General features: G+C 49.9%; 20 protein-coding genes across 31 annotated transcripts; 7 read left to right on the top strand and 13 right to left on the bottom strand.

Annotated features, from left to right (window-relative positions):
- The first annotated feature begins 2,653 nt into the window (after positions 1-2,653).
- Positions 2,654-4,698, top strand: LOC128274105 (pyruvate dehydrogenase E1 component subunit alpha, mitochondrial-like). Its single transcript, XM_053012193.1, has 6 exons — positions 2,654-2,803; positions 2,936-2,992; positions 3,170-3,734; positions 3,808-3,985; positions 4,054-4,198; positions 4,272-4,698. Exons 1-6 carry the CDS (start codon positions 2,756-2,758, stop codon positions 4,455-4,457), a joined length of 1,179 nt encoding a protein of 392 aa, XP_052868153.1. The 5' UTR covers positions 2,654-2,755; the 3' UTR covers positions 4,458-4,698.
- Positions 4,630-7,918, bottom strand: LOC128274104 (PHD finger protein 12). The gene is made up of 6 exons (XM_053012192.1): positions 7,801-7,918; positions 6,841-7,713; positions 6,068-6,757; positions 5,379-5,999; positions 5,010-5,311; positions 4,630-4,937 (listed from the first exon to the last, which is right to left on the bottom strand). Exons 1-6 carry the CDS (start codon positions 7,867-7,869, stop codon positions 4,730-4,732), a joined length of 2,763 nt encoding a protein of 920 aa, XP_052868152.1. The 5' UTR covers positions 7,870-7,918; the 3' UTR covers positions 4,630-4,729.
- A 395-nt stretch (positions 7,919-8,313) lies between these two features.
- LOC128274762 (ras-related protein Rab-35) lies at positions 8,314-10,621 on the top strand. The gene is made up of 4 exons (XM_053013063.1): positions 8,314-8,680; positions 9,232-9,406; positions 9,498-9,622; positions 9,701-10,621. The coding sequence occupies exons 1-4, from the start codon at positions 8,629-8,631 to the stop codon at positions 9,955-9,957; spliced, it is 609 nt and encodes a 202-aa protein (XP_052869023.1). The 5' UTR covers positions 8,314-8,628; the 3' UTR covers positions 9,958-10,621.
- On the bottom strand, positions 10,507-11,833 carry LOC128274763 (delta-like protein 4). The gene is made up of 4 exons (XM_053013064.1): positions 11,755-11,833; positions 11,155-11,212; positions 10,859-11,082; positions 10,507-10,789 (listed from the first exon to the last, which is right to left on the bottom strand). Exons 1-4 carry the CDS (start codon positions 11,755-11,757, stop codon positions 10,712-10,714), a joined length of 363 nt encoding a protein of 120 aa, XP_052869024.1. The 5' UTR covers positions 11,758-11,833; the 3' UTR covers positions 10,507-10,711.
- An 871-nt stretch (positions 11,834-12,704) lies between these two features.
- Positions 12,705-17,301, bottom strand: LOC128274768 (sushi, nidogen and EGF-like domain-containing protein 1). Of its 2 annotated transcripts, none has more exons than XM_053013071.1 (8): positions 17,094-17,301; positions 16,362-16,758; positions 15,480-15,706; positions 15,305-15,386; positions 14,027-14,118; positions 13,445-13,966; positions 13,282-13,372; positions 12,705-13,203 (listed from the first exon to the last, which is right to left on the bottom strand). In XM_053013071.1, the coding sequence occupies exons 1-8, from the start codon at positions 17,094-17,096 to the stop codon at positions 13,064-13,066; spliced, it is 1,554 nt and encodes a 517-aa protein (XP_052869031.1). In that variant the 5' UTR covers positions 17,097-17,301; the 3' UTR covers positions 12,705-13,063. The 2 variants fall into 2 exon arrangements, with proteins under 2 accessions (XP_052869031.1, XP_052869032.1); XM_053013072.1 differs by having other exon boundaries at positions 16,650-16,758; positions 17,094-17,300.
- Positions 17,302-18,377: 1,076 nt separating this feature from the next.
- LOC128272960 (beta-chimaerin) lies at positions 18,378-20,078 on the bottom strand. Of its 2 annotated transcripts, XM_053010851.1 has the most exons (5): positions 20,022-20,078; positions 19,453-19,938; positions 19,231-19,392; positions 18,767-19,156; positions 18,378-18,710 (listed from the first exon to the last, which is right to left on the bottom strand). In XM_053010851.1, exons 1-5 carry the CDS (start codon positions 20,068-20,070, stop codon positions 18,445-18,447), a joined length of 1,353 nt encoding a protein of 450 aa, XP_052866811.1. In that variant the 5' UTR covers positions 20,071-20,078; the 3' UTR covers positions 18,378-18,444. The 2 variants fall into 2 exon arrangements, with proteins under 2 accessions (XP_052866811.1, XP_052866810.1); XM_053010850.1 differs by having other exon boundaries at positions 19,231-19,938.
- A 501-nt stretch (positions 20,079-20,579) lies between these two features.
- LOC128274376 (60S acidic ribosomal protein P2) lies at positions 20,580-22,147 on the top strand. Its single transcript, XM_053012557.1, has 6 exons — positions 20,580-20,686; positions 20,768-21,057; positions 21,144-21,208; positions 21,604-21,703; positions 21,777-21,826; positions 22,028-22,147. The coding sequence occupies exons 2-3, from the start codon at positions 20,778-20,780 to the stop codon at positions 21,203-21,205; spliced, it is 342 nt and encodes a 113-aa protein (XP_052868517.1). The 5' UTR covers positions 20,580-20,686; positions 20,768-20,777; the 3' UTR covers positions 21,206-21,208; positions 21,604-21,703; positions 21,777-21,826; positions 22,028-22,147.
- A 30-nt stretch (positions 22,148-22,177) lies between these two features.
- LOC128274375 (putative ribosome-binding factor A, mitochondrial) lies at positions 22,178-23,640 on the bottom strand. Of its 2 annotated transcripts, none has more exons than XM_053012556.1 (3): positions 23,446-23,555; positions 23,176-23,215; positions 22,178-23,113 (listed from the first exon to the last, which is right to left on the bottom strand). In XM_053012556.1, exons 2-3 carry the CDS (start codon positions 23,179-23,181, stop codon positions 22,307-22,309), a joined length of 813 nt encoding a protein of 270 aa, XP_052868516.1. In that variant the 5' UTR covers positions 23,182-23,215; positions 23,446-23,555; the 3' UTR covers positions 22,178-22,306. The 2 variants fall into 2 exon arrangements, with proteins under 2 accessions (XP_052868516.1, XP_052868514.1); XM_053012554.1 differs by having other exon boundaries at positions 22,179-23,113; positions 23,511-23,640.
- Positions 23,641-24,015: 375 nt separating this feature from the next.
- LOC128273911 (clathrin heavy chain) lies at positions 24,016-35,344 on the top strand. 3 transcript variants are annotated; one of them, XR_008269272.1, is made up of 8 exons: positions 24,016-24,074; positions 25,844-26,123; positions 27,054-27,516; positions 27,614-31,660; positions 31,725-31,891; positions 31,971-32,057; positions 32,148-33,049; positions 33,571-35,344. XR_008269272.1 is itself a non-coding variant. In XM_053011984.1 (8 exons), exons 2-8 carry the CDS (start codon positions 26,082-26,084, stop codon positions 33,579-33,581), a joined length of 5,034 nt encoding a protein of 1,677 aa, XP_052867944.1. In that variant the 5' UTR covers positions 24,016-24,074; positions 25,844-26,081; the 3' UTR covers positions 33,582-35,344. The 3 variants fall into 3 exon arrangements, 2 of the variants coding, with proteins under 2 accessions (XP_052867944.1, XP_052867945.1); XM_053011984.1 differs by having other exon boundaries at positions 32,148-32,364; XM_053011985.1 differs by lacking the exon at positions 33,571-35,344 and having other exon boundaries at positions 32,148-33,292.
- Positions 35,345-37,225: 1,881 nt separating this feature from the next.
- Positions 37,226-38,656, bottom strand: LOC128273933 (uncharacterized). The gene is made up of 6 exons (XM_053012006.1): positions 38,544-38,656; positions 38,188-38,434; positions 38,000-38,128; positions 37,847-37,925; positions 37,620-37,759; positions 37,226-37,549 (listed from the first exon to the last, which is right to left on the bottom strand). Exons 1-6 carry the CDS (start codon positions 38,654-38,656, stop codon positions 37,226-37,228), a joined length of 1,032 nt encoding a protein of 343 aa, XP_052867966.1.
- A 321-nt stretch (positions 38,657-38,977) lies between these two features.
- Positions 38,978-44,695, bottom strand: LOC128274619 (protein ROP). 3 transcript variants are annotated; one of them, XM_053012865.1, is made up of 8 exons: positions 44,653-44,695; positions 43,822-43,968; positions 43,592-43,747; positions 43,427-43,530; positions 42,677-42,825; positions 41,828-42,602; positions 41,558-41,742; positions 38,978-41,480 (listed from the first exon to the last, which is right to left on the bottom strand). In XM_053012865.1, exons 1-8 carry the CDS (start codon positions 44,678-44,680, stop codon positions 41,258-41,260), a joined length of 1,767 nt encoding a protein of 588 aa, XP_052868825.1. In that variant the 5' UTR covers positions 44,681-44,695; the 3' UTR covers positions 38,978-41,257. The 3 variants fall into 3 exon arrangements, with proteins under 3 accessions (XP_052868825.1, XP_052868826.1, XP_052868827.1); XM_053012866.1 differs by lacking the exon at positions 43,427-43,530 and adding an exon at positions 43,087-43,190; XM_053012867.1 differs by lacking the exon at positions 43,427-43,530 and adding an exon at positions 43,087-43,190 and having other exon boundaries at positions 38,978-41,477.
- A 322-nt stretch (positions 44,696-45,017) lies between these two features.
- On the bottom strand, positions 45,018-46,826 carry LOC128272413 (facilitated trehalose transporter Tret1-like). Its single transcript, XM_053010216.1, has 5 exons — positions 46,692-46,826; positions 46,363-46,593; positions 45,998-46,296; positions 45,680-45,934; positions 45,018-45,621 (listed from the first exon to the last, which is right to left on the bottom strand). Exons 1-5 carry the CDS (start codon positions 46,750-46,752, stop codon positions 45,064-45,066), a joined length of 1,404 nt encoding a protein of 467 aa, XP_052866176.1. The 5' UTR covers positions 46,753-46,826; the 3' UTR covers positions 45,018-45,063.
- An 808-nt stretch (positions 46,827-47,634) lies between these two features.
- Positions 47,635-50,553, top strand: LOC128272425 (protein suppressor of forked). Its single transcript, XM_053010230.1, has 9 exons — positions 47,635-47,749; positions 47,832-47,945; positions 48,017-48,225; positions 48,293-48,680; positions 48,758-48,949; positions 49,009-49,200; positions 49,266-49,512; positions 49,592-50,155; positions 50,228-50,553. Exons 1-9 carry the CDS (start codon positions 47,711-47,713, stop codon positions 50,443-50,445), a joined length of 2,163 nt encoding a protein of 720 aa, XP_052866190.1. The 5' UTR covers positions 47,635-47,710; the 3' UTR covers positions 50,446-50,553.
- A 120-nt stretch (positions 50,554-50,673) lies between these two features.
- Positions 50,674-52,040, bottom strand: LOC128275082 (serine/threonine-protein phosphatase 6 catalytic subunit). 2 transcript variants are annotated; one of them, XM_053013465.1, is made up of 4 exons: positions 51,783-52,040; positions 51,531-51,659; positions 51,303-51,461; positions 50,674-51,232 (listed from the first exon to the last, which is right to left on the bottom strand). In XM_053013465.1, exons 1-4 carry the CDS (start codon positions 51,948-51,950, stop codon positions 50,774-50,776), a joined length of 915 nt encoding a protein of 304 aa, XP_052869425.1. In that variant the 5' UTR covers positions 51,951-52,040; the 3' UTR covers positions 50,674-50,773. The 2 variants fall into 2 exon arrangements, with proteins under 2 accessions (XP_052869425.1, XP_052869424.1); XM_053013464.1 differs by having other exon boundaries at positions 51,303-51,469; positions 51,539-51,659.
- A 664-nt stretch (positions 52,041-52,704) lies between these two features.
- Positions 52,705-65,357, top strand: LOC128272434 (dynamin). 3 transcript variants are annotated; one of them, XM_053010241.1, is made up of 15 exons: positions 52,705-53,276; positions 55,282-55,355; positions 55,441-55,590; positions 55,668-56,274; positions 56,344-56,689; positions 56,763-56,920; positions 56,984-57,278; positions 57,356-57,472; positions 57,633-57,647; positions 58,540-58,755; positions 58,831-58,924; positions 59,001-59,137; positions 59,208-59,374; positions 60,743-60,883; positions 64,496-65,357. In XM_053010241.1, exons 1-15 carry the CDS (start codon positions 53,131-53,133, stop codon positions 64,560-64,562), a joined length of 2,730 nt encoding a protein of 909 aa, XP_052866201.1. In that variant the 5' UTR covers positions 52,705-53,130; the 3' UTR covers positions 64,563-65,357. The 3 variants fall into 3 exon arrangements, with proteins under 3 accessions (XP_052866201.1, XP_052866202.1, XP_052866204.1); XM_053010242.1 differs by lacking the exon at positions 57,633-57,647; XM_053010244.1 differs by lacking the exon at positions 60,743-60,883.
- A 353-nt stretch (positions 65,358-65,710) lies between these two features.
- On the bottom strand, positions 65,711-67,034 carry LOC128272351 (mesencephalic astrocyte-derived neurotrophic factor homolog). Its single transcript, XM_053010142.1, has 4 exons — positions 66,663-67,034; positions 66,450-66,574; positions 66,234-66,375; positions 65,711-66,152 (listed from the first exon to the last, which is right to left on the bottom strand). Exons 1-4 carry the CDS (start codon positions 66,769-66,771, stop codon positions 65,986-65,988), a joined length of 543 nt encoding a protein of 180 aa, XP_052866102.1. The 5' UTR covers positions 66,772-67,034; the 3' UTR covers positions 65,711-65,985.
- A 3,708-nt stretch (positions 67,035-70,742) lies between these two features.
- On the bottom strand, positions 70,743-72,276 carry LOC128272595 (argininosuccinate synthase). The gene is made up of 3 exons (XM_053010431.1): positions 71,153-72,276; positions 70,965-71,071; positions 70,743-70,902 (listed from the first exon to the last, which is right to left on the bottom strand). Exons 1-3 carry the CDS (start codon positions 72,219-72,221, stop codon positions 70,804-70,806), a joined length of 1,275 nt encoding a protein of 424 aa, XP_052866391.1. The 5' UTR covers positions 72,222-72,276; the 3' UTR covers positions 70,743-70,803.
- Positions 72,277-72,801: 525 nt separating this feature from the next.
- LOC128275311 (fasciculation and elongation protein zeta-2) lies at positions 72,802-79,160 on the bottom strand. Of its 2 annotated transcripts, none has more exons than XM_053013771.1 (5): positions 78,143-79,160; positions 76,254-76,615; positions 75,942-76,190; positions 75,788-75,874; positions 72,802-75,723 (listed from the first exon to the last, which is right to left on the bottom strand). In XM_053013771.1, exons 1-5 carry the CDS (start codon positions 78,655-78,657, stop codon positions 75,641-75,643), a joined length of 1,296 nt encoding a protein of 431 aa, XP_052869731.1. In that variant the 5' UTR covers positions 78,658-79,160; the 3' UTR covers positions 72,802-75,640. The 2 variants fall into 2 exon arrangements, with proteins under 2 accessions (XP_052869731.1, XP_052869732.1); XM_053013772.1 differs by having other exon boundaries at positions 75,975-76,190.
- Positions 79,161-82,575: 3,415 nt separating this feature from the next.
- Positions 82,576-89,406, top strand: LOC128269930 (uncharacterized). The gene is given in 11 exon segments (XM_053007334.1): positions 82,576-85,084; positions 85,117-85,192; positions 85,194-86,631; positions 86,704-86,930; positions 87,009-87,331; positions 87,409-87,997; positions 88,075-88,278; positions 88,360-88,536; positions 88,611-88,950; positions 89,034-89,197; positions 89,292-89,406. Coding segments are annotated over 11 exon segments (6,162 nt in total).
- A 3,205-nt stretch (positions 89,407-92,611) lies between these two features.
- On the bottom strand, positions 92,612-95,170 carry LOC128273666 (uncharacterized). Its single transcript, XM_053011689.1, has 8 exons — positions 94,992-95,170; positions 94,191-94,933; positions 94,003-94,122; positions 93,746-93,921; positions 93,408-93,681; positions 93,045-93,336; positions 92,830-92,951; positions 92,612-92,763 (listed from the first exon to the last, which is right to left on the bottom strand). Exons 1-8 carry the CDS (start codon positions 95,156-95,158, stop codon positions 92,612-92,614), a joined length of 2,046 nt encoding a protein of 681 aa, XP_052867649.1. The 5' UTR covers positions 95,159-95,170.
- Positions 95,171-100,958: the final 5,788 nt, after the last annotated feature.

The raw sequence follows: 100,958 nt of genomic DNA, 5'->3' as shown, positions 1-100,958 counted from the left end.
TTTTCCCCAATTCAGCATACACACACGATTGTTTCGCACGGATGGTAACCGTTTTTCCCACCCTTCACATCAGGATGTGGCTCTCATAACTCCACTCGTTTTTGCATTACTCATCCGATGCTTGTTATTTTTTTGGGGCGGGTAACGCTGTACCGCGCCGACCCACAAACACACACACACACACGCACAGACGTACACACCAGAAAGCACGCGATGGACATCCACGCAGCTCGCTGCGATCGAAAAACTTGGGAGCGCAAAATTAATCACATCACAAACCCGCAGCTGCCCTCCGCCAGCCATGGCACGCGCCCTCCGCCCCCATGTTACGGGTCGAAATATGGGATTGGAGAAGTTATTTTCTGAACACAAACCAACCACCCACCCGTCCGCAGTGCCTTAGTAATATGGCCGCCCCCCGCACCGAACCACTCAACTGATAATCGCACATCTGTGCACGACGACCGACGGCAAGCTTAGAGCGAGGTTGTGCTCTCGGTTTTTACGGAATAAATTTTCGGTCACTTCTCTCGCTCGCACTCGCACGGGTACCGCTCTCGCTCATTCAGCCGGGCCGAGCCGGAATAGCCGGAAAATAGGGGCCACCCGGGGGCACCCCGTGATTCCCTCCGCAAACGCTCCCGCGATGCTATCCTTTTTTTTCGCCGCTTATTCCACTTTCCCGAAACCCGGGAGTTAACCCCGAACACCTGCGGAACTCCTTCACACGGGGTGGCCGAAAGGTGGGCTCAAAAGTCGTGGCACTGCAGCGGAAGCACGTTGCTCAAACTTTCTAACTTCCGGGACCGGTGTCCTCTGCCGCCGCATGAATTATTGAACAATCTCCGCCGTGGCGGGCGGGCAAAGCTTCCAAACTTATGCGTCGTCGTCGTTGTCGACACACACACACGCACACACACCTCTAGAGTGAATTCGGGATCCCAACAGGTCCGGGATTCCGAGCGCCCACCAGAGATAACTCTATAATTGAACACGCGGCTCCACCATTGGGACACTTGGCCACCTTCGGAATGAAGCGGAAAACTTGGGTTGAGAGTGCCTTGGGCACACCGCCGTAGGCCTTCGTCGGTTGCGCACTTCACACGTCCACTTCACGCTTTCGAACTGCTGTCATCTCGCGGAAAAGCACTCCAACACGGGCCAGCAGCAGGGCCGCCACTCCAATCCAGTGGGGGTGGGGAGTGGTGCACCACACATACACACACACACACACACTTTCGTTCAATATGCGTTCTTTCTTCTAGCCTGCTGCTTTCGTGACTGATTTCCAGTAAGGACCTAGAAAGGGGGCGCTATGCTCTGTGGGATGCTGTAGAAAACGGCTCGACGGGCGGCCCAGCACGGCACCGGACGCGACACAGAATGAGACTGCACACCGAGGAGCCACCCTGTGCCCAGCGGGTTGTGTTTATCGCTGACCCACAGTGCGCCTGCTCCGCAAGGAGCGCTAGAGAGAAAGCAAGCGGTCCGTGAGAGAGCTTTTGGCGGTGTCCTTTTCCACTTTTGTTCGAAGCGATTTTTGCTCGCCATACTCGTGGCTATGATGGCAGGTCTATCGCCATTGGGCGAAGATTTTAATTTGGAACCATTTCTGGGAACCTCCACCCGCTACGTACTCGCCACGCTGTCGAGACAGACATTGGGACTGGCTGGAACCAATAGGCGGCCAATACGGGTAACACCTTCCACACAGCGTGCGAACACCAACATCTGAGTCCCAGGAGTAGATGAAGATGGCACACTCTAGGTTACGAAATGTGAACCACCAGGCTGCTCCATGACTAGAGGTCTACACTTGGGCTTAGCGGCACTAATTGTCGCCGAAAATCACTTATAGCTACCGGTCAGCTTTAAGTGTCTTTTGTTGTTGTGGTGTTTAACTATGCTGGACATTCTTTTCAAACTCCTAGCGAAGGTTTCATTCCGGAAAAAGTCTTGCACCGATAAGAAAAGCACCTACCAGGCTGCGTCGCGTCGGGACCTTCCTATTTGTAAGACGCTCCAGAACGTTTGGTCGAAGTGATCCATTAGCGATCCGAGGAATCCTGTTTCATTGCCCGCTTCATTAGGCCCCAAGTGTACGTTAAGGTCAAATAATAAAAAATGAATAATTTAATCTATTTTATTCCAACTTAATAGCAATAAAACATCCCAACAGTAAGTACAATTTCATTTAGGTTATGTATTTTCTGTTGATCCCTAGTAATACAGTCAACCGTAAAGTGGGCCGCAAACTTCGAAAGTAACTAATACGCTCCAGTTGCCGGTAATCAGTGTGCAATCAGCAATCAGGTGGATCGGAAAGCAATCTGCAACTGTGCAGTAATCAATCAAATGCTCATTACCATGTACAGCACCGGCACACCACGGTACGCCAGAACTATCCGGAAGAGAACATAAAGTCGCGCTCATCGCGCTCTTCGAAGCTGATTAGAGTTGAGTGCATCCCAAACCACACCAAACGACCACCATCACACTGTAAAACCGCACACGCGGAGCGTGCGTCACTCGATACAGCACACGCACACAATCGGACGGCGCTGCACTGGTGCACTGCATCGCCGAGTGCATCTCACGTAAAGTGCACTATTTTTGCACTACAAAAAAAAGCGTAACCCACCGTCACCGCGAAAATACGAACGCGCGATTCGTCGCCGTGACAACGTAGGGGAGCGCAGTAGCAGCGCAACGTTCGCACCGATCTGATCGCACGCACGCACGAGATCGACACACGATGATCAAAACAGGACTCTCCCTTGCGCCGCGCTTCGCCCGCCGGCAGGTACGTGTGAATCCGCGCCGTTTCCGGTGCAAAGACCGGAATCCCGAACTTGGCAAACTAGGGCCACCTAACGAGCGCGGGATGGCTTCGCTCGAGCTGATGATGTTAATAGATGGCTAATTTTCGTTCCAGGTGGCGATGGTGTCGGTAGTGAAAAATTATGCAACCGAAGCGAAAATCGAAGTCAAGGTGAGAAAAGTGCACCGCAATCGTGCCCGCGGTGACCTTGAAGTGCTTGCCACCGGGTACTGTGGGGCACACTGGGGTGTACCGCCGGGTCCTTTGGGGTGGCAATTGGACAAATTTCGGAACACTTCATCACGACTGACATTCTCTATTTTCGCGCGCGTGTGTGTGAGTGTTTAGCCATTCAAGCTGCACAATCTGACCGAAGGCCCACCCACGAGTGGCATCCTAACGAGGGATGAAGCACTGAAGTACTACCGGCAAATGCAAACGATCCGCCGCCTGGAAACGTCGGCCGGAAATCTGTACAAGGAGAAGCTGGTTCGCGGCTTCTGTCATCTGTACTCGGGCCAGGAGGCGTGTGCCGTCGGTATGAAGGGGGCGATGCGGTCGCAGGACAACATCATCTCGGCGTACCGCGTGCACGGCTGGACGTACCTGATGGGAGTTACGCCTCGTGGTGTCCTGTGCGAGCTGACCGGCAAGCAGGGTGGGTGCGCCCGGGGCAAGGGTGGCTCCATGCACATGTACGCACCCAACTTTTACGGTGGCAATGGCATCGTCGGGGCCCAGGTTCCGCTCGGTGCCGGGGTGGCGCTTGCCTGCAAGTACAAGGGCAACGGCGGCGTTTGCCTGGCCCTGTACGGAGACGGTGCGGCCAACCAGGGGCAGATCTTCGAGGCCTACAACATGGCGCACCTCTGGAAGCTGCCATGCATTTTCGTCTGCGAAAACAATGGCTACGGTACGGTGGGGCCTAGGGAATGCCTTCGGGTTGAAGCAGAATGACCGCAGGGTTCTTTTTACTGTACCTGTAGGAATGGGAACCAGCGCGGAACGTGGATCGTGCAACGTGAACTACTATCAGCGCGGTGACGTGCTACCGGGCATCTGGGTCGACGGAATGGACGTCGTGGCTGTGAAACTGGCAACCGAGTTCGCCATCAACCACGTACTCAACATTGGACCGGTGGTGATGGAAGTGTACACCTATCGGTAAGTGTTCCGGCAAACCTTTGTTGGCCTCAAGCTTTGGTCTCCATTTCGTGCGCTTCCACCAACAGCTACTCCGGCCACTCGATGTCCGACCCCGGCACGAGCTACCGTACGCGCGACGAAGTGCAGGAGGTACGCCAAACGCGAGATCCCATCTCCTCGTTCAAGGACAAGATTCTGGCCGCCAGTCTGGTAGCGGCGGATGAGCTGAAGGTACCGTAACCCGATTAGCCGCTCAAAGCGCGTGTGCAGGGTTTCACTTTCCCTTACTTTTCCTGCCCCCCAGACCATGGACAATGAAATCAAAAAGGAGGTCGACGAAGCGACCAAACAAGCGAAAGGCGACTCGGAAATCGGCCTCCCGGAACTGTCGACCGATGTGTACGCGACGAACCTGCAGGGAGAGATTCGGGGCTGTTCGCCCGGTTCGTGGCTAAAGCATGGCACGCTCAAGCGGGCCGTTAATCTGTAGAGCACGGCAAACTCACGGTTGGCGGTTGGCAAGCAGTACTCAAGTGTCCTTTTCTGGGCTAATCCCCGGAAGACTGTGCGAAGAATTGAATGAATAGAACCCACTTTCTCACAACCAGCTGGGATCTAATTTCTAACATCAACTGTAAGCATGTCCGTCGCTTGTTGCACGCATGTTACGCAAACAGTTACGCGTATACCTGAAGTTTATTTCAATGAAAAGAGTGTAGAACATTGAGGTCCACATCGCGTTGATCATTGTTTAGTTGGCCGTCACTCGTCACTATCGCTGTCCCGGTACGAATCATCGAACTCGTCCTCGCCGTCGTCGTAGTCGATGATCGTAAAGACAAAACCGTGGCAACCGAAGCGGATCAGCGAACCGTGATACAGGATGGCGCTGCCCTCCCAACCCGTCGCCATCGTAGGGATGCGCCGATCGGGCGCACATTGACAGGAAGGTAACGGCACATCGGCCATGCTGCGGGGAAAGGGAAAAGCATGCACCATGAGACTGGCGGAATTGACCCTGTTTCCTGTCTGTGTTACTTACACAGCGGTGCTGTAAAATTCCTCAGCCCGACCCTGAGCGAGCCTTTTGCGCGATTTGTCCAGTATGCTCCGTACGTCTTGCTTCAGTTGGTCGTTCTTCGTGCTCGACGCAACAGTCCAAGCGCCGCCTGACTCATGTGGCGTCGCATCATCCCTACGCATGCGCTTACGCCATCCACCGCTGGTGGACGAATGTTCCGCAGGTCGCTCCGAAAGCTGATGAGTGAAATCACACCCATACAGGTGCCCATTTACCTCCGTCCCAAACTCCGAATAGTTGATCAACTCGAACAGTTGTGTAACCTAAAAAAGGTTTATGGATGCATTGAATTGATCTATAACGCTGCGCACCACAGCACCGGTTTCTAACCTCATCGTAAAATATGATCGCATGCCGACTGGACGTGCAGCAACATTCACCGTACTTAGCCAGCGTCACATCGTTACCCGGCCCGGAACCGATCGTGAACGAGCGGTACGACATACAGAACGCTTCGTTGGCGTCTACTTTTTCAAACGAAAAATAACCATCCTCTTCCAGATCGATCCAGGATAGGGCTGCCCGCACGCGGATCTGCCGATGTTGCGCTCGCTTTCCGATGCGGGCCATTAAATCACTTAACCCAACGGGACCACCGGAGGCACCCACGGGTTGCTGGGATTGTAGTTCGGACGAAACCGTCGCCGTCCCCTGCTCGGCTGTTGCGTTCAATTTATTGCTATCGATGTCCATTGGTTCGCTTTCCTTCCTGGCACTGGTAACCGCACCATTCGTATTGGCGAACTCGCGCGCTATCCTTTCGATATCGTCCTTCGTAAGCAGTTCGCTCGGAAGCGGTATCTTCTTCACATCATCCTTCTGGCACAACTGTTCGATTGTTTCGCTCGGTTCGTTTCCAGTCGGCGAACCTTTCCGCAAACACTCCGGATGGTCGGCGATGATCTGTTTCAAGCGCTGTACTGCTAAGAGACGCAGCAGACGTGCATCCAACTGGACAACACAGTCAAGTACTGAAACGATTTGGAGGTTAGTTACCTGTCAGTTAGACCGATCAGCACCCCAAAGACCATTGGGTCCGATAGGTTGGGCTCGTTTACCAGAAACTCACCTTTTCCATCGTCCGCATCGTCGACTGATTGCTGATGCTTATCGGTAAGCTCCGACTGCTTGGCGGTTTCAGCACCGTCAGGCACGTCATGAACCGCTGCCCTCCCAGTTGCCAATTCCTGGCCCGGTTCCTCATTTGTGTTTAGTTTATTAATCCCACATCGCTCCCCTTCATTGTTCCCTGCAACGGTCTGTGGACTTTTACGTTCCGTTGCATTCACCCCGACGTCATTTTCAACGTCGCTACTGTTGTCATCGCTGTTCGCTTTCTCGAAGCCCAACTTCGAGTCCGCTTCATCGATCGCCTTGAGTTCCTGGTCCACCATTTGCAGCAAATCTTTGTCATCGCACCGCACCCGAGCGTCCTCAAAATGTACCGACGGGTTCACCCGCCGCGAACGCAGAAACGTTTTGAGTGACGGCAGCAAGGGGGGAGGATTTTGATACATATGCTCGATCGCGGGCGGGATGATCACCTTCGGTCGCTGCTTTATCTTTTGCCGGAAGCGAAAAGGAGGGTTTTTTCGGTGGACCTTGCGTAAGAACTCCGTTTTCACCAGCTCATGATCGACCTCGCCGTTGAACTGATTCCACAGCCGAACGCGTTCCGTCGCCGATACAGAGTTTACCAGTTTCCAGTCCTGTGGCGGAAGTGAGAGGAAAGAATTGAATCATTTTCTTGTAACCGGCCTCCGTTTACCCCCCACCGGGTGAGGTCGCTTACAATATACTGTTCCACGTGGTTCGGGCACATCCACAAAGATGTGGGCATTGCGGTGAGTGGCGGATCGAGACAGTCCTGGTGAAACAGTAGATCGCAATAGTCACACGCGACAAGTGGGGCCTTCCGGCAGGATGTTCCACAAAAGTGGCACGTTCTAGCCGGCAGCGGCACCAGGCCCTGGCTGTCCAGTTCGTGCATTTTGCGCAGCTTCGCCCGCTTACCAAACTTCCCGTAGTCGGCCTTGTCCATGCCGGGGAAGGCAAAGTTCACCTCCATATCGGGCGGCAGTTCGAACTGTTTGGGGTTCAAAATTTTGGCCGCCCGTATCAGGTGATCCAGCGGGGTGTTCGATTTAAAGTCCTCTTCCATCGCGGCCGCCGGAAACGTGGGGTGCAGCGGAGCAATGGGAACGACCCTCTGCGGGGCCGAACTGTCCGGAGGCGGTGGTGTCGACGGTGCACTGTATGTAACGGCCACATCATTTTCCCCATTCCCATGCTGATCTCCATCGTTCGACGTTTTGCTACCGGAGGAGCTGGAGTTGAAGCTCTTGTGCGACAGGCTTCGATCGCGAAACCTGAGCTTTGCGCTTGTTCCCAGCGGATCGTCGATTGCTTTACACTTGCACGTATGGCAAACCCACTGCCCGTTCGGTATTTCCTGCTCCGACAGTGGCGGATCGTGACACCCGAGATGGAAGCTGGACGGGCATCGATCGCAGCACAGCAGATCGCCACCCTCCTTGCACGAGTCACACGTGTCGTTATTATGACCTCGGCCTGGCTTACGGTAGTACGGGTGGTTCGATCGTCTTAGGTGTGCCCGGCCCGGCGAGTCAGTCGATTCAGGTGGTTTTATGAGCGCTTGTATCAACTGCAAACAACAAATTACGTTAGCGGTCCTCTCTGTGAACGCGAACTCCGTGGTCGCCCAATCGCGCGGCTCGGATATTATACTTACCGGCATCAAACCGCCCGTGAGATTCAAGTCGTACGTCTGGGTACGCTGTTTGCACATCCTATCATTCATCGTTAATCTCTACGGATCAACCGGACTCGAGAAAGTTAAAAAGAAAAACTGCTCTGCACTCTACAAGCTCGCGGTAAATGTTCGCCTTTTTGCATTGAATTTATTTTAATGCGCGTGACAGAGAGTCTGTTTACAAACGATACTTCGCCACTGCCTTTTTGGGCCTAGTGGTGCATGATTTCGCTGGAGATTCCTTTCAAGCAAACATTCGAGATTCTCCCATTGTTTGTGATGGTGATGCACCTTTTCACAACGGAAAACTATTTCTGATGTCATTAAAATAACTACGAGTGCATTGTGATTTTCCTATTGGGCACTTTCGCGAGAAACAACAATCCCATTGCAGCTGGTTCCGTACGAACCTTGGTAGCCCATGACACTTCTAAATGACACTTCTTCTTCTTCAAAGCTTCTCGCTGTGTGTGCGTGCGTGCTCCGAGCGAAGGCATCATAATTGTCACGAAATTGTCCCATGATGTGATGTGATTTTTGCCCTGCCGTTTTTGTGTTTCGTGCTCGTGAATCGGTTTTTCTTGTGTTTTCTTTCGTTTCACCTTTCGTGGCCCATCGACCGACCGTGCGGCCCGCATTCCCGATCGCTCGCAGCTTGATTCCCGGTATTATGGTGTTGTGCTGCTGTGCTAGAGGACTGATCGATCAACCGAACACCGACTAGCGAAGCAAGGGACGGGCACACGGGGGGCACAGTGTTTCGAAAGGGAGTTCAGTGGCAACCCGACGCAAGAAAGTGATCTGATAATGGCCCGGGAGTATGACCATTTGTTTAAATTGCTTATTATTGGTGACAGTGGTAAGTATTAAGCGGCAGCGCCGCAGCCAGCAACGCCATGCGGGTAGGCGGATCACACGGCTCCGTTCGGCCGACCGCCACAGCCTCAAACCACCCCATTACGGACCCGTTGTTTATATCTGACCCTCGTAACGAGCGTAACAAAGAGATGCATTCCTGAAGTATTCCGTGGAAAAAAGATCGCATCAGCAATGCGTTCGACGAATTGGTTCGCTTGACAATTGAAATAGAAAATCCGATGATCGAAGTAGAATTTTACTAGTTGCGCCTGTCCATAACTAAATAGCTGTCGTTGGGCGGTGACTAACCGAGGTCTTTCCACGTAATTTCGGGCTCCCACATACCGCGCTTCAATTCACTTCCAGCCGCTTATCAGCAAACCGCTGCACGCTATTTTTCCATCCTCTATCCGGTGGTCCTTTTCATGGTCCATCGCACGCAAAGAGGCGCCTTATCATCTTTCTAATGTGCCACCGATTCGCAACAGAATAATAGCTCTAGCGCAACCAGGGGTATCTTAATACGAAAATGCTGTACTTTCCTAATTACAGGCGTTGGAAAGTCTTCCCTGTTGATACGATTCTCCGATAATACATTCTCCGGGAGCTACATAACCACCATCGGTGTAGACTTCAAGATCCGTACGGTGTTGATTAACGGCGAGCGCGTGAAGCTGCAAATCTGGGACACTGCTGGACAGGAGAGATTTAGAACTATCACCAACACGTAAGAAGCGCAGAAATTCGACCAATTTGCTTTGTTGGGGTGTGTGTGTATGGCTCACGTTCGTTCCGTTTCTGCTTCCTGTCCACCATAGCTACTACCGAGGAACCCACGGTGTGATCGTAGTGTACGACGTAACGAATGGCGAGTCCTTCGGTAACGTGAAGCGCTGGCTGCAAGAAATCGAATCCAACTGTGACGTAGTGAATAAAGTACTCGGTAAGTACGATCGCAAACAGGTTTCCACGTAAAGAATAGTTTGGCCCTTTGGTCTTAACAACAGTGTCCCTCCCACAGTTGGCAACAAAAACGATGATCCGAACCGGAAGGTGGTGATCACCGAGGATGCGCAACGATTCGCGAACCAGATGGACATCCAACTGTTTGAAACATCCGCCAAAGATAACATCAACGTGGAGGAAATGTTCCTCGCCATTACCGAGCAGGTGCTGCGACACAAGAAGCAAACGCAGAAGGCACAGCAGTCCGAAACGAACAACGATACGGTGCAACTGAAGAAGGGAACGCATAAAAAGAAGAACAAATGCTGCTAGTGGGGTTGGACCGCATCGGTCCCTGCCGATTCACCGGGTCAAACCGTTTCGCTGCACTGTAGCCGCGGTGGCGCAGAAAAATTGTACAGATTACGATTACGATCAAGGACAACGACACGAAACAAAAGAAAAATGCGCGCAAAAATAGCAACACACATGGGCCGATTTTTCGCCGGTCGCTAAGCAACCGGTGTGGTGCGGCAAAGAAGTAGTTGATTGGCCGGAATAGTATTTGATGTAGTAAATGGGATAGCAATTGTATCCCCGAAACAACGCCGATTAGAAAAAAAAACAAAAACCAAAAGCACCATTCCAATTCCGGAGTCTCGTCTTGTGGGGGAGTGCTGATGTTGTGCTTTTTTATGTTTGTTTGGATGTTGTTCGATCGCCGAACAACGACAACCTCCTCATTCGTCACCACAAAACCAACGAACAGCCGATGCCGAATGCAATCCAAGCAGCCACACTTCTCATGCCCTCATCCAGCAAACCATCATAGTAATATAATATCAGTAATAATAATTATGATAATTGTAACGCTTCTTTGATTTTCTCGGCAAAAACGTGTATTTAAAAGAACCCGAACGCTATGAATGAACGCAAAAGCTCATCGAAAAATTGTATAAAAAAACCAAACCAAACGTAACGGGCATGTGTCACGTGTTTTCGATTCTCATTCGCCTTCGCACCGAACCGTTTGCTTCCGCGGGATTAAATGGGACGGGTTAATGATGGGATCGGATTTTTCAGAGGACTACAGCGGATCGCAGCGTTCGAACGGGCTACCAGTGAATCCTTCCGGGCAGTAACACACAGGTACATGATGTTTGGTCTGTTTGGTGAGGGAAAGAAAAATTCGCTCATAAAACGGCTCACTAGTAAACGGGGCAACGTGTCTTACCGTACACGCAGCGTTCGTGCCGCAGCTCACAACGCACGGATCGACGCACTTGCCCTTGCGGCATCCCTGAAACTCGGTACAGTCGCCATCACTGACACATTCCGGCCGAATGCACTCCTTGAACGGATCGCCGAGATAACCGAACGGGCACGAGCAGACGGGTATGGCGGCGGCATTTAATCGACACGACGCCCCGGTGCCGCATGGATTATCGGTGCACTGTGCTGTGGAGGGAAGCGGAGAGCGATTTGAAATGTTGTGGCGTTGCCGGTCGTCCCGTTTAAGTATGTACTCACCCTCAGTTTTACTGGTAATGGCCAAGAGTGTGAACACAACAGCCAACTTAAGATGTGACTGTAAAATAGAGACGGACAAACAATTCACGTAAAACCGATAAAGTGATGGTCGCTCAGTAACTCGTAACTGGCACAGAATTAATAGAAACCAAACAATTACTAATAAAACATTTTGAATTTGTTTTCCCACTATTCGCTCTTATTTGAACATGATTTTGGTGAAAAGTTGTGGGTAGCTCAAGGTCACGCTAGTGAATCATTCACACTGCTTTTGCTGTTCTCAGCCTTGTTTTAAACACGCTTGTCCATTTCTCACCCATCCGGATAACTAACACTAGTTGCGCACTGTAAATTTTAATGCAACCAAATAATAATACTTCAGGTTAAGTTGTTGACACGAAAAGAGTGGTCACAGAGCAATAGTCCTTTTTGAATTGTTATCAAGGAATCATTCGTTGTTGATGCACACACCATTTTGATTCATAAGTTTTTCTACGCCTGTTAAGCCACCTGTTGCCACTTTTGTCCCTTTCCCATAGAAACGGGGATCGAACCAAATATTAGTAAGTAAATGATCGAAGGATCGGATATTTTTCGTACCATGATTAGTTAAACAGTGTTTTTCTACCACACCTAGATGTTCTTCCGATCGAACGATCAGTACTAGCGCAAATGTTACACTGATCACCGGGCAGCGATGACCGAGAGTATAAAACACTTTAAGCAGTATTGAGCCTACGGGAACTGGCAAATAGGTACAATTTTCTCACGGAACTCTATAGCACCATTTCCATAACAATTGTTGGTATGGATGCGTGGGTACTCTAATTAGCGCAGTGAACATTTTCACAGATCGCCTCACTACTCCGAGTGCTCTACGAACACATGGAAAAGATTAGTCCTTCATGATTCCATTGACCCGACTAATTTGTAACGGGCAGATGTTTGTGATGAGTGATTTGAGTTTGGAAATGGAAACATTTTCCAAAAACCAATGTTGATAGTGAAGCAATGATTTTCACAAAGGCCGTGAACAGTCATGTATCGCAAGGCCGCAAAATAGACATTTTCTTTGTATCTCCTTCCCGTGCAGAGCTACTGTGTAGCGTGTGAAATCCACAGCAAGTGCGAACGTGATGATCGTATCTTTTTTACAAATTATAAATATTTCTCACATCCTATGATAACGATCATAAACGCACGAGCGTGCGTAGATGGTTGAACTACACTGAAATTCAGTATACCCAATACTGCAATGATTACTTCCTCTGAGCCATTATTGGCCACATTTCCGTAAGCTATGCGATCAGAGACGTCACACTGCTGCTGCTTGAGAAGATGCTTCAAACACAATTGAAACTGGAACAAAGACTGGGTGCTCCATGCGCAATCTGGTGGGGAAACCCTGTATCATTTCGCTCCGGTTGACTAATACGCTACCCTTTGGCCTTAGATCTGCGCAAGATAGTGCGATCGTACAACACTGGAACAATGACAATTAGTTAGTGATATTTTCACTGCTTCAATGTTAAGTTCTATCAAATTCCTAGTTCATGGTTTGGAATCGTTTATTAGAAGTGTACCTGAAATGTTCGACTCACATTTTACTCATTAGCGTTTTATTAGGGCTGGGATTCTGAAACAAATGAACCCTACATAACTGTAACGTGTTACCTAGCAATCTCGAAGCCTGCAACAGCGATAAATAATTGATCGTTCGTTATTCTAAAGAAGTGAGCTGGAGTTTGAATAAGTTACGGATTAACCGGGGCAAGTGTTGCAGATGTCCTGGCGCACGACTAGCATTTGTGACTCCATTCCCGTTGATAATGGAAGCTGTGCTATCGGAGGTAAAATCATTGGGGAGCAGTGCACGGAGAGCAACATTTGTGACACGTTGGCAGTGGAATTAGGGAGTGACACTTCGCTTCTTGTTGTAACGTGCGACCGGATAGTTTCGAGCCGTCCGGCATGACACGAGGGCATCTCCTTGTGTTCCCGCAGGACATGTACAGACGGCAAGATGGCGCTTAGCCTGGCATTGCGCACCTGTAGAAAGCGATCGAAAGCGGAATGAGTTTCACAAGTCTTCTCGTTACAACCACAGTACAGGCAAAAGCAACATACCAGTTCCACACTGCCCAGCGCACGGATCGACGCACTGGTACGCGATGCATGCCTTATGATCAGCACATTCGGCATCACTTTGGCATTCACCCTAAAAATGTAACGTAATGTTGAGTGTTATTCAGTACTCGTAGGTAAGAGTATAGTAGTTACGACAACTTACACGAACGCAGGCAGACAGCGCGTTTCCGGTGTAACCTGGGGGACAAGTACAAACTGGTCGTTCCTGGTTGGTGCGATCGTATCCTGGAGTGCAGACAGCATTTGTGCCACATGGATTAGGACTGCAGAGATCCTCCTTGGTGAACGGACGACAGCTAATGAACGGATCGCCAGTCATATCCCGTGGACAGCTACAGATCGGCGTCAGTCCTCGTAGGTTACAGTCTGCGCCAACACCGCACGCTCCTTCGCACGGATTCTTGCAAATACCGTAGATACATGCCGGGCGCCCACCAGGACAATCGCGATCACCGAAGCACTCCGGGCGACATTCGGTGAACGGGCTACCGATGTAGCCCTTCGGACACTCGCAAACCGCCCTATGACCGGTCACGCGAGCGCAGGTTGCACCTTTTCCACACTGGTTGCACCCATTGACGCACTTGAACTGGCTGCAATACTGGTTGCCGCTGCACTCTACGTCCGATTCGCACTCATGCCGACAGCCGGAAAGAGGTGAACCCTGTGAAGAAACTACACTTGAAGCCGAAACCGATTGCCAACTGGTGTACGCTTCTCTTACAATGTAACCAGTCAAACAGGAACATGTTGGAACGCCATTGACCACGTTGCATTTGGTGTTGGATCCGCACGGACTGGGACGGCACAGTTCCTCTGAAGCAAAACAATGTCATTTAGTTTTCTTAAAGAAGACCAACCCAACTAAAATTAATTTATTACTATAAAGTTGAATTTTCGGCAGTAAATTACTTAACATTACTGAAGAGAACCAAACGCGCAAAGACCTAAGCTGCAAATCAGCCTGACGGAAGCGTTTCCTTTAAAGGGATAATTGTTGCAAGAGTTCCCTTGAGCACAGCATGGTGCCTTGAAAGGCGTTCATTTAAATACGTTTTCAACTCGTTTTTATCCGCCTGCTTATGAAGCAACCTATACTATCGCCATCAACATCAACGAGATTGGAAGACGCCAATTATTCGCAACTGTTTGCGTAGGACTTTTTATATTGCCACCATGGACTCCGTTTGGTCCGATGCTTATTATTATGATTGACAGTGTATTCTTTGGTAATTGATGCCTGAAAAATCGAGATCACTGCGTAGGCTACTTACGACAGCATCCCACTCAGTTCACACGCGTAGTGGCAACTACGGCAACCAACATTTTATAATACGTCCTAAACTATCTCCTTGACATTTGAAGTAGCAATATTCTTCCCATTGTAAACTCTTCAGCAAAACATGTTTTGTATTCTTAATCTAAAGGTCAGTCTACTGTTAGATCCAACCACAAATATTCGACATTTTATTGCGGATTTACCATATCGGGACCTGAGAGTGCCCGCACCGGGGGGCATCCCCCGCGTAGTATCCGAACAAGATAGTCGTCTTCGTGACAGTAACACCTCACCGAAACAATAGTGTACCAATACCAACAAAGTGCTTCCCAGTGAGGCCATTTGTTTCCGTGGTTCATTGTACACACAATGACAGAGAAGACGTCGAGTATGCATTGAAGCAAGTTCAAGGTAAACCACAATGCCGCCGGTCGTGTTAGCAAACAACGTGGTGCGATAAAGTTCTGATGCTTCGTGTTGGAGTTCGGGCGAAACACAAACGCCAGAGGGCGTAGGTGTGGCCACAGGAAAACAATGTCATTAGTTCGCAATGTATCGCCGGCTGTAAACGTAACGAAACTGCTGTTCCTGCTCTAGACTTCACGCGTAGTAGCAAACATCAAGACGAGATCAGCCTTCCCACGCTAAGCACGATCGTTTCGTAAGGCGCTCTGCCACTTCCGGAACAAACGCCCACGTGTCAGAACAGAAGGAATTGCTTACCCGGATCTTGTAGACGGCAACTGCTGAATGGATCTCCGGTTCGTCCCCGCGGGCAGCTACACACCGGCACATGATTGCGAACCTTTTTGGGGACCAAGGCAAGGTGGGGGCATTATACAGGTAAATGGGGTTGCAAAATGGAGCTCCAGATCGGCGAGTGCCGGCGAATGTTTACCTCACAATTGGCATTGACGCCACAGACGCCCGCACACGGATTGACGCAGTTCCCGTTACGGCAGGCCTGATCAAAGCGGCACTCGGAATGATCGAGACACTCCTCCCGACGACACTGTACCAGCGGGTTGCCACTATGGCCAGCGGGACAGGAGCAAACCGGACGGCCGCCAGCCGTTTCCTGACACGTGGCGCCTACACCGCACGGGCTGCGCGAACATCCCTGCCCTAGTTTGGTGACAAGCAAGATCGAAGAGAACACACGCCATCAGCTCAGATTATGCAATTCAACCGGGGAGAAAGGAAGCTAAGCAGAAATCTTCTATTGCGCAATCCGCGTTCCCATTATTGCCGATGCCGCGCGCACTAAGGGAAGTCGACTACCTACTCCACGCGTAAAGAGTTGGTTAGTGTACGCCAATTGCCGCTGCTGACCCCCCGGGTGATTGTGAGAGAAATTATTATTGGGCATCAGAGATTTCATCGAACGGGAAAGTGTTGTGTTGGCGGAGATCGCAAATTGTAATGGCGGGAGGACGCCGTGCAGTAAAGTAAGTGTTGAAAACGACTTCAAACACACCGCTACAACCCACCGCTGAGCGGTACTAGGAAATTAGTAACCAGTTTTGGAGCAAACAAAGTTTGTAAACCTCCATCCGCGGGTATCGAGCCGTAACTTTAGGGTACATTAGAAAAGCATAAAACGTGGGGCAACTTTTTATCATAAGTATGGGCAATAAGGTGTGTTTATGTGCAGCGAGATTTAGAACTACCAAAGTGTAACGAATCCGGGCAGCCGGTTTCGAGCGTAGGGTGCGGACAGGGTGCTAGGAAACTACCGAAACACGTGCCGTAGGGTGGTTAGCTGCAAGCCAAATCAAACCAAAAGCAAACTGAAGGAAAAAAGGAACTGTTCCAATGCCTTCCGACGTCGCCGTTCCGTCATCGTAGAGAATACGACGGCTTGCAACCACAGTTCCGGCGGGGCTCTGATACTGCTTGGTCGTGATCCCGTTCGCGTTCGTGTAGTACACGATTTCGGGTTGCGGCTGTGGGGCCGTGTAGCTATAGTAAGAGTAGCCGGGAGGCGGTGCTCCGGTGGCCGAGTCAACTTTGGTGCGCGTTATGGTCACGATTTCGTCACCGGCGCGATAGACGGTCCGTTGCGTACCTACGGTGGCGAGCCATACGTTCGCGAACACCAGCAGTGCCAACAGGAACTGTGCCCGGTTGATGGCCACGGGCAGGCCTAGGTGGCCGCCACACACGGAAGGCCTCGGCTGGAAGGCGGAAAAGGTCACCATTAGCGAAGAATTCATGGCACGCAGGGCAGAATTGCGCATTGTGGAGATCACTAGTCAAGTATATCCGAGATTTCGATTTATAGATTCCGAGATTCCGTATAATCCGAGATTCCGATTTCCTTTATATGCACTTCGCCCATAGTTACTTAACAAGTCAATGAAGTAACTCCACTAGTAATTCCACAAAAACGTCCGTTAACTTGACTTAAGTCTAAGCACTGTCCACATTGAACATGAAACAATGAGGCACAATTTAAGTACGACACGTGTTCACACCGTTGGCGTGTTCAACGCCGCTCTTCAATCATTACCATTTCAAACGGGCCGGACTATTCTGGAACCTAAAACAATGGATAAACGTTGACACTTTTGTTTGTCGTGGGCTGACACGCGGTTTGATTCGTAATTCGTAGCGAGATTGGTACACTCAGGCGAGCCGAGAGTCTGGTTCCAACAATTATCCGATCGCTCTAGGAGCTCCGATCGGTTCGTTAAGCGTTTGTCAACTGATTCGACAACAATCAATACATGGGGGTATATATAAAAATTCCACACCAACGGACACCGAGGGCGAAAACGGCCTCCATGCAAATGGGCAAGCACAGCCAGGCCCCAAAACAATCCACGCGCGCGAGCTTCGGTCAAATGGAGTCGGTCTGCCCCCGCAGTGAGCAACATATGGCAAAGACGGGGAAACCACCAGATGACGGCGCAACAGTTGCGAGCCGAACAATTTGTCGAGAAGTGCCTATTGCAAGGCACGATAACCTCAAACAGGCGGATGCTAAACAGGCTGGCAGCGGCGCTGACCTTGACTGAGGTTACTCTGCGTCCGTATATTTCGTGGCTGAAGGCCACACTCGGAGGCGACCCGTGGGCCCGTCTAGATTCAAATTCTGTGCACTTCGTGGTTAAGGACTTTGGTACGAGAACCCCTCCGATACGATCGCTTGGCGGAAAACAAATAAATCTACAGCGAGCACGAGTGCAAACATCAGCACATCAACTCTCGCGGAATGCGCGGAATACACGAGATTGTTGCTTCTTTTGAGACTCCTACGCGCTACTCGCCAGCTCTGTGGGCAGTAGACCGTTCTGGGGGAGATATTATTCAGATGAAGAATGGGTGCAAATAAAACGTAATTCTCGGCGAACTCCGCCGGATTGATATGGCGTTTGCGATGCCGGAAGAAAAACTTCCCCTGGTTCTTGCGTCGATCACACATCGGACGTAGTAGAAATAAAGCAACCCATCAGTAACCGGCTTATGTTGTAATTTATCGGTTCTATAAAAAAAAACCGCATTCGATCAGTATTTCCAGCTACGTTGGAGATCGTTTTAAATTTTGCTTTCAATGGTGCTCCCGAAATGGCAAACGGAACCCAGTGGTCGGCGGTCATTAATTAACAGTGAATAATGTATGGTTTTTTGCAAGAATCGCTCGATAGCTCTATTCGTTCGCCAATCGTTGAGTAGGTCGCTTCATAAGAGACTCTCCCTAATTAAGTTGCACCCAGAAGGATGATTCATTCCAAGATTCGTTCTCTATGCGAGGATTGGTCTTGTATTTTGTTTAAGTTTGGCAAGTGATGTCAGTTTTTTATTTACGATAAATGGGCGACCCCGTAGCTTAGATTCTAGCGATTAAAACACGGTGCGGGTTACAAAAATATTGCGTGACAGTGCCCAATCAGGGCGGCCAGCATACTAATCTCCTGCGACAGGTCCGTCATATGCTGTGGTGTCGCGATGAGCGTAGGAGCGAACACGGTGGCCAGATTGTGTTCGTTCATCTTGTTGATAGCATGGTGGGAAGCGATTCGGTTCAGGTGCTCCAGAATGTACTTCAAGCAGTGCAGATGTGCCGGCGGTAATGCTTTCACTGCGTTGCGCAGCGCTATCACTTGTTCACCGATCGATTTCTCTCCTGCAAGGGCAACGGGTCAGTGGAAGGTGCACGGGACGGTAGTGACTGTTACTTACGCATCGACTCCATAAATAGTGGGAATGATTGAAACGTTATTAAAGGAACAGGCAGCAGCCGGAGGTACAGTTTGAGTACGCCGGCAATCACATTAACATTGCTGTATACTTGTGCGGACACGTCCGCTTTCTCGCCATCCTTGTCCAGCGCCATCTTGAGCGCCTCGATCTCGTCCGCGAACCCGGAAATGCGGTAAATGCCTTCCTGCAGCATACCGTGGCTTTCTACCTCCTCGACGCACTTCTTCACGATGAATGGAATGCGGCATTTGTGGGCCGTCACCAGCGTTGTCAAGTCTACTCCAAAAATCCCGCGCAGACGCTTCAAATCCGGCACGCATTTGGCCGGAACCAGTTCCGAACACTTGAAGTGTGCCATGAAGCCACAATCTGCAACACAAGCATAAAAGAACGAGTTAGGGGCTTTAGTAATGTCGATCGAACGCGATCGCCACCGATCGTACCTTCACATCGACATCCCTGCGAAGTGAAGCCCCACAAAAAGTTGGCACAAAACTCGCACCAATTCAACCCCTTGAAGGTGTGCGTTTTGAACGCGTGCTGCTTTTCGTAGGCCAGATTGTCGTTGTCGTAGGATTCGGACTTTTCGTTCGTCTCTTTGCTGTCTCCGTTGCCGACTCCGCTGTCGCAACCGTCCGCTATTTCCGGGTCAGTGGTTTCGACACTGTCCTGAACGACGGGCAACTTGCTTGGCTTGCACAGCTCGCTGCACAACGAACGCAGCTTCCGCCGATGTAGGGTCATGTACGGGCTTTGCTCGTAGCACTTCTTCGTCTGGCTCATCATTTCCTTCAGTATTGGGGCGGCATGGAGCCGCATGTAGAAATCGACCAGCCCATCGGCCACCATCTCCGGGATGGTCTCGTACTTTTTGAAGTTTTCCCGCAAAAAGTGTCCCTTCTCTGGGCAGTAGAATATTTTGAAATGCTTCGTCGCCTGCGCGAATCGCAAACTCAGCGTGTAGTAGTTGTCCGCCCCGGGGCTACGCCGCACCAGGTAGCTCCCGTCCGGTTTGTCCTTCAGCATCTGTTCGCACTCTTTGTGGTCCATTGTACCGTGGTACTCCTTTCCGTATCGGGTGGGTCCCATAATATCGTCATCTTCGCACAGCACGGGCTTCGGCGTTGGGGCGTCAAGCTGTATTTTGTACACTGCAGGAAACCGGGAACTGGTAAATTATAAAGCCAAACGCAGTCTGCGGCCGCGAAAGCGTCGCTGTTCGGTGTGTACTTACACTCCGGTTTCCAAACGTTGGGAATGGCCAAAAATGCATCTTTGGACATCGTCGAACCCAAACCCAAACCCCGAGAAGATCATTTGTAAACAAATAACAAAACCCAAGGCGTTGCTCGAATGACAAATTGTTGATTCATCAATTGTCAAATTGTTCATACATTCATGCTCATTTTCAATTGACGATAAAAAGTTTACTCTTTTAGTTCCTTTTTTTGTTTTAATTTCCAAAGTTAAATATTCACATCTAGCTTTATTTTTTATTTCTTCTTCATTTCTTTGATTTGATTTCTATTCCCAAAGAATCAATCGTCAGAAAAAACATTATTTATGAATAGATGCTGGATAGAAGAAGCGATTTTTTCGGCGAACAACTTGAATGAAAGATTTTGTATTTTATTAATTTAACAATAAGTTAACGATACATTTTCCTTCGGAATAAAGCAACAAATCGAAACAAATAACTGGTCGCCAGAAACATATCAATTCATGAAGCACGTAAATAGTGCCGCTAGGTGGCGCTACCGCTTGAAGAACGACGCTTGAAGACAGCTGTCAACTTCCACTTCCGACAGCTTGCACACTTCCTCTTTGCTGTAAACCAGTCGAGTCGAATAGACGCATTTTTCATTTGCTGCCCGCGTTTCGTGTCGAATCGACTTAAAAGTAAGTTCTCGCTGTTGTCCGCCGCAAGCCAAACTTCGTCGGTCAGAATTCCAACTGAAACCTGCTTTGTTCTTTGTTTAGTTTTGCAAAAATGCGTTACGTAGCGGCATACCTGCTGGCGGTGCTGGGCGGTAACGAGTCGCCGTCGAACGCCGACATCGAGAAGATCCTGAGCTCGGTCGGTATCGAAGCCGACTCGGCCCGCGTCACCAAGGTGGTGAGCGAACTGAAGGGCAAGTCGGTGGAGGAACTGATTGCCTCGGGACGCGAGAAGCTGTCCTCGATGCCCGCTGGTGGTGGTGCCGCGTCCGGTGCTCCGGCTGCCGCTGGTGGCGCTGCTGCTGCAGCTGCTCCGGCCGCCGAGAAGAAGGGTAAGAAAATGTCGCCAGAATCTGAAAGCACATGTGCGCTGTCCGCCGGCCGATGATAACACATCTTTTGTTTGTTCATTTTTCAGAAGAAAAGAAGGAGGAATCCGAATCCGAGGACGACGACATGGGCTTCGGTCTTTTCGAATAAAAGGTAAGCAAATCGAGGGCAAAGGTTTCCCATTTTCATCGATTCCATTGTGATGAACTTTCATTTCAACTACTATCTTTCGGGTATGATATACATGATTATGATAACTATTCTGACACTATTGTGTTTGCATTTATTCAATAAGCTATCCATCGTACACTACTAATGACGTGCTGTGTGTACTCTCTAATTTCAGGTTAGTATCACTAGTCGGTGTTGTGCTCCATGCGCCAGCAGGCTAACCCCATCTCTAAGTGATGATTTACTTTCATTACCATCTTTCGGATGAACAACGATGATTAGTCATGAATTTACTGAAAACTTTCGGCTCCGTCTCACGGAGAACATCAAAACAGTAGACAATTGTTCCTCAAAGGCACGGGATTTTCTTTTTCTAGAACAAGCTGTCATCCAGCTGGTTGTTGGGTGTTCCGGCAGATGCTCTGGCCGCCAGCGTTCGAGGAGGGGAGAACAACCTTTGTTTTTTCTCGATAAAAGGTAAGCTTAAAACCAAAATCCGCGAGTTTCCATTAGTAAATAGTTTCTGATTCGCTTGAATGTTCTTTTACAGTTTATTTCAGTGTCACTTTTACTTCTTCGCTATATCATGGATCGATATAGGTAAGTCATTTCTCATCCATCCTTGATTATAAATATTTCTCCCTCGTTCTGTGACGATCTCCATATTTTACCATCTTTCGGATGAAATTACCATGATTTAACTATTTTTTTATCTGATACAATTTACTGATCCACAAAACCAATAGCGTTCAACCAAGAGACAGATATATAATCACTTCTTTCCTTTGGTACTTCTTGCAGGAATCAACAGCCCCATGTTCATCAGTATAACTACATTAGTGTACTGAAAGAATGCCTGTGCGTGTGTGTGTGTGTGTACAAAATAGTGACCAAGAAATAAATTTTTATTGTGAGAAAATATGTTTAGTAATGTTTCACTTGCTTACTCTAAAGAAGGTACTCATTACAGACGAAATAATAGTAGTTAAAGAGTAAATTTTCTTTATTTAAAACATAAAAAACATTCACTAGTATCACTAGACGAAAGAAACGCTCGTCGTCGACGCTGGCCCTCGTATATTATTCATTCATCTTCGCGATGCTGTCTTTCTGATCCCTCTGCGATGGTTGGTCGTCGAGCTTGCGCTGCGCTTCTTCGTGTATCTGCCACGCTTTTTTGCTTTTGTCTACCGCTTGCCGTATGCGGCCCATAATTTGGAGATGATCCAATCCCAAAATATCATGCCTCATCTCCGGCTCGCATAAACGTTCTTCTGCTTCCCGTTGCCCAGTGGCATCATCGTCCTGCGATGTTAGTGGATCGTTTTCTTCCGTCTCAGTGTCGCCAAAATCCGCTTCCTTCAGCAGAGAGTTTAGGACGGTTTCGACGTAATGCCGCTTGTCCTGCACGAACTTGAGGTGGGGCACCTCTCCCATCAAACGCAGCTGAGACAGCTCGTGGCGTAATCGTGACGAAAGGGGTTTTAGGATGTTTTCGAGTTTTACATCCCTGTTGAGGCTCGTAGAAAACCAGTAGATGCTGGCCTCCCGGAAGTCCGGTGCTACACGAACGTGCGAAACTTGTAGACCATAACCGTAGAGGTCACCGGCAAACGATCCGGTCGCCATCAGATCGGTGATGTTTTTCATGAACAACTTGTTCAGAACCGCCACGCGCCGGTTCGATTCCTTTCCCTGCCGGTTTGTACTGGCAACGGTTGAGACCGACATCAGCTTCGGACCACGGTCAGTGGTTTCGTCGTAGTAGTGTTTCCTTTTCACCTTATTGGTCCCATTCATCAGTTTGTTGAGCACTTTGGCTGCCTTGGTAGAGGATGCGCCAAGCGCGCAACTCGCCGAAAACATACGGCTCGATGTAACTCGGATCTGGAAAAGATTATGACAGGCGCAATGAAGAACAAAGTTTTTGGAACGTTCACGTAACTTACCATCATGAGTGAGCTGCGTTTTATGGGAAAAGGTCAAGTTCTGTTGAAACAACAAGTAAAACATGGTTAGGTATCTTAAGAACAAAATACAGGCAATCTGGATCTCATAACATTTCGTCGAAGGCAAGGTGATCGGCCCACGTGGGTTTGTTTGTAGAACATGTTGCAGTTAAATCTGGGCGTCACTCTATGATGTATTAATTTCGGACGATGCATGAATGATATGATCGAGAAATTGAGCTTATGATGGCCACATGTTGGAATACACACTCTAAGCTGGGTAAAGCTGTGTTTATTGTTTGTTGGATCTCAATTATACAGGCTTCAAAACTCACCCTGCTGCATTACAGCACTGAAAACAATAACTGCGCCGCGTCCTTGCCAAGGAGCCTGTGATATAATGAGGACTATTCAGAACGATTCTCACATCCTTACGATCGAAAGTAAAAATAACCACTCTTGTTAATGGCCAAGATCAACATCGAATTTTCAAAACACAGCTGACGCGCGAATACAACTTCAGATGTACTAAAAGATGCTGCTGTCAAACCGATTGAAAGATGTCAAAGTTCGTTAATGGGTTAACAATGAGAAACAACAGCGTTCTTTCGTTTATGTGGCCCATTGTTCTTGTGTTACAATTCATCGTCACAACGATTCATCATCCTTCTGTTCTTCGCCATATCGTCTTGTTAACATTCCAAGCCCGTGCGGCCGGTGCTCAGCCGTGTTAGTACATATCACCGAGCGTCCGGCGAAAGTGGCGAAATGCGGCGAACGATTCTGGTGAGCAATCGACTCCGCGGCGCGGTGACTGTGCATTTGCAGTACTCAGATTCGGCTGCGAACGGTTCGTGTGCGTGCTCACGGGGTAGGCTTTTTGGCTCGGGTGTGATTTTGTAAGGCTCTTTAACGATTCCCTTGGCGCGTTTGCGGGACAATCTGTGCGCCAATTGTTCGATTAGCCACGCGCGAGGACCAACATTTGTGTGCGGAACCCGCGGAAAGTGCCAACGAGTTTTGCGCATCAATGAGTGGGAGGTGCGCTTTGTGTGGTTACGACAGTCGCCTTTTTTCGAGCGGATGAACAAGAAAGATAAGCGATTTTTCATCAAACTAGACCGAGTGGGAAAGGGAAAGAGAGAGCGTAAGATGAAACAGTATAGTGGGCACATCGAATAGTGATGGGGTATTCAATAGGCCATCATTTCGTAGCGTCGGAAAACGAAAAATGATTCAGCATCCGCATTGGAGACCGGATGCGTTACCGAACCAGTGCAGAACGAGAGCATAAGGTTCCCGCTGGCAGCAAGTGGCAGCGGCGGGGCGGCGGCAGGGACAGCAGCAGCAGCGAGCGTTGAGTGATGTGGCACTTGGCCACCATAGTGTGTGTTCAGTGTGGGGCGGGGATCTTCCCGTACATAGTGGAAGAAAGTGACTCAACGAGCCATTTTGCTTGCGACCTAACACAAGGGAACGCGTATACCTGCGGCAGGCGAGCCACACCGTTACCTGGCAGCTCACCAACACCAGCAGCGGCCAGTAGAAAAACATTCACTGGCCCAGCGAATGATGTGCTTGACGGATGCTTTCCACCGCCTCCGACCTCGGCGATACATAACCTGATTGATGGTTGTCCAAATAATTGAATATCCTCTCCGCGAAGCATATGCCGCGGCGGCCGTCGTGATTGCCTCAAAGGGCCACGGCCACGGAAGTGTGCGTCTAGCTTCGTGGATGGGCGCATGTAACATCCAACACATTTCAGTGGTCAAAGATAATTTAATTTACCTTGCGGGAAGTGACTTGTTTTCTTCGTTTCTCTCTCTCACCAGCTTTCTCACACTAACGCACGTTTTGCTGTTCTCTCTTTTTTCCGCTGGTTCGCTTGAGTTAACCGCGGACCCGCGGACAATAGCTCCAAAGCCGGTGTGATAGTATTGGTGTGTCCATACCCTTCACTTGTCTTCGGCGTTCTCCACGTATCCTTTATTTTGAGACGTATCGCATTACTATAGTGCCCTTTGCCAAAACGTCCTGCAATCGTGTTGCCGAAGGTGGCGAACGTTCAGGTGTAGTTTCAACAGGAAACGAGTTCCAACAAGTGAAAAGAAGACGTAGGCTCCATACGTGAGTCAGCCATGTTGGATTGGTGGAAAGTGTGTGCACTCTTTCGCTGCCCCTTTCCTGGCAAACAGTCGCCACAACGCAACGCTATCTATGCGCACTACCACAGTGGTAGGGCTTGGCGACACGCACTAATAAAACACATTTTCATGCATGCCCCAGCATACCTTCAGTTCGTGTGTGCCTACTGGACCACGGTGCGCGGGTCTCGTTGATCGAGTAATTGTCACTGTGTTCTTTCGGCCCAACATAATCGGCAGGGGTTTTCTTTTGGTTGGACTCCATACGGGCCCATTCTCAATGAATCATAGTAGCAGTCGTCGTCGCTCTTCCTGCTGCTGCTTTGATTTCATTTGTGTAAACATCTTACGTTAAAGCAACGCGCGAGTTTCTTCGTTAGAAGGATAGTTCTGCACCCGGAAAATGCTCTCAATACGGAATTTATCTTTTCCATTTTTATTCGTGCGCGAAAAATTCCCATGGGAATGTCCTTTGCTGCACGCAGGGTTATTGATTTTTCCTTAAATCCTTCGCTCTTTAGTAAGGTTCCACGGTGGCCTATCGTCTAGCGAATACGAAGAAGCGACCGTTCCGTGTGTGATAGAAAGGCAGTGAAACTGTGAAAACTCATTTACGATACAGTACGTAAATTCACAAACCACAAAAAATAATACAAAAGTAAACGTGCTGTGCGTGTCCTCTTGTGTGCGTGTGTGTTGAAGTGTTTGTCCATTATCGAAGCCGTTGAAATAATACGTAGAGCATAAGCAGCCGGAAAAATGTCGCAACAACTACCCATACGTTTTCAGGAGCATTTACAGGTAAGTGAAGGACGATGGATTTAAAGAGCTAAAGCTGGAAAAAAGCGAAACGGGCGACGAAGATATGACCTAGAATCGCGCGCGCATCACATCCCACATTACGGTGGGGGGAAAACGATGGCAGGTCATGTGTCGCCCATTCAACCAGGCGCCGCCCCTTTTACGCTTATTGCTCCTTCTTCAACGGCTTGCTTTGATTGTTAGCAACAAAAGCAAGAGCACTTGTCCGCTGGATAAATGACGAGTTCTGTTCTGAAATCATATGTGCTTCTCCTGAAGCTTGATTATTGTACGCGAAAGTATTTTCGAGCGATGCTCAATCGATTATTTTCACATTACGAAACGATGGCAAAGAACTGACCACTCCTGTCCCACTTTCGATGCTTTCTTCACAAAGTGAAACCCGCCAAAGGAAGGACATGAATTGACATTACGCAATGAGGCGCAGTTTGCTTCGATCGAATTTGTCCATGCTTTGCTTTCTAAAAATGCTCATTTCTACATGCAGGGTGGGATTGAGGAAGAATTCGGAACACTCGTAACCGTGGCGCTTCTTTTTTCGAGCATCATTTTGATAATTTTTCACCCCCAGACCTGAAAGAGGGGCGGCAGTGCATTAGTCATATCCTCGTTGTACTTAAAGCAGCAGTAACGTATTCGGTTCATATTGAGAGAAGTCGGGCCGTGTAGTTAAGATAATAATTAGGACCATGGAACGATGAACTGTGTTTGCCCGTCTTCTTCCACGTCCGCAATTTGGCGACTTGTATTTCTTATCGGAACTGTGTGTGTTCTTTTTTCCTTTTCGCACGCCGAACGCCCTGTCACGCCATTCGTTGCATCGTGTCACCGCCGGCGCCTGTTATCGTATTTCCTGTGGCAACGGTTGCTGGGTTTGCATTGGAAAAAAAAATCTGCTACGGATCTCAGCTCACCAACATTAACATCAACCCGAGCTCGATCTCCTTCACCAATCTGACGATGGAGTCGGACAAGTTTATCTGCGTGCGCGAGAAGGTGGGCGAGACGGCGCAGGTGGTGATCATCGACATGAACGATGCACAGAACCCGATCCGGCGACCGATCAGCGCGGACTCTGCGATCATGAACCCGGCCAGCAAGGTGATCGCCCTGAAGGCGCAGAAGACGCTGCAGATCTTCAACATCGAGATGAAATCGAAGATGAAGGCGCACACGATGACCGAGGAGGTGGTGTTCTGGAAGTGGATCACGCTCAACACGCTGTCTCTGGTGACGGAGACATACGTGTACCACTGGTCCATGGAGGGCGACTCGACGCCGATCAAGATGTTCGAGCGACACTCGTCGCTGAACGGGTGCCAAATCATCAACTATCGCACCGATCCGAAGCAAGCTTGGTTGCTGCTAGTTGGTAAGTTAAATGACACCCGTCCGCTCTATCTTTCTGTGGCCGAGGTCAATGTACTACTGAGCCTACCCCGTGTCTCCTCTCCGTTCGCCCGTGACAGGTATTTCGGCGCAGCAGAATCGTGTGATCGGCGCCATGCAGCTGTACTCGGTCGAGCGCAAGGTTTCGCAGGCGATCGAGGGTCACGCGGCCTCGTTCGCGACGTTCAAGATGGAGGAGAACAAGGAACTGTCGACACTGTTCTGCTTTGCGGTGCGCTCGCAGGCCGCAGCCAAGCTGCACATCATCGAGGTGGGCACGCCGCCGGCTGGGAACGTGGCGTTCACTAAGAAGGCCGTCGATGTGTTTTTCCCGCCGGAAGCGCAGAGCGACTTTCCGGTGGCGATGCAGGTGTCGCCGCGGTACGACGTGATCTATCTGATCACCAAGTACGGCTACATCCACATGTACGACATCGAGACGGCCACCTGCATCTACATGAACCGCATCTCGGCCGACACGATCTTCGTGACGGCCCCGCACGAATCGAGCGGTGGTATTATCGGCGTGAACCGCAAGGGCCAAGTGCTGTCGGTGACGGTGGACGAGGAGCAGATTATACCGTACATCAACACGGTGCTCCAGAATCCCGACCTGGCGCTGCGTATGGCCGTGCGCAACAATCTGTCCGGTGCGGAGGATCTGTTCGTGCGCAAGTTTAACCACTTATTCCAGAGCGCCCAGTACGCCGAAGCGGCGAAGGTGGCGGCCATTGCGCCGAAAGGAATTCTGCGCACCCCGCAAACGATCCAGCAGTTCCAGCAGGTGCCGGCTCAACCGGGCACCAACTCGCCACCGCTGCTGCAGTACTTTGGCATCCTGCTCGACCAGGGCAAGCTGAACAAGTACGAATCGCTCGAACTGTGCCGCCCGGTGTTGGCGCAGGGTCGTAAGCAGCTGTGCGAGAAGTGGCTCAAGGAGGAGAAGCTGGAGTGCAGCGAAGAGCTGGGCGATTTGGTGAAACCGTCCGATCCGACCCTTGCCCTCTCGATTTACCTGCGCTCGAACGTGCCGAACAAGGTGATCCAGTGCTTCGCCGAGACGGGCCAGTTCCAGAAGATCGTGCTTTACGCGAAAAAGGTCAACTACAGCCCGGATTACGTGTTCTTGTTGCGCTCGGTGATGCGCACCAACCCGGAGCAGGGTTCCGGCTTCGCCAGTATGCTGGTAGCGGACGAGGAACCGCTCGCCGACATCAACCAGATCGTGGACATCTTTATGGAGCAGAACATGGTCCAGCAGTGTACGGCCTTCCTGCTCGATGCGTTGAAAAACAATCGCCCTGCCGAGGGAGCGCTGCAAACGCGCCTGCTCGAGATGAACCTCATGTCGGCACCGCAGGTCGCCGATGCGATCCTCGGCAACGCCATGTTCACGCACTACGATCGCGCCCACATTGCGCAGCTGTGCGAGAAGGCCGGTCTGCTGCAGCGTGCCCTGGAGCACTACACCGATCTGTACGACATTAAGCGAGCGGTCGTCCACACGCAGCTCCTGAACGGTGACTGGCTGGTCGGATTCTTCGGTACGCTCTCCGTCGAAGATTCGCTCGAGTGCCTGAAAGCGATGCTGACGGCGAACATACGGCAAAATTTGCAGATTTGCGTCCAGATCGCGACCAAGTACCACGAGCAGCTGACGACGAAGGCACTGATCGATCTGTTCGAGAGCTTCAAGAGCTACGAGGGGCTGTTTTACTTCCTTGGATCGATCGTTAACTTTAGCCAGGACCCGGAGGTGCACTTCAAGTACATCCAGGCCGCGTGCAAGACCAATCAGATTAAGGAGGTCGAGCGGATCTGCCGCGAGTCGAACTGCTACAATGCGGAGCGCGTGAAGAACTTCCTGAAGGAGGCCAAGCTGACCGATCAGCTACCGTTGATCATCGTCTGCGATCGGTTCGACTTTGTGCACGATCTCGTGCTGTACCTGTACCGTAACAGCCTGCAGAAGTACATCGAGATCTACGTGCAGAAGGTGAACCCCTCGCGGTTGCCCGTCGTTGTCGGTGGCCTGCTCGACGTCGACTGCTCGGAGGACATCATCAAGAATCTGATTCTCGTGGTGAAGGGCCAGTTCTCAACGGACGAGCTGGTGGAGGAAGTGGAGAAGCGCAATCGGCTGAAGCTGCTCCTTCCGTGGCTGGAGTCGCGCGTGCACGAAGGTTGCGTCGAACCGGCGACCCATAACGCGCTGGCCAAGATCTACATCGATTCGAACAACAATCCGGAACGGTTCCTGAAGGAAAACCAGTTCTACGACAGTCGCGTCGTGGGACGCTACTGCGAAAAGCGTGATCCGCACCTGGCGTGCGTGGCGTACGAACGTGGCCAGTGCGATCGCGAGCTGATCGCCGTCTGCAACGAGAACTCACTGTTCAAATCCGAAGCCCGCTATCTGGTGCGAAGGCGCGATGCCGAGCTGTGGGCCGAAGTGCTGTCCGAAGCCAATCCCTACAAGCGCCAGCTGATCGATCAGGTCGTACAGACGGCCCTCTCGGAGACGCAGGATCCGGACGATATCTCGGTCACCGTGAAAGCGTTCATGACCGCCGATCTGCCGAACGAGCTGATTGAGTTGCTCGAGAAGATTGTGCTCGATTCGTCCGTGTTCTCCGACCACCGCAACCTGCAGAATCTGCTCATCCTGACGGCCATCAAGGCGGACAGGACGCGCGTGATGGACTACATCAACCGCTTGGACAACTACGATGCGCCGGACATTGCGAACATTGCGATCAACAACGAGCTGTACGAGGAAGCGTTCGCGATCTTCAAGAAGTTCGATGTCAACACGTCCGCGATCCAGGTGCTGATCGAGCAGGTGAACAATCTGGAGCGGGCGAACGAGTTTGCGGAGCGGTGCAACGAGCCGGCAGTCTGGTCACAGTTGGCCCGCGCGCAGCTGCAGCAGGGCCTGGTGAAGGAGGCGATCGATAGCTACATCAAGGCCGACGATCCGTCGGCGTACATGGACGTCGTGGAAACGGCCAGCCGTAACGACTCGTGGGAAGACATGGTGCGCTACCTGCAGATGGCCCGTAAGAAGGCACGCGAAAGCTACATCGAGAGTGAGCTGATTTACGCGTACGCGCGCACCGGCCGTTTGGCCGACCTGGAGGAGTTCGTTTCCGGACCGAACCACGCCGACATTCAGAAGATCGGTGACCGCTGCTTTAACGACCGCATGTACGAGGCGGCCAAGCTGCTGTACAACAACGTGAGCAACTTTGCCCGGCTCGCCATCACGCTGGTGCACCTGCGCGAGTTCCAGGGTGCGGTCGATGGAGCGCGGAAGGCCAACTCGACGCGCACCTGGAAGGAAGTGTGCTTCGCGTGTGTCGACGCGGAAGAGTTCCGGTTGGCGCAGATGTGCGGGCTGCACATCGTGGTGCACGCGGACGAGCTGGAGGATCTGATCAACTACTATCAGGATCGAGGGTACTTTGAGGAGCTGATTGGGCTGCTGGAAGCGGCGCTGGGGCTGGAGCGCGCCCACATGGGCATGTTCACGGAGCTGGCGATCCTATACTCGAAGTACAAACCGGCCAAGATGCGCGAGCACCTCGAGCTGTTCTGGTCGCGCGTCAACATCCCGAAGGTGCTGCGTGCGGCCGAACAAGCGCACCTCTGGTCCGAGCTGGTCTTCCTGTACGACAAGTACGAGGAGTACGACAACGCCGTGCTGGCCATGATGGCCCACCCGTCGGAGGCGTGGCGCGAGGGACACTTTAAGGACATCATCACGAAGGTGGCCAACATCGAGCTGTACTACAAGGCGATCCAGTTCTATCTCGACTACAAGCCGCTCCTGCTGAACGATATGCTGCTGGTGCTGGCACCGCGCATGGACCACACACGGGCCGTGAGCTTCTTCACCAAACAGGGCCACCTGCAGCTCGTCAAAACGTATCTGCGGTCGGTGCAGAGCCTCAACAATAAGGCGATCAACGAGGCACTGAATGGCCTTTTGATCGACGAAGAGGACTACCAGGGCCTGCGGACGTCGATCGACGCGTTCGACAACTTCGACAACATTGCGCTGGCACAGAAGCTCGAGAAGCACGAGCTGACCGAGTTCCGACGCATCGCTGCCTATCTCTACAAAGGTAAGCAATGCGCACACGCAGCGCGCGCGGGATTCACTTGAATGTGTGTCACTCTTTTTCACAGGAAACAATCGCTGGAAACAGAGCGTGGAACTGTGCAAGAAAGATCGCCTGTTCAAGGACGCGATGGAGTACGCCGCGGAATCGCACCAGGGTGAGCTGGCGGAGGAGCTGCTCGGCTGGTTCCTGGAGCGTGGCGCCTACGACTGCTTTGCGGCTTGTCTATTCCAGGTGCGCAACCCGCAACGAAATCGATCGAACGATCTGATGCTAATGGTGTTATTTGTTTTTGATTTTTCGCCCCGCCCAGTGTTATGACTTGCTGCGACCCGACGTTATACTAGAACTCGCATGGCGCCACAATATAATGGACTTTGCAATGCCCTACATCATCCAGGTAATACGACGGGACGGCACTCGTCACAGCCCCGAGCCGCGTATGCACTTTAATCTACATCATGCTCGTTTGCGTTCAATTCTTCGCCAGGTCACGAGAGAGTACACCTCGAAGGTGGACAAACTCGAAGCGTCCGACGCGGAGCGGCAGAAGGAGGGCGACAGCACCGAGCACAAGTCGATCATCATGCCCGAACCGCAGCTGATGCTGACGGCCGGCCCCGGTATCGGCATGCCACAGTACGCCCCCCAGTACGCCGGTGCATACGTACCACCGCAACCAAATATGACCCCATACCAGTACGGTGGTATGTAAACGAGATAATAGCGCGAATGCTAGAGATAGTGAGAGACAGAGACAGAGAGAGGGAGAGTGAAGGAGAATGTAAACGAGGAAAGAAGGAAGAAAAAATCACGTATCCCCGATGACGATGCCAGCAAACGAGCGATAGCAAAAACACTTTGACCACCTCTTTCGAAACCCATCTCTCCGGTGCGCAACAATCGAAACGACGGAACACAAGCAACACCATCACCACCACGGCGGCCACATCAGCAGATCCGGTGCCACCAATGCTCTACTCAAGTGGCGACAGCGTGTAGTGTGTAGGAATCATCCACCCGATCGTGTCATCTAATACATCTAATCACTCTGATTCTCAGCCAGATCTTTGTTTGACTTTATTCAACCAACAAAAACACTATCTATCTACCTACCTCCTGTTCAGAAGACGCTCATAATTCCGTACGTTGGTTAATCGTCAGCACCACCGGTTCTCGAATTTGGCAATGCCCTTCGTTTTCCTACAAAAAGACAAACTCTGTTCCGAGCGCGCGCTGCACTGTGTCTCGCTATCGTCTCGTCGTCCTTCTGTGCTGTGTGCACTTTCGTGTTTTTTCGCACTCCTTTCCTCGTTTGTGCGTGTGTGTGTGTGGTGCCTGCGGCTGCAATCCGAATCATCATCAGCATTTAGTTAATTCACGCCCAACTAGGTGAGTTTTGCGTCAATAACAAGCAGCAGCAGTAACGGTGGCCGCATTGCATGATTCAATTTGCTTAGTGTTTAGACGAGATTTAGCTTGATAGGCTTTCTTTTTTTGTAAGCGAACGCATAAAGGTTAAACAAAGCCACAGTTCACTCCCCCGTTCCATAGCGTATAGTAATTAAACAACACAAAAAACGATTGTTTTTTCGTTTGAAAAATAAAAATCGGACAACCAATTGTCATCACCACCTTTTGCAGCCTTGCGCCGTGTGTTTTGGGTTATCATTTTTGTTCCCTCGTCTTTGAGGAACATTTGCACTAACATTACCTATATACGGATGAGATTGGTGATGCTCGCCACAGTTTGAGATCTTTTCCAACCATTCCCTAACATTCTTCATGATCGCGTGATCGCTATCGCTTACTTTCAGTAGTTGGCAAATCGCCCCCTTTAAGGCAAAAAGTAGCGTGACTAAATCACAAACCGCAACCAAAGTTCTAATATGCATTTCTATTTTGTCTTTCAGGTTTTAATTAATGGCGCCCAAAAAATCGGCGATCGATTCGAAATCCAACTCATTATTAGTGTCGCAGAAGCGCGAATCTTAGGCAATAGGGCACACAGTAGGCTAAACGCGCGCACACCAGGTGCGAGTTTGTATCTTTTCGTTCCGTGTCACGGGCGGCAGGCACAGTAGGCGCACGATTGTTGGCTGCCAGTTGAAGGGAAACACGTTGGCAACAACAAAAGCAAAGAACTCACGAAACGGTTGTTCTCGTTAGCCAAACACAAAAATAACGCAACTCGTGAATGATCCGAACAATGTTATCATTTCTCTTGCTGTTCTCTAAGAAAATGAAAAAATAGTTGCAAATGAAAAGATTATATAATTATATAATATATATATATACACTCTCACACACACCCACAAATATACATATGGAGCACTATACATGCACGAGGAGGCGAAACAATAGACGGGGGTGATGAGCGTCATGTGTAAATAGACGGGAGATTAAATACTTTAACAGCGCCAACACCTTGTTATCGGTAGTGATGAATTTATTCTGCAAAACAATAAACGGAACCCAGAGAAAGCTCCTACAACACAGTAGTAAACACAAAGCATTCAAGCCAGGCATCGAGGCAGAATTAGGCCACCATTTTGCCGTCATGTTATATATATACTTCCACTACCGGTGGAAGAGCCAAATGCTTTTTTTAAATACAAACTATAGCGAAATTGGTGGCCCGTAAAAAGCATAACGCCCCACACACTCGCCAGTCGCGTAGGAAGCAGGTTACGCTGGATGTCGCGCAAGATTATCAGAAGATATATGTTCGATCTCCGATCGAAAAGCTATCCCCTGTCAACCGCCCGGCAAATTATGGCCCGGCTTGAAGATTCATTATCTATCACTCTACTCTCTCTGGCGGGGCATTTGAGTTAATTTGGCTTTTCGCATATGCGCACCTTTCCGGACACACGAAACACAACAAAACCATTCCCGCGAAGCGCTCGCTTTTCGCCCACACTTTCTTCCAACAACTATGTTATGTAGTGTAGTGATGATTCGTGCAAAGTTATACAAAATAGAGTAAAAGTATTACGCTGAAGGAGGGATTGACACTCGCTCACCTGGGGCATATAGAGATGAATAATGCGTAGACTTTTTTTGGCTTGTTATTTAAGCATCGGAAGTCGAAGATTCATAACTCAGAAAATGCGCTACGCAGCCAATTGCTCCAAAATACAACCGAAGAGACCAAATAGTAGTGCGGGCCGGTTTTGTGAAAAGCACTCGACACAAACAGTTTGCTACCGATGTCTTCTTTTTGTTCCGGTGTCCATACGCGACAAGTACACACCTAACGGTTGTCTCAATGAAAATGGTTACCCTTTATTGGGTCCTGGTCCTCCGATGGCGACGGGAGAGGAGAGCAAACAAATTATTTATACAATTAAAATAATCAGCCTTTATTTTTATATCGTCAAAATATCACAGTTTCCGTTCCCAGGCAACGCAAGGATTGATCGACGGAGAAGGATAGTAGTGTGACTCACAGTATAATGGAAGTTTCAGACTTAGTTAATAAAGATACGTATATCGGAATACCCTAAAAACACTACACCCATCTCCGTGCGCTACCCTACTATATACACGCAAAACCACGCGAAATGAATGAAAATCAATAAAACAAACGTTAATTAACATGAATCGATATCGTTTAAAGTGAACAAAGTGGAAACACACCTAACGCTAACCGCGAGATGAAAATCAATAAACTCAAAGTTGTCAAATCACAACAGTGTGGGGTTTTGTGGTATCGCGCAGTAGGCTGTCGAAACGGCGTCAGCCCAATACTTGGTCCTGCAGGATGTTGATCGACGCGACATCCCAAGCAGTACCGTCTTCGATTTGTTGGTTGGAGTAACATCAATCCTGTAGAGTGAAGGTGATAAATTTAGAAAAGGACGTGTTCTTACACATAGCTGGAGATAATACTTATCAGCGGTTCTTGCTTGGATCCATATGGGTATACGATGATCTGATGGGCTCGGGACTGAGTGACTGAGTTTGAACAGGGCCAGAAGAACTTCTTCGATTTTCAATAAACACTACCATTACAGGATAACAGTTCCATAGGTGGCCTGGTCTGGTCAGTAATTTTTGCAAGTGCGTCGAGGGTTGTCGGCAAACGATTCGCTGGATACAGGGTAGAAGATCTCCAGGCAAGTCGCAACCATTCTTAACAAGTGCTGATATACTACAGCACATGTTAGCAATGGTTAAGGCTTACTTGTAAGTATCGTAAGGTAATCCTTCATAATCCTTTTTCATAGAAATAATACCATCGCCACACGCGATAGGACGATTTTGGCATTCTTCCCGCGTATATATCACATTACATTGCAAAACTTTCCTTTCCGAAAAAGCACTGATCCCGATAAGGTTTTCGCAGCACTTTCAGCGTTTCTGCTCACTCACTCCCAATTGAACGCCGTTAAATTCGCAAAGCAAAATCAAACGAGCGCTTAAATTGCGATGACGACCGGCGCTTTGACAGCCCAGTGCTACCAACTTGGCAACAATCATAGTCTGCTTAACCGGTCGATTTTGAACTTGAAACTGATTCCACCGCAATTACATCCGCGTCTCACCGTGTTCGCGAGCATATCGAACCGGTGCACATCCGGTCCGAGGTCCACATAACCATGCATATTTATCCAAACTTTTCTGTGAAAAACAGCAACAGCAGTACCGACGTCCAAATAAGCAACGTGAAAACGTGAAATATCTTGTCAATTATATGACCTTTTCAGGGGCCTTTCTTCGAACAAAGCAAGCAAGGCGCGCAACTTTGGATCGTGGCAGCACGAAAATCACTTTTTATAATTGGCACACGGCGGAAAAGAGCAACCACACAGTTTATTTGAAGTAGGGTAAGACGAAGACACGGTGTTGGTAATAATCAACCCACTTTAGATTTATCAAACCACGATTTAGCACGTAACGAGTGGAGAAGGTGACGAAGAAACGACCAACGCGCACTGACTGCAGGAACAGGAACGAACTGGCGCGAGCGAATCGCGTGAGCTCAGCGAACAAACAGAACACAATACACACCATTTCCAAGAAACTTAGCGCAGTAGAGGCGCAATAACGCGATGTGAGGTCCAACAGGAAAAAACATGATTTTGTGGCATTTTGTGCTACCGTCCCAATTTGTTGCCAACTTTTGGGACTTATCACGGATGATTTGTAACTTTGATCACTAAATTCGCGATGATGATCTCCGAACTAACGTTGTCCCAGATTGTTAGGCCACAGGTTCTATCGACAAAATGGATATTCAGCCTCTGTCCACCACATGCGATACTGCCCTTTATTGTTCCAAGGAAACGTGTTTTATTAGATTGCGGAGCGAGATTGGTCGATGCACGGTACGATTCCGTGTTTGTTCTTGGTACCTGTGCTTGGTTTTATGCGGCAATGCCATTATGCTATAGCTTCTGCTTGTAGACCATAACTTCTTGCATCGCTTTTTTTTGTTGGTCCATCAACAAGCGTATTTCATTTGAAGAAAACAACTTGAGGGTGAGATGAAAATCAATATATTTCAGGTTGATATTTTATTTAAAGTTCGTATTGAAAAGGACGTCGTGGGCCCAACGGGGCTTATAGGGCACCTCCACCTCGGCGTCGCTCGGTGCCCTTTTCCGCGCACAGACTGTGCCCGTCGTTCTCCTGCTTGACCTCCGCTATTCGGCGTACTTCGTGGAGGATCTCGATTTCCTCCTTGATGTGATCGAGCTGCGTTTCGGCGTCACCGCGGGGCGCTTTCGGTGTGGTGCCGCGGCGTTTGCACAGTAGAATGTACACGTGGTTGATGGCGTCAAGCAGACAGTTAACGTTGCACTCACTCTCCCCTATGTAGCTTTTGGCGACGGTGACCGACTTTTCCCATCGCAGCCCTTCCTCCTTTGCCGCCACGTACTGTGTCTGAAAGAGTTTAAGTGGTCATCTCTCGAACGGTGTGTTCTAATCAAATCCGGACGGCAGTGGTACTCACCAGCAGCTCGGACAGATCGTTGTTGAGCCCGGTTATGATGTGCAGGGCCGTCTTGGTGGCTTTGAACAGGTTCTGACGAATCTCTTCGATTTCCAATATTTTTTGCTGCTCTACGGCCGAAATTTCCACTTGCGCCAGTACTGTCCGGATCGAATAAGCATTAAAAAAACCAGAAACGAACTTCGGGCCGCTTGCATTCAAAGCAGCAACTCTAGAGACACACTTACGGAGTGAATCACAACGTTGGATGAGGTCCTGCATCGTTTCGTAGGTCTTTGATTCGGCGATGGTCTGCTCCATGACTTTCTGTAGGGGGGAAAACGTGTGTTTACAGATATGCTGACCGCCACATGGTGCGAAACGCCTTTCGCTTTACACACCTCGAAGGGCTCGAACAGGTCGATCGTTTCTTCGTACTTCAGAACAAAGTCGTCCAGTTTTTCGATGTCGCTTTCGAGCTGCGCGATCTTTTTGCCGTACTGCGCGTGCTTTTCCGTTTCCCTGCGAACCTGTAACAAACGAGAGCATCTTAAAAATGTACCACAAACGCCATCACCGGATTCTTCACCGTGTCCAACGCGTTGTTTTCCTTCATCTCACAATCCTTAAGGAAATCGTTTAGCTCAATAAACTCTTCGCGCATTTGCTGCAGAAGCTGGTTGGTCTGCGTCAGCCGCCGTTTGTTGACCGCCGCTTGGCGTTGGGACTGCTCGCGCATCCGGTGTTGCTCCTTGGTAATCTCGATGTAGTCACGATCGCTGTGGATTCCCTTAAGTTCGAACCCATTCCGAGCCACATCCCACTCGGGCACGTTACTGCAAAGAGTGTCGTTACGGACCCCGAGAGTTTTTATAACATTCAAAATCGGAGGCCATTTCTTCGAGTCACAGCTCGACCGTGAAGGACCTTGTCGCGAAAACTTACGTATAGAATTTGCTGTTAAATTTGGACTCGAAATAGTTTTCCACTGCCCTTTCCGGGTTCAAATCGAACTTTCCAAACACGCCGAGTTTGGTTATAGGCTTTCGGCGAGGCATGTTGCAGAAATTGTTGAGTTTTTGGTTAATGTTAAATGTTAAACCGTAACCAGAATGGTTGAAGACTGATTTTTCTTTGCTAGGAACAAACAACGGAATTGGTTGCCATAGTACCGATAGAAGGCGAGGAACTGGGTGCTTTGATTGAAAGTGCTCGAAACAGCTTCAAGTAAACCTTCAACCTTGGTGTGCACTTTTACAAAACTAATCCCCGTTCGTGCAATATTCTTAATAAACGAACGTTTTTGCTACAAACGCCACTTCGGATAGAGAAACACAATGGAAATGAATACATCTTTGCACGCACATATTTTGGATAAATGTTTATTGATACAATTGTCTATTCGTTGAAACTGGAGAAAACGTGTGTAGCCAGCGAAGGAAAACAAATGCAACTTGTCGCGAAATGAACAGCCGAAAGCCGTAACGTTCTACACTTTTTGAAGAGCGCAAAATTAACAACGCTTAACGTCATAACTAAGCGGTTACTCTAAGAGTGGTGGCCAACTCCAGCGTGTACCCAACGAGGATTGCGATTATTTGCTCTCGGTGGGCTCTGTTGCTGTCCTTACACAACACGTTCGTGCAAGAGAATCGGATTCCAAGCACCCGGATTTCAGCCACCTGGACCTTTCGACACACCCGATCGAGAGGATGATCGATGGTATAGCATCTTACGAAAATAAGCCAGCAAACCCGGCGCTGGTAATCAATCATACCACTTGCGGTCCATTTCGGTGTTCTTTCGATTATATCTACGGTTGTTTGAATGTTTTACTCTGGCGCCAGTCATTGCATTGCATATGTTATGAGTTAATAATTGAACGCTCGAAGAAATAGATTTGAAGAGGTGCTAGGCTAATCGATTTGTGGTGTCTTCCAACTGTTTTCAGCAGATTATTGTAGTGTCACTGTGCCATTCTACTCCGGTTCCCCACCAGTCCGAATCTCGGCCAATCCTTAATGCATTTCGCAGTGCGCAACGCTGCCGGACTTTGCCTCGTGAACGTAGGTGCCGAAAAGATAAATATGTGATAAGTATTCGTTTATTTATGCTTTTTTTGATTGCGTTTTTGAAACATTTTTTTCTCTTTTCTCATCAACTGTAGATTTTTTTCTATACAACGCCCATACTCGCAAACTAGTTGCTTCTCATTATTTTATCCGAAGAAGAATGAAACAGCTAGGAGAGATAGGAAGAATGAATTTAAAATATTCGTTATTTTTTCTGTATTGTGTACGGGTTTCACACCCAACGCATTCGTCCCCTCTGATTTTCTTTGCCATAGTGCGCCTTAATTGTATTATCTTAAAGCGGGCATGTTTGTTAGCATCATTGATTTGGCTGCTGCAACTAATCATCACTGGCAATGGCAGACCCACAGGTCCTGCAGGCCTATGCAGCATGGCAAAAGCAGTTGTGAAGCGATGCTCCTGGCGGCCACCTTTTGCCCCGTTACTTCAGAACGTAAAACTACCAACGTTCGTTCCTTTACTTTTGAGGGGTTAATGATGATGATTTCGCGCGACCGCTGATTTCGTCGTAAGACAATCAGTGGCGAACACATCTCGACATCATTGGTTTGGTTTTAAAACTAATTAATAATTTAGAGTAAACATCGTGTTTATCTTTTTCCTCCTTTTAACGCTAGGATATATGCATGTATATATGCGATTTGTTTGTTAAATGTTTATGTGTATATATATATGCTTTGTCTGTTGGGTCTGTTTGTGTACGGTTGTGGTTGGTTCGTGTATATTAACTCTATAATGTGACTGCGCATTTATTATTCAAACTTCGTGCCAATACAGAGTATGGTGCATTCCTTTCTGTCGACCTCCTTATCGTCGTGGCATTGCTTATTATCGGTCACAATACGTTCACAACATTGTGAACACCGTGGTTCCTCGGGCAACGTTTGTTGAGCCGATGGCAAGAAGTAGGAGCCCTAAAACTGCTCGAGCAAGGTGAAAGGAATTTGTCACAAACCGTGTCCAGAGCACAGCAGACCGATTCTCTGAAGAGAACACGCGTTTAAAGTTCAAAATAAAATAATGCTAAAACAAACCGTATCTACTATTCACAGTGTAACAATATACTAATTAAAAACAATCAAAAAACAATGCTATACAGAGTGAATAATGCATTAGTACGAACAAATTGCGCTTAGGGCAAGCCACCCATCCAAAGTACATCCGTATTCTTCCTCACAGGAATGTCGTAAAGGTTCAAACCAACGCGAACTAACAATCAAACGAACGCAACTTGATCTATGTCATATCCGGAGTTTAGTGCCGGTCGTTCTTTGCTGCTTCCTAATCTGTCTCAAACCCATACATATGGAGGGAAAGTCCTTGGTGTTGGCGCAGTGGTTTTTCTACTTCAGTAACGGTGCCCACACTGCAGTGCCTGTAAGTGGTTATGGAAACGTCCTTCGAACATTAGGTGCTTACGCTTTACTTAGGTTGTTCAAACACTTTTGGAAGGTTGTCCCGCGACTGCAAGAATCACAGGGACAGGGAGACCGAAACACAGATCACCATCATGAAGCGTTCCCACTGAATGGGCACGGTTTCTGCAGTGGCAGCATCGAAAGGAGTTTACTCCTTGTTAAGCGAACCGAGATCACTGAGGAATGTCTCCGGCGTGAGGATGTGAGACGATCCAATGTACACTTCCCAGTTCTTGACGGCGGCCGTAACTTCATATGCGCAGCGAATCTCCGAATAGCTGCAGCCGCCAACGACAAACACAATCATCCTCGGTACGTTCTTCACGGCCGTCTGTGACTTGTCCTTGTGCCATTGGCCGTACCGTGCGCTACTGCAAGTCGTAACGAAGAACGGAATCTCGTTAGAATCAGTCGTTCTTGTCACGCTTTTGAGTCACCTGGGTCTTACCTGGTGGGGGCATGGAATGCAGCCATCTTTCGCCCTCCGAGGAACGGGAAATGGCGCTCGTCCAGCTTGTTATCGATCGTATCCTCCATAATGTCCTTGATGACCGGTGTCCAGCGGGACATTTGATAGGTGTGCTCATTGATGCGCTCCTTTCTTGGCACGGTGTACGACTTCTTGCGGTTACCCTGCGCATCAAACGGAGACAAACATGACAGTATTGGATTTAATAAAATAAAAACACAACATCGTCTCTAGGCGGTCAGTACTTACGTCGGCAATTACATTAATGCCCAGGTGAGTTAAATTGTGGATCATTTCACGCTCCTTTTGGTCGATCTGCGCATGGGTGACCAGTTTGGTGAGGTTCTCATCGGAAATGCCGTTCTTAATCATCACGTACAGCGCAATGATGCGCACCTTATCGTAGTTCGAAACGTTTTGATCGAGCAAAATCGGCACGATGTTGCGCATGTGATCCTTGATCTTCTCGCCCTCCGCGTCGGTCCCCATCGCCAGGTCTTGCTCCACGCGGCACAGCTTGTCCACGTAGCCCTGGTAGGACTTCATGCAATCTTCGGCCAGATGCAGATGCGTCGAGTACTTGGACAGCTGCTTCTGGTACTGGGGCATCTTTTTGATCATCTGCGACAGATCTTTCATCGACTGCTTCTCGCTCTGGGTCAATCGCTTCGACTCGGTGAACGACTTCAGATACTGAGTCACACTCTGCGATACCACCGCAATGTGCTGGTGGCGCAGGTCCACCCACAGATCGTCGTTCTCATCCAACAGCACCTCCTTCTCGGCCGCGTTCGGCGACGGGATGAACTTGTACACATCGTTCACGATCGGCAGCAGATCGTAGGCCATCGCCTGCAGCGTCAGCTCGTGCAGGAGCGGCGAAACACAATCGAAACCACGGTCGAGAATCAGCAGCTGCGAACGGGCCTTCTCCGGACCTTCGCCCATCGTCGGTTCGTCCGCCTTGTAAGCATCCAGCTTCTGCTGCACCATCTGGGCCAGCTCAACGTTACCGTCCCATTCGCTGGGAATGAAAGTAGCGAAAATAACCGATAAGTGGGCGGGGAACTGGAGCTTAGTGCTACGAGTGACTCTTACCTACGGTAGCGCACGGAAGGATACTCGCCCAGGGTAGCACACAGCGTTGCAATCTGTTCGGCGATACGCTCCATGTTGCCACTACGTGCCGAAGCCAGCGCCGGAGAGTAAGCACACTGGAAGGTAACCGGTGAGTCCAGCGAATACACCTGCATTTGTGGTGATATGGAAATTATTATTTAGAGTACTCGCTATATTACATAGAGCTGCAAGTACAAGCTACAGTACAGGCTTCAAAGCGTGCGGTTAAATAATGAAACAATGTGCTGTATTATTTACAAAACTGTAGCAAATGAGAAATAAAGCCATAATATGATTATTTAAATACCAAATCTAACACAGGAAAGAAAAACATAAGTAAAAAATACAGGAAGAATAGTACAAAATTACAACAACAACAATCTGCAAACCTGCGACTCGTAGGGAAGGAAAGCGATGTTGATTTCCTTCAACGTCTTGATCTTTCGCGACACAACGGACTTGCAAATATCGTTGAACAGTTCCTCCGGACAAACTGGAGCGGAGTGGAGTGGAGTGCGGGTGGTGTTAAATGAGAGAACAATCACTTCAGAATTAGTAGATGGTTATGCGCCACTCGTTAGAGTGATGGTTGTAGGTGAACCCGCTGTGTGAAGCAGTATGCCCAAGTAATGTATTTCAACCTTTCACCGGACCCGGGTTAGTTGATTTGAGCAGTTGCTTAGTAACTACACGCTTAGGCAGTCATCAGAAAATGCAACTCATATTCACCTGTGCCTCGTATGCAATAAATGCAATGTTCAGCTCTTTACACGTTTTCATATGCTTCACAACCAAGCCCTTTTTCAGGATTTCAAACATGTGGTCAGGCAAGGCTAACAACGGTCAGACAGGAGTTTAGTTTGGCCAATGGCAACGTTGATCGACAAAACTTACCTTCCGAGAAGAACACGTGGGCTGCTTTGTACGTTGGTTTGGCCGGATTTTCGAAATCTCGCATCAACAAACGGATCGAATCTTCGGACGGCGTGATCAAGTAGACTGCTTCGATCGCCGGCAGTGGTTCGCGCTTCTTGTTGATGTCCTCCACCACTGTGCACGGAAAGCAAGTTGACGTTGTCAAAACCCTTCAAAAGCACTACCACCTATCGCTCCTTCCTACTTACGGGTGATACCCTCGGCACTGATTTCGTGCATTTTGGTGCAAGCCGAGACCATGCGCATCGCCAGTTTGTCGGTGATCATGATTCGCCACTCCATTCCGGGTTTGCCGTCCGCTTTCGTCTTACTGCGGACGACCTCGTTCATAATCTCTGCAATGGGTGGATTCGATTGGAAAATTCGTTACGACAACGTAAACAAATGTTACTCTTTGAGTAAATTCTTCTGCTGATGACAAATGATGAGTCACAGCTTCATGTTTGTACTAAATACCGCAACTCGGTTTTGGTCCGTTTGCGTACGAAACATAAATTAAAAGCATTGTTTTGATTGTGCACTGCGGCAGGATGCCGCCCTACTACGATTCCTGCGCTTCCTCCTCCACCCAAGGAGACGGCCCATAAGACGTGCGGTGTCTAGCTCGCACGTTCGGACATCATTCTTTGTTGTGGTGGTGCGCAAGTGCAGTAAGAAAATCAATACCGGAAAAATTTTCTCCCTAAAAAGGTTCTACTGCGTTTTACGTTTTAATATGCGTTCTCTGTTACGGTCAGTGCCTTTTTATCAATGGCAATTGACGATAATGTGTTCGAATGGGAAATGGGCGTTGCGAAACCAGGCGATGAACAATAGGCGTCCGGGAATTAGTCACAATCTTTTCTTCTGCACTATTCGTCATGGAAACGGGAGGGGCGCTGTTCGCGAATTGGAGGGTTTCAGGCCGATTTAATTCCACAGATAGATCCATTCAATTCCCCGAACTGGCCACTATAGTGCCGCAAACAGTGGCCACACCGTGGACTACAAAGTACTTTCAAATGGAACGAAAAACTCACTTTGTCCAACCAACAGCTTTAGTGCCATCTTTACTTTATTAGTTTTTACCACCGACTAACTGCGTGAATATGATTCACCAGGAGAAGCAGAAAGATGGACGTCAAAAAATTTGACGCAGTGGCAGTGCTGCCAGTGTTTCCGTTAGTTTTTCGTAATTTCTTGGAGTTTCAAGCGGAAAGATTTCATTCTCGGTTTGGGTCATCTTTCGCTACTTGCTAAATTCATAATTGGGTCATTAGTTGATGTGGAAAATGGATCTTTTTCAATGTTCGGATAGTTTTGTGATAAATAAATAAAAACTAAATTTGGTTTTTTGCCAACAACAAAAATCATATATTAAATGTCTATGCCCGAACGAGCACTTGTTAAAGATTTTGTACTTTAAGAACACTTCCTTTCCCTCATAGCTTCTACTTCTCCGCGCCATACTGCGGTTTGTCTCCGTTCAGTTTGCTCTGTATCTGGTCAAAAGATTTACCTTTCGTTTCGGGCACAAACAGAAACACAAACACCGCACCCAGAAGGCAGAAACCGGCAAACAGCCAGAACGTACCGGCCTCACCCAGTCCCTCGCGGAGAGGGTTAAAGGTCTTGGTGACCAACAGCGACAGCCCGAAGTTGGTGAAAATAGCCAACGAGCCGGCGAACTCCTTGATGTCGATGGCAAATATTTCTCCGATCATAATCCAAGGCACCGGGCCGAAACCGACGGAAAACATTGTAACGAAAGCCGACAGCGATAACACGGGTAGCCATTCTTGGTTTTCCATCCGAATCGGGTCATTGTGTAGTAGATGAAAGTACACACCCAGCGTTACGTGTGAGGCACACATGATCACGCCAGAAATCATCAGCAGCCATCGTCGTCCTACACGATCGACGGCAACTGTAGCTACTACCGTTCCGACCACTTGCATTGCGCCGACAATGATGGTGGCAACCTGGTGATTCAGGGAGTCTGAGGCGTTCTGTTGATGAGAGAACAGTCTTAGAGTACGTTATCTAATGTTGGTATTGCAAACATACCATAAAAATATCGGTGGCATAAAAGAGAACGGCATTAATTCCGGACAATTGAAGAAAAGCTACCAAACCTATCATAGCCAACAGCGCACTCCTCGTTCTCGGTTCCAGGAGAGAACTTTTGAGGGTTCTCTTTGGTTGGTTCAAGAGCGCATCCTGTTGATTTTGCAGCAGCTCTATCTGTGTAGCAGCACCAAAACTTGGACCTTCGAGCCACTTGACCACTTCAATGGCTTTACTTTTGTGGCCTAGTTGTAGCTGAAAGGTACAATGGTACTCTGGGTTAAGCCTAGTATTTCCGAGGCTGAATCTGTCTCTTACCAAAAAAGCTGGCGTTTCCGGCATGAACATGAACATTGGGCCAAATATTAGTAACAAAAATCCAGATATAACGTTCAGCTGAAATATATTGACTGCGGTGGACACGCTGAAGGAAATTAGCATGCCCAGATTAAGCATCAACTGGAAAAAACTTCCAACTGTGCCACGAATTTTTTCATTCGCTATTTCACCGATGTAGACTGGCAGAGACATCGTGAGGCCACCTACTGCAGCTCCTTGGCACAGTCGTCCGATGTACATCATTGGTATGACTTGTGCAAACGTCAGAAGTGTCCAACCTGCAGAAGAGGACGCACCATTAGTTTCCGCAATCCGCATTCAATCGTCGGCGAACTTTAGCTTACCCATCAGAAGAGGTATGACAAAAAAGAGTATCGTGTTCTTGCGTCCCAAGGACTTCAGCATCCTTCCGCACGGTAAAGCAACGAGCGTAGCACCCAGGGGCACGAAGGCCACAGCCCAGGAGAATTGGTCACTGTTTAGTTCGAGATGGCCTTCTCCCTCTCCTACCAGTCGTGGCCCGGCAGGAGCGGCCCAACCATACACCATGCCAGCGGAAAGTGCGACATAGGATGCTGTCATGGAGAAAACAAATCCAAGCGGTGAGTAATATACATAGAATTAAACAATAAACACTACAGAGCATAATGAGAGGAAGATTGAAATAACAAACCTGTCAAAGCCGCTATATATTGGTTTTGATTGGCAAAACGATATCGAAGATTAATCATCATGTTGCTTCCGTTAGTATCTAGCCGGCGCCTCTGATCGGTAGCAGAGCGACAAAAACACTGGCGACAATGTTTTAAATCCAACCCGATAGGGTCAGTTACTTAGATAAACTAAGATAACAGAGGCTTTGGTAAACCGCCGTTCCCATACTGTGTGTTATCAATTGCTTCTTAGAGTCCAATATCTGAAATGAGTCACCGATGGTATGTGGTGGGCCTTATATGCACACATTTTTCCATTCACAAAGTTGTTTCAATCATCTAATGCTGTGATTTCACTACAATACTGTTTTGATACAACTAATGGTCTTCCGAGCTTACATTGTTGTACATTCTAAAACTGTACCATTCAGCATCGCAACACACTTGACCGCCCCTGCGTTTACAGATATGGCCCATATCTTCTAATCGGATTAAAATCTTATCTTCTTCTTCTTCTCACACTCCAGCACACAAACATTGGATGTAAGGTGCCAAGAAATGAGGATTGACTCCCTATAATTTTTATGAAGAAACTCAAAGGAATTCATTTGCTCCATTTGCAATTTTCATTAAACCGTCTTGCTAAATTTCCCATTCTTTGTACATCTTGGAAAAAATTGAAAACTACAACATTAAAGATTTCGCAAAACAACAACCGTTTTCTGATGGTGTTCCAAATTTGATTTTTCCCTAACATTTTCATCTCTATGAACCTTGTTCGTCCTCGACGCATTGGCATTCTGTAAAGATCTTGGCAAAGTGCGTCAAACAACGCGTTTGACATTGACATCGGCGTTTGGTGGCGTTTTCTGGGCACAACATTGAAATATTGGGCCAAGCAGGTGCAGAAGATTTTATTAAAATAAAATCTAATACGATAACAGCCCAACTGGCGACACTTCCCCGGCTGATCGGAACGAACCAGGCTGCCCGTTGACCAAGTAACATTAGGCGGCGGACAGGGGTATTCAGTCTCAACATGACCCAACAGCTTAAGGATCAGCTAAAGTTTGATATCGTGAGTGTTTGGTGTCGGTGGCAGTGAAATGCTGGGAAACTGAATGATTTTTGTTTACTGAACGGTGGGTGGTTTGTTTTAGGAATGGGGCCACGAAAGACTGGTTCGGGCACAGCAAACCGTCGAAGTTCGGCCGTTCGATGTAGAGTCGTGGTCTCTCTTGGTGCGCGAAGGCCAAGGTCGGCATGTGAACGAGGTATGGTGGTTGTTGATTCGAAGGGAACAGCGCTCCGGCTCCGTGGCATTACATTTCTTGTCCCCATCTAGGTACGTTCACTGTACGAATCGCTCGTAAGCGTTTTCCCGACCACCGCTCGGTACTGGAAAGTGTACATTGAGCAGGAGATGAAGTACCGGAATTATGAGCGTGTAGAGAAACTGTTCCAGCGCTGTTTGGTGAAGATCCTCAACATCGATCTGTGGAAACTGTATCTGACCTATGTGAAGGAAACGAAAGTCGGACTCAGCACCCACAAGTAAGTGGCGTTGCGGTGGTATGTCACAAAAAGAAAAATACTCATGATAGCACGTTACTTTGCACAGGGAAAAAATGGCGCAGGCTTACGATTTCGCGCTAGAAAAAATAGGCATGGATTTGCACTCATTCTCCATCTGGACGGATTACATAGCGTTCCTGAAGAGCGTCGAGGCCGTGGGAAGCTATGCGGAGAATCAAAAAATTACTGCCGTACGAAAGGTGTACCAGCGGGCGGTCATCACGCCCATCATCGGTATAGAACACCTGTGGAAGGACTACATTGCGTTTGAGCAGAACATTAACCCCATCATATCGGAGAAGATGAGTCTGGAGCGTTCGCGTGACTACATGAATGCTAGGCGGGTGGCGAAAGAGTTGGAGATTGTTACGAAAGGACTTAATCGCAATTTGCCGGCAGTTCCGCCAACCGTCACAAAGGAAGAGGTCAAACAGGTATGCTGTGGAAGCGATAAGCGATCTGCCGGGTCATTTGTGGCAACTATTGTAATGGTTTCGACCCATGTCCACAGGTTGAGCTCTGGAAGAAGTATATTGGTTTCGAAAAGTCCAACCCATTGCGCAGCGAAGATAATGCGCTCGTGACTCGGCGCGTAATGTTCGCTATCGAACAGTGTCTTTTGGTGCTCACGCACCACCCGGCCGTGTGGCATCAGGCGGCACAGTATTTGGATCAGAGCTCTAAGTTGCTGGCAGAAAAAGGGGTAAGCGTTTCGTTCGCTGGCTATCGTGATGATGCTAACGTTGTCGCTCACCTCACCAGGATCTCAATGCTGCAAAAGTGTTCAGCGACGAGGCGGCCAACATTCTGGAGCGTGCAATCAATTCGGTTTTGAGTCGTAACGCGCTCCTCTACTTCGCGTACGCCGATTTCGAAGAGGGCCGCTTGAAGTACGATAAAGTGCACCAGATGTACAATAAGTATCTCGCCATCAACGATATCGATCCGTCACTGGTAAGCTCCATTGGGGAACGGTGACCGATCGGTCCCAGCGAAATTACCGTTTCATCTTCCCGTAGGCGTATATTCAATATATGAAGTTTGCCCGGCGAGCAGAAGGCATCAAATCGGCCCGGGCCGTTTTCAAGAAAGCCCGCGAAGATGTCCGCTCCACGTATCACGTGTTTGTGGCCGCAGCACTGATGGAGTACTACTGCAGTAAGGACAAAGACATCGCTTTTCGGATATTTGAGCTTGGGCTGAAACGATTCGGCGGTAGCCCGGAGTACGTCATGTGTTACATAGACTATTTGTCCCATTTGAACGGTAAATTGCGATGGAATGGCAATGGCCAACGAAAGTGATGCGAAAGTTAATGCTTCCTCTTTTCCGACCTATTTGCCAGAGGACAACAATACCCGTGTGCTGTTCGAACGGGTTCTCTCTTCGGGGGGCCTAACGCCGCAGCTCTCGGTGGAGGTGTGGAACCGTTTTCTCGAGTTCGAGTCCAACATTGGCGATCTGTCGAGTATCGTCAAGGTAGAGCGGCGCCGCAGCGCGGTGCTGGAAAAGCTGAAAGAGTTCGAAGGCAAAGAAACGGCCCAGCTGGTGGATCGGTACAAATTTCTTGATCTATATCCGTGCTCGTCGTCGGAGTTAAAATCGATCGGCTACACTGAAACCAACGGTATACTAAGTGTGACGGGCGTGAAACCCGCTGCGCCGCCCGTACCGGAACCGACGGAACAACCAGTGCAGCTGGCCCGCCCCGACTTTAGTCAAATGATACCGTACAAGCCGAAACCGAACGCATTCCCCGGTGAACACCCCGTGCCGGGTGGGGCTTTTCCACAGCCGGCGGCACTGGCCGCTCTGTGCGCCATACTGCCGCCACCGGTCAGTTTTCAAGGACCGTTCGTGGCTGTGGATAAGCTGATCGAGGTGTTCAATCGCATCCAGCTGCCGGAAGGTATGTTTCTGGGGACAGTGAGCTACCGTGACAGGAGGGTAATGATAACGGTCTATCTTTTTTGCTCTGCAGTACCACCGCCCCCTAGCGACAGTACGGCCGAGCAGCGGCTCTTCGATTTGGCCAAATCCGTCCACTGGATTGTGGACGATAGCGCATTCGCGGGCGAGGGAGGCCTGAAACGACGCCGTATGGCACCGGGAGGTGACGACAGTGACGATGAAGGCGTCACACCGGCCCCACCAGCAAACGATATCTATCGATTAAGGCAGCAGAAGCGATTCAAGTAAACGTCGCATATGGTCGCTTCTGCACTGCCTGAAACATTGTAAATTATACATTAAACAGTAACAGGACGAAGGGGTTTTCGGTTTTTCCACTTGAAGAATATAATAGACGCAATCGCAGCTCGACACAATAAACAATCACCACAGTAAACCGAACTTCCCGCCAACCATCAGATCGCACCGCGCGATCGTGTCGTATTCATTTCACTTCCTTCTTTGAAGCTCATCGTTTATTGCGCAAAAGTGTGTACATCAACAATAGGAGCGGCCACGCCAGATCGTCAGCTTAAATTACTCGGAAGGGCACATGGTGTGGTAGAGGCGGCAGCTCCTACAGGAAGTAGGGAGTGATGCGTTGGCTCGGTATGACTCGTTGCTCATTCGGGACAGCTTTGAAGATTTTAACCACCGGCTCGTCCGTGCCGTTTAGGGACAGTATTGAGGCCACGTTGCCACAGCGGTAACAGTAGTTCGGCGCTGACCAGACCGTCACCAGCTTCTGATTAAACTGATAGTTGATGCCTTCGTGCACGAGCTGATGCGCCCGGCAAATTAGGTTCAGCTCATTGATATGCATAAAGTCCACCGTTACTTCAATACCAAATAGCCAACCAGCGCCTCGAGGACTTTCGGCCCACGTGTCAATATCGTCCGGATCGGACCACACCAGATCACAGAACGCACCCTTGTGCGGTATCTCTTGGTCACGGTTAATGGTGCGGATTTGATCGAGCGTTTTAATCTCCGGGCTGAGGCCACCGTGCACACACAGCACACTCTCATCGATTAGCTACAACGAAATTAAGCAACCAGTGCGATGTGCTTCAAACGGTAACAGGGGGTTGTATACTGCGGCTTACCGCGGCAATCGTGAGCAGGTCAAATACTCGGCAGCAATACTTCCACGGACTAGCGTTGCCGTACTTTGTGTAACACTCGTCGTAAAACCCGTATACTTTGGTGATCTGGCGCGATTCATGGTTCCCTCGGAGGAGCGTGATTTTGTCCGGATACCGTGCCTGCAAAGGTAGAACATACGGGGCCATCAGGCTAACTGTTCCATGCGAGCGCTACACCTTGCGACATGCCTTCAAAGTGAGTAACCGTGTGAGCGTTTCCAGACTGTAGTACCCACGATCGACAAAGTCGCCCATAAAGATGTAGCTCGTGTCCGGCACCGGACCACCGGTGCGGAACAGTTCCTCTAGATCGTAGAACTAAGCCAAGAGAAATGGGACATTAAAATAGATATTTCGCCGCGGTGTCGGTCTTATCACACGCAACGCTCGCGGTGACGAGCGTGATTCATCTAAATATAAACACTTTATCTTTCTGCATACCTGTCCGTGAATATCGCCGCACACCGTCACGGGCGTGCTGACGGGTTGTACGTTCGATTCCTCCATCAGTAGCTCGCACACGATGTCGCACAACTTTTTGAGATCATTCTCTGGCAGATATTTGCACTCTTTCGCAATCTCGATCCAATGGTCCAGCTCGGAGGCCATCGCTCTATTGTGCGTCGTTCTTGGCTTTTGTGCAAACCCCGATGGATCCAAGCGAGAAACGGGAGTAGGAATCTCGCGGAGCAACACTCACCGGACTTGGGAACTGGCTACGAATCAACACAGCCGTTTTAGCCTTTTTTTATTGTTGCATTTGCTGCTGTCATCCGACAGCTGGGCGAAGTGCGTCGACCCATCGTTTCGTTAGTGCTTTTTGTAAAGTGTTTTAAATTTGAAAAACACAACTAGCCGTAATATGTTTCTATGTTTAACCGAAGCGGCGAAGAATTGTGCTTTATTTTGTATAAATATCATTACCTCAAAGGCTGCGGGTTTGCTGTTGACCGCGAACACGACCCGACTCTGTATTGTTTATCGATATTTTATTCATCACCGTAAGCGGAGATACTCAATTCCTATCGTTGCACCCTTTCAGTGCTCCATATTTTCCAAGAAACGGCACCCGAAAAAATGATTTGAAATAAATTAGTGTTCTTACCCGTTTGGCCAGCACCGTTTTCGCCCAAGTTTCAACTGTCGTCGTCGGAAGCTGTCAAAGACGCGAAAACCGTGCGACAGAAAGAGACCAAGAGCGAGCGGAGTGACGAGTGCAGCGCTATCGTAACGTCACTTGTCGAACACCCTGCGCAATCGATCGCAGCAACAGCAGCAGCAGTAAAAAATTAGTTTCTCCCAAGGAAGCCTTCTCGTGTGGTGATTGCATTCGCGCAATGATGTAGTGGATTTTCGTGCGGACGGTCAAAGCGAAGTTGAATCCCTTCGGAGCGTGAGCTACACACATATAGGGACAGAGCCCCACACAGGACCCGAGCGCGAGCAAACGAACCGAAAGCCTTGCGTGCGTGCGTGCGACAAGCCATTTTCTGTGCAGCAGCAGCAGCGAGCCGTGTGTGTGCAGTGTGTAATTAAACGGGGAGGCTTTGGAGCAGAATTATCGGAGATTGTGCGTCAAGTTTGCGGAACGGTGCGCGTTTTTCGCCTCTTCTGTGGCGGTGATGCTGCCGCTCGAGAGTGTGTGAACCGAAAGTGAGCGATCGAAGTACAAAACCGAATAAAGACGGCGGCCCTCGGAGGGGGGCAGGTGTAGGCAGCACTACCAAGTCAGTCGGGGCAACCTCCGGAGCAGAAACAGCAAAGGCGTGAAAAACACAGCGGAGCAACCATGGAGTCACTTATTCCGATCGTGAATAAGCTGCAGGATGCGTTCACCCAGATGGGTGTTCACATGCAGCTCGACCTGCCACAGATTGCGGTGGTCGGTGGGCAGTCGGCAGGAAAATCGTCGGTGTTGGAAAACTTTGTCGGAAGGTCAGTCAGTCTGTGGGGCTTTTATCATTACTCATCCCCATGCACACCCCACCCACTATCCATCGTCGGTCAAACAAGTGACTCGAGTGTTCCCATCGTTCACTCCCCACCGCACCCACCCACCTTTCCTCATTCAGAGACGCATCTTATCCAACCTGAAAGGATTACGTTCTGGCTCTTGTTCTGATCCTTTTGTCTCGGCTCGGGAGAAGCTCTCTTCTCTCTTCCGTTTTTTCTTCACCAAACGGAACTGTCATTCCTCCGTCATTAGATGATGGCGACCGTATCCGACGCAAACCCGAAAAGCGTAAACGAAAAAATGATTCATCCATTCCGTCCAGGCGCTTGAAGAATCTAACTCTCGTCTCCAAGTGGGGTCGATAAAGTCGATGGCACAAAGATTGGGGAACCAGCACGACGGCAAAGGCAAATGCCTGTCGCGGGGCTTACTGGCGTGTTAGAAGTACAGCGAAACAAACGATCGTACTGTGCACAACGATTAGGAGCACCGAAGGGTAAAATAAAAAAGGAAGAGCGGAAAGAGCGAGAGACACTGTTGGACCATACAGTAGTATTTGAGAGCGAGCGAGAATAAATGCCGACCATCGCGAAAGAGCGCGCGCGATAATTCAGCAGTGTGCGCGGTGTCAATGGTATCAGTCGAAAAATAATCGATAATAGGAGCAGCAGACTTTTATCGGGACACCTTCTCCTTTTGGCGGTCGGTTTCCCAACCACCCGGGCAGGCCACGATTATTGTTTTGGGCAGTGTTTGAAGCGATTCCCTATCGCAGGTTGAGTCATAGTTGACTATTTTATTTCACTCAACTCAGACGAGTACCATTCCAAACCTCCTCCTGAATCGCTCGTTACATGCTGGAAAAAAGGAAAGGAATGACCTGGCGCGACAATGCGATGGAAACAGAGAGACACATACAAACACACACACATATTGCTATGGAAACATCTGAACATGGGTCGGTGAGAAAAATGCAAAGACCCACGCAAATACGGGAAATATTTACCTTTTCTCGTCCTGTGTATTACGGGACAAGCTTTCATTCATTTTCTTGGACCCATTTACTAAACATCGCATCAGCGGCATCAGCATCATTGTCATTATTATCAGGCCCGGACGAAAGAAGCAATTTATGCAAAGGAGCAGAAGCAGATAATTTCCTTCGAGCAATGATGTCGTCTCTCGTTTCAGTGAGAAAAATCTCGGCCTCCTTGCTCGATTACGCGAGCTCTAAACAATACTGCCTGTTCTACTAGAGCCGTATACTCACACAACACACACACAGGCAGAGGCAGCTCTGCATAGGGACTCTGCACAGGAGCATGTGTATTGCGAGTACTTCCGCCTTCGTCCTGTTGGAGAGCAGAGAAGGAAAAATTACATAATATCGGCGATAACAGCCGTTGACAGTTGTGGTGCGCTCCTTTCGGGGAAAACGCAGCCAAAGGATCCTTGTGTTGTGTGCGTTTCGTCACCTTCGCAAACGATGAACTACTAGTAATTGATAGAATGATATTATTTGTCGAGATTCTTTCCTCTTACGTTACGTTCAAATGGGCGTTTGATTTCTCTCGATATCTTATTTTCTTCTCTTCTATGCTCCGTCTTCACTTCCGTCGCGGAAGTCACACGTTATCACACTCGCTAGAAGTGATAAACGTACAGCGAACAAATCTAAGCGCCGACATTACGACGCACGACTGCTTTGCTTATGAGACGGAGTAGGCCAATGGTCAATCTCGTTTTCGTTTAATTGAAAGTAGAGCCCAATGTTAGAAAAAGATGCAACATCCATTGCAATGCGCCCCATGTTTGCCCGTACACTGATCCAGTAACCAAGGGAAAAGGATATTTGATTATGTAAACATGCAGTCGAAAAGTAGCCCATGTTACATCGCAAAGGCGCTTCGCTGAATTTTAAAGTATAAGCTCGGTAAAAATCATTTACTAAAACATTCTTTTTCTGCTAATATTTCCACATTGTAGAGATTTCCTGCCGCGTGGCTCTGGTATCGTTACTCGTCGGCCGTTGATTCTGCAACTTATCAATGGAACAGTCGGTAAGTCGCATTCCTGTCTGCAAAAGCAATAAAGATATGCCTGAATCGTTGCCATAATAATTGTTTCCGCATCGTTCCGCAACAGAGTTTGGCGAGTTCCTGCACCAGAAGGGGAAAAAGTTTACAAACTTTGACGAAATCCGGACCGAGATCGAGGCGGAAACCGATCGTGTTACTGGCAGCAATAAGGGCATTTCGACCGTACCGATCAACCTACGGGTGTACTCACCTCATGGTAAGACTCCAACGTGAATGTAAACCAGCGACAGCAAAGACTTACGCGACTTTTCTCCTGTTTCCTTGCCCCCGTAGTACTCAACCTGACGCTTATCGATTTGCCCGGTCTAACGAAGGTGCCGATCGGTGATCAGCCGGCTGACATCGAGAACCAGATCAAGGGTATGATATTCCAGTTCATCCGCAAGGAAACCTGCCTGATTCTGGCGGTCACGCCGGCCAACACCGATCTGGCGAACAGCGACGCACTGAAGCTGTCCAAGGAGGTGGATCCGCAGGGCGTCCGGACGATCGGTGTCATTACGAAGCTCGATCTGATGGACGAGGGCACGGATGCACGCGATATCCTTGAGAACAAGCTGCTACCCCTGCGCCGTGGCTACATTGGTGTGGTGAACCGCTCGCAGAAAGATATCGAGGGTCGGAAGGACATTCACGCGGCGCTGGCGGCGGAGCGCAAGTTCTTCCTCAGTCATCCCAGCTACCGTCATATTGCCGATCGACTCGGAACGCCGTACCTGCAGAAGGTACTCAATCAACAGCTGACCAATCATATCCGCGATACACTGCCGGCCCTGCGTGATCGCCTCCAGAAGCAGCTGCTTACGCTCGAGAAGGATGTGGATCAGTTCAAGCACTTCCGGCCGGACGATCCGAGCATCAAGACGAAGGCGATGCTGCAGTGAGTATCATATCCTGGCGGCGGTGGATAAAGCAGTGCCTTCACCTCTTTTTCTTTCCCTCCCGGCAGGATGATCCAACAGTTGCAGTCCGATTTCGAGCGCACAATTGAAGGGTCCGGTTCGGCGTTGGTCAACACTAACGAGCTGTCCGGTGGTGCTAAGATCAACCGTATTTTCCACGAACGGTTGCGCTTCGAGATCGTGAAGATGTCGTGCGACGAAAAGGAGCTGCGGCGCGAGATTTCGTTCGCCATTCGCAACATCCACGGTATCCGTGTTGGTCTGTTCACGCCGGACATGGCATTCGAGGCCATCGTCAAGAAGCAGATCTCGCAGCTGAAGGAACCGATCCTCAAGTGCGTCGATCTGACGGTGCTGGAGTTGTCTAACGTGGTCAGAATATGCACGGATAAGGTAGGAATGTGGTGGGAAAGAAGGGACATTTCAGAGCGAAAGGACAAATGCCACACTTTGCTTCCCCCAATAGATGGCCCGCTATCCTCGGCTGCGCGATGAAACGGAGCGTATCATCACCACGCACATCCGGCAGTGTGAACAGAAGTCAAAGGAGCAAATGATGCTGCTGATCGACTACGAGCTGGCCTACATGAACACCAATCATGAGGATTTTATCGGCTTCGCAAAGTAAGGGGTGACTGACGCGCTGACCGCCTTTCCGCCAACTGACCGATTTTTTTTCCCCTTCAGTGCTCAAAGCAAAACTGAGAACGCGGTCAAAACGGGTACCCGCAATCTGGGATCGCAGGTCATCCGTAAGGGACATATGTGCATTCAAAATCTGGGCATCATGAAGGGTGGATCACGGCCGTACTGGTTTGTGTTGACTTCCGAGAGCATTTCGTGGTTCAAGGATGAGGACGAAAAGGAGAAGAAGTTCATGTTGCCGCTGGACGGCCTAAAGTTGCGAGACATTGAGCAAGGTTTCATGTCCAGGCGCCACACTTTCGGACTCTTCAATCCCGACGGGCGTAACGTTTACAAGGTAAGTCCGCGGCACCGTTGGGTTTGTGTTGGATTGCTGCTAACCAGCGCTAAATGCGATCTCTGCCCACCTGTTAGGATTACAAACAACTGGAGCTGTCCTGCGAGAGCACCGACGATGTGGATTCGTGGAAGGCGTCGTTCCTGCGAGCAGGTGTCTATCCTGAAAAGGACACTCCGGCCAACGGGGATGAGGTAACGTGCAATGTTTTCGAACCGTTTCCGCCTTTTTTTGTTTGATCCGTTTCGAATGATTAGTCGACTGCTGATGGCGTCGCGTCGCATATTATAATGTTGCATTTCTCTGTTCGACTTTCTATCTTTCTCTCACGTTGCACCATTCGGCACACCGCAGACCGAAGGATCGGAGGTTGGTTGAAATGCGCATTTTCTCTCTTTCCCCACATTCACAGATTTTCCAATCGTTACACATTTGATTCATATCCTTCGTGTTGGTTCTCGCAAGGATTATCGGTTGCCCGCTAGTAGCTTGTGTCGTGTGTCTTTTCATTACTTTCAATGTGTGCTAAGCTGCACGTGTGAAAATCCGGTCGAATTCGCTTCACGGATCGGTTTCGATTGTTTGGGACTTTCGATGCTTCCCAGTCCATTCACGTTGACACTACATTTTGGTTTTTATCAGTCCGTTTCCATTATTTGTTCGTTTCAGAAACTTCTACCATCGTCGGTAGAAAGTCCCAATAGCGCGAACGCAGATGTACGCAGTAATGTATTCAATTGTTTGCCTTACCCTGTTTTTGGGTTGTAATTTTTTTTCCCACTTGCTGCCTAAAAGTAACACTCTAAAGCTTGACTCTAGACAACTGTAAATATAATAGATTTTTTCTTCTAAGAATTACCTTACCGCGACTTATAAAAGCATTTTTTCGTGCTGTGCCATTACGTGTTACTAACTTTGTCGCGAAGTAATTTGGAAGCGCGTAGCATTCTTGCGTGTATCGAGATGTTGACATGTAAAGTTATGTGCAAAGAAGTTAAATTATCATAAATCAATCCACAAACGGTAATATGTCCATTAGAACAAAACCCCCAATGCTTCATTATCGATTGATGAGGTGATACCAGCTTTCTCGTTGTGATCTCGTACATATTCATGTGTTGAGCAATTGTGCCCCATTCTCGGAGTATAGTCAAGTGTGTGCCGCTGCGACCTTTGGAATTTCCAGCTTGAGTGAAAACAGCATATTCGTTAAGGTTTAGACAAGCTCGATTGATATTTCTTTCCGTTGGACGGTTCACAGGAGAGCAGTGAAACTGGCCAAAGTGCCGGTTCGTTAGATCCGCAGCTAGAACGGCAGGTTGAAACGATACGCAACCTGGTAGAGTCGTACATGCGAATTGTTACCAAAACTACACGCGACATGGTCCCGAAAGCCATCATGATGCTGATCATTAACAATACCAAGGATTTCATTAACGGTGAACTGTTGGCGCATCTCTATGCCTCGGGCGATCAGGTAAGAATTGCCGTAAAAACCAACATGTACAACAGGAAACGATAACTATTCAATACGATCAATTGCAATAAATAGGCCTCAATGATGGAGGAGAGCGCCGATGAAGCACAAAAGCGCGAAGAGATGATGCGAATGTACCACGCGTGCAAGGAAGCGTTGCGCATTATTGGTGAGTTTTGTAGGATGCTTGGTGCTAACGGGATATCGGATCGGGTCTCTAACCACACACACGTAACACGTTCCAGGTGACGTTTCAATGGCTACCTTTTCGACCCCGGTGCCGCCACCGGTGAAAAACGATTGGCTGTCGAGTGGTCTCGACAATCCGCGGCTATCACCGCCGAGCCCGGGCGGCCCACGAAAGGCTGCCCCACAGCAACAGGTAGAAAGCTGCTCCGACGCTCGAGTGCAAACAACGGTGAAATTAACGGGTTTCTCTCACTTTCGCGCAGGGATCGCTGGGTTCCATGGGAACTCCTGCTGGGCGGGGACCACCGCCGGCACCGGCCAGTGCTAGGCCGGCACCGGCAATACCGAACCGTCCCGGCGGTGGAGCAGCACCACCCCTGCCCGGTGGTCGGCCAGGTGGTCAGGCGTTACCAGCGCCGCTAATCCCATCGTGAGTATTAACATTGGGAAGAATTACTTCTTTTTTAATTTTGGATTCGATTTCGCTGACCATCCCGTGCCACTACTCTCGAGGGCAGAGATATTATCGTTTTCAAATCCTATTTAAAATTTTGGTTTTTAATCGCTTCATCACAATGAATCGTTTTTTTTTTACCTATCGGTGTTCGGTAAGCTAACGGAATTTGTTTTGTGTTATGATAAGTTTTCATTCGCCCTCCTGTGTGTTTATCCTTATTTTCTGTCCCCTCTTACTTTTAACCTTACTACTACTCCATTCTCCATGATGCTGTGGGTGATGGTAGCATTCGAGTGTTTGTGGTTTCATTAACACCCTCCAAACCTAACTTTTACAGGCGACGTTAAAAACTAACTAAGCACAGTGTGAGCAAACCGAAAACAACCACAAAACGAAAAGAAACTATACCTTCTCGTATCCGACATGCAATTTCTGTAGAATTATAAATATATACATAAAAATTTATATATACACACCGATGGAAGATGAAGGAAAAGTGATTGGCTTATGAAACGAACCGAGAAGAATGTCCAAGACTCTAACCCGTTCAGAAATTGGTCAATAGTGGAAGCAAACAGCACAGGAAACCAGCAAAAACAGATGAATGCACTAAATAGTCGAATGAAAACACAAAACTAATGAAATGCAATGGACAAATACCAAAAGATGTATAGGAAATGCCATTGATATTGAACAGAAAAGAGTCAAAACACGAACAAACAGAACGAGGCAAGTGAACGGGAAACATCTTTGCCGTGTGTACCGTGTACAAATCGTACCGTTGTAAAGTGTTGCTCATTTCATTTTCTCATCAAACGAAAGTTTTAAAACAACTCTCAAGGCGAAGATTTCAACAACAAAAAAACCAGAGAGAGGACATTTGTTTGCAGTAGCGGCTTCGTTTCCATTGGTCAGCAGGTAGAGCGCAGATAGATCGAATCAAGAGCTGGGTAACGGTCGGTCGCGATCGAACGGTGCGCGAGAGTAGCTAAAATCGAGAACCAATAGAAAAGGAAAATGCACCTAATGTTGTATAGCGTCCGTTAGTTAGTTTTCATCGCCAGTATGTGTTAGGATTCGGAGATGGTGGAAGTGCGTAATTAACTAGGACGAAAGGCCGGTGGTTCCGTGCGTGTTGTTTGTGTTTCTGGTGGTTGTCGTTCCTTAGCAAACAAAAACGTGTCAGTACACTTGGCGTGTCACACAGTTGCACGACGGAGCAGCGAATGTGCGCGTTGTCTCGAACGAATGTTAACACATACTTTTCCCGTGTCTTCCCCTCAAACAACGCACGGTTGCCCTACGATCGTTCGCTACGCTCGCCCCTCGGTGCATCGGCAGACGTCCGGGAGGTGCCGGCGCCGCGGGTATGGCGCAGATGATTCCGGCTAGCACCAGGCAGCAGATCAACCAGCAGGTTGGCCAGGCGGTCACCAACGCCGCCGTGAATGAACTGTCGAATGTGTTCGCCTCTAAGTTCAAGTAAAGTATTGTCGATCGTTGTTTGAATAGCGAATAGCACGTTTAACTCATCCACTCCTCCTTATCGCGCGTTATGTGCTCTCGTCGTGCGGAAGATCTTATTTTTAACTCACAACAGGAGCATTTAACCACCACCATCACCACCACCGCCCATTTATCGTACAGATTGTGAGCGTCGTCACACGCCGTTCGCATTCACGTTACTTGTGCTTATGTACCATCCCACAGCCGGGCGCATCGCTGTCCGTTCTTGTCCAGTTCATTCCATTTGTCCCCCTATACCTATATCGGTTCTCCCACCGGTGTTGTTACTTACGTTGTTACTGAGCTGAATAGAGGGTATTTACGTGGCTCGCTTAAATGCTTTGAGAGGATCGCCAGCGGGCCGGAGGCCGGAAGGCGGCGGTAGCGAAGTAGAAAGCTACCAAGCTACCCAACAAAATGTGGTTACATTTAAACTAAGAATATACCAAACGACTACTTGTTCTACTATTACTACAAGCAAATTAAGCGACAAAAGAATAAAAGAAGAAAACGTAGCCGTAACGATAAGCATCCCGCACCGAACAACCTACAACAAAAACAGTATAAGCAAACCGGAAAATATTAACTATTGCGAACCTTGCCATACTCTTCTGCACCTTTGCACGCCGACATGAGGGATGCAACATGTTGATGTTGTTGATTGTATGTTGAATGCTTAAGTGTATTTGTGTGTCTACTAGGTTCTAATGCATTAACCCCGCTGCTCCCGAGCGAGCAGGTGGCGCAAGACAGTACAGATAAGCCCAATAACCAACCCAAGGAAAACCTATCCACCAAATCAAGACATTCTACGCCGGTAGGATCGTACACAATGCGATGAACCGAGAATCTCTCTTACCTAAACAAACCACAACAAATATCTCCGCCATACACTATTCGTAAATATTACCATAAAAAGGGATGCTTGTGCGAAAAAAGAACATCCGTGGTCACAACGGCAAGCCCTATTTGAAAGCAAAAAAAGAAAAGCGGAAAAGGACACAAAAAGCAAAGACAACCTAAATATATTACGAGAAATGATATACATATATACGCCCATATATGCATATATATATATTATATTGATATAGTTCAATGATAAAGTTGTTCACTGTTTGCGTGCGCGAAAATTGCAAAAGACAAAAAAAAGTATAAAAACGCTTAATATTGTAGAGATAAAGGTACCGAAGAAGCTCGCACGCCAGTAAAAGTAGAATCGGGCACACCAACTCGGGTTGCGCGTATGTTAACACGCGGCGCGTTTAACCACCCTTCCGAAGCGCAACCGGTGGGCGATCTATCGATCAACTTGATCCTCATCTGTTGTATTGTAGCATTAGCCACGAAGGTCTCACACAACCCAGGGGTTTTGTGACAAGCAAAATCCTGCTAAACTTCATTTCCCCTTTCTTTACGCTGGACCGCATTTTGATCGATTCGCTCTGCCCTTCATGACGCCTGTATGCTGCGATCGTGCTAAACACATTCCAAACGATTCCACACCCGCATCAAGGGCCTCCGCATTTGTTTGCTATTTGTCCTCTCGGTATCGTTTCGTTTCAAACGCTTGCTTCCCGGGTCACACACGGCGAACGGAAATAAGGGTCTGCAAATAAGATTAATGCTACAGTACGTGAAAGTCAATTAAAGTGAGTGTGTGTGGTATGTTATCATCACAGGGTCAATGACTGTTTTTCATGTTTCATCCACTCCCACTGCTCTGGTCGAAAATCGCAGCGACGGCGACCGGCCATTCATTGGCGTTTATAGTTTCGTTTGCCCACAATTGTTAAAATTATGTGTAAACCTGTTAACACATTTCCCACGATATTGTGTAAAGACAAACGGGTGTGGGTTGTATTCGTTTTCCAACTGCAACAATCGTAATGAACATAATGTCGCACGCTTAAAGTTAATTATATCTAAGCATATATTATATACATCAACATGAATACTCCCTGGTAGAGAGTTTTTTTCTTATTGTAAATGACCGTAGAATAGTCTGCTCAGCATAAGGCATATTTTAAAAGTTGCAAAAAAGGATAATCTCGAAGCTCTTCTCTAGCAAGCTTTAACATATCTTGGATAGATGACTCACTGAATGAATCTTCTCGCTTTATTTACAAATACCTCTGAGTACATGACATAACTATTTAAATTCCTCCTTCCCAAAAGCAGACGTAGTCCTAACGGGTTCTATTATTTCGTACGATCATCGTTGCCACTCGTTTGCCCTAGTTTGTCACGATCGTGTATCGGTGTCTAAAGTTATCGGCTGCGACCACTCACGCTCCATTAAATTATGATATATAATTTAATCCACATCACGCTTCACAAACACGTGAATACCGTGTGAATAAAACGTCTTAGAGTCAACGAAAAAAAAAGTCAAAAAAGAGAATGGTAGACCGAATACCAACGTAGCCGCCAGTGTTCGTGCGTTCGTTTGTTGCAACCTTTCAATCTAATACGAAATAAATCCTTCCTCTGTACCGTGATTAGTGCGGCTCACCGTTAGTAGATAAGTGCCGCACAGAAAAGAATGAAACGTACTGTACGGCAGTTTTCCTTATCCTAACGAAACAACGCAAAGTAATGGTCAGAAGTGTTGGCCGCTCTCATTGAACAGAATGGTTTTATTTTGCTACACTCACGGATGCGCCTTTCTACGCAACGAGTTTTGGGCTTTATTTGGCAAATCGCTAACGTGTAGTTCAATCTACAGTTAATCATTCATCCCTATCCTACACGGTAAAGCTGATAACATACCATAATATAACTTTAAATCCTCCTCCATGCTTCGGTCTTCTAAAGCGAGTAGCATAAGAACTAAATATCGGTTGCGCGCGCGCGCGCGACATTTTAACGAAAGTTCAATAGAAATGCAAGCAAACATCCAATAGCTGGAGCCGATACCCGTTGCTCTAGTGCGTAAGACTCCAAGGACGTGGCTATGAAACCCAGCAGACAAACGATGATTGCAGCTGAGAACATCTCGTGAGCGCGCAGGCAAAGGGTTAGAAGATAGGAAGCAATGTAACTAACAAACGAAAACAAAAAAAAACACTATTTATGTTACTGAGGCGCGCATAGAGCTTCGAGCCGAGTAACCAAACAAAATAACAGCCCAAAAGTAAGACGATAAACATACAACAAGAAAAGTAAAAACAAACCAACAACAGAAAGAAACAAAATATACATATTATATCTATTCTATGACAGAGAAAAATAAAGTATAACATAACTAATTGGAATTGAAACGGGGGTGAATGTTATTTTGTTTTTGTACGCATGCTTTTTCGCTGGGTTGGTGGCGGGATGATATGCTGATTGCCTGCCGATAGTTACACGCATAACCCATTGTATTTTTAATCCATTTTGTTTGTTTTTGCTGTAAGCTAGCCCGCGTGCGCTTGGCAGCTTGGATTTGCATAACCACAGTTCATTATGCTCGCCGGATCCGCTTTAGTTCAATCATTATGCCGCTTCAGATCATGGTGTCGATCAATCAATGCTAATCCTCCCCTATTGCTTTCGTGCTCATTTATTATTTGCTGTAATTTGTTTCCTGTTTTATTTTCATCGTAGTCGCCCGGTTCAGAATGCTCCACCCCGTTTACCCGATCGTCCTTACAATGCCATGAGTAGGCCGTGATGATATGGGCTTGGAGCGGAGAGTATTCGGCGCCGTCAGTAGCTTATAGAGAAGCAGTGCGCCGCCGCCAGCCTCTCGGACATGTTTGCAGGGCAAATAGCACAAGTGGTCATTGTAGCAAAAAGTGTAACATATCCTGATTGATCAGGACAGCAACGGTGCAAAATTCTACGCCATCAGCAGGACAATTGGTGCTCTTTTGAGCACACCGTACGATGGGATAGGTGGGTAGTAATACAAAATATTGTAACGAACCGCTTGTCATCATAACACACAGAGGACGAAACAGAAATCATTCCGAATAGTTTACCCGAATCACACAATAGATTGGCCGGCCGTCTTCAACGGTTGGCAAAACCATCGTCACAGGCTTAAAAGATGGGTAACACATCGTCAAACGACTGATCCCCTCTAAGGATCGAGTAGCGACAACGGTCGCGAACAGGATTATAAATGCAGGGTGTATTAGGTAGTGTGTGAGTCATAGTAATAGTGCATGGAATGGCATTCAGTCAGTATCTACTACGCGGCGCAAAGTCAAACGAACGAGAAGGGTTTTGTAAAGTTTGAGACTTTGCTTTGCTTGAAAATTTCTACAAACTTGCTACATACTGCTGAGCGGAACAAGGAACTGTTCTTGGCAGACGCCCCATTCGAAGAGTTGTAATGGGCGGCTTGTGCAGTGCATGTTAGAGAAGCCACCGAGGTTCCTACCGACTACACCATCGTGCTCAACGTCAACGTGCTAAAGTATTATTTTGTACATTTTTGTCGTATGTGTAGTATTTGTAAATAAAACACCTTCATCCAGGAGGCATCGAAAAATAAAATTCGTTTTGCAGGTAGTTTGTTCTTCAAATTGAAATTTTTCAGTGTAGTACCACTGTCTTTTTCTAAATAAGTTAAGTCGGCTGCTGGTTCACGGCATAGCAACCGCAGATTGCGTCCCTACTTTGGTTGTTTAGCAATCGTTGCTTCAGCTGCTAGACAAGTACAACAACAAAGGCCACGTCATTAGTTCTCATCCATTCTTGAAAGTCCGATTCTGACATCGATCGGTTATTTCAACACCAACTTGATCGCCGACTGAATCCCTCGCGGTTGTTCAGGGAAATGGAAGAGAGTACACCAACACACAATACATGATCACTCACTTTTTATATTTTAATTTTTGCTTATTTTTTCGCTTTGCTTCACCACTTCGCGGAACGGTCGTATCATTGTTTGCCTATTACTACCGGTTATCGGAGCTGTGAACACGAGTCCACCTTTCGGGCGGATGTACGGTCTAGAAACGCGGAGGCCCATCCGTGCCGCAAGCTGTCGACGTAATAATTTAACATCCGGTGGTATGAGAGGGATGATGCAGGACGACGTTGTGACAACGACGATAGCGAGATCCTAATCTGTCCGGACGACGGTGTTACAGTTCCGTCTTGACGTACTTGTGCTTCAGCTCCTCGATACGCTTGATGAAATCAGTCTTTTCCAGGCACCCGTCGCACTCTTCGTCCCAGTCGGAGAGAATCTTCTTCAGATCCCGCACCTTCAGCTTCTTCAGATCGACGGCATTCACGTCTATTTGTTTGTCTGTGGTGAAGAAAAAACAGGAAAACGGTCAAACGACATCACCACCATCCGTATTGATTGCACTTCGAGCCAAAATCGTACCGTATCGAAGATCGCAAATCTGTGCATCCTTCTTCTTTAGCTTCTCGCAGATCTTGTCAGCCGGCATCGACCAGCTGATCGGCTTCGACAGCTCGTTCAGTATACCCGTGGCCGAATCTTCAACACCTCCTAAGTAATAACACTATGGAAAAAAAAACAGGAATGAAGCAACACTCCGGGATCGATCGGACAGTCTCTCTATTTCTGGTTACTTACAAAGCGCTGCTCCTTGTCTTTGACCTTTTTGCAGAACGCCCGGAAGTCATCCTCTATCCGTTTGGTGTCCTTCTTCGCATCCTCCGAAAGACTGTCCACGAATCTGCTGACCGTTTTCACACACACTGCTCCGGCATGCGGAAAAACGAACCGTGATGATTAAGGTCAGGGTTTGAGGAGAATCCGAAGATTGGTTATAAGTTCCCGACTTACCTTCGCAGTCGCCTTCTCTGAGGGCGGCACTGTACGGTATCAGGAACAGAACCAGGCCAGATAGGGCCAGCAGAAGCAACCGACAAGTGGGAGTGCCGTGCAGCATCATCCTGTGTATGTGTTTTTGTGTTACGGAAATATCCTTTGCTCTTTCCGTTGTGCTAAAACAACAATTGTCCGTCCGCGTGTCCGTCGCGTCCGCACTTGAAACGATCTGTGAACAACTGCGAGCCAGTGGTTTCGTCGTGACACACGCAGAGGGATGCGATCAACGAGCCACAAGTCTTCCGGCCCTGGTATACCTGTCGCGCTGTGATTGGCTTGCCGCAGAGTGTCGGAGCGTGAAACCGGAGGTACCGTTAAGCATTTGGAAATTGTGTGGTCCCGAGCCGCTGAGACACGTCAATCCTGTCAGCGCACCGACCGCACGAAAGCTCACATCGAAAGCTTTGCCCAACCCCAAACGTCAGTGGGACAGCGAGCTTTTGCCGAAAGGGCTCTTCAGAGGCTTATTTGGGAAGAAAATTTAAAAATTAAAAAATTTAACAAACATGCGACTTGGAAATGCAACAAATTAACTCAAATTAATTAAGAATCTTAAAACTCTAACCGTGAGATGGCACTTTGTGTCTTAAACACAACAGGAAGTTTCTCTATTTGCTGTAAGATTTCGACGATCCAAAAACCATTGGATACACATTAAAGAATTAAAAGGTCGAGGTCCACGTTTTGCGACGGTCCGATTGCGACGGTTGCTGCTTCTGTTGCTGTTCCGCCTGTTGTTGTATCTGTTTCTTTTTCTTCAATTTTCAATTGAATTCAAAATTGAACCTGTAAACCCTCCTTGTAGCGCAGCCTAAAATCAAACTGTGCACGCAGCCTAGGCTCGACGTCTGTCAAAATGTGACTTTCGCCGGCGTTTTCTCGCAAGAGCGAGAAAGGGAAAAACATGTTCGTAGGAGCGAATGAGACGGCCTCCTCCGAACGAACTGTCGCGTAATAACTTTTCCAGAGGCAGTGAGGCACGCAACGCTGAACTATTCCAGCCTAGTACAGTGCCATAGTATTCTGATAGTGCATTACTAGTTTAGTTAGTTAGTTAGCATTAGCACTAGCTTAGCTTTCGTTGCAAGTTGTAAGACGTGTGAGATAGTAGAACACCGTACCGAACACCGAAGAACAAAATAAGGTAAGTTTCTTGTCTGTTGCCGCGTTGAACGCGTCTTTGGAAAAAGTGCACCACCGAAAATGGCGGCAACGCGAAAAACCGTTGAGACCGTTACAAACACACACACACTCTAAGTAAGAGTAAGAGTGCGAGCGGGACGGATGTAACAAACTGAAGCTGTCAAAATAGGAGGCGATGCTATACGCAACAATTTTGACGTTATATGGAATGTTGTTCATCGTATTTACAGTTTTATATCCAAAGTTTGCCTTTTATCAAACCACAGCAACAGTGTTTAGTTTTATTAACCGTTAGATTAACCGTGATCAATGTCCGAAATGCGAAATGTCCTTCGAGACCGATGACTAAACGAGATCCAAACACGCTGAATTATGGTGGAAATTGTATGTGCGCATGTAACGATATTCGTTTCGTTATTCGTCTGCAGATTGTCCGCATTAATGGGTCTCTAGAGAAGCCGCCATGGTTCGACTTCATTCGGCCGACCGCTCGCGTCACTCTTTCCGCTCGGGACACTGGTTCCGTCCACTGTCCAGTAAATTGATAGTTACTAATAGTTATCGTTCATCAGATTTCCAACCTTGTCGCGGCAGCAACCTATTGTTATTCTTGCTATTGTTAATGTACCATACCTATTCCATTTTTCCAAGAATCATGGATCCGATGAATGTCGACGTAGCGTCTGCCGAGGAAGGGCACGCTGGCACCTCCGAACAGCGCCAAAGAGGAGCAGAATTTGCAGGAAACCTGTACAACATCCTTCAACGGAAAAAAATTTACGATCCGGTGTTGGTGGCCGAAATTTTAAACGCAGCGGCATTATTGAGTCCCTGTGTGCCAGAAGATATTGCGAGTGTATTCGACGTAAGCAGTGTAAAAAATAACCCACAAATCCAAATTCAAATGGACACGGGATTGTTTTGGTACGGAGGCTTAGGTGAGTTGACTGATGTCAGTGCTTAGTCAAGATTTTAAAATAGTTCAATTTTTGTAGAGAATGGGCTCAACAGATCTGTAGTCGACCCTCAGCAGGCATTCAGAATGATATTCCTCGACTGCTATGTCGACGAAGTGCCTTACTTTAGTTGTGGAACCGTAGTCTGGGTTATATATGGCCATGTCCACGAGGCACGCCATGAGTATACCGTACCGTTCCTGATAGCAGTATACGTCGGGAAGGAAAAACCCAGCCACGTAAATTTCCTGCGTCGGTTTTGCGTGGAGGCTCAGTTTTTCGCCGAAAACCGACTGCTACTGAACAATGGACCCGCCGTTCAAATAATTATACGCTCATTTCGCTGCGATACAGCAGGGCGGTCATTTATTAAAGGTGAGTTGCGGGCGAAGTGCCCGAGGACTGCGGATTAATGTTTTAATTCATTGCAGGAACATGCGAGCATACTAGCTGCCACGCCTGCCATATGTGCACAATGGTGGCCAACTTTACATCAACACGCCATCAGAACTTTGGCATATGCGACGTCCCAGCACCTCCACGAACCGACGCTGCATTCCGCAATGGTGAATACGGAAAGCACCATTTAAGAGCGTCCGGACAAATAATAGGTACACCGTTAGAATGTTTGAAACCATTCGATATTGTTCGGCAGGTGCCAGTGGGAGACTTGCTCCATCTAATCCACTTGGGCGCGGTAAAGTCATATTTTGAAGGAGTAGAAGCAAAATATGGATCGAGCATATTCGCAAGAGTTGAACAATTAGTCCAAAAATTCGACCGGCCCTGCGAATATCCTGCCCTGTCCCGAAGGTTGGCAATGAAAGTATTTTCACAAAAACGCGAATTTTGGCACAAAAATGAACTCAGGATATTGTTGGATACTACTGGGATACTGGCGATAAAACAATTTGTGGACGAAATTGATTATCGCCAGTACAAAGCGCTGCATTGGGCATGCGTAATTTTGAACAATGCCCGCTATAAGCACCTTTTGGAGGATGCAGAAAGGCTGCTTAAGGCATATGTTCAACATGACTTCACAAAGTGGCAACAAGTGACCCTGAACAGTCATAACCTAAGCCACATCGTAGAGGAGGTGAAGTTGTTTGGGCCTCCATCTTGCAACTCCATGTATCCCGTAGAAGACATATTGGATGCATTGTGCGGCATGGATGTTGAAGCCCCAACGCAACAACAGCAATTGGATAGTGTTCTCACCACCCTCCTCACGAAGGAAGCGACCCTACGACAAATGCCTATGCCTCCGGTTGACTCGCCGCCACGCATAACACACGGCGGCCGGCGCGTAGAGATCCCGTCGAGGCTTGAGCTAAGAGCCGACAGTTCTGTGGACTGTTGGTTCTTAGCTCAAGCAGGGCAGGATGTTTCTGTCGTAAAATTCTGCAAAGCACACAATGGTCACTCGCTCCAGATCATCGGATATCCCCTGCAACAGCAGGAAGCAGTCTTTGACCATGATGATTTCATCACCGAACCCCCCAAAGACTTCAACATTTTTAAAACTAGAGACGTGGAAAGTCTGGGGGGTGAGAAGGAATACCACATAGATAATGTGCTGTGCAAAGCGCTGGTGTGGGAGCAGCAGCCCAAATGTACGTACTTTGTACCAATGTATCAAACCTTTCTAGACTGGAAAGGAAACGATCCTTTCCAGGAAGAATGGCACCGGCTCAACTGCTAAACAGTACGACCGGCGTTTTTGTTATCCGACAATATTCTTAGTTGATTTTTGTGCCCAACGACTACGGCAACGAACGAGTCGATCATCTCAATTCATATCAAAATATTTACACATCCAGCCGACGATCTTCGACTGGAACACTCCATCGTCCCACTCGAAACGATGGCCTATCATTCATCTCTTTTATATACTAGACTAACTACTACTATATCTAACGTTGTCCAGTTCAGGTAGTATATTTTTTTCAAAATAAATGTCTGAATTCACTCTTTGGTCGTAGATTTGGTTTTCCTTAGATCAGCTTCATATCCGAATCGGTGCGCGAAAAATGCTTCGTCATATTGGCCGTACCAAAGACACGGTGGTGTTCCTTTAGTCGCAGCGCATTGATCTGTAACATATGGAAACGGGAAACAATCCGGCAATTGCTCCTTTTGTGAAAACGGGTCTCACCTCTATAAATCCGGTGGCCGAGTAGGGCGTAAAGTTACCGTGGACTTCCATCGACGCCAGCTCCTGATTGTACACCGAATTGATCGACTCGCGCGATATGACCATCACTGAGAATGGACACAAATGGGACAAATCATTACAATGTTCCCCCGCACCCGGCTACTGGGTAGCGGACTGCGACTACTCACCGTGTCCCTTGAACATTTCCACGACAACCTTGCCGCAAACGTGCTTCTGTGATTCAATGATGCACTTACGCACGTACTCGGCTTCCGGTGCATACCAGTATCCGTTGTAGACGTAGTCTGCCATCCGGTCGGCGAGATACTTCTTCACCCGCAGCACCTCCCGATCGAGACAGTAGATTTCTAGGTCCCGGTGGGCACAGTGCAGCACGGTGACGCCGGGGGTTTCGTAGATACCGCGAGACTTTAGCCCGATGTATCGGTTCTCGACAATATCGACTCGACCGACGCCATGCTCGCCGCCCACTTTATTCAGGAACGTTAGTATATCCACTGGCCTCTCCATCGTCCGGCCGCTGATCAGCTCGGTGACGCGAACCGGCAGTCCCGCTTTGAACACAATTTCGACCACCGTCGGTGTGTCCGGGGCGCGAGCCGGTGAATGCGTCAGCTGGTAGATCTCATCCGGTGCCGCCACGGAGGGATCCTCCAGGATACCGGACTCGTAGCTGATGTGCATAATGTTGGCGTCCATCGACCAAGGCGACTTCGGAGTGGCACTGACGGGAATGTTGTTGCGCTTGGCGTACTCGAGCAAATCCGAGCGACCCTGGAACCGTTGGCAGAACTCTTCCATCCTCCACGGGGCCAGCACGCGGATGGACGGGTTCAGGGCGTAACAGCTCAGCTCGAACCGTATCTGATCGTTTCCCTTCCCGGTGGCACCGTGCGAAATGTACGCACAGCCGCGCTGCCCGGCCACATCCATCAGTCCCTTCGAGATGCAGGGACGCGCCAGCGAGGTACCGAGCAGGTAGCGATCCTCGTAGATCAGCCCCATCTGCACCCCGGGCCAGACGAACTTTTCGACGAAAAAATCCTTCATATCCTTCACCACCACATCCGCGGCACCGATCCTCAGGGCCTTGTCGCGGGCCGCAGCAAAGTCCTCCGTTTGACCTACGTCCGCCATGAAACAGATCACCTCGTACTGCTGCTCCAGCAGCCACTTCAGAATGCAGCTCGTGTCCAGACCGCCCGAGTAGGCCAACAGTACCTTTTCCTTGCTCATGGTGCCCGGCGCTTGGGAAACCACCTCTGTTCGAAAATTCTTGTCAGGACCGACGCGCTGGACGATCGAGAGGAAACTGTTTGAAATGTTTGTTCTACGGCGCCACGCAGCACGACACGGTACGATAATCGGCTCGAAATTCTAGGCACCCCAGACAGCGAAAGGTTATCGCTTCACTCCGGACCGATTTGCTAACCCCAGGATTGATGGAGCATCATCTTGTCGCAGGACGGCGCAGGGCGCTGAGCACCCTCGGGCAGCTGACGAAGCGATGTTTGTGTTATGGTAGCAGAATTACATGCAACTCTGGCGCTGGAGTCGGAATTGATTATTGTTAATGGAATACGAGAGCTTCGTCAGGCAACCAGGCCAGATGTATCGAGGTGTAGAATTTGAAACATCAGATACTTTTCGCGATCGCGATCCGATTTCGATGGAATGGCTGGACGATATCTACACCAGAATATCCTCAAGCCATGTTTAGTGGGTCCTTTCGTTCACAGCACGTAACATTTAATAAACCGCCTCCTAGATGATCGGTGCCTGTGATCGGAAATGAGACACACGGTTGGACGTTTATTTGAAGCAGTTTTATTTGCCCAATAAGTGTATGTGTGTGTTTCTTGCCGTTTTATTTGCACTTTCTGTGTTTGACCCCCGTCTGCGTGTGCATCTTGGGTCAAGGTTGCACCAGCACGTTTAGAAAGAATTGTGCGCCAGTTCTCTAACATTTGGTCGCTCTTCACACCGTTCACTGTTTTCAGTTTCGCTCTCCTATTGCCACTTTCTGGGACCCCATTTTTAGCTGTATTCATTTATTTATAAATTTGCACCTAAAATTGAACATCTTGCTGCGAATTGGTTGCTCCAGCTGCTCGCTACTGTTTTGCTGCAGCACTTCCGACGATCCCGGGCAGTTACTGTTGGGAGGATTCGTTTCTTTTCGTTTCGTTTAACTATTACTATGCATGTTCCATCTGCATTTGCTGCATGGTTCCTTCAGGGTCAAATAGGGTCATCTTCTCGCCTTTGTGCGATTTACTGTTTTGCTTTTAGTGATTACATATTGTGAGTGTCGCTTATTTCGGACATTCTGTATAGTGTTTACTTTTGCTATTGCTTCCCAGGAGCTTATCAACGAGCTGGAGAGTTATTTAATGAAGACGAGGGAAAAAGTTGGTTTCGGTAATGACGCCAGAATGTTCGCACTTCTTCCTTCTTATCAGTAGTCGCCGGTACACAAAACGAAACGAAATTGGCGCGGATTCCAAAGTAGCAGCAAAGAGCAGTTGGCTAGAGTAAAAGGCTTGGCTTGGTGCACCCAGCAAATAGTAATTCGCCTCGCGTTCTCCGGGTTTTGAAAACTGAACTACCAAACTAGTAAAACTGTCGTCTTCCACCTCGCTCGGTGGCATGCGCTTTTTACAACGGTTAGCCTAACTTCGTGTATACTCGCACAGAAAAACGAACGGAAGTTCACTAAACACTAACACTTCGTTTAGGGCAGTCTACAGTAAAAGGGCAACAAAATTGGCAGCAAAACAGGGCAGAAGCTCTTACAGTTACTCGCGGACCATCGTCTGAAGCTGGCTTCCGAAAGGACTCGGGAGTTATGTGTCCACATATTGTAGGTTTTTATGTTTGGTACACATATCTCTGCATACATATATATCTATATAAATAACCTATCCGTCATCTTACCGCCGCCGGTGGCTTCCGTTTTGCGGAGGCCTTTCCGTTTCTAGCCTTGTGTTCCGCATGTTTCTTCGTTCCACCGAAACACGCTACGATACGATCATTATATTTATTCATTTATTCTGTTTTATTAGGGGATACTACACAATTCTCGAAGCTGGAGAGTGCGAAAATGTTTTCGAAGCGTATGTATATATCTTTGATTAAAAAGAAAACAATCGTGTACCTAAATCAAAGTAATATGGCATTTCACAACAGGTGTGTGTTTGCAATCCGTCGTGTCCCGGGCACGTTGTGTGTGCGCAGGTTTCTTATCTTCTTATACTTGACCGACAATATAGGCGAGCGGACGAAAGCGACCATGTCGAGCAATGAACATCGTCTTGTTGGTTTGCTTTTTACTAAAATTCTACTCTTCAACCACGGGTGAAGATATCGCGCAGCCGTTGGGGTGTCTCTACTATCCCGATTTGCGGCCCCGTTGGCGTGTCTCACTAATCGCTAATATTGCTCAAATGAAGTTACAAAAACAAAATAGAGTATTGCTCTCTAACGCACAACAAAACAGAAAGGAACCTATAGTGGAACAACAGAATTTTAGGGAAGAACACATTCGATCGCTGTACGTTGAGTATAATGACTAGCGTAGTAGAAAAAGAAATGGGGGGGCAGACTCCTGGGACTTCTCGGTCCAGTTTTGATGGCAATACGTGTCTTCCTGTTCGCTACCGATCGCGGGGGATTCCAAACAGTTCCAAATTCTAGCAGATAATCAGGAGGAGCTCTAGAAAATCATTCACAATGGTTCTCCAGGGCGGGTTCTAACACTACCACATTGCACATTCTGCTACATAAAACACAATACATAGTGCATCTCGCCAATATCACTTCCCCGACGGTGCAGAAGGGTTTCTTCCAGGTTTTTGAGTTGAGCTTTTTGAGGAAGAAAAACTATTCGAACGGAAAAAGATGGAATGTCAATCTGATCGCAGAAAGCCGCATTCTGGGGTGGGCGGGAGAAAAACCGGTGCTTTCACCCGGATCGGTGCCATACCCGGGGGTAGTGAATGCATTAGAAAAGCATAACCATTGGTGTGACATTTACCTTACATATCTTTGGATTTGTTCCGTGAGTTCCGTGAGAAGCACACGTGAGAAAGTAACACAATCCAATGGGGCGGATCACCGAGCAATTGAGAAGATTTTGGTTGCAACAACAGATTTATCGATAGTGAAACAATTATTACTATTATTTCGCAATTACTGCAGGCAGTTCATTGTAACGGCCAATGTGCGTCACATGCATACCGTCGATCGCAACAATTCGTCGTGTTTGGGGGGTTACTTTTTAGACGAAAGAAAGGGAGTAAATAAATAATAAATTGAAGGTGTACAAATACGGGAAGGCGAGTAGTAAATGAACACTTACGAATTACGGTCTAATAGCATTGCAGTTTTAACACCCCGTTAGTGGCAAATTATGTTATCCTCTCTGTCTACATTGCGTCATGTAACACTCGTTTGCACTCGCTTACATTCCGCTAGATTTCTACTAGACCCGTTGCACGCCGCCACTTGTTGTCGACGACAGTTGAGTTTACCCTTTCGCGTCTATACACGCTCATGTATGGTGCAGAACCGGATGTCCTGATAGCACGGGGAAAGCACCACGCACACACATGAGCCCATCGAGTGAGAGAACGAAAGCGGGCCACTCGAACAGCTTACGTCGGGCACAATACCTTCAGGATGTAGTCCGTCAAGAGCGTCGGGACGGTAGGACTGTCTTCATTGATGGCTTTCAGTACTGTGGAAGGAATATTTGTTTTAACTATATCCATTTTTTACTCGAGCGACGCACTGCTACTTACTTTTTATCAGCACCTGCAGTGTCTGGTTGTCGGGTGTGCTGTTCAGCTGATAGGGAATGACTGTAGTGAGATACTTCGGATCAATGCCTGGAACGGGTAAAAAAAGGTTCATTAGACCCAGAGCGCTTCAAAACGGGGACTGCGCGATACCAACCGTTACTGTTCGGAACGCTGGCCGAACCCTTGCCGACTGTTTTGCCCTTCTTTTTCTCCACGTGGTACTGACGGCGCCGGTTCTGTACCGCGAGCAGCAGCGAGATGAACGTATTTTTCAGCTCCTTCTCGTACTCGAGCTCGTCACGTAGCGCCAGCTCGGAGATGAGGGTTTCCGAAAACTCGCGAATCAGCACCTCCATTTCCATGTAGAGCTCGTTCAGTTGTGTGATCGACAGCGAGCGCAGTTCTGAAAGGACACGCGTCAATAGTTGATTACTCATCGGGAGGGCGCGGTTTAACCGCAACTTACTTTCTTCGTACAACGGTGAGCCCAGCACTTCCTTGGCCTTCTCGATGACCTCATTCTCGAGGTGCCCATCTTCGGACCCAGTTTCGTCCATAATGTCGTCAATTTCCTTGATCACCTCGTCGGCCGTTTTGATTGGCTCGTTGTCCGCGTGCAGACCGCTCAGTATGAGCGCGTGCATGTCGAGATCGTTGGCGACCGCTTCGTCCTCGGAGCTGAGGTCCTGCAGCAGCAGCTCATCGTCTGGGGTGCCCGGTTTGCGCATGCCAAGATTTAGCGCCGGCACGTGCATTTGGCGGGCATACGTTTTCGACCAGTCGATGGGCAGAATGTTACCAAAGTTGCCCGTAATCGTCCACCACATCCTAATTAGGATGATAAATGAAGCATGATGGGAGATTTTAGAAGAAAAAAACTCACGATCAAAAAGTGTTCAAACCTTTTGTGTTAAAATGTGTGCAAAATACATTCAACCCGAATGAAGCCACTTAACTGAACGGATGGACATTCTCCTACACTGTCCGGTCCCGTTCGTTTCGCGCGTCTTAGTTTAACCTTCCTTTTACAACCGCACCGAGCCACTTTGCACCGAGCGCACGGCCAATGGTTCAAGGTCGGTTCGCTTGCTTCTAATCCTTTTTTGCTACGGTCACCAACGAACTCCCTGACCAACTGACCCTTTGGCTTCTTTGGCATTATGCGCATTCTCCCTTCTGCCATCGGACGACGGACGGCGCACTTTCGCATGGTTTCGCTACGACCGAAGCAAACGCATTATTATGTTTGTAACACGAACGAAGCAAGAGCGAATAATTGAATAATTTAAAGATTTTTTAATTGTAACTAACTCTTTTAAATTCATTTGGTTTTATTCCAAGCCATTGTGACTGACCGATTGGGCCACGGATTGCTTCGATGTCGTGTTCCATCCAACCAATTAGAGCCCGCTGTGTGATCGCCAAAAAGGGCTTGCTTTAATAACGTCGCAGCCGGCTCTGTTATTCTAACCCCGTTATTATAGACGGCAGTCAGCATAACCAATTTGCATTCATACAGGCCCGCACGCGAGAGAGTTCGATTTTTCGTTTGATCGTGTGTTACATAAAGCAGAATGAAAGGCCTATCCATTATGAATGGCGGGCTATGGCTGGAAAGACGGGCGCACAAAAATAGCCGCAATTGTTCACCGTCCATAGCCAACCGTGAAAACGGTGGCAATGTTGTACGTCGTACTATACACGCTACTTGCATCCACCGTACACCATCATCCGTGTACAGTGAATCGATTGCGAAGATTATCGATTGAGCGCGCAGATCGTGTCCGTTGGGGCCTACGGGTTTGTTATGATACGGCCGTACCAACGGGGGCTTCTGCATCATTCCGTGTGTTCTTTTTTTCATGCCACTGAAGCATGTAACATGTGCAGTCTTGATACCGTCTGTGTACCAAGTGACCTAAATACTGATAAGCACCACCAAACAAAGCATCAAAAGCTGGCTGTATCTGATCTTGTTTGCATTGGGTTGACGTTTTTTTCGATTTTGGCCAACATACCCCCCGGGTTTTTTTGCGACAACCGGGCGCCCAAACAAATTATGGTCGTCGAACTAGCCACTGCCGCGAGAGTGAGCGTTAATTCGCCCTTCGAACCCGCGGAGCACTGTCGTTCGTCGCGAGCTGTCACCGACACGACGGCTGCGTGCCATTGCAAGCTGCCAAGTCCAGAGGGAAATAAATTTAACCGATGACTAATTTTCTACATCCCACACTCCGTCCCACCCTTACTTCTACTTGACGCGGATTCGTTTACGTGAGACGGAAGCTTCTTCCGATGACGAGCCTGCGTTATTAGAAATCAGGTTCCCATCCCAATTTTAACTGCGAAACTTACTGGCACTCGTTCATGATTTCGTCCTGCGAGCGGACCTGCACTGGGGCCAGTTCCTCGACGGATTGCTCGTAATTTCCGAAGCATTTGGTAATCTTCTCGTCGAACGTGTTGACCAAATCCTCCAGGCTGCCCGTGAATGCTTCGGCAAAGTCGATATTATCCTTGATGGAGCCGAGCTTGATGTTGTTATTGTTGTTCGGAGTTCCGTTGGTCGTAGTGACCCCGCCGATGCCACCGAGTGTGTCATCTCCGAGCAGCAGATTGTCGTTTAGCTCGTTCAGATCGTCATCCTTCTGCTGCTGCTGCTGATGTTGCTGCTGGTGCTGCTGGTGGCCATCGACCGAGCGGAGCGATTCCTTCAAATTGTTCAGATTCAGACTGTCACTGATGGCCGCTACCTTGGCGCTCCCGTTCGACGACTGGTACTCGACCGGGCCCCATTCGTCGCTCTCCTCGAACTGTGCCAACGGTGCCTCGAATTTGAGTTCAGCCATCTTATTAGCCAGGTCCCGCATCACTTTTTCCGTTGCGCAAACACGAATCACACGGCCTTTTGCTGGTGGACAGGGAGCACGGTTCCTGGGGGCCTGGTGGGCACTAGAAATTCTTCCGCAGGTTTCGCAGAAAGCGAGGACAATCTCGTCGGGCACACCACAACACAGAACACTCTATGGTTGGTTTCCTCGGGTACGTTTTTTGCGACACTCGCTGCCAAAAACTTTCTCTTCACCCCCGCAAACGGCACTTGCCGTTTACACTACTCACACGGGGCACACGCGGTAAGCAAAGAAAAGCTCCGCAATTTTCCAACCCACACTTGGAAACGAAAGAAAACAGTGCGTGCGTGCGTACCACACACGGAACCGGACCGTCGATGGAACTGTTTTCACGGGTAGTAGCGTAGCACCATACAAACGGACACACAACGTCGCGGTCGGGCCGGTCGATATCGAAGAAACACCGCCGTGTGATTATGGTTCTGCCTCTCTTGCGTATCAGCAATTTTGCACCAAAAAAGCCCACCCAAAACGCGCACACCCGTGTCGCACACAGCGAGTCTCTCAGTGCTGGCCAGGACAGTCAGAGTCAGTTCCTCTCTCCCGCTGGTGGGTAGTGTTTTTGGCAACATGAAAGGCGAAGAAAGAAAAACACCCCTCTACATAAATGACCGCATTCGCTGGGCACGGTTTAGAGCGGTGGGTTCAGGCGTTCGGTGTGTGGTACGATTACCGCTGCTGAGCTGCTGAGTCGAGCAAAGCAAGGGATTACGGACCCGGATACCAATTCGCAGCAGCAGATGTCAGTGGTGTGCAAGTTTTTCACCACGCTTGCATGCAAATGCAGTTGCAGCTTGCGAAATCTGAGAAATCAATGCATTTTGCAACCAGTTCATAATTTACATTTCGATGAGACCAAAACAATTCCATTACATTCCAAAGGGACAATAGAAAAACGGGTCAACTATCGAGCATTAGATAATCGCTTAACACCGTCTCCTCCGGTTACTGATCGGCCCCGGGGGGAGTTGCCTCATGATTTTTATCGCAATAAGACGGAACTACAACGTTACGAAATTACACACGTGCACCGTAAAGGACGTTGGAATCAAGAGTGCATCCCCTTGCAGGATCACGAAGGAAGTCCTCAGGGCCACCACTAGATGCTGTTCTGCGTGCCTGAGTGGTGCATATCGATCATTATGTTGTTCTTCGGCATAAAAAATGGTAGCTTGCATTCGCTCTCACCGAGTCCGGTTGTGGCAGGGCTAGAAAGAGAGGGAAAGAATGCACCCGGTGCAGGAGCTAAAACTTTTACACCACTTTATTCCCCTTTCGCAGGCGTGTGACTCTGTGGCGTAGCACGCACACACGCCGAGTTTATGCGTGTGCGTACGGGCTGTGATGCTGAGAGAAAGACTGTGTGTGTGTGTGCGTGCGCTAGTGTGTAGTACACGCCAGCAGCTAATCTTGCTTCTTGCCCTAAACCTTGCTTTTATTTCGGCGACGACGGTAGTAGTAGCAGAAGAAGCCAGTCAGAGTGACAGAAGCAACGGACGGACGGACAGAAAAAAGGAAAGGAAATGGTGTCTGCTGTCGTCGCGGAAAGCAAGAGCAAACTGTGAAGACACTACCCGGTAACGAAAAAAAAACACAATCCACTCCCTTCCGTGCCGGGAAGAAAGCTCGCGCGGTTCCGCTGTTCGTTCTCGGGCCCCGTGGTCACGGACGGGAAAAACTGTGTCGTCCGCGCGCGGCAGGCAAAAGTGACACGATCAATCGATGGCACGGTTTGACGGGTAGCGAAGCAGCCGTGGGACTTACTGTCTGCAGCAAACTCTTCGGCAGGCGTTTGCGTTCCACATTTCTTCTCGGGTTGCTGGCGAGGCGAGCTGGCGTTTTTCGGTATGTTCGTATCTGAAAGTGCAAACATGGAGCGCTAGGCGGAGGTGTGTGCGCTAGACGAACCGATAGTGTGAACCTCTTGTGTGGCTGTGTGTGGCGGTCCCGTGGAAAAGGCAGCTTGCGGACTAGAGACATGACATGATGAGTTATGCTTAGCGGAGCCGTGTACTAGTGACTACTGTTCCGCCAGCATCTATCAGTGATCGTGCGTGTGGCACCGCGGGGCAGCCATCACGCCAAACCCCCGGGGATCGGAAAAGGGATCGTCCGATGTCCCAGGGCTCCGCACCATCTCATCATCATCTGCACGGGGACCAGCAGCAGTCCCGTGCGTCGTGTTTTCGCTCTGCGCCGCTGAATGATACCATTGTGTGAGTGGTGGTGGCGGTGCGCGGAGAGCGGCGATTCTTTCGTCATCCCTTGTCGTCTTCGCGAAACCAGATCCAGGTGTTCAGAGGGGTGTCCCAAAGCCCGAAATTGGGATCGAAATCGAAAGTAAAGCACCCGCGCGCACCGGGGCCAGAGCGAGACAGGGAGCGAGAGAAGCACCGCAGAACATAAGGGCACGGGGCGCGCGCTGAGGAGAGCACCGAAATCCACAGAGAACTTTCGGAGCCGCAGCAGAATAGCAGAAGATTTCTTTGGCCCCGCACGCGCGCGCCTGTGTGTGTGTGTGCGAGACTGTTTTTCTTGTGTTTCGCACGAGCACGGTGCAGCAGCACGGCGAGGGTTCTTCGGCGGTCTGCGCTGTCTGTTGTTTTTTGCGTTTCTCCGTGTGCACGTCACTGCGCGTGTGTTGGTGTTGGAGCGCATTAAGACAGGGAGTGTTTGTGTAGGGTGTGCGCTTTATCAGCACAGTCGTCGGCGGTTAACTACCAATTTACCAACGGCCGCCACACGATCGGCGGGATGTGAACCGAATTTGCTCCCATTTGGCCGCAGTCGCAGCACTGTTTGTTGCGCGCGTCTGTAAACAGGATTACTTTCCATCCTAGCGGGGGGAGCGGGGGCCATAAAGTAGTCGGTAGGTGGTCGATCTTCGCCGCAAGGATTTCTGGGTTCTCTTTTCGGTGTCGCCGCAGGATCGTCAGAGCGGAGCCAACTACATGTGCCATAATGTGTCTTTTTTCGTCTCGTTCCCATCGCAGTGGCCGTTGTTGCTGTAGGTGGCAGTATCTTCCCGCAGAAGGCCACCAGAATCATACACTCATCGTCATCACCATCATCATCACGTAGTGGTAATCCGTTCCGGTGGCAATAGAGTGAGGTTGTGAAGCGGAGCCAGCAGCCAGCCTGCAGAAGTGGAAAAATTAGCATCACAGTTGGCACAGTTGGTGAAAACCCCACAGTGAGTGAGTGTGAACTGCCGCGCCACAGTGAGTGAGTGAGCGTCGAGGAAAATAGTACACTGCAAGTTTGTCCCCATAGGGGCCACGGCAGCCCTACGGATTTTCGGATGGTCGTTTCATCGGTCGGCTGTGCGGGGGTACCGTGAACGCAATGCAAAATGGATCAGAAATGGGATGAAAACTGGCCTACCGACCGATCTCGATCGCTTAAGAGTGAGAGTGAGTAGAGTGAGTGAGAAAAGACTTGCAGAGAAGTACGATGCGGTGAAAAAATAGAAGCAGCGCGGCGGTTCTGTGCGCGGCCTAGTAACGAAGTTAAAATTGCATCAGCAGAATAGTGGCGTATCTTCAGCGCGGGGACGGTCTCCCGTTCGGCGAAGAGAATGGGCCCCTTCTCGGAGACGATGGTTGTTAGAAAAGTCTCACACACAGTGTTGAAGATAAGTCATGCACTGTAATGCTGCGCCTGTAAACGTGACGGTTACCAGTGAAGTGTATCTATCAGCAAAATAGTGCAGCCACCTACGGAGAGGCTAATAGAGGGAGAAAAAGAGAGAGCGAGAGAGCAACGGAGTGGCCAACGGGTGAGCGCGTGTTGTGTTGTGCAGATAGATCGTGCGTCGATCGGCGCACCCCGGACTGGCTCCCGTTTCCGATTCGCCCGCGTACGGACACGCAAACGATGGATTTTATCGGCAATTTACTGAATGAAATGTCGTCTGCCTTCAATCAGGAGACGACCATCCCTAAAAAGGAGGAGATTTCAATGGACGAAACGCTCAAGTGGCGGGCGCTGAAGAACAATCAATTTGCATCCCGCACCCGCCAACAACCGCCGGCCCCGGCGGCCGGATCCACAAGCGGCAAGGGGAGCGGACGGAAGGGAGCCGGCAGCAGTGGCATTGCGAACGGGCAGAAACTCGAACCCGCCCGTTCGAGCTCGTCGGCGGCGATAATGTCTTCCGGCGAAAACTCGAACGAGTCCGGGTCGCGGATGGCGGATGGTGGTGGTGGTGGTGGTGGCCGGGGATCGGCACCGATCCTCGAGGAGGAAACCAACTCATCGTTGTCGCTAGGCCCCAATGGAGCCTCCTCTACGCCGGATCTGGTGATCGCTGGAAGTATGGAAGACGACGACGTGGACGGTATAGAGATTGAGATCGCCAAGGACATTAGCGGCGAGGAGCTGCAGGAAGCACTCGGTTTGAGTCAGCTGGTGGTGGAACCGCTGGAGGTGGAAGCGATGGACGATCTTAGCCAACAGTCGGCCGGTGCCCGCAGCACGAAAACACCCGTCACGAAATCGGAAGATGAGCAGGAAGGGGAACAGCAAACCACCCACCAAGGAGAAGCCACTGTCGACGGTCCGCCTGGTGTGGAGCAGGAACAGGACGTAAAAAAATCATCCTCCGGCAGCTCGGTGGAGGAACATAGCGCTGTCACTGGCGTTCTTCTCGTGCCACCTAAAGGCGAAACGATCGGTGAGGAGGAAAACGTCCGTGTGGCAAGGTCGGAGCACGGGAAAAAACTAGAGCAAGAACAACCGATCGTTGATGGGCCGAAGGGCGATGTTGCTGCTGCTGCTCCGGCTGGCGCTGGCGGTTGCGAAGGTGATCAACGCGCCGCAGATGACGAAGCCGAACCAGACGATGATGATGTTGTCATTATTGCGAACAGCACCGATCCCACGGAGGTGATAGTGGTGGTCGCAGAAGGAAGTACGAAAGATGAGGACGAAGACGATGCGGTTAGTGGTAGCGAAAACAAGACCGTTCCCGATCTACGGATCCCAGAGGAAGGTACTGGTGGCGATCACTCATCGCAAAAGAATGCGCAGCCGGATGTTGGCGCTACAACGGATGTGGCTGCTGCTGCTGACGATAGCGGTATTGTAGAGCAAAAGTATCGACCGAACGGTGACGAAGTTGCGAATTCCGCAGCCAGCAGCGGACAAGAGCAGGCGGAAAAGGAGGAGGTTGTGGAAGTAAAGTATTCTCCAACGATCGGCGATCGCGAAGACAGCAAGCCCGAGGCAACACTTCTGACCCCGGATGATGTGGAGGAGAAAGGGGATGAAAAAACGCAAAAGAAAGAAGAGCAGAGCTCGCCGGAAAAGGAAGCCGAAAGGCCACAGTCGGCCGGACGGACGACGCGGAGCAAAAAGTGCGTATCCACTCCACCGCCTCAGTTGGCTGCTAGCGTGGCGCCTCCGTCCCAGAGACGATCGCAGCGTTTCGTAAAGGAATCCGTCGGCGGGGGTTCGGGCAAAGTCAATGGAGAACCCTCGCGAGCGTCTCCGGTCGTGGTGAAGGAAGAGGATGTGCACGATGAATCGCCGACAACGGGGACGAAGAAAAAGACGCCACCTGTGGACGATGTTTCCAAAGCGCCAGCATCATCGATCAGCAGCGAAAGCAGGCTGACGAGAGGATCCGTCGATCGCGGTGTGCCACTGAAATCCGATCGTAGCTTGCGCAGTAAGCAGCAAAGTGTAACGGCAGCCCCCGGCAGCCAATCGACAAGTGTGCCGCGTCGTGCCTCGGAGACGGCAAAAGCGTCCTGTCCGGAGGATTCCACTGATGTCGCTGATCCGGAGGCTGAAAAGACGACGTTGAATCGTCGCGGTAGAAAGCGCTTAAGTATGGAACCTTCGGTCGGTCCGGTGCAGGTCGTACCCTCTGTTGCCGATCGTGCAGAACCATCGGCAGAACCGACACAGGGAGGTTCGCGATCGGTTTTTCCTCTCGATCCCGGCGAAAACGATTCTGGCGGGAAGCAACCGGTTCAACCATCGGTTCAGCCGGTGCGTCGCGGAAGAAAGCGCAAAAGTTCGATCCCGGTCGAAGTGGCCATGGCGTCGGAGACGCAGCGTCCAACCGAAAGGACATCGCTGCCGTACAAACGCGCAGCGCGTCAGTCACGCGACGGCAGCGAAGGTATCCTGGCGTCGGCCCTCGCCCGACGCGATAAGGTTGACTCGCAGGGACGCTCTTCCCGGCCCATTAAACTGTCGGCGAAAATGTTGGCCAACGAAGAACTGCGCCAGGGGTTTGAGCAGCACAACAACGGGCGCATCATTATCGCCGCCGACACGATGAGCACGAGCGTTGTCGATGAACCGCCGGCCCCCGAGCAGCAACGGGATCGCGCGACGGAAACGAACCGTAAACAGACGGCAGTGGCGGCGACCGGTGGACGATCGGTAGATCAGTATCAACAGCAGCAGCAGCAGCAGCAGCAGCAACAGCAGCAACAGCAGCAACAACAGCGGCAGCGTGAAGTGAGTCTTCCCTCGCGGAGCTCGGGAAACTGTAGCAGCTCCGAGGATGTGACGTTGGTCGGTGTCACTATGCTTGTCTCTGCGAAAGGGAGTTCCGAAGGAAGGAACGCACCATTCGGTAGAAGACAGTTGGAAGTAAGCGGTCCTTCCTCGTCGGTGAAGGAAGCGTCGGTCAACAATAGCGGGGAACGGCCACGCGCCGCTGGTAAACACGCGGACGCAATCTCCACACCGTTAGAGGCGCGTCGGGTGCCTCCTTCCAGTGGCACAAAATGTCCCGATATGCAAACGTTCCTGCAGGAGGTACGATCGATGCGGCTCGGCAGCAACCGTTCGCCGGAGGAAAATCCAAAGCTCAACCGCCGACAGATGAAGCGGTTGGGAAAGCTGAAGGAGAAGCACCTGCTGGCGCTCGGTTTGCAGCGAAAGGGACACCATCAGCCACAGCAGCGTAATGGGGACGCCAAGCGATCGGACAGCGATTTAACGGCGGCCGGCGAGTCCGAGGAGTCGAGCGGTAGCGAAGCCGACTTTGTGCCGAGCGGGAAGATCGGAATGGTCGGCAAACCGAGCGTTACGTTGCGCCTGCGAAAGCCGGAAACGTTGCTGGAGAATCCAGCCGGCGCGGTAAGGACGAGTTCACTTTCTTCGGCCGCACTTCATCCGAATGCCACCCGAACGCAGCCGCTTTCCGGGGCGCCCGCTGGTGGAAAGGGTATTCGACAGGGCAATCAACATGCTCAAAGGAGCGCCACGGCATCGCGACGATCGGTCGTTTTGCCAGCCGCGGCCACTACACTCGCACACGGCGGCAACGCTGTGAGCAGCAGGGATAAGGAAACGGAACAGTTGCAGCGATCGTTGAAGCGTCTCGGTTGTGAAGTGACAATCATACCGCCAGCGCGCCCCGGCGCTGGTCCAACTGGCGCGTCCTCGACGACCAGCGGCGGAAGTAACTCGTCCTCCACGCGGGGCACTCCTCCGGTGTCCAGAAGTGGTTCGAATGTGAAACGAAAACCATCCTCTCAGTCGCATTCGGTTGCCTCATCGTCGAGAAGCTTTTACCCGAAAGTGCCAGCGGACATACAGATGGCCTCGGTGGCTGCGAATCTGGAGATAGTTCTCGATGAGGGACCGTCGGCGATCATCGGAGCTGCCAAGGTTTCCAGCAAACCGACATCGAAAGCGGGTTCACGGGCCGCTTCCAGTACCGGGCTGTTTTGTCTGTGCGGCCACAAATCGGATTTGTTCGTTTCGCGACCCGTTGGCAATGGGTACTGTACGGCGATCGACGATATCGATGGGCAGCAGATCGGTTGCTGCAACGAGCTGACGGAGGAGGTGGTCAACATGCTTCGGCCGAGTGCAGCCGTGAGCTTCCAGGTGCTCTGCAACATGCACCGGAAGCGGCTCGAAGATCACGGGTGCTGTGCGGTTTGTGGAAACTTCTGCACTCAGGTAAGCGATCGGCGATTAGGCTCTGTGTGTTCAGTTCACTAAAGGGGAGCTTTCTTTCGTCTCCTTTCGTAGGGTAACTTTGCGATGTGCAAGAATGTGCACCTCTTCCATCTGCAGTGTGCCGAGAAGTACGTGCTGACCACACCACGCAACCCGAATCGACCGCACGATCCGCCGACACCACCCTTGCTGGTTCTCAAGTGTCCCCACTGCGGCCGGGAGTGTCCGAATGGCGAGATTCAGGTCAACGTACAGCTCACACCACAACCGGTTCTGTTACCTTCGCGCAGGAACATTGTGTAAGTGTTGTTCCGGGGAGAGCTTTTATCGTTTTGGAAAAGAGGAAAACCAAACTCTCTGTTTCCTGCCATCCACAGGAAACCTGCCAAAATGAGTGTTTCGAAGGCCGTTCGAGGCAAAGACAATGATTCCGGCGCCGCCGCTGACGATGCCTTCCGTGCTAGCGTGGGTTCGCTTGTGCCGAACAGTGTGAAGAGTATGCTTTCTACGGAGGCTCCTCGCGTCAACGGTGGCGTTTCTCCGGTGCCTGCAGCACCACCGGCCGGCACTGGAAGCGACCGAAGCGGAAGTGCTGCGAGCGGCGCTGACGGCACCAAGAGGAAGCGATCCTTCACGAAGCAGGACTTTTTCCGTGCGATCACCCAAAACAATGATGTCGATCGGATATCGGAGATAATATGTGAGTTTGAGGACGTTTGTTTCACGTTGCTTTAGCTTTACCAATCCGCGATCGTTTTGTTTTCTTTTTTGGGACAGCTTCCGGGTTCGACATTGAGACACGGTTCTCGGAAATCCTCGGCGGTAACTGCCTTCACCTGGTGGCACACTTTGGTACGATGACGATCGCTTACCTGATCATCAGCCGAGCGAGCTCGCCGGACTATCTGAACATCGTCGATAACGAGCTCCGAACGGCGATGATGTGTGCGTTGTTGGGTTCGAAGCACGACATCATCAAGCTGCTGCTGGATTGTGGAGCCGACGCGACGGTGAAAGGGCCCGACGGGATGACGGTGCTGCATCTGGCGGCCAAACTTGGTCGCCACGAAGCGGTGCGCATCATACTGGACTGTGCGAAAAAGCGATTGACGGCGCGCGCGTTGGTGAACTTCGTGAATGGGCGCGACGGTGGCCGATGGACACCGTTGGCCTGGGCGGCGGAAAATCGGCACAAGGAAACGATGCAGCAACTTCTGGAACTGGGTGCCGATGTGAACGCGTGCGATCGAGAGAACAACACCTCGCTACACTGGGCCACGTGGGCCGGGTGCACCGATACGTTGTACCTGTTGCTGAACAAATCCTGCGATCCAAACATTCAGAACGTTAGCGGCGACACGCCACTGTAAGTTGGGTGGATCCTAATGCTGGGGATCGCGGGGACGATACCACTACGTACTATGATTGCTTCCTCTCCGATAGACACATTGCATGCCGCCTTGGACACGCTTCAAACTGCATTCTGCTGATGTCGAAGGGCGCATCGTTGATCGTGCGCAATAAAGCGAACGAGCAACCGATGGATGCGATCAGCAACCCGGACGGCGAGTGTGCCAGCATTCTGGCGGCGAATCTGAAGATGCGGAGCCTCTCGAAGAACACGAAAGAGACGCGCATTCTCAGCTGGTAAGGGACATCAGCATCTAGTGTGGCATCCTGGTGGGATTCGGTTCTAGATTTTCTCCTGTTCTTGCCCTGTGTGTTCAGTGACATCTCCAACGGAAGGGAACGCTATCCGGTGCAGGTAGTGCACACGACCAACAGCAACGATCGGCAGCAAACAGTACCGGCGTTTAAGTACATCCAGCGTACGGTTCAGGTCGAGTGCTCCGTTCAGATCGACACAAACCTTCGCAGTATGCGAGTCTGCTCCTGCTTGGACGAGTAAGTAGCACGGACATACCGCAACACCGGTCTCTGAGTCTAATTCCTTATATTGTTTCCTCCTTTGTTTAAAGCTGTGCCTCTGGGAGCTCGGACTGCATCTGCTCGGAGCGCACCTGGTACACGGCCGATGGTCGGTTGGTGAGCGATTTCAACTATCACGATCCACCGGAAATCGTCGAGTGTGGGGACGCGTGTGATTGCAATCGGTTGCTCTGCCAGAATCGGGTCGTGCAGCGTGGACTGCTCGTGCCGCTCCAGATCTTTTACAGCCCCGGCAAGGCGTGGAGTGTCCGGACGCTCGTCCGCATCCCGAAGGGCAGCTTCCTGGTCGAGTACGTGGGCGAGCTGCTGTCGGATGAGGCGGCCGACCGGCGACCGGACGATAGCTACATTTTCGATCTCGGCAGAGGCGTAAGCTCACTTTCCGTTGTTTGGGGACGCTTGTCCTGACGATTGGTGACGTTCACTGCCAAACGTTGTGCTTTCCGTTACAGTTCTGCATCGATGCCAGTGCGTATGGGAACGTGAGCCGGTTCTTTAACCATTCCTGCAAACCAAACGTTTCACCGGTCCGTGTGTTCTACGATCACCAGGACGTGCGCTTCCCGAAGGTGGCCATGTTTGCCTGCCGCGACATTGAGCCTCAGGAGGAAATATGGTAAGCGAGGGAGCGAAACGATCCTTCGGTTTTATCACGTTCATTCACCGGTGGCGTTTATTAATATCATCGATCGATTGTTTGTTTATTTCAGTTTCGATTATGGGGACAAATTTTGGATGGTAAAAAATCGTACCCTTTGCTGCCAATGCAACGCCAGCGAGTGCCGTTATCAAACTGTGCAGCAAGCTCCGCTGCTGGTGTTGTAAACCGCACGACGCTGTCAACTATGGAAGACGGGACCTTTTAATAACGGAACGGCCATGCTTTGGTTTTCGCGACATTTTGTTTTACAATTTTGGAATGGCAGCGCAACATCCATCGGATACGGATACTACACAGCAGTTCGCAAGGAACCAGTGTCCGTGTATATATATAAGCTTCCTATGTGGCCATTGTAATTGCTTTTATTTATTTTCTCGTTTAATTTTCAAGGCGGCTGGCTAGAATTGTAATGTAAGGAATGTGTGTCCGTGTGTGGTGAGCGAGCGAAGAGAGAGTGCCACTGACTCAAGATCAACAGTGATCTTACAGACCAATCAGTACGACGAGTGAGTGTTATTTGACAACACGAGAAACTAACGAGAAAAGTTTGAATTCAAAACGATCGTACCAAAAATTAGACAAAAGAATTAGCGTTAATTGAAAACTAGCAGCGCACTGCACAAAGCATGCATGCTCCCTAGTGATGCCATATCAGAGATCGACTTCGTGTCAGTGTCACCGGACGGCGACCGTGCTGTGAGCGGATCGTATTGAGACGACACCACATAGCGTTACACGATATTAGGAAAATCACATGGCACAGAAAACAGATCTCGGCGGAAGGGTGTCGAAAAGCGCGGAGAACAAACGAACGATTTCAACGCACGCGAACGATCCCGCGTCCGTGCAAAACCACCATGAACCGTTCACAGGCACCAGGCACGGTCGGTCAGTCGGTCGGGCTGCTGCACAGTGTGTCGATTTATAATAGTCAGAATTTCTAGATAAGTGCGTTTGTGTGCCGTTTTATTAGGTTACTTTGCTCTAGACGTAGTCCAAAATATTATACAATGACAGAGAATTCTTTCGATTTTTGCCATAATTTGATGCCACCGATCGCTCTAGGGGGAGATTTCCAGTGGAAGTGTTTTTGAAGCAATGCACCGAATTTGCGCACCCACTTCTCCTACAGGAGGGACCCCATTAGTCTTGTATTTTTACTTCCGTAACATCACACTCCAGTGCGCTTTTGTTAGTTTCAGGTTCCTCCTTGGTTACTACGATCATCATTCACTTTAATGAAAATGCGTTCCGACAAATGACAATTCTTACAGTGGAAGTGGAAAACATACCAAAGTAGCGAACTACAGCTGTGTGAGAGTGTGTGTTTGTGCATGTGTATGGGTAACGGGTGTGCATTGGTTTCTGATAGGATTCAAGTGTACCACGGTCGGCAGATTATCCGCCGCGCTGTAGCAGTTCCGTTGGCTTTCGCTCTCGCACACCCTGTTTCTCATTTGCAAACTTCTTGCCCGTAAGTGATATGCCATATAGAAGTTAAAAGAATGACAATTGTAATAAATAAAACGATAGATAAAACGTAAGTGAGGGAGAAGCTAAAAGGTTTTTGCATAGGGTAGAGCACGTTTGGTGGAGAAACGCATATGAGTAATAGTCATTAATACTATAGAGAAAGATGCAGAGAGAGAAAGCGAGAGAAGGAAACGGTGAGCGAAAGATTTAACATTCACACTTGTGTTTGAAGATGGTTCGATGAAGGAGACAAGAAACGACCAACAGCAAACCACAGCCTCCGTTAAGATGCGCTACAATAAACGCCAACAACAGAGAGTGTGGTTTGCGGTTTTCGGAGGACGGCTATGAAGGAAGATGAAACGCGTGTGTCATGGTATTGTTTTTTTTTAGTTTACTTTTATTCCAATCAAGTTTCTTCTGAATGGATGTCGATCGATAAAATTATTTACACAATAAAAAAAGCATTCATCGACGAAAACGTTTTGCGTGTGTATGTCTCTGCTGTGAGAGTGTGAATGTTTGTATGTGCTCCAGATTTTCCTGCTCAACGATTCCTGACGATGGTGGGCCTGAAAGGATTATTTTGTCGGTTTTGTTTTTGTGATTGAGATTTCGGCTGAATAGCCGTTTGAAAAGTGGGCCAAATTCGCATCCGTCGTTCCGTCGTCGTTTCCGCGCTAATCGCAGCTTCCGGGAAGAATGTGCTCCCCGTTTGTGTGTGAGTGTGAATTTGTGCGCGTTTCTTAATTGATTTTCTTACTTAGCCTTTTTGCGTTTCGTGCAGACGTGCGGAGAGAATCACACGGATGAGAACAGCTGTGATTTCGTCGGGTTTTTGCCTAGCAGAGGTGGCTTGTTCGGGTGGGGTGATGATAAAAACCTTGTAGATGGAAGTAGTGATAATGGATAATAATTATAAAATAAATTACTTCGCTTCGTTGCGCGCGTCTCTTTTCACGCTCGCTTGCTCCGTCCGGTCTCCGTTTTCTCGAGCACAACTCGCCACGGTACTACCCGCGGACTACTTCGATCGATTAACCGGTACCGTGTTTCGCAAAACACTCTTCTTGCTTTTCCGCCGCCTACGGCTGCTACGATCACGCTCGCGACGTGCAGTCAAAATAAATAAGTTAAGGGATTTGCTTGGCTTGGGTTTGTTTTCAATAAATAAATGTTTTCCAATCTCTATTTAAAGTTAGCGATTTGTGCGATCCGCACGTCGTCCGTTCGTTGGTCGAACTCGCCAAATCGGAAACTCAATAGAAAGTGAAAGAGAGATGTTGGATGAGGATTGCTGTGGGTGTGTGTGTGTGAATACGTGTGTTTAAGAACGTGTTGTTTTCCCTTTGCAGCAAAACAACATTCTTCTCCGATTACCACCAATTTACGTATACCTATCCTAGTATGCTGTTTAATGTTTTGGGGTGTGTTGTTGTGGTGGTGTAGAGTGACCTAATGCTTAGCTTCCACCGTTTGAGACTCGGACCCCTCCTACACGGATTCACTTCCGGTCTTACAACTTCCGGTACCCGCCCTGGGGGGCCTCTACATGCTAGCTGGTGGAGGACGGTGTTGGGTGGTAAAAGTCAGCGTGTGGACAGAGTGTGTTTCTGAGTTAAAAAATAAAACAAAAACGGGACAGGGACACTGTACTGGTGTAGAATGGGTAAAAACGTTTCGCCCGAAGCTGCGTGCGTGTATCCTACACACATTGTTTGCGCGCAGCAGAGACATCGGGAACCCGCGGCCGGGGCGTGCGTAAACGAATCCTTGCTTCGTTTCCCGCCGCCGTCGCCGCCACAATTGTGCTATGCTCTCCTGACCATCGTATCTATCTTCGTCCTGTCCGCCTGCCTCTCTCTATCGTTCAGTCAAACTGGGCCCGCCGCCAGCCTATGCCATGGCTTTGTGCGGTTGCATCCACTTCTTCATGTAGTAGCAGAAGAGCGTCGACAGGTACACCAACACCATGAGCGCGCAGGTGACGGCCAGCGCCAGTACCGACGTCTTCGTTGGGCACGGCTCGATGATGGTCACCGTTTTGTCTGCAAACGAACCACACGCCAGTGATTAGTCGGATTCAGCCACGCTGCCAAGAACGAGACACTTACCTCGACCGAAGTCGGTGCTGGCTTCGCTGCGCAGGAAGTCACGGTTCTTCTCGTCGCCGAAGTCAAGCACCAGGATCTCCTGCGAGATGTTCATCTCCTCCTCTTCCTCGACCGTGTCGTTGCTGTGATCGGGACGTCAAAGTCAGAGAGAAAAAGATCGACCGGTTGTTAGCATTGCTTGGTTCCCAGTCTGGGCTACGTTCCCGAAGGCTTACCTCGAGACGGAACGGCGTTTCCTGCCCCAGGACTCGACGGAATCACGGCCCCATTCGCAGACTGCAGGCTCGCACGGACCGAGGCAGTACTTGACGTTACACTGGAAGATCACACCGTAGCTCTCGGTGAAGCGGAACGCCTCGTAGATCGACTGCAGCGCATTGCCGTCCTGGGTGAACGCAGGGAAGATGCTCGGATCGACCGGGCACCCATCGTCGTCGATGATCTGGAACGTGCTCTTCGAGTCCTTGGCCATGGCCACGCATGAGCGCGCAAAGATACCGTACGGAGCTGCAATGATGGGTCGGGACACAGTGATTAGATCCGACTCGGGCCAGGTCTCGGACCCGCGGTATACTCACTGTCTTCCGGGATCTCGATGCGGAACGTCAGGCGGTCTCCGATGCGCACGGTCTCCACTTCGCGGGTGCGAGCGTCCAGGATGCGGATCCTTGGCGGTGGCGCTTCCGGCGACGAGTTGATGTGGATCATCTCCGGGTCGCGGATCGGGAGCATGCCGAACGAGATGTTCTTCGAGCTCATGTCGTACGTACACTTGACCTTGTAGATCTTGTCCGCCTTCGTCATCACGACCGAGTGGTGCTGCAGGACGACAGTGTTGCTGTAGATGCCGGTCTGCGGGGAGAGAGAAGAGATTGCAGTTCCTGCGTTGCGTGAAAGGGCAGTGGGGCAGTCTTACGGCGCTCTGTGTGTTACAGTCCTGTCCGCCCATGGTCAGATCCAACCGGAACGTGTCGGAGTTGATGACGTCGATGTTGCAGGTTTCCGAACGGCCTAGCGCGTAGATACGCCCGTTGAACGGTTTGTTCGTGCGCACCTGAACGGCAATCCTGGTGTCCTTGCAGTGCACCGATACTGCCGGGGTAAGGAGGTGGGAAAAGCACACAAATTTGAGACCAGTCTGTCACCCGGACCTCAAGGGATAATGCTATTTACCATCGTAGCAGGTGCCCGTCTTGTCGCAGTTGGCATCGTTGCGCGTGAGGTTGTTGATCGACGGATCTTCGGCAGTGGAGAAATCGACCGTCAGCGTCGGGTCCTGTTGGTTCGTTTGTTCTGCAAAGTTAGACCATCGGTTAGACCGACCCGAATCCACACTCTACTGTGCCAGTGGGGGCACTTACTCTCGCAGATGTTCTCGAAGTAGTCCCCACTCGGTTCGCCGACGTCGATCAGCGGCCGCTCGCCGTTCAGGTAGGTCGACGGGCCATCCGGCAGCGACTTGTGGTCCAGGTGGTACAGCCGGCAGTTGTACTGGGCGCCGGTCGGTTGGCCGAGGTACAGGAACGAGCGGCACAGGAACTCGCTCTCGATCTCGCACGCCAGCTTGCAGGCCGTCTCCGACGTGACCTGGAGCTCCTTATCCGTGTAATAGTGCAATCCAACGTACTGCGACACCTTGTCGTCCGACACGCCGACGCGGGGCAGCGCGAACTGGCGGTTGAACTTGCACGCCTGCGCCGGCTTCAGGCACAGGTTCTCGAAGTAATCCACGCCCTGCGCGTCGACCAGCTGCACAAACTGGCCGACGGAGCGACGGTCCGAGTCGCTCAGCACGCACTTCATGTTGTTGTAGTCGTACTCGACCGAGCGGCAGATGAAGCGCTTCTCGTTCAGACACGCCGACAGGCACGCTTCCTTCGTGCTGGTGTAGATGAGGGCGTTGTCCAACCCGCGGATGATCTTGTTCGGGACGCGCTCAAAGTTCCACGGCCGCTGGCAGGCGTTCTCGGAGCGCAGCTGCAGCTTCACCATGTAGTACATACTCGACGAGCGCTGGGGCGTGCTGGCCGGATTGTTGGCCGCCGTCACGTTCTGCAGCTGACAGAGTGTCTCCTGGGCGGGTGTTAGCGGGTTCACGACAAAGCTGTAAACGTTACGACGTGTGAGGACGTTTCAAAAGGCTCGTACGGCGCGTGACTTACCTGAAGGCAGCCGCCTGGCAGTCCGGTTCCTCTCGGCACCAGCCCTGACACTCGTACAGCGACAGATTCTTCACACTGTAGTACGTGGTGCCCTGGAAGTCAAAGTCCGTCAGCTTCTCGAAGGCGACGCGGCCATCGGTACGCTCCGGGGCCACCGCCAGTAGCATGGCGACGGTAAGCAGCAGCCACAAGCTCGTCGTGGACTCCATGGTGCGATACTCTCTCTTCAAGTTCTGCGTTGTGCTTGGGCAAATGTCCGCCTATCGGTCTGTCTGTCTGCGAAGGGAAGACCCGGACAAGAGGAAGAGCGCACCATTAGGACCTTGTGGCGATGATTGGGCAGTTTTCTCCGTTCCGCGTTCTGGCACGGCTCCCAACCGACCGACCCGCGGGTAACGAGATGACCCTACAACCGAAGGCTTCACTCGAGCGGTTCGGAAGATTGTAAAATTCCATTTCCCGTTGATCTGCATTAGTTGATTATCCACGCGAGCGGGTTTGTGTTTAGTCACCGCCGCGCACAGATTGAGTGCACTCGGTTTAACCGCCGAGCCTACGCAACAAAGTATAATTCTGGTTGGCCGACTTTACCGGCCGCGGCTCCTCCTGGTGCTTTTGCAATTAACCTGGGCCTAAAACCAGGGGCCGAGTGGGGAGCCCCAATTGAACCGGCGGGTCCGGGGCCACTTTGTTTGCACTTGTCCGTGCCCAGTTTAGAGACCGGTCCATTATGGTCCCTCCGTCCCACGGCAATGCAGGCGCCAGCCGCGAATGGCCGACAATCACCGATCTCTCTAACGAACGCATGAAGCATAACTTTATTGTGCCCTCCACACCACACCGATCTTCGTACCCTGGCGCCGGGCGCTACGCGGTGTGTCCACGGACCTTTCAGGTCGGCCACAGAAGAATGGGCTGATCGAAACGAGCGTTTATGGCTCCGGGTGCTGGTGCTGGTGGATAACTGGAACAAGTTTATTGACGTTGACGGTGGCTAGCTCCGTTCGTTCTCGAGAGGCGGTCGCCAGGTCGTTTGCCGCAATTTTTAACACTCGAACCGGTGGCAAGCTGGCAGGATCCGTTATGATGATCCGCTGATGACGGCATCGGTCAACATGATGATGATGTCAACAACGACGGGTTCGGTTGACCGACTTTCTAAGTTCCCTGACGCTTTCCAAGTGCGTGTTTGCCTAATTTTTGGCTACATGGCGGCCACAAGGCCCTCAAGCGGGCGAGCAGTTCCGGGCTATGATGTGTGAGATCATGGTTGCCGACAGGAATTGGGCAAAATGTCGCTGCCAGCCTAACGTTTATTGCTTTTTATAGCTCCGTGGCCAACTCACCCAGCCACTGGGGAGTGCCGGTTCGGACCGGATGTATAGATTTGTAAAACCAATGTTCTCTCTCGCTCTCGCTTTCGGCACTCTGTATGGTTCACCTGCCAGAGTTGGTCGATCGATCGTTCGCGATCAAGGTCTGGGTCAAGTGTGCGTCCCGTTGCCCGGAGTGTTTGTGGAAGAATGTTAATTTGATTAGAATTAGTTATGGGAAAGAGGTGCCCTCGAGCCGCGGACACACCGACACTGGTGGTTTAACCAATTGCTCGACCATTGTTGGGGTGCCGGTGCTCTACGGGCGCGCGTGCACACGAGAGAAAGGCCCGCGAAAATGGCACGCGAATAATAAGGCGAACGGGAAAATGCTGGGAACTGCCGCAAGGGAACTGACACACGCGAAGACACCATTGTGGAGGGAAATTGTTGCGCGTGCGGGAACAACAAACCGCGGCAATGGCGAAACGAGCCACGGGAATCTAGTCCACGGGACAGGGGGGTTCCCTGAGGGGGGATGGTTTTTGTTTGGCGATGTTGGAAAATGTTTTCCAACTTCCCCAACAAGAACTCACGGAAGACTCGGCCTCGAAAGGCCGGCCCAGAGTCGAGTTAGTCCGTCAGGTGAAAGACAGCGTGGCCCTTGTCTGTGTGTTTTTCGATGCATATTAGTTCGGAACCACGCTCGAGAGGTGCTTGATGCGTGGCATTGCCTCAAGGAGTAACTATCTTGTGGTGAAACCTTAATTCGTGTCCGTAGAAGCCGCGCTCGTGGCATGGAGAGTGGGCCCGGGGAGAAAGCCCCGCGGGTCCGGGGTTCTGGGTCCACTTGAGCGTTGCAGTTGACATGTTTCTCCGTCCGCTCGCCGGAGCCCGGACGTGGCCGCTACACTCGAGATGCATTTTCAAGTACCCGTATGCTGGGGCCGTAGAACTTGTCACTCGTTCCCGCACGGTGGCTCGGGGTTTCTGTGTCACCGACGGCGACGGCGGTGACGAGAAGAGTTGTTCGTTTGCAGCTCGCTTTTCAGACATCGGCACCGACTTAATTTAAAACCCGCACCACACGCGAGACTGCGAGGCTTGACCCAGATTAGTTCTCGGTGGACACCGGCGGAAAGGAAACCCTAAAACACACGAGGAGAGCAAGATTTTTGAAGAACCTCGTCCCGTACCCGATCCTATTCCATCTCCTGCGCCTCAGCCGTTGTAAGGGAGCGGGCCCCGGGAACGCCAGATCGTACGTAGAGCGGTTTCGGACCCGGGACTAGTTTCGGGACCGGGACCGGGAGTTAGGCCGCTCGTTTATGGGCCCGTACAAAATATACGGGCCCAAGACCGCGGCCGTTGCCCGTGGCTGCAATAAAAATCTTCCGGACAATGGTGAAAAATGTGGACCATCTGGCTGGATGGCCGCCCCTCCCGACACTAGCTGTACCCTTGCTGTTTTTTTGTTCCTTATTTTCATACGAAATTCCGATCCGCTACAGTCGATGCTACGGCCAGCATTATTGTGGCGGCACGTTATCTGCCGCTGGAAGGCGGAAGTACGGTCGTACGGACGTCGCACCTCGCGCAGCACCACAGGTAAGTGGGGCACGCCAAAGCGGAGACGGATGAAGCAGGAACCCCCTGGAACGGAAACTGTGCCGTTTTCGACTAACTGTAACCGGGGCACGGTAATAAACTCGAAATACGCGGCGGCCCGGGCGGCCACAGAACAGGCGCGCAAAAACCGCGCAGACAATGTAGGCTGGCCATTGTCGGGCCATCGGGGGATGGGTCCCAGCACCATAACAGAAGGCCGGCAACACGGCAACTAATCCTCGCCCCAGTACTAGATTCGTCTCGGCTGGCTGGCTGGCGGCAATACCCGATCAAGGCAAGGCGGCAAGACCCGATCAAAGTCTGGATCTTCTCGGGGGCTCTCCAGTGGTCGTGTAGCTCCCCGGGTGTGCGTTGGGATCGCGCCCCACAAAGAACCGGCGGCACGTTGCCTTCGAGGGTAGCCAGCAAAAAACCTGATTGCCTTGAAAAAGAAAGCTCAATCTGGACCCTGTCCCCGGAGCTAGCCGGCTAGCTAGCTGGCTTCTCGCCGCATTAATACCCAATTATGGTGAAGGGGAAAGCACGCTTCTCTCACAGGACGACGCTAGGGAGTAGGCAGAAGCACCTCGGGTAGGCAGTGGCCTCGACTGGCTGACTGGTAATTACTTTCCCATCTTTCCCAACGCCTGGCGCTGCCGTTGGAGCAGTACGGATCGCTCGTGATCGCCCGGAACAGGGTCGAGTGCCTGCTGCTTCCTGCTTCCAGCTCTCGCGCCCCCCATTTAGCGGCCATTACGGGAAGGTCACCTGTTGGGGGGGGAAAGATAACTCCTAATGCCCTAATGCTTCGTTAGTCGAGGCGAGGCACAACGGGACCTATGATACAGCACACGGCACCCTTTTTCCCACCTCTCCCTGGAACCCTAATTCCACCTAACGGCCTGCGGCCTGGAGAGCGGCCTCTTCGGCACAACAATTGAACAATGTGCACGCACACAGACATAGCGCACGTACACCGGGGTTTAGAAATTAGTTCAAGCTCCGTGCGCATACCGTGGCGCCGAACGGAGCAGACTGTGTCCGTGCGTGCGCGCGTGCGTCCGTGTGTGTGTGTGACGAATTTGGTTAATCGAAACAAAAACTAGGTGTCAAAAGCGGTCAAGAAATAGGCCCAGCATGACCAGCAAGCCAGCAGGTGAAGAAAATCGGCGAGCAACCTAACGGAAGTTACGTTCTCCGCGCCGCATCGGCAGTCGCCATTTTCTTCGGCACGCGCACACCACCATCGGGGCAGGCGGTAGACGGTGTGATGGAGGAGATCAATCTGCGGCCTGTGCACCGATGCAGCAAGTGCTGCTGGCTGGCCGGGATAGGCCGGGATAGACCGGGCCGTCGGACCAAAAAAGACAGGAACGGCCGTCCGTCTGCGAAACAGGCGAAAGACAGAGAAGAGAAGGCTTGATGGCTCTGTCCGTTGCCGTGGTTACAACCTAACTGTTGTGCGCTCTCGATCGTCATTTTCCTCTCCGTCTCCGTGGAAACGTCCCGTTCGTCGATCATTCGAGATCGCCCGTGGTCACTCACCTAGAGCAGGCGTATTTTTAGACGCACGCATTCTTATAGGGTCTTCAAAAACAGGGGTCCAAAAGGGTCTCCTGCAGCGGTTGGCGCCGCTGGGTCTTAACCTCATTCCGGTGGCGTCACGCTGGGAGAAGCGATGGCCGTGATAACGGCCTTGAAATTGACGGGTGACGAACGATCGAGTGACGGGTTGCCACCGCCCGGTCATTCCAGAGCCCCCGGATTCTTGCCGGTCACCCGGTCACCATTCCGGCTGACTGGCTTATGGTTCCCTGTTATTTTCGGCCACAAAAGTGGCCCATCCAAACAAAACCCCCCAAAAAAGCGTAAGATGGTGGCGTAAAGAAGCGTAAAACTCGAAATTAATCTTTCGCTCACAGGTGAAGCCAAAGAGAGAGGGATGGAGAGAGAAAGGTCCCACCTCGGGCTGGGCACACAACGGTGACAATTACTGTACTCTGCCATGCGGCGGACGAATTCTTGCGGCCCGTCCCGGACCCAGGACTTGATAAATCTAGATCTTGGGAACGGGTTTTTTTGGGGGCAAACACAAAAAAGCGGTCGGGAACAATAGGCAGTACCGGGCGGGCGGTAGTTGACAGCGACCGTCACGGTTCCAGCAAGCGAGCGAGAGAGAGGTGTAATTGCTTCACTTTAAACCGAATCCAAAATACCGTACGAAATTCATAAACTTTAATGCACCGCTCGTTGTGGTGATCACCGCGGCAACAGCAGCGACGCTATGGAGCGGCCCCGTCTTCCCGTTCGTTTCTCTTTTAGTTCGTTAGTGACTCGGTGGCCAAGGCGGCCCCCGTAGGTAGCTCCCGACGAATTTCTGGCGGAGCGCTTACGAGAAAGTTGGTGTTGAATAAGTTATAAAGAAATTAATCGTACTAACGAGACCTAAATCTCGGGGAACCTTCCGGGACGTACCCGGGGAGATTCTGGGCCGAGCGATACAGGAAAAGATTTATTAGTTTTCCGCGGTCCTGGCGGAACCGCGTGCGCAGTCGAGAAGACGGAAACCGGAGGGGCTAATACTTCCATTGTGGTGCTGCTGCTGCTGATGCGGTCTACCCCAGCGGATTTGGGGAAATCGCAGAAGTGGCCCTGTGGGGCACGCCTGGTCCGGAAATTAAATCGCCAAAATCGCCGATGCGAATCTCTGACTGTCGGTCCCGTTGATTGACTAATGAGCTTGCGTGGCCTGCGACCGCAAACGCAATCTGCCGGGGACACAAATTGTTTCCGATTTGTCTTCATGTCCAATCCCAACAGAAGTTCCAACGGAACCGAGAGCGCACGGGCACGGGCCAAAAGAAGTGAAATGGAGGGATGGAAAATTGGCTATTCGGGCGCTAAGACTTCGTCCGGGGGCCCGATTGCCACCTCGAGAGCAATAGGACCCACACAGTCGGCCGGCCTAATGACTGGTGAGGGGGGCCATGAAGATGGCCACCGGTGCGCGACCTCACAATATCTCGGACCTCCTGCAGGAGCAGCT

Source organism: Anopheles cruzii, chromosome 3 (assembly GCF_943734635.1).
Source record: "Anopheles cruzii chromosome 3, idAnoCruzAS_RS32_06, whole genome shotgun sequence".
NCBI lineage: Eukaryota > Metazoa > Arthropoda > Insecta > Diptera > Culicidae > Anopheles > Anopheles cruzii.
The sequence above is the reverse complement of the archived record's forward strand: the minus strand, read 5'-3'. Positions and strand labels throughout refer to the sequence as shown.

Coding starts and splice junctions, on each gene's coding strand:
- LOC128274105 (XM_053012193.1), top strand. CDS start 2,756: ATGATCAAAACAGGACTCTCCCTTGCGCCGCGCTTCGCCCGCCGGCAG. Junction 3,986..4,053: donor ATGGAAGTGTACACCTATCG/GTAAGTGTTCCG, acceptor TTCCACCAACAG/CTACTCCGGCCACTCGATGT. Junction 4,199..4,271: donor TAGCGGCGGATGAGCTGAAG/GTACCGTAACCC, acceptor CCTGCCCCCCAG/ACCATGGACAATGAAATCAA.
- LOC128274104 (XM_053012192.1), bottom strand. CDS start 7,869: ATGAATGATAGGATGTGCAAACAGCGTACCCAGACGTACGACTTGAAT. Junction 7,714..7,800: donor TCACGGGCGGTTTGATGCCG/GTAAGTATAATA, acceptor TGTTGTTTGCAG/TTGATACAAGCGCTCATAAA. Junction 5,312..5,378: donor CGATCATATTTTACGATGAG/GTTAGAAACCGG, acceptor AACCTTTTTTAG/GTTACACAACTGTTCGAGTT.
- LOC128274762 (XM_053013063.1), top strand. CDS start 8,629: ATGGCCCGGGAGTATGACCATTTGTTTAAATTGCTTATTATTGGTGAC. Junction 9,407..9,497: donor TTTAGAACTATCACCAACAC/GTAAGAAGCGCA, acceptor TGTCCACCATAG/CTACTACCGAGGAACCCACG. Junction 9,623..9,700: donor CGTAGTGAATAAAGTACTCG/GTAAGTACGATC, acceptor TCCCTCCCACAG/TTGGCAACAAAAACGATGAT.
- LOC128274763 (XM_053013064.1), bottom strand. Junction 11,083..11,154: donor CATTACCAGTAAAACTGAGG/GTGAGTACATAC, acceptor TTCCCTCCACAG/CACAGTGCACCGATAATCCA. Junction 10,790..10,858: donor GCACGAACGCTGCGTGTACG/GTAAGACACGTT, acceptor CTCACCAAACAG/ACCAAACATCATGTACCTGT.
- LOC128274768 (XM_053013071.1), bottom strand. Junction 13,373..13,444: donor CGCTGTCTGCCTGCGTTCGT/GTAAGTTGTCGT, acceptor TTACATTTTTAG/GGTGAATGCCAAAGTGATGC. Junction 13,204..13,281: donor CGCTGGGCAGTGTGGAACTG/GTATGTTGCTTT, acceptor CGCTTTCTACAG/GTGCGCAATGCCAGGCTAAG.
- LOC128272960 (XM_053010850.1), bottom strand. CDS start 20,070: ATGTCCAAAGATGCATTTTTGGCCATTCCCAACGTTTGGAAACCGGAG. Junction 19,157..19,230: donor GCAGGGATGTCGATGTGAAG/GTACGATCGGTG, acceptor CTTGTGTTGCAG/ATTGTGGCTTCATGGCACAC. Junction 18,711..18,766: donor ACTATTTATGGAGTCGATGC/GTAAGTAACAGT, acceptor TTGCCCTTGCAG/GAGAGAAATCGATCGGTGAA.
- LOC128274376 (XM_053012557.1), top strand. CDS start 20,778: ATGCGTTACGTAGCGGCATACCTGCTGGCGGTGCTGGGCGGTAACGAG. Junction 21,058..21,143: donor TCCGGCCGCCGAGAAGAAGG/GTAAGAAAATGT, acceptor TTCATTTTTCAG/AAGAAAAGAAGGAGGAATCC.
- LOC128273911 (XM_053011984.1), top strand. CDS start 26,082: ATGTCGCAACAACTACCCATACGTTTTCAGGAGCATTTACAG. Junction 26,124..27,053: donor GTTTTCAGGAGCATTTACAG/GTAAGTGAAGGA, acceptor TACGGATCTCAG/CTCACCAACATTAACATCAA. Junction 31,661..31,724: donor CGCTGCCTATCTCTACAAAG/GTAAGCAATGCG, acceptor TCTTTTTCACAG/GAAACAATCGCTGGAAACAG.
- LOC128273933 (XM_053012006.1), bottom strand. CDS start 38,656: ATGCCTCGCCGAAAGCCTATAACCAAACTCGGCGTGTTTGGAAAGTTC. Junction 38,129..38,187: donor AAAACAACGCGTTGGACACG/GTGAAGAATCCG, acceptor CGTTTGTTACAG/GTTCGCAGGGAAACGGAAAA. Junction 37,760..37,846: donor CCAACGTTGTGATTCACTCC/GTAAGTGTGTCT, acceptor CGATCCGGACAG/TACTGGCGCAAGTGGAAATT.
- LOC128274619 (XM_053012865.1), bottom strand. CDS start 44,680: ATGGCACTAAAGCTGTTGGTTGGACAAA. Junction 43,748..43,821: donor CAGTGCCGAGGGTATCACCC/GTAAGTAGGAAG, acceptor TTCCGTGCACAG/TGGTGGAGGACATCAACAAG. Junction 41,743..41,827: donor GCATTAATGTAATTGCCGAC/GTAAGTACTGAC, acceptor TTTGATGCGCAG/GGTAACCGCAAGAAGTCGTA.
- LOC128272413 (XM_053010216.1), bottom strand. CDS start 46,752: ATGATGATTAATCTTCGATATCGTTTTGCCAATCAAAACCAATATATA. Junction 46,594..46,691: donor ATATATAGCGGCTTTGACAG/GTTTGTTATTTC, acceptor TCTCCATGACAG/CATCCTATGTCGCACTTTCC. Junction 45,935..45,997: donor CGGAAACGCCAGCTTTTTTG/GTAAGAGACAGA, acceptor TGTACCTTTCAG/CTACAACTAGGCCACAAAAG.
- LOC128272425 (XM_053010230.1), top strand. CDS start 47,711: ATGACCCAACAGCTTAAGGATCAGCTAAAGTTTGATATC. Junction 47,946..48,016: donor AAGGTCGGCATGTGAACGAG/GTATGGTGGTTG, acceptor GTCCCCATCTAG/GTACGTTCACTGTACGAATC. Junction 48,950..49,008: donor AGTTGCTGGCAGAAAAAGGG/GTAAGCGTTTCG, acceptor TCACCTCACCAG/GATCTCAATGCTGCAAAAGT.
- LOC128275082 (XM_053013465.1), bottom strand. CDS start 51,950: ATGGCCTCCGAGCTGGACCATTGGATCGAGATTGCGAAAGAGTGCAAA. Junction 51,462..51,530: donor CACGGTTACTCACTTTGAAG/GCATGTCGCAAG, acceptor CTACCTTTGCAG/GCACGGTATCCGGACAAAAT. Junction 51,233..51,302: donor ACCTGCTCACGATTGCCGCG/GTAAGCCGCAGT, acceptor ATTTCGTTGTAG/CTAATCGATGAGAGTGTGCT.
- LOC128272434 (XM_053010241.1), top strand. CDS start 53,131: ATGGAGTCACTTATTCCGATCGTGAATAAGCTGCAGGATGCGTTCACC. Junction 53,277..55,281: donor TTGGAAAACTTTGTCGGAAG/GTCAGTCAGTCT, acceptor TCCACATTGTAG/AGATTTCCTGCCGCGTGGCT. Junction 56,690..56,762: donor TCAGAATATGCACGGATAAG/GTAGGAATGTGG, acceptor TTCCCCCAATAG/ATGGCCCGCTATCCTCGGCT.
- LOC128272351 (XM_053010142.1), bottom strand. CDS start 66,771: ATGATGCTGCACGGCACTCCCACTTGTCGGTTGCTTCTGCTGGCCCTA. Junction 66,575..66,662: donor CAGAGAAGGCGACTGCGAAG/GTAAGTCGGGAA, acceptor ATGCCGGAGCAG/TGTGTGTGAAAACGGTCAGC. Junction 66,376..66,449: donor AAGACAAGGAGCAGCGCTTT/GTAAGTAACCAG, acceptor TTTTTTCCATAG/TGTTATTACTTAGGAGGTGT.
- LOC128272595 (XM_053010431.1), bottom strand. CDS start 72,221: ATGAGCAAGGAAAAGGTACTGTTGGCCTACTCGGGCGGTCTGGACACG. Junction 71,072..71,152: donor GGAAATGTTCAAGGGACACG/GTGAGTAGTCGC, acceptor GTCCATTCTCAG/TGATGGTCATATCGCGCGAG. Junction 70,903..70,964: donor CGGCCACCGGATTTATAGAG/GTGAGACCCGTT, acceptor CATATGTTACAG/ATCAATGCGCTGCGACTAAA.
- LOC128275311 (XM_053013771.1), bottom strand. CDS start 78,657: ATGCGGGACCTGGCTAATAAGATGGCTGAACTCAAATTCGAGGCACCG. Junction 76,616..78,142: donor GAAATCATGAACGAGTGCCA/GTAAGTTTCGCA, acceptor CATCCTAATTAG/GATGTGGTGGACGATTACGG. Junction 75,875..75,941: donor CAGCGTTCCGAACAGTAACG/GTTGGTATCGCG, acceptor TACCCGTTCCAG/GCATTGATCCGAAGTATCTC.
- LOC128273666 (XM_053011689.1), bottom strand. CDS start 95,158: ATGCTACTGGCGGTGGCCCCGGAGCGTACCGATGGCCGCGTCGCCTTC. Junction 94,934..94,991: donor TGCCAGGCGGCTGCCTTCAG/GTAAGTCACGCG, acceptor TAACGTTTACAG/CTTTGTCGTGAACCCGCTAA. Junction 93,922..94,002: donor GACGGGCACCTGCTACGATG/GTAAATAGCATT, acceptor TTACCCCGGCAG/TATCGGTGCACTGCAAGGAC.